Raw genomic sequence first — 144,179 nt, forward strand, 5'->3', positions numbered from 1 at the left:
TTTCCTTTTCTATCATCCCGTCTAGGCATTTCATCCGAAGAAGATCCCCGATCTCTATGAGTTGCTACGGCTTCGGGGGTGCGGAATAGGGCTCGATGAAATGCAACGATAGCCGGTTGTGCTTCCGCTCGACCACCAGACGCTGACGTTGCTTGCTGTTCCGGCCGCTCGGCTGCTGCTTTCTGTTTTTGCTCCACAAGCTTGGCGGCCCTCAATTCGACCAGAGCGTCGAGTTCCTCCGTCGAAAGCGTCACCGTGTGTTGTCGTCCAACCTCGTCCATTGTTTCCGTTCGGATACAGGAGCGTTCCCACAGACGGCGCCAAATTGATCCTGTCCGAATCTGGCGCTCCCGGCTGCTGACGTGGATCTTCGACTGGTTGCAAGAACCTCCGGCGAACCTGCACAGAAGCCGGGCCGGGAAGGGGTTCCCGGCGGCGACCCTCCGACGCTCAAGTCAGGCAAGCAAACGGTGAAGAAAGTGGCTCCAGAGGTCTTGAACGCGTACCTCCGGTGAAGTATGCGGTTCTTTATATAGAGCGGTGAAAGAGCTCCTACACGTCCACCGAGGCGCGTGCGTGTCCGCAGCCCATACCTCGGCATGTGTCTATCAGAAAGCTTACCTGACGTCATACTGCTACAGTCCACTCACGTCTTCGATGGGACAACAGAACACCTCGTTGTCAGACTTGGAGTATGGCCTAGCCATAGGACTTGACGGCTGTCAGAAGATGTTCCTGTCCTTCTTTACCCACCACCGGCCGGGACGTCCGTCCGGCCGGCTGGACGAAGAGCGTCGTCCGGACGGCCCTCATCCCCTGCGCCGGTCGGGCGACACGCTCATCACGTCCCTCCTGTCGTTTGCATTGATATGCTGGGGAGACTTCCGGGCGGATGCTACGTAAGGACTGTTAGCAGTATGTCACCTTCTCTTAGGTCTTCCGCTCGGCTCTTAGCTGACCCCTGTCAGGGCACCTTTTACTGTTGGATGCTCATCGGTCGGCCGATCGGTCTATCCTTTTCTCCCAAGTCCGGTCGGCTCACCCTTCTCCGGTGGACCCCTCGGCCCTTTGATCTCCACGTGGAGTTGACCCCTCTTAATGGGGTCCTCTGCCTTGACCACCGGATCAATATTGTTTTCCAAAACCTAAGTAATTTTGAACTTTAAAGATTTTGATTTTATTCCTCCCCCTAAACCTGACATTTAAAATAAAGCTTTTGAAAATATTTGCTAAGAATTTTTAATATAAGATTTTCAAAGTATTTTTTTTTTTAAATTAAATTGAGGTAGAATTTTCTAAAGAGACTTTAAAGAAAAAAATAATACTTAAGGAGATTAAAAAAAAATAAACCTCCCCCTGAATTTGATACTCCTTTAATTTATTACTCTCCCTTAACATAATGCTAAGGTTTGGGTGTGTTATATTTTAAAGCCCTAACACATTTTTCTACCTAAGTGTTCTAGGGGATTTAGAACACATAATTATCTCTGTATCCTTGGTATAATTGTTTATTTGAGTTTGATTAATAATTAATTTTAGATTCAGGCGTTTAAGCTTTAGTTTAAGGTTAAATAAGATAAGATTTTATTAATTCAATAACAGTTAACCATTATCAATAATTTATTGATTAGTTTTTTTTACTTGATTTAATAATTTAATACTTAGTGAAATAATTTAAATTTTATATTAATTGATTGAGTTGGTCACTGAAAGTGTTAGTTATAATTATTATTTTATTTATTTGCTTCCTTTTAAGTAGGATTAATTTAGTTTGAGGTTAGCATGAGATTAAAGTTATTAAACACAATTAAGTAAGGTTTAATTCAAGTCAATTTTAGTTCTCAACAAAAGTTAGACTTAAACAATTAAGTTATACATAATTAGATTTAAAGTTTAAGTTAATGGAATTTAAGTTTTTAAGATAGGTGTCTAAGTTTTAAATGAATTTAGAAGATTATTATTATTATTATTATTATTATTGTTATTATTATTATTATTATTTGTTATTATTAATTTTTTTAAAGGGATTTCTACCGGGATTTCTAAAATGGTGTTTAAAAGGGATTTAAAATGATTTTTATAATATGTTTCATGACAATTAACATACGTTTGATTCAGTTTTGATTTTAGATTTAAATTAATATTAGTGGTTAATTTAAAGTTTAAGTTAAAATTTTTAATTGTAATTTCAATATTAAGTTTTAATTTTCAGTTAAGTTAAATGAAGTTTAAAATAATTTTAAGATTAAAATAATGTTTAAGATTAAAAATAAGTTTAAAGTCTAAATACTAATTTTTAAAGTGACAATAATTTATAAAAATTAATTAATTAATTATTATTATTATTATTATTATTATTATTTTTAAAAGTTAACAAAATTTTATTAAAGTGAAAAATAATATTTAAAATAATTTTTTAAAATGATTTTTGGTCTTGGCCGGCCCTAGTTTGGGTTCCAAGCTAGCTTGGCCGGCTCCATTGGATGGGTAAGAAGGTGAGTATGTGGTGGGTATAAATCTCTATATACAAGAGGCTACGATAGGGACTGAGAGGAGGAATTGGTTTTGGTCTCCCGATAAAATTAAGCATCCCGTGTTCGCACCGAACACACAACTTAATTTTATCAATAATAATTCATTCCACTAGAGAACTATTATTGAACTACCACACCAATCCCAAATTACATTTTTGGGCTCCTTCTTATTATGAGTGTGTTAGTCTCCCTGTGTTTAAGATGTCGAATGCCCACTAATTAAGTGAGTTACTGACAACTCATTTAATTAATATCTTAGTCCAAGAGTAGTACCATTCAACCTTATCGTCATGTCGGACTAAGTCCACCTGCAGGGTTTAACATGACAATCCTTATGAGCTCCTCTTGAGGACATTTTCAACCTAGATCACTAGGATACAGTTTCCTTCTATAATCAACAATACACACTATAAGTGATATCATTTCCCAACTTATCGGGCTTATTGATTCATCGAACTAAATCTCACCCATTGATAAATTAAAGAAATAAATATCAAATATATGTGCTTGTTATTATATTAGGATTAAGAGCACACACTTCCATAGTAACTGAGGTCTTTGTTCCTTTATAAAGTCAGTATAAAAGAAACGACCTCTAATGGTCCTACTCAATACACTCTAAGTGTACTAGTGTAATTATATAGTTAAGATAAACTAATACCTAATTACACTACGACCTTCCAATGGTTTGTTCCTTTCCATTTTGATCGTGAGCTACTGTTTATAATTTATAAGGTACTGATAACATGATCCTCTGTGTGTGACACCACACACCATGTTATCTACAATATAAATTAATTGAACAACTACATTTATCATAAATGTAGGCATTTGACCAATGTGATTCTTATTTCTAGATAAATATTTATACCAAAAGCTAGGCTTTTAGTATACATCCTAACACTGATGTGGTCCGACCCGGTTCAGTTCTTCTCGTGTTAGACCGCAGTGTAGCGTGTTAATTGCTTTGTTCTCAGTCGATGCCTTTTTCCTCATGTCCGGAGTCCACTGTTCCGGGTCTAGTGGATTTCCGGAGTTGTCGACTGGAGGTCTGTAGGCTTTTATGACGCTGAACCACTGGTCGTAGTTTGTCTTCAGGTAAACCTCTATTCTTTTCTTCCAGTACGAAAAGTCATCCCCGTTGAATAGGGGAGGACGTACTGTGCTGAAGCCTTCTAATTGAGACATGTTAATTTGCACACACGAAATTAAGCAAAAAAAATATCCCAAGACTTCGTCTTGGATTAGCAGTGCGGGAAGAGTTTAATCAAAATGAACTAAGTTGGTGTTGCACCAATTTAGTCTTAATTGCAACGAAAGAAAATATCCAAAACAAGTAATGATACTAGTTTGGACTTATGCGAAAAAACTGAAATTAAAAAAAAGAGGAAATTTTTACCCCTTGTCTGATTGGTAGTTGCACCAAATCAGAGCGGTACCCGCTCTGATACCACTTGTTGGATCGTGAAACGTCGATAGAGGGGGGGGTGAATATCGATTCGAAAAACAACGAGTATAAACACAGCGGAATAAGAAAATTGAACACAGAAGGCCCGTACTTCGTTCGGAGCCTGTGACGACTCCTACTCGAAGGCCCGTACTCCATGAGTACTTTCGTTGGGCAATTCACTAGCAATTCGAAATATAGATTACAAGTTAAGTACAATATTGCTAATAAGGAAAAGTTACCGACAATAAAAAGACTTAGAACAGAAAGGAAAAGTTTGTCGGTGATCGCAGCGCAGCAGGAGCACAAGGAAGCAGATTCTTCGTTTTGAGAGTTGTGTCCTTGAAGTTTGCTCGCCCCCTCCTTTTATAGCCCTTTTGAGGGGTCTCCAGAGCTTATCAGATCCCAAAAATTCGGATCAGATGAGGAGAGTTCGAATCTGGCTGATCCGAGTCGTCTCCAACTACTTGTTTGACACAGTCATCTTCCGAAGGTCATAACTTTTGACTCCGAACTCGAAATCAAGCTCTGTCAGTTGCTACGCGTGCAGAATTTGAAGCTCTACATTTGTATCTACAAAATAGAGTTAGAAAAATATATGTATAGACATTTTATATAGATTTATGAGTTAGGTCCTGTCTTCCCGAGACCAGAACCTAGTCAGGGTCTCAATTTAAGAATCCAAAATGGACCTAAACTGGACCGACGTCTACTGTCCCTTAACTGGGATGCGTCCTCACAGTCACTTTCCTCCAGTGACTTACCTTTACTTACCTGCCAGACGTTCGGTCAGCCCTTCGACCCGTCGACCTAGTTGGACTTCGTGCCTAAGCGTCCGGTCAGCCCGTCGACCCGCTTGGACTTCGTGCCAGCTATCTGGTCAGCTCGTCGACCTAGCTAGACTTCGTGCCAAGCGTCCGGTCAGCCCGTCGACCCGCTTGGACTTCGTCTGCATACTCGATCAAAGCATTAGATAATGACAAACCTAACTTAACCTATTTGTCATTCATCAAAACCTGGGTTAAATCGTTAGTGCTAACCGCACCAACAAAACCATCCACGCAGTTATAATAAAACAGCCTCCGACTGTCAACACAATACAAAAGAAAATGAAAATATCATCTAAACTTACCTCTTCTGCCCATCCGGCAGGCGCGTAGCAAAACATACCAAATACAAATCCACCAAGCAAACAAAACCCCAACCAGTACATTACTTAAAGACAAACCACACAAAATCCAGAGTACAAACCAATCCAAGTCAAGATCCTAGTTTCAAGGCAAATAAATGGAAAACCAAAAGACCAAAACGAAAGTTCTTGCAACAAGGGGACTAGCAACCGGAACCTCCTAACGACATCAACCTGAAATAAAAATATAAAGCAACTATGTGAGTTCAAGAACTCAGCGGATACCAGATAGACATACATAATAAGTTATAACTAACAACAATAATCATGCGGTACAATTTTCTAAACAATAAAAGGAAATACAAACTAAAAAGGGTTATAGAAAATTGTACTCACCAGGACCTCCTATCGGAATGTAAAGGGTCGTCTTACCAGATACAAAATGTCACCTGTATGCATATCAAACATATGCAACCCAAACAAATGCAGCATCCAAAATGCAGCAATCACAAACAATAAATGCAATATATGTATATGATGCAAAAATGACATGTGTCACCCCTGACGCTAGTCAGCCATCTCACACGTGATGGTGAGACCGAGTGGGTAGGGTTATGACAACTGTGCACTCTGTCATCACTGCTACTGAGTGACCGAGTGGACAGGATGCTGTCGGAGTACACCTATCCTTCTACCCCAAACATAGTGGAGGAGCTCAATGCTCTCATCTCCCTGTATCATAGTCAAGGGGAGGGATCCCTGCCCGCTACATGCTGTAGTCATCGCTGTTAGGATCTTCGGATGGCTAGAGAGGGGGGGTGTGAATAGCCTCCACTAAAATACAATCGATTTCCTCACAAAACTTTGTTAGCACAGCGGAAATAAACAAAACAAGAACTGATGCAAGGAAAGAAGACCAACCAACACTAACAAAACGATGTATGAGGTTCGGGGATAACTTGCCCCTACTCCTCGGCGTGTCCGTAAGGTGGACGATCCCTTGATCATTCGGTAGATCACACCCCGGAAAAAATCCGGCTAAGTGTTTTTCCTTCTCGGTGGAGTAACCTCTCCACAAAAGTCACAGAATAGATTTGTAAAATAAAGCACAATGACTTACAGAGTTCAGTGGCTAAAGGATTGAGCAAATGAACTTACAGCACGAAGTGAAAAACATAAAGACAGAAGGAAGCTTCAGCCAAGAACTCAACGACACAGCCTCTTGCTTGAGCGACAGAGAGTTTTTCCAGAACGTTAGCAAACCTCTCTTCTTCCTTCTTCTTATTCTGCTTTCTCACTGTCCCGAATCACTGTCACCTGTGTCGAATCACTACAACCAACCCAGGCGTCGCCAATCACTCTTTCTTCTCATCTGGTCCTCTGAACTCACACCAATACCATCCATGGTCTTCACTGGTGTCTCTGAGCTCGAACCAATGAGCAAGAGTCCAACTGATCGCGGCCAGTGAACGTTGAAGCTCGAATTGCATCACTTGCAGTGAAATACAGCATAAAGCCCACTTGTTCTTATTCTTCTGATGAAACTTCATTTGAAATTAACCAATGGCACGATACCTGCAACCTGTAACTAAAAAATCTCACAGCAGATGATTTGATCAGGTGAATCAGAAAAATCGAGAAGCAGCAGAAACAAACGACATGTTGTGGATCGGTCACCGCATCGATCCATAGCTGGACCGATCGGACTCATCCGATCGGTTCGAATAGTCCGATCGTCGTGGACCGATCGACTATGGATGATCGTCCACGCATCGATCCTCCCTAGCGCTTGAGTCTCGGCGCATCCCAACGCTTCTTCGATCGGTGATCGATCGATAACCCACGTAATGCTTCAGGTTACCGATCGGTCCACGCATCGATTAGATAACCCACGTAAATTTTCACGATCGTCCACGCATCGATCGATAACCCACGTAAACTTTACAGGTTCCCGATCGGTCACGAGACCGATCGGTGACTCATGTATCACTGGATCGATCCGCCGACCGATATCACTGGATCGGTCAATAGACCGATCCAATGTCCTGTGTTAGTTTTAGAGCCTCTCACCTAAACCCTACGTCTCTCCTAGTCCGAGAACGAGCTACCAAGCCCTCTCGACTTCGCGAGCCAGAGCCCTACCTGGTCCTCAGAACGAGCTACCGAGCCCTCTCGACCTAGTCCGGAGAACGAGGTGCCGAGCCCTCTCCGACTTCGCCTGGTCCGGAGAACGAGCCACCGAGCCCTCTCGACCTAGTCAGTCCGGAGAACGAGCCGCCGAGCCCTCTCCGACTTCTGTCCAGAATGAGCTACCGAGCCCTCTCGACTTAGCGAGAACGAGCTGCCGAGCCCTCTCCGACTTCGTCCGGTCCAGAGAACGAGCTACCGAGCCCTCTCTGACCTAGTCCGGAGAACGAGCTGCCGAGCCCTCTCCGACTTCGTCCGGTCCAGAGAACGAGCTACCGAGCCCTCTCTGACCTAGTCCGGAGAGTGAGCTGCCGAGCCCTCTCTGACTTTGCGTGCCAAGTATCCGTACTTGGACTTTTCCTCTCCTCATGATCAACCTTGATCATCAATCAGTCTGAGTTTAATTAATATCTGATACAAACTTAAATCAGTGTCAACATCAAAACAACAGTCAGGTCAGACTGTATCAACAATCTCCCCCTTTTTGTTGTTTGACAACGCGATTTAAGTTTAGATCAGAAATGTTCATATTTCCATATTTTCCTAATTTTAGGGGAATCAAGATCCTCCCCCTAAGACAGATACAACACCATGTAAGGATAGGGGAATCAAACTCCTCCCCCTAAAGCCAAACTTTCATTTATCTCTAAACTTAGTTATTCTCTCCCCCTTTGTCAAACACCGAAAAGGTGCGAATTAGGTAAGAAAACTTTAAAAGACTCTCCCTTAACCCATACTGTCTTTTTCTTAATTCACCTAGAACACCCTCTAAGTGTATTATAAGACAGTGATAAAGAAATAAAAGACATACAAGACATGGCATATGAACAGCATATTAAAAACCAATAAGGAGTGAAACATAAAGAAAGAAAATAAACAGCATAAATAGAATAAATCAGTAAGTATCCAGGACATACATGCATATCCAACAACCAACATCCAAAACATAGACAGTCAAAATGACATCATGGAACAATGTATATCAATCAACCTCCTCATCATGAGGGGCATCAGCATCATCAACGGGAGGAATGGGTCCCTGAGGTGGCATGCCGCTGCTCGAGGATGGATAGCCCGGGAAATCCTGCGGAGGTGGGTATCTGGCCATCCAATCCATAATCGCTTGATGTGTCACCAGCTGCCGACTGCGTAAATCATCGTAGCGCTGGTCAATCCGGACGCGCAGCCCGTGAAGCTCAGCAACCAGCAGCTCATCGTGCCGATCAAAGCGACTCTCCAGCTCAGCGATCTGCCAGCGCAGATCAGGATCGACCTCTCCATCGTCAGCAGCAGGAGGAGCAGCAACAGGAGCAGCTGCAACCTGTCGTGGAGGTCCCCGTGGTAACTCACCTAGAGCTCTCCCATCCTTCCACCAAACATCCTCATTTTGTCCTATGATTCCAGACTTGGAAAATGTCCGCTTCCCGAGTCTGCAATCCTGTCTGACCATCTTGACTATTCTACCTTTAGAGACATCAATCTGAAGGGTCTCGAGTCAATCTGTAATTATATGCCCATAAGGCATATAAACAGTGTAGCCGCTCGGCTCACTATAGGAGATGATCGAAGAGTAGATGCTAAATATGATGTCAAAGTCGAGACGCCGACACAATCCATAAAGCATCAGGCAATGATATGGTCGGATCTCAGACAATGGTTTAGATGTGATAGGCAGAAGGCAGTTTATGACAATTTTAAAAAGAATGTAGTCTTGAGGAGATAATCTCAAGGCTGCAAAAGTAGGAAAGTCAACATCTAGCTCATCAAGGCCACCCGGTCTAGGATGTCTGAAGAAGTACTCATAAATATCATCAGATGAGATATCAAAGGGTGGAGGTAAAGGATCTGGTAAGTCAGGAAATATCGAAAAGACATTACCGGAACACCTCCGACAACCGAGATAGTCAAAGAAGGATGAGAAACTGAAATCAAGAGTCTGCTTAGCAACTCTTGTTTTATAACCTACATCATTAGTCTGATGAAGGTTGTTATAAAACTCAGAGACCAAGTCATAGTTGATATCCCGTTCTAAGTAGACAAGTGAGTCAAGTTGGTAGTAGGCTATGGTTTCTGACATAGTTGGACAAAAATCGTCCATGAATCTCCGATCCACAGACCTACAAGGGAGTAATTTAAAGGTTCTTTGTCTAAAGGCTTCCTCAAAATTGTGGTTCGGGAATCTTCCGGAAACAGATGGTTGAGGTCTGGAAGGAGCCTTAGACTTCGACTTAGCAGGTGACTTAGAGGTACCCTCACCCACTGGTTTCTTCCTAAGGTGTAACAATGTGAACCAATAGGGGAAATAAGTGAGCACCGGAGCCATCAACACCCAAAAAGCACAAAATGGTGAGAAATGAAACCAAAATGCCAAGTTCTAGAGAAGTAAAGAGTTACCTTGGTGCCATTGAAGTTTTGGCTAGAGCTTTGACTAGGGTTCCGGCGTGCACAGAGAAGAGAAGAGGTGAGGTGTAGGGAAGAGTCGGCTAGGGCTTCCGCGTGAAGAGGGAAAAGAAAGGATCGGGAAGTTTTAAGGGTTTTCTGATGGGTGTACAGTTGATGAAATGATCGGACGGCTGTCCGATCAGGAGGTATCAGGAGCCTCCTGATCGGTCCATGGACCGATCTAGGAACATCCTGATCGGTCTGTAGACCGATCAGGAGACGATCAGTACTCTCTGATCGGTCGGTAGACCGATCAGAGAATGATCAGTGGCCTTGCGTACCGAATTGATCTGATCGGTCTTCGGACCGATCAAGGAACTCCCTGATCGGTCTGTAGACCGATCAGAAAGTGATCAGTAGCTGGCTCTGCGTGCCAGGCTGACCTGATCGGTCCGTAGACCGATCAGTGTCTAATACTTAGATCTTCTCCAGTAATTTTAGTAACTGAAATTCACAATTTCAGTAACTGAAATTCATAGAGATGTTCGATAGTTCGTGGAAGATTCTCTAGGAAAACTTCCAAGTTCAGAACCTAGAACCTGGAGGATCTACAAGCATAACTATTACCTAAAAATTATGGCCTGAACTTGTTTATAGCCCTAAAGTTGCAGACATTTAGAAAACAGACAACTTAAGGTTTGAAAACTGAAATTTTTGACCTTTGTTATGTTCAGTTTCAAGTTTGTCAAAATATAACCAACTTGCTATCATTCTTTCAAGGACTTGTCCTAGTATCAATCAAAATCATGAAAAGCATCGTTCAAATGTAGCAAACAGTCCATCAACCAAAGTTACATAATTTCTAGGTAAGGGTCCAACCAAGTTTCCTTGGTTGGGATATATGTGTAAGATTTAGGAACCAAATACACATGAATTATGTAATGGTCTTCCCCATACTCAATTTATGTCTCTTCAACCTAATTATTCAAGGGATGCATGATACATTTTGAATAATTCGGCTGATCCTAGCATCTCACCCCATTTCTAGCAAACAAAAATCATTTGTTAAACCTTATAGTTTGTGTGAGATGTTCCCAAGTTGCCCAAATTAATTTCCCTATTTCTCTTGTGGTTTTAATTGTCCTTAATGATCATGATGAGATCCTAATGGCCTATTGAGCCAAACACATTCCCAATTCTCTCCTCAAATGACTAAATTCATTTTCCGGAAGAGGTTTGGTGAAAATATCGGCTAGGTTTGACTTTGACTCAACATAGGTGAGTGCAATGTCTCCCCTAGCTACGTGATCTCTAATGAAGTGGTGACACACTTCAATATGTTTGGTCCTTGAATGATGGACTGAGTTTTTTGTTAGGTTTATTGTGTTGATGTTGTCACACAACACTTGCACTCCCTTATACGAAAGTCCATAATCTTCTAGAGTGTGGATCATCCACAACAATTGTGATACACTCTCTCCCATGGCAATGTATTCAGCCTCGGTTGTGGAGAGAGCAACACAATGTTGCTTCCGACTTGACCAACTAACTAATGATGAACCTAAAAATTGGCAACCCCCACTAGTGCTTTTCCGATCCAATTTGCACCCAGCGTAATCGGAGTCGGTATAACCTATCAAGTCAAAAGACTCCGTGCAAGGGTACCATAGACCTACTCTAATTATGCCCTTAAGGTATCTCAGAATTCTCTTAACTGCAATTAAATGAGATTCCTTGGCACAGACTTGATATCTAGCGCACATGCCCACAGCAAAAAGTATGTCCGGCCTACTAGCTGTGAGATATAGAAGACTACCAATCATGCTTCTATATTGCGTTAGATCAACTGGTTTTCCACTCTCATCATTGTCTAGGCGAGTGCTCGTCGCCATTGGAGTGGATACTTCCTTAGAGTCACTCATTTTGAATTTCTTGAGCATCTCTTGAGTATATTTTGTTTGATGGACATAAATACCATCTCGAGTTTGTTTGATTTCAAGTCCAAGGAAGAATGTCAATTCTCCCACCAGACTCATCTCAAACTCACTTTCCATGTGAGTGATAAATTCATTCAAATAGCCCTTGTTATTTGAGCCACAAATTATGTCATCGACATACACCTGGGCTACAAATATGTTTTCACCATCTCTACGTAGAAATAGTGTTGGGTCTATTTGACCTCTTACAAAACCCTTTTCTAATAGGTAAGTTGACAACCTTTCGTACCAAGCTCGAGGTGCTTGTTTAAGCCCATAAAGAGCTTTCTTGAGCTTGTACACGTGGTTTGGAGCTTCGGTATTCACAAACCCCGGTGGTTGTTCAACATAGACCTCTTCTTTAATGAAACCATTTAAGAAGGCCGATTTAACGTCCATTTGATAGAGCTTGAAACCTCTATGTGCAGCAAAAGCTAGCATTAAACGAATGGACTCTAATCGAGCCACGGGAGCATAAGTTTCATCATAATCGAGGCCTTCGACTTGACTATAGCCCTTGGCTACAAGTCTTGCCTTGTTTCTCACTACTTCTCCCTTTTGGTTTAACTTATTTTTGAAGACCCATTTGGTTCCAATAATGGTGGTCTTCTTAGGTCTAGGAACTAAGTCCCACACTTGGCTCCTTTCAAATTGACCTAACTCATCTTGCATAGCTATGATCCAATCAGGATCGTGCAATGCCTCATCAACTAATTTTGGTTCGATTTCTGAGATCAAGGCGACCTCATTAGACTCATTTCTAAAGAATGACCTAGTCCTAACCCCTTGTTGAATGTCTCCCACAATCTGGTCTTGGGGATGACTAGAGGCTATCCTAGATTGCCTTGGTGTCGATGGTGCCTCATGAGTGATCTCACTAGACACAGGCAAGGGTTCAGTATCAGGTAAAGGATCAGACTGAGCTCTCTCTTGCTTTTGCTCATCGTCATCGGAGTTAACTTCGACTCTCTCTATGTTTTGATCATTTAAACTTAGATTTCTAAGTTCAAATTGAATTTCTCCTACATCCCTTGATTGATCATTTGATTTAGGGATTTCTTCAAATGATACATCCGAGGACTCTTCAATCAATTTAGTCCTATTGTTGTAGACTCGATAGGCTTTGCTGGTGAGAGAGTACCCGACTAGTATCCCTTCGTCAGCCTTAGCCGTGAACTTTCCAAGATGATCCTTGGTGTTCAAGATAAACACCTTACAACCAAACACCCTAAGATGTTTAATTGTAGGGGGTTTCCCAAACCAAAGTTCATGGGGAGTCTTTCCTAAAAATCTATATATCAAGACTCGGTTTTGCACATATCAAGCGATATTTACCGCTTCAGCCCATAAGTAGCTCGGTAATGAGTACTCATTGAGCAGCCTCTTGTAAGACTCGGTTCTTTCTCTCCACAACCCCATTTTGTTGTGGGGTCCTTGGAGTAGAGAACTCATGCCTATATCCTTTTTCTTGACAAAATTCTAAAAATCTATGGTTTTGAAATTCTCCACCATGATCACTCCTAATTGTTTTAATTGTTGTCGATTTTTCATTTTCGGTTCTTCTACAAAAAGAAACAAAAACATCTATGGTTTGATCCTTATTTTTCAAAAAGAAGGTCCATGTATATCTAGTAAAATCATCAATGATCACTAAACAATATCTACTCACATTCAATGAAATAACATTACTGCAATCAAACAAATCCATATGCAATAAATCTAAAGCAGTAGATGTACTTACAGTGCTTTTACCTTTATGAGCCACTTTCGTTTGCTTACCCTTTTGACATGCATCACATAATTTTGTCTTTTGATACTTGATGCTTGGTAAGTCTCGCACTAAACCTTTATTGGCCAGCTTTCGAATATTCTTCATGTTTACGTGGGCCAATCTTCTATGCCACAGCCATGATTCTTCATCTTTTGACATGAAACACTTAGCAGAGGCATTAGTAGCACTTTTAAACGATACTTGATAAATGTTATCTACCCTTGTGCCTACTAGTACCGTGTCAAGTGTGTCAATGTGTTTGACCAGACATTGACTTGAATGAAACTCAATTGTGTAACCCGTATCACACAATTGGCTGACACTTAGGAGATTAAAAGTCATCCCCTTGACTAGAAGGATATTTTTTATTTGGAGACATTCGGATATTTGAATATCTCCAACTCCTATAACCTTAAGGCTACCATTATTACCAAAGGACACATTACCTCTATTTTTATTTTGAAGGGTGGTAAAGAGTGACTTGTCCCGGGTCATGTGCTTGGAGCATCCACTATCAACAAACCAAGTTGATAGATGCTCCCCCTTGACAAATGCCTACAAGACACGAAAGATAGATATTTTAGGTACCCAAATCTTGGGACCTAATGCATCTACAATGAAAGACCTAGGAACCCATGCCTTGGTCACACCCTTCCTAGTCTCATGAACCCTAGAAGCATGTGATCTATGAAATTGGGTTCTAGACACTAAGGAAATGAAACTAGACTCCTTAGGTTGGTATCCTAATCCAGTCTTGTTGTAGACCGCCCTTTGGGCATTTAGAATCATATCTAAGGTCTTAGAGCTAGTTGAGAATTTTTCAAGCATTTTCTTGAGTTTCTCAACTTCACTCTTTAGGGCATTATTTTCATCCTCAAGAAGCTCTTGATGAAGGTCATCAACCTCATCTTCCCTAAGAGTCTTCAAGTGTTCTACTTCTTCTTTTAATAATTTGATTTCAGTTTTTGATTTCTTAAGCAGTGTAGATAAATGAGAAATAGTCTTATAGCATTTTTCTAAATGTGGAGAGGTTACCTCTTCATCATCCGAAGATGATGAAGCCGCGGTTGATGTATCACTTCCGGAGTCCGATTCCTCCCTTGCCATGAGTGCTAATTGACGAGTGCTTTTCTCCTTCTCTTCCTCCGATGAGCTTGAGGAGGATTCATCCCAAGAAGCTTTGAGAGCTTTCATCTTCTTGGCCCTTTCTTCCTTCTTCTTGAGTTTCGGACACTCGCTCCGATAGTGTCTTTTCTTGCTACACTCATAACAAGTAACGTTAGTCTTATCAATATTTTGATCAATAGGCTTACCTTTCTCTTTGAATCTCCGGCTCCTTCTCATGATTCTTCTCACGAAGTTGGCCATCTCGCTTGATGATGATCCTCCTTCATCATCGGACTCGGAGGAGGATGAGGATGTAGGAATTTCTTTCTCCTTCTTCTTTTCTTTCTTCCTTCTTCCATCCTTGCTCTTTTCTCCTGCAACTAAAGCAATACCTTTCTCTTTTTGACCCTTGTTAGCAAATTCATGAAGTTCCATTTCACAAAAGAATTCATCTAACTTAACAATTGAAAGGTCCTTGGAAACCTTGTAGGCATCTACCATAGATGACCACAAGGCATTCCTCGGAAAGGCTTTGAGAGCGTACCTTACGAGATCGCGATTCTCTACGCGTTCATCTACGGAATGAAGACCATTGATGATCTCTTTGAACCTTCCGTGTAGTTCACTTACCGTTTCGCTCTCCTTCATGGTGAGATTTTGTAGTTGGTTTAGGAACAAGTCTCTCTTGGCGATCCGAGAGTCTCGAGTTCCTTCTTAGAGCTCGATGAGCTTGTTCCATAAATCCTTTGCACTCACGAATAGACCTACCTTGACAAGTTGATCTTTGGCTATCCCACATTGTAGGGTGACCACCGCCTTGGCATCGGCTTGTCCTTTGCGAGTTTGCTCGACGGACCACCTCGACGACTCTAGTTCCTTACCATCTTCATCCTTCGGAGGTGTGAAACCTTCCTTGACCGAGAACCACATGGAGATGTCGGTCTTGAGATAATACTCCATACGACTCTTCCAATATTGGAAATCCGCTCCATCGAAGTAGGGTGGGCGATTGGTACTAAAACCTTCCTTCATAGCCATCTTCTTGCTCTTTAGGGTGTTAATCCGGATGAAGAGCGCCTTGCTCTGATACCACTTGTTAGGATCTTCGGATGGCTAGAGAGGGGGGGTGTGAATAGCCTCCACTAAAATACAATCGATTTCCTCACAAAACTTTGTTAGCACAGCGGAAATAAACAAAACAAGAACTGATGCAAGGAAAGAAGACCAACCAACACTAACAAAACGATGTACGAGGTTCGGGGATAACTTGCCCCTACTCCTCGGCGTGTCCGTAAGGTGGACGATCCCTTGATCTTTCGGTAGATCACACCCCGGACAAAATCCGGCTAAGTGTTTCTCCTTCTCGGTGGAGTAACCTCTTCACAAAAGTCACAGAATAGATTTGTAAAATAAAGCACAATGACTTACAGAGTTCAGTGGCTAAAGGATTGAGCAAATGAACTTACAGCCACGAAGTGGAAAACACAAAGACAGAAGGAAGCTTCAGCCAAGAACTCAACGACACAGCCTCTTGCTTGAGCGACAGAGAGTTTTTCCAGAACGTTAGCAAACCTCTCTTCTTCCTTCTTCTTATTCTGCTTTCTCACTGTCCCGAATCGCTGTCACCTGTGTCAAATCACTACAACCAACTCAGGCGTTGCTAATCACTCTTCCTTCTCATCTGGTCCTCTGAACTCACACCAATACCATCCATGGTCTTCACTGGTGTCTCTGAGCTCGAACCAATGAGCAAGAGTCCAACTGATCGCGGCCAGTGAACGTTGAAGCTCGAATTGTATCACTTGTAGTGAAATACAGCATAAAGCCCACTTGTTCTTATTCTTCTGATGAAACTTCATTTGAAATTAACCAATGGCACGATACCTGCAACCTGTAACTTAAAAATCTCACAGCAGATGATTTGATCAGGTGAATCAGAAGTGAATCAGAAAAATCAGAGAAGCAGCAGAAACAAAACGACATGTTGTGGATCGGTCCACAGACCGATCCTCCCTAGCGCTTTGAGTCTCAGCGCATCCCAGCGCTTCTTTCTGATCGGTCTGTAGACCGATCAGATAACCCACAGAATGCTTCTGTGTGGTTACTGATCGGTCCACAGACCGATCAGATAACCCACAGAAACTTTCTGTGTGGTTCCTGATCGGTCACGAAACCGATCAGGTGACTCATGTATCACTGGATCGGTCTGCTGACCGATCCAGACAACCAGAGTATCGCTGGATCGGTCAACAGACCGATCCAATGTCCTTGTGTTAGTTTTAGAGCCTCTCAACCCTAAACCCTAATGTCTTCCTGGTCCAGAGAATGAGCTACCAAGCCCTCTCTGACCTAGTCCGGAGAACGAGCTGCCGAGCCCTCTCCGACTTCGTCTGGTCCAGAGAACGAGCTACCGAGCCCTCTTTGACCTAGTCCGGAGAACGAGCTGCCGAGCCCTCTCCGACTTCGTCTGGTCCAGAGAACGAGCTACCGAGCCCTCTCTGACCTAGTCCGGAGAACGAGCTGCCGAGCCCTCTCCGACTTCATCTGGTCTAGAGAACGAGCTACCGAGCCCTCTCTGACCTAGTCCGGAGAACGAGCTGCCGAGCCCTCTCCGACTTCGTTCGGTCCAGAGAACGAGCTACCGAGCCCTCTTTGACCTAGTCCGGAGAGCGAGCTGCCGAGCCCTCTCTGACTTTGCGTGCCAAGTATCCGTACTTGGACTTTTCCTCTCCTCATGATCAACCTTGATCATCAATCAGTCTGAGTTTAATTAATATCTGATACAAACTTAAATCAGTGTCACCATCAAAACAACAGCCAGGTCAGACTGTATCAACAATCGCTACCCAGGAGCGGACCAGCAGAGCCCTGACAGAGCAACTGCACACACCCTGTCTGATGTACCACTAATCCATGAGTGGTTGTGTGTGCAGATCATGTAACTAGCGATGCGCTCAACAATAATGGAGCCGACCATCGCCAGCATGCAATTATGCAAGATGGTGCATGACACTAACATGTAGATACTAACAGTATACACCTCAATATAAAATGCACCAGAAAGAAATAAATCATACGATGGCCTAGGTATCAAAACCTAAGTACAAAAATCAGATATGACAACAACAAGACTACTACACAGTAGGCAAAGTAAGTTAGTATTTCTATGAACAGGGATACACATGGCGGCAATCAAAGAAAATATAAGTAGGAATGCATAACAAATAGGAATATAGGCAGACAACAAGAAACAGATAGTGGCATATCAAAGCAAATGCAAACATAATCATTACCACTAGGAATAAACTATTATGCATATCTAACATGACTATATCAAGAGATAAGTCAGAAGTACCCACCTCAAATAGAAGATCCAATCAAGCTAAATCCGACGTCGCGACGCTGGTCTCGAATCAGAGTCCTTAATTCACAACCCTCCCTTTTGTTGGTTAAGGTTGTTAGCTGCTGGACAAAGAACACCACAGAGCACTACTTCACCTCACTCAAAGATCACCGCTAGGGCACAGCTTCGTGCGGCGACGATCAATCGGAGCTGAAGGAAGAGACCTAGGGCACGACGTCAACATGGGCGGCGACGCACAGGAATCAGATCTAGGGTTCAGCTGGTCGATCGTGGACCTCGACGTCATGGTTGGCGGCGCTTGGGCAGAGATGGAAGAGGAGAGGTTCGGCGTCGCGGCTCGGGAGAGAAGAGGAGAAGACGACCAGTGGTGAAAAGATAAAGGGGCGCCTGTTGGGGAAGATGATCGGCGAAGAGGAGAGGGGAAATGCTCGGCGGTGGTGAGATGAGGAGAGGAATTCGGCAAGGGCGGAGAGAGGGGAGGAGGGTTCGGTGTCGAGAGGTTAGGGCGGGCGTAGGTGAGGAAAAAATAAAAGAAAAGGAAAATAAATAGAAATATTTAAAGAAATTAAACATTTTCTCATTTAAATAGGGTAGGTTAAATAGACTTTACCTTGACCAAATAATTGATCACCTTAACATGCGCCATACGAGCTCCGAAAAATTTCTAGAAAATATTTAAAAATTTCTAAAAATTCCAATAAGATTATTTCGTCAAATAACCTTATTATTAAGTTATTATTTGTTCGATATTTTACAATCACCACACCAATATTAAACTTTTACCCTATGTTTCATGTGGTGATGAGAGATTCATTAATGAACTGAAAATGAAAGATAACATTCTTACCTTCTAAATTGGAGTGGAGGGATGATAATTTTCTTTGAACGCAATAAAAAATTTAATACCAAGATGATGATAGAAAGAGAATATGGAGAGACAATTAATATCTAACCTTAATATCGGATATTATATATATATAAATCTTTTTTTAAATTATATTTTTTAATATAATATTAATTTTTATATATTTTTATTAAATAATAATGGTCGAATGGAAAGAATAAAAAAAACTAGGGATAGACAACCCATATCCGATGGATATGGATGAAAGATAAAATCAGATACGAATTCTATCCATTCTCATCTCGATCGAAATAAGAAAATAGATAGAGTAAGGGAGGATAACAATTACCCTCCCCTCGCTCCTCCCCAAACAACGTACTTCCTTTTGCTTACCCATCCTCCACCTCCTCCGCACATACTTTTACCCTCTGTTTGGATGGGGTGAGATAAGGTTCATTAATGGAAGGGGATGGAAGGGGAAGGGAAGGAAAGGAAGGGAAAGTAATATATTTATCTTACCCTTGTTTGGAAGGGAGGGAAAGTTTATGTGAGAGGAAAGAGATGGAATGAAGGTTAAATATATAAATTTACAAAAATATCATCTTATTTTTTTAATAAATCTGCATGTGAAAAAATAAATAAGGATATAATTGTAATAATTTCTCTTTACCCTTCCTTACACCCCAATTTGGGGTGTAAGGAATTTCGCTTATTCCCGAGCATGAAAGGGGAAGCTTTACACTTCTCTCTGTTACTCTAGAGGAGGAGAAGAACGAAGAAACAGAATGGAAAAACAACTTCACTTGATATCAAAAAACCAAACCTATATATAGGCTTTTACAATGAACCTATTCAACTCCACGTTCAACCACGCAGCAAACGATTAAATCAAAAAACTTGGACAACACTAAAAACCCGGACAAACTTTTATCTACAGAAGACTCGGACAAAAAACTTATCAACTCTTAACACCCTCCCTTAAACTGAAGTCGGCAGAAAACAGTTTAAGAAAAAATAATAGCAGTACGCGAACAAACTCCAAGTAGACCACGTAACCTCACAAATGTAGCAATTTTGAGAGGCTTGGTCTGTATATCTGCAACTTGATCTTCACTGCGGCAATAAATCAGTTTGATTGTTCCATCATTGCTGAGATCTCTTAAAAAATAATACTTCACATCGATATGTTTACTTCTGCCATGTAGCACAGGATTCTTAGAGAGTTTGATTGCTGAATTATTATCACAAAAAACTGTAGTAGCTTCAACTTGTTTGAACTGAAGCTCTTCAAGAATTTTTCTCAACCAGATAGCTTGACAAGCACAAGCTGTTGCAGCAATAAATTCAGCTTCTGTAGTTGACAAGGAAACAATTGGTTGCTTCTTAGAAGACCATGATACGGCTCCTGTGCCCAGCATAAATACATAGCCTGAAGTACTTTTTCTATCATCTTGATCTCCTGCATAATCGCTGTCAGTAAATCCGAACAACTCCAATTTTTCACCCTTCTTGTAGGATAGTCCAAAATCTTTAGTTCCTTGTAGGTAACGAAGGATTCTCTTGGTAGCTAACAGATGTATTTCTGTTGGATTCTCCATGTATCTACTTATTAAACTCACAGAATACATTATGTCTGGCCTTGTCGTAGTTAAATACATCAAACTGCCAACAATTTGCTTATAAATTGTACTGTCCACCTTCTTCCCTTCATGATCCTTGTTTAGCTTCAAGCCAAACTCAGTTGGAGTGCTTACAGGATTGCAATCTTTCATTTGAAACCTGTCCAAAATTTCTTGCACATACTTCTTTTGAGAAATAAAGATTCCTTTAGTTGATTGCACTACTTCCATGCCAAGGAAGTAATGCATCATTCCAAGATCAGACATTTCAAATTCAACCATCATGGATTTCTTAAATTCCTGAAACAGGAAATCATCAGTTCCAGTAAATATGAGATCGTCTACATATAGGCAGACAATGAGCAATTTCCCCTTATCTCCAATTTTAATAAAGAGTGTGTGCTCATATGGACATTTGTGAAAGCCTTCTTTGAAGAAATAAGACTCAATGCGACTATACCAAGCTCGTGGAGCTTGTTTTAATCCATAGAGAGCTTTCTTTAATCTATATACTTTATGCTCATTTCCGATCTTAATATAACCAAGGGGTTGTTCTACAAATACCTGTTCCTCCAAGTTTCCATGCAAGAATGCCGATTTGACATCTAACTGGTAAATAGACCACGAGTTTTGTGCCGCTAATGCAATCACCAATCTGATTGTGTCATGTCTTGCAACGGGAGCAAAAACTTCTGTATAATCAATCCCATACTCTTGCTTATATCCCTTAGGTACCAGACGCGCCTTATACTTATCAACTTCACCATTTTCTTTTATCTTTGTTTTGAAGACCCACTTCACACCAATGGTTTTGTGCCCTTTCGGAAGATTAGTCAACTCCCAAGTATCGTTTCTTTCAATGGCTTCAATTTCATCATCCATCGCCTTACGCCATTTTGCATCTTTGACAGCACTTTCAAAGGTTGTCGGATCACAATCTGAAAATAAAGCAAAATGTGTAAGAGGATCATCACCTTGATCAATTCCAGTCACCTCGTAATTAGACATCCATGCTGGTCTTCTTCGAACACGTTGTGGCCTTTGCGATTCTGCTTCCATTGGACTTTGATCTGTTATAGGAATATTTTGAGAGACTTCCTCATGGTGCTCATCCTCCATAGGTTGTTGTACTTTCTCATTATCATCAAGATCTGCTGGGATAATTTTTTTAACGCCATTTTGATTCCATGGCCAAGTGTCTTTTTCATCAAAAACAACATCACGGCTTATAATGATTTTCTTAGTGCAAGGATTATATAATCTATAAGCTTTCGATGTATTACTTATACCAAGAAAAATGCATTTTTCACCTTTGCTGTCTAGCTTCTTTCTCCTTTCATCTGGAATATGGGCATAAGCGATACATCCAAAAACCCGAAAATGATCAACCGTTGGTTTTCTTCCACTCCAAGCTTCCTCTGGTGTCATATTTTGAACAGATAATGTGGGGCTTCTATTCAGTATATGGATGCTCCAATTAACTGCTTCTGGCCAAAAATTTTTAGGAACGCCACTTGTCGTCAGAAGGCTTCGCACCATATTCATAATAGTGCGATTCTTCCTCTCGCATATACCATTCTGTTGGGGTGTGTAAGCAGCTGTAAGTTGCCTTCTGATTCCATGATTCTCACAGAAATTTGCAAATTCATGTGAGTTATATTCTCCACCACGATCTGTACGCAAAACTTTAATCGAGTTCCCAATTTCTTTCTCGACAAGTACTTTATAATTTTTGAAAGCAGTAAAAGCTTCGGATTTTCTTGCAAAAAATAAATCCATATTTTGCGACTGTAATCATCAATAAAGGTAATTATGTATCTTTTACCTCCATTAGAATGTGGTGTTATTGGCCCGCAAATATCTGAATGCACAAGCTCCAATGCCGCCTTTGCTCTCCAAGATTTTCCTTGTGGGAATTGATTACGGTGTTGTTTGCTAACAACACATTCTTCACAAACTTGAGAAGGAGTTGTAATTTGAGGGAGACCGACTACCATATTCTTCTGTTTTAGTGTTTTAACCCACTAAAATTTAAATGTCCATAGCGAAAGTGCCATAACCATGCTTCATCATCAAATTTTGCTGAAAAACATGAATGAGATGTAGTATGAAGATAAAGCGGAAACATACGATTAGCTGTCATATTAACTTGCGCAATTAAGCCCAACTTTGCATCTTGAATGCGACAAACTCCTTCTTTAATAGCAATTTCATATCCTTTTTCTTGTAGCTGACCCACACTAAGCAAATTAGTCTTTAAATCTGGCACAAAAAGAACATTAGAGATAGTATGGGTAGTATCTCCTTTTGCTTGTATGGTTACCTTTCCCTTTCCCATAACAGAAATTGTAGAGTTATCGCCAAATTTGACAGAACTGCGAAAGGTTTCATCCAAGTCAGAAAATGTATCTTTTTCTCCAGACATGTGATTGCTGCAGCCTGTATCCAAATACCATACATGTCGTTGTGTTTTTTCTTTCTCATGACACACCATCAAAAGAGACACTTCTTCTTCTTCTGCAAAGTTAGTCTGATCTCCATTTTGCCTTTTCAAATTAGTATAACATTCTGATCTATAATGGCCATACCTATGACATTGGTAACATTCAACATTGGACTTGTCTGTTGACTTTGTTCTATTCGTCGTTGAATAATGACCTCCACGCCCTCCTTTTTGAAAATAATTCTCTTGATGTTGATTGTGTTGTTGGTTTCCACGATCGTTGTTATTTCTACCTCCTCTTCCTCGACCTCTGCCTCTTCCTCGTCCTCTATCACTTCTATAATTTGTAGAGTGATTTTCTGATAAAGCCTTCAATGCTTGCTCCTCTTTTTCATTTTGATTGATTTTCTGCTCATGAACCAATAATGAACTTTGTAATTCATCAATTGAAAGTAGACTTACATCGTTTGCTTCTTCAATGGCGCAGACAACAAAATTAAATTTTGGTGTCATAGATCGAAGAATTTTTTCAATGATGAGAACATCCTCTGTCTTGTCGCCAAGGATTCGCATTTTGTTGACGATTGCCATCGTTCTTGAAAAATATTCTGCAACTGATTCTCCTGATTTCATTCGAAGCATTTCAAACTCTGAACGAAGTGCTTGAAGCTGCTGCCTCTTAGCTCTTGTTGTACCTTGGTACTTCTTTTTCATAGAATCCCAGATATCTTTTGCGGTATTCTTGCAGAGAATGGTTTCCAAGATTGAGCGATCAATAGCTTGGAAAAGATAATTCTTTGCTTTAAGATCTTTCAATTGCGCATCTGCTTTCAATTGCGCATCTGTTAACGCAACACCTTCTATCGATTCTGCTACTCCAGAAATCACAACCGTCCAATATTCTTTGGACCTTAAAAAATTCTCCATGAGCATGCTCCAATGGTCATAGTGACCATCAAAGCGTGGAATCGCAGGTTGCACAAAATTATTTTCAAATGCCATTGAAGAAGATAATTTATCACACAAAATAAGAGCAATTTAATAAATCACCACCGTCGAAGTGCAAAAAACTGTTTAAAAGTTTTGATACCCAGTGCCGGTGTTATGATTCCTCGTGTCTGCTCGCTGACGATCGCCTCTGGTCTCCAATTTGTGACGTTGGTGCCGGTGTTATGATTCCTCGTGCAAAGCTCTGATACCACTGTTACTCTAGAGGAGGAGAAGAACGAAGAAACAGAATGGAAAAACAACTTCACTTGATATCAAAAAACCAAACCTATATATAGGCTTTTACAATGAACCTATTCAACTCCACGTTCAACCACGCAGCAAACGATTAAATCAAAAAACTCGGACAACACTAAAAACCCGGACAAACTTTTATCTACAGAAGACTCGGACAAAAAACTTATCAACTCTTAACACTCTCCCCTTCCCCTTCATAGCTCACTCTCTCCCAAACAAGGATAAAAATTCATTTTACCCATGTTTATCTTTTCCTCCCTTTTACTCATCTCCTCCCAAACAGAGGGTTATAGAGAAATAAAACCAGACGATGCCATTTATAATTTTGATCAATCCAACTAGAAAAAAAAATGTGATCTTGATCTGCACAGTTTAACTATCCGAACGCCAAGTAGATTTCACGGTCGTAATTTCATCAATGACAGGAAGTGAAAAAAAATCATACTATGAATTCCGATCCGAATGCCAGGATAATTGAACAAATATCAAAAAAAAAAAAAAAGGTAGGAGCACTGCAGTGAATAAAGAACATCCAGTGATCAGATTCAAGCTTGTGGAGATTCTGATTTGAGAGATGACGCTTCCGTAACAGCATTAGCGTCCGAGTGGGAGGAATCGCCGGGAGCCGGAATTGAAGAAGCGCCCTCCCCATCCGCGGAGAGAGAGGATCCGGAAGCAGCCCTCTCCTTGACGAATTTTATCATGCGATCGCCGACCTCTTTTGAGTAGATCTGTAGGACCTCTTCCTCGTCGTCCACGGAGGCGACAAGTCCGCCGCCCGCAGCGGAGGCAGCGCCGAAGGCTTCCTCCTCGATGAGGCGAACAGTGGAGGAGGCTTCCTCCTGGGGGACGACTCCGTAACGTTTAGAGAGGCTGGAAGGGGTGGAGAGGATGTTGATCAGGCGATGGATCACGGCATCTCGCGTCCGCTGCGATGGAGGCCAGAAGTGAAGGTAACGGGAGGAGTATCTAGTGGCCGGAGAAGGAGACGGCGAAACGGAAGTTTCGCTGCCTTTCACAGCGGGAGGATCTCCACCGGCGGGCTTCGTCGCTGCCTGGTCTACCGCCATCTGATCGGTCGGGAATGGGGGGAGGAAGGGCGTCGGACGATGCCATTTAATTGAAAGGCCTGGGCTTGCGCGAGGATTTGCTGTTCTGCTCCACACAGGAGGAAGGTACTTTCCATTTTAGGCGACAGCCACGTAAACTTTGTCCTCTAGCCAGGAAAAGAGCTTTTTAGCCTTAAATCTACGTCTATTATTCTGCAATATTGCATATTTTTTATATTACAAATTGATTTACAAATCATTTTATAAAAAAATATTTCAAGTTTCTACACACTAAAATGGAACTTTTCGATTATAAACATTAAATAAATTGATTTTATAATATATTTTTTTTCATAAAATCTTATAATACAAGTTGTTTGTTAAAATTAATTTATGCTATGCAACACAATATATAAAAAAAATCTAATACTTAACTGTCACAGGACAGCCTAAGTTAAAGATAATTAATTAATTAATTAATTAATAAGGAAGGAAGTATCTAAGTTTCGAAATTTAACTATGGATACTAAAATTGACCATTTAGATAGATCTTTATAAATATTTTTTAATTTATCCTGACCAATAAAAATGTTCAATTGGTCATTCACCTGATCTATTTTATTTTATTTTTAAAATTCAATATACTTATTTCTATTTTGGAAGGAAAACATAAATATTTTCTCGTATAATAACAAAATTTAAGATCATATATTAATAAACATTACTTACTTATAATAACAAAATTTAAGATCATATATTAATAAACACACACACAATTTGATTATTCAAAGCCATCATCAAATACAAATAGTAATTAGAAATATCATAATTTAGTATTTTTTTTCTTATCAAATTGAACACAACTCTTTAAATAATGTTCAATTGGATAAAAAAATATGTTAAATTTTTTTTAAATGGTCCTCAATTTAATGAAAAATATATTAAATTTTTTTAAATAGTACTCAATTTAAAAAGAATTATATTAAACAGGGAAAAAAATATACTATAGAAAACTCAAGTTTAAATATGTTAAATTTAGAAGGAATTATATCTCATTTTAAAATTCTTTGTATCTAAAAAATAGGGGTAATTAAGTAAATATATTTATAGATAGGGAGTTGAAGCAAATAAAATTTTATAGGGAAGGAGTTAAAAGTTCTTTTTAACATGGGACTCATGTAAAATTTAAATTGTGATGGAAAATTTTAAAAGAATTTACCCATTTTGATTTAATTGGAATGAAATTAAACAACAATTGAGAAATAACAAAGCCATCCATACATATAGTATGAGTAGCACTGAATAATATATTTATTTATTTATACGACGGCACTTTATTGGCAAGCTATGCCAGATGACTATGGTTTTAGTCAATTAATTAATCAAGCCAGCTAGGGCTCAATTAATTAGTTTTTTCAAATGAAACGAGCACCAAATCACCCTTCGATGACTCATTCACCAACACTCCGAACCTGGAAACGCTTTTGCTCGGGGTCCTAACGTCCAGGACGAGCTGGTACTTGATTAATCCGGCCACCACGTTTCGCCGTGCGGCGAAGATGTCGACGAGCTCGAAGCTCGCTCCCTGTTGCTTTCCGTACTCCGACACTGCGAACTCTGCGACCTTTCTCGCCTCGGGGTCCTGCGGGTTTATGATCGTCTCCCATCTTCCTTCTTTTGTCTTGTCATTGGTGGAGGCAGAAGGCCGAACGGGTTCGAATGCAACGAGCTTCAAGTCGCCCTTCAGTGACTCATCCACCAGCACTCCGTACTTGGAGACCTTTCCGGTTGAGGCTTTAGCCTCGAGGAGTAACCGGTAATTGAACCCCGCCACCACTTGTCGCTGCGCAGCGACTACATCGACGAGCTCGAAGCTCTGGCCCTGCTGCTTTGCGTACTCTGACACCGCAAACTTGGCCACCTTCTGCACGTTGGGATCTTGAGTGTCCACGATGGTCTTCCATCCGCCTAAACGGTTAACGGAGTTGGCGGAAGCGAAAACTTGAGAGGAGATGAAGAAGAAGAAGAAGACAAGGAAGGAGAGGGTTCTCATGGTGACGAGCTTTCTTTTTTTGGCGGTTCAGATTGTGAAACTGATGATGAGATTTCTGTGTCGGTGAGTTTTGTTTATATAGGATTTTATTTTTCTTGCCCTTAATAAAAGATAAGAAATTTCAATCCAATGGGAGTAAAAGATGAGTATGTTCCACCCAAACTTAACATCACATGACATAATTTTAACCCTATATGTATACAAGGAAAGGGTCGATATGTTTCTAAAATTAAATAGAAAGATACATTTTTAATTGAATTAATAATGGCAGGAAGGAAGGGGGGGATTGAGGCCACCTCACGTCCACACCTGTAAATTTAAACAAATCTATTACTTTATTTTAATTTATTAAATTTCTTAACTAGTCGTAATTAATATGAAATAAAAAAAGGGTATATTCCGAGTATGGATGATCGAAGTCCGATTTTGATTACCTGAAAATGGAAGGCCGCGGTTGGAGCCAGTTATATTCAATAAATGAAAAAATAAATTTAATCAAAAATGTTGAGGGCTTTAATTCCTTCTTTATTCTTCATAACATTTTCATAAATTCAATTCAATTCAATTTGGCAAATTAAAGAACACTCGAATCTCATTATCGTTGTTGCCTCTTTTATTTCATTCTTTGAAAAATATATCTATTGGATTGCTGGTCTATTTCATTTTGTGAACCAATATCCTATCACTAGGGGTTAAGGGAAGGACGTCAAATTATTATCTACATACCATGATTTAATTTTCAATTACAATGCATTTATAAAAAAAAATCCTCTAAATGAGGCAGGTAAATGTTAAATTTATGAGCCGCTCATCATAAATATTTTTTAATTTACTTTGACAGTCGATAAAATACATCTGTAGAATGGAAATGGTAGTCTCAGTATTACTAAATGAGATAGATACATTCTAAAATTCAGGAACTCAATTTATGAAAGGATTTTGTTAACGTGTTGTCTCCTCAAAATAACAGATAAGAACAATATTGAGCTCTTCAGTCTTCAGGGACGGGTTTGAATTCAACCCTCGCGGTCCAAATCCAGCAATGACTGGCCTGAGGTAGAGACGCACTCACTCCATCAGCACGCAGCAATAATTCAGGCAGAAGAGTTCTTGAAAATTCTGACAAAGAAGAGCGGTAGAAGTCAAGCATCAAGGCAGCCAAACAAAGTTGCTCAATATGTGGATACGGAAAATGTTTACTCTGCCATCCAAATTACCAAACTTACTACATTGTTGAATAAGAGGATGGGAACAGCAAACTGGAATATTAAATATATGAAGTTACCATTTCAAGTCTAATTAAGAGAAAATTCTGAACGGGCCGTGCATTAAAAATTGCATGCCATGGCAGTGATAGCATGAAATATGAATCTTCAGCAAGCGCTGACGTTGTTTCAATGGATCGATATGTGAGATTGTGATGCTTGAAGAAAGGGTCAATCGATGTTAGGGTCAATTAGCATGTGCAAGTGACGGTCAAAGTCCATGATAGGTCAGAAAGTCAAACAGCTGGCCTATAAGATCCACAACCTCGGTCATCCCTATCGATCAGACAGTACCACTCCCGGCTTAGGTCGGACTCACTCAGGACCAGTTCCCTCAAGTCCAATTAGTCTAGCCAATCAGATCGATTCCTCATGAGCCACGTTCCTCGAGTTGGCTTGATTTTCTTGCCCCTGTCCCCACTCCCCCGGTCAACCCGATCGATCGGATGTGGTTGGCCTTGCTAATCGGATAGGTTCCTCATGGGACATGTTCCTCAAGTTGGCTTGATTTTCTTGCCCTTGCCCCTACTCTTCCGGTCAATGACGGCTTGCTGGGCCACTATAACCTTTGATATTGTCACGGCCCAATTAGGCCATATACGTAACTAGACTCTATGAAAGCCTACCTAACTAGCAGTCCAAGAGGCAACTTGGCCTAAAAGTCCAATTAGAGTCATTACTACAACACATGGGTTTGCCAGAGGATCATACGTGTGTACGGATACTTAGACCACCTACATGTTGAGATTGATGAAAGCGGTATAAACATGGTGATGCGGCAGATTGACTGATTGCAGGGTAATGTCTCATCAATGCAGAGATTGTGATGGACATTATAAGAGGGATCTCTCTCCGTTGACGTGTTTATTTACACATCTTCTTTTACTGTTCACTTTTGCGCCACCACTGATTTTTGACTTGATCGTCGGAGTAGTTGTGCCAGGGATCCCCTAGCCTGCTTACTGACGACTTCCCTCTTTTCTCAGGGGTCTTGGAGCCGACCAATCTACGCGCAACATTACCAGCGGTCCATCTCTCATCGTTTCTAGACGGGATCAAAATTTTCATCATTTGTGGGAAACTCTCTACCTGAGTCGAAACGTGAAGATAGACGACACTGGAAGAGCGATTGTCTCCTTGTCGCAAGAAGATCTTGACTTGCTTGTGCTGGCTAAAGCATAGGCGTTGACGCAAAAGCAAAAGGCAACAGTTCCCTCCCCTTCGAAAGCACCCATTACACCCGCCACGTCATCAAAACTACCTACTTTTGAGCGAGGGTCTAAGGCTAAACGACCAATGGAATTTCCTCGAGTATTTATCTGAATGCCCGCAAAAGGCTGCCTTGGAGTCGAGCGGCCCTAGGAATATTCAACTAGAGATCCATCGCCTAGGGATCCTAAACGAGGCAAGGCCCCAGTTGGTGTCGGCTCATTCAAGTGGTTGGGAACGTCTTTCTCATAAGAAATCTTGAAATATAGATTGCCCAAGCATTTTAGGCCTTTGTCGATCAGCGAATATGGAGGCTCTACAGATCCTGAGGATCATCTCCTCAAATTTGAGAATACGCTCTGCTACATCAATACACTGATGTTGTCAAGTGCCAAGTGTTCCTAACAACCCTTCCGTCTCGACAAAAAGGTGGTTCGATAGTCTCCCTGCCGAGTCGATCATTAGCTTCAAGGACTTCAAAAGGGCTTTTCTCCAACACTTCGCCAACAACCAAAGGTATCACAAGATCTTTAAATTAAGCTTATTTACTCTCAAGTAGGGAGTGAAGGAGTCCTTGAAGGCCTATATAAAGAGATTTGACTAAGAGACTATGGATGTTCCCTCGGTTACTTTAGAGATCCTAGTAAGCTCTTTCTCACAAGGGCTCCAAGAAAGGGATTTTTTTTCGTTCTTTGGCAAGGAAGCCCCTAAAGACTTTGACAATTTGTTGGGTTGGGCAAGCAAATATATCAACATGGAAGAAGCTCAAGCTTCTTGGAAAAAAGAAATGGTCAATTCAGTGCCTCTTTTTCAAGGAAAACGAAGGACTCCTCCGGCTCCTTGTCGCGTGGCGAGCGCCGACTGGCTCTCACGCCTCTAGCTCAACCACCTCCGACTCAACGAGGAAAAGTTGTGCAGCATGTAGAAGCAGCGCATACATCCTTTGCCGAGCTATGTCGGTGGATCCCCACTTTTTGTACTTACCACCGGACCAAGACGCACAATACCCAAGGGGTTCAACAATACGCTCGAGATAGGCACTAAGCGGCTGAGCAAGGACAGCCGCCTCCCCAAGTTGCTCCACAATTAATCAGGCTGCCAAGACCATGCCCCAATATAAACAGCTGACATACTCCTATCCTCCAATAATCCCTCTACCTCATATGAAGGACGAACGACAGCACCGACCCGACAGGAGAAAAACCAAAGTAATGTGGCAGTAAGGAGAGTGGGTATGATTTCAGGAGGACTTATTGATGGAGATTCTAATAGAGCCCGAAAGGCCAACGGAAGACAACTGGAAATCCATGCAGTAAACTCCAACCGGGAACAGGTTGACGACCCACAAATTAACTTTGGACCTCAAGATCTTAAAGGAGTGGAGCTTCCCCACTATGACACCCTGATCGTCAAAGCAGTTATTGCGAATTCTGAAATGGCGCGTGTCTTCGTGGACACATGAAGCTCCGTCAATATTCTCTTCAAGTCCGCTTCCAAATTGACCAAGGTGAATTGCAACCCATGACTACGACCTTGTATGGATTTACGGGCAACGACGTTCAACCGCTCGGACAAATTAGACTAATCATCTCCTTGGGATTTGAGCCACTTATGAGGACTTGAAAAAGTATTTTTATTGTAGTAGACACCCCTTCAGCTTATAATACTATTCTGGGAAGGCCCACGTTGTATGAATTCTGAGTGGCCGTCTCCGCCTTTTACCAAAATTAAAGTTCCCATTAGAGGGCCAAGTGAGAGAAGTAAAAGGAGACTGGCTCATAGCACGAAAGTGCTTCTTGGATATGATCAGAACAGAGGCATGCAAAATCCAGAGAACCCAACCAGTCGAAGTGCATGTCATATAGCAAGAAACCCCTAACCGACAAGTTGAGGGGTTCGAGAATCGAGGAGGTATAAATTCATCTCGACTGGCAAGAGAGGGTGACACGGATAGCAGCCGACTTGCCATCATAACTAAAAGGGGAGCTGGTGATGTGCTTGTCCTGTAATAAGTGTTGGAAGCCCAAGGTTGTTTTGGTGTGATCAACAGGTTAAATTAGGTCCTGTCATGTTTTTAACCTTGTGTCTAAGTGTGCAGGAGCTTAGGAGCACAGGGAGTCGAGCAAAAGACGCAGCTGAGAAGGATGGCACGGGAGGGAGCCGACGGGCTTGGTGCGTCTGAGGTACGAGGCGCTGCGAAAGAGTACGCAGGTGAACGAGAAGGAGGCGCGCGGTGTTTCGGAGGGACGAGAAGCCGGAGCGTAAGGTTTCTCGAGAAGGCCAAAATTGGGTTCGGGTGAGCCTTATTTCGGTTGGCTGAAATCATCCAAGCAAGAGGAGCCTGAGCGGAAGACCCAGACCGAGGCGAGTAGCATCGGAGCAGAAGGCCTGGACCAAAAGTCAACTTGGTTGACTTTAGTGGTTCGGACGCCCGGAGTTGACTTTTAACCAGGACCGCGTCCAACGCGATCCGTTGCGAAGGGGATAAAATTTTATCCCCTCCTAGGCGCCTGGACCCCTTCCAGGCGCCCTGACCAAGGCTATAAATACAACTTTGGTCCAGAAGCTTCATATAATCTTAAGCATTAGCATTCCAACACTTGTACGCTGTCTTTTAGAGTTGAGCTTCTATTTCTTGTACGTCATTGCTGTAAGAGGCTTCTCAGCCTGAAGGAGATACTAGTACGACACTTTCCTTGGATTAACAACGTCCTCGGTTGTAACCAAGTAAACATCTTGTGCCTCCTCTTTTCTGTTTTAATTTATTGCTTTTATTTTATGCAAGTGTTTTGTTGAAAGTTCGAGAAGGGTTGTGTTTTATTTTTACAGGGCTATTCAACCCTCCTTCTAGCCAGCCACCGCGATCCAATAAGTGGTATCAGAGCGAGGATGCTTCAGGAGGACTAACCGCCGAATGAAGCACTGAACTAATGGCCGGACCAAGCATCTACCCGCCAAAATTCGAAGGGGAATTCGCTACCTGGAAAAAGCGAATGCAGGTATTTTTCAAAACTGACTTTGAATTACTTCTTATAATGGAATTTGGTTTTGTAGCACCGAAGGGCAAAGAAAAATATCAATGGACGAAAAAGGAGTAGGCCGACTAGGTGGCAAACGGTAAAGCAGAGTACCATCTGCTGAGCGTTCTTCTGCCACAAGAAGTCAACCGAATCGGCAACTACGACTCCGTAAAGGAACTTTGGGAGAAGTTCCTTGAGCTGCACGAAGGTGCGTCTGAAGCCAAGCTCACAAGATGAGATCTACTTCGCAACCAGCTCACCAACCTGCGACTTAGAGAAGATGAAACAACTGCGCATCTGCACTCGAGTCAAAGAGTTTATCACCGAACTTTCAAATCTATGAGAAAAGGTAAGTAACCGAGATTCGCTAAAGTACGCACTAAATTCTTTTCCTAGAAATACAAAATGGGCATCACTAGTAGATGTCATTTATATTTCTAAAGATTTAGAAAAAGATTCTTTAGAAGAATTATTCTCGACATTTGAAGTGCATGAATCAAGATGTGCAGGTATGAATGAGCCCAAGCATAATATGTAGGTACTGTTAGGACCTTCAGATAGCGGCTAGAGAGGGGGGTGTGAATAGTCGACCTCAAATTATCGTTTCTTCCTACAATTTAGGTTAGCGCAGCGGAAATAGAATGTAGAAACGAAAGTGGAGAAGATCAAACCTCAAACACGATGATGTAACGAGGTTCGGAGATGATACTCCTACTCCTCGGCGTGTCCGTAAGGTGGACGAAGCCTATCAATCCGTCGGTGGATGAGACCCCGGAAAAACTGGCTAATATGAACTCCTTCTGGGTGGAGAAACCTCGCCACAATCTCTCTTGCAACAGCAAGAATGAAGTACAACCAATAGAGAAAGAAAACAAGAACAATATAAATGTAAAAACACTTTGCTTGCCTTCTCGTCGACTGGAGTTCGATGAAGCAGCAACTTCACGATGTCAACAGCAGCTGATCACCCAGTCGAGGGAAGCTCACACGAAGCTTCAGGAATAGGGAGCTCAGCAAAGCTCAGATCGCAAGAGTGAAGAAGAAGAAGGTTGTTTTCAAGCGTATTATTTCTTCTCCTGTAGCAGCCTTATATCCTGCACCTGCGAAGAAGACAAAGAGCAACACAGAAATCTAGCCGTTGTGTCGCAACGGCTAGGCCTGGACCGATCAGGCTCCAACCTGATCGGTCTGGGAGACTCCTGATCGGTCTGTGGACCGATCAGGCCCTAGGCTGATCGGTCCCCAGACCGATCAACCAACTCTCTGTGAGAGTTGGCTTCGAAGCCTGATCGGTCTGTGGACCGATCAGGCTATAGGTGGATCGGTCCACAGACCGATCCCCTTACCTTTCTCTACCTCCTGATCGTTTCCTGATCGGTCTGGTGACCGATCAGATACCTTACAGTGAGCCACTGTTTGGTTACTGATCGGTCACCAGACCGATCAGATAACCGATAGTATCACTGGATCGGTCTGCAGACCGATCCAATTTCCCAGCCTTAAACCTAAAGTCTTCCCGGTCTAGAGAACGAGCTACCGAGCCCTCTCTGATCTAGTCCGGAGAACGAGCTACCGAGCCCTCTCTGACTTCCTCATCCGGTCCAGAGAACAAGCTACCGAGCCCTCTCTGACCTAGTCCGGAGAACGAGCTATCGAGCCCTCTCCAACTCTGTCTGGTCCAGAGAACGAGCTCCCGAGCCCTCTCTGACCTAGTTCGGAGAACGAGCTACCGAGCCCTCTCCGACTTCATCCGGTCCAGAGAACGAGCTCCCGAGCCCTCTCTGACCTAGTCCGGAGAACGAGCTACCGAGCCCTCTCCGCGACTTCCACGTCCGGTCCAGAGAACGAGCTCCCGAGCCCTCTCTGACTTAGTCCGGAGAACGAGCTACCGAGCCCTCTCCGACTTCCACGTCCGGTCCAGAGAACGAGTTCCCGAGCCCTCTCTGACCTAGTCCGGAGAATGAGCTACCGAGCCCTCTCCGACTTCGTCCGGTCCAGAGAACGAGCTCCCGAGCCCTCTCTGACCTAGTCCGGAGAACGAGCTACCGAGCCCTCTCCGACTTTGTCCGGTCCAGAGAACGAGCTCCCGAGTCCTCTCTGACCTAGTCCGGAGAACGAGCTACCGAGCCCTCTCCGACTCCATCCAGTTCAGAGAACGAGCTACCGAGCCCTCTCTGACTTCCCATGCCAAGCTTCCATACTTGGACTTTTCCCGTGCCAAGCTCCCTGCTTGGACTTCTCCCGTGCCAAGTCTCCATACTTGGATTTTTCCGTGCCAAGTCTCCATACTTGGACTTTACCCGAATCAGGTCAACTCAAGTCGGGTCAACCAGGTCAACCTTGACCAAAGGTTGCACCCACAATCTCCCAAGTTTGTATTCTTGTCAAACATCAAGATACAACTTTTCTATTCTCGTCAAACATCAAAATACACCTCGAGTCAGGTCAACTCGAGTCGGGTCAACCAGGTCAACCTTGACCTAAGGTTGCACCAACAATCTCCCCCTTTTTGATGTTTGACAAAAACCATAATCAAGTTAGGTTAACCCGATAACCCAACTTAGGTTTTCCAATAGTTCTCCAATGTTCTTCCTTGAACATTCTCCCCAAACTCCAATGTTCTTCCTTGAACATTTTCTAAACATTCTCCCCCTTTTTGACACACATCAAAAAGAGTGAATCAAGGTCAAGAGTTTCTTCCTAATGAAAGTCTCATACCTTTCATTGAAACCCTTAATTTCCCCCTTGATACTAAATACAACAATTAACATAGTGACAATCCCCATATCACTAATCTTGACGAGTAAAAACTCCCCCTAAAAGTCAACTCCTGCTTGACCAATAGGTAAAACTCCCCCTAAAGGTCAACTCCCCCTTGACCATTGCACCAACAATGTCTTGGAGAGTTTCAACCCTTTAGAAATCTAAAACACAACTTCCACAGCTGAAATTTCAGATAATCAGTCGAAAATCAGCATTTTGGCACGCTCTGATCGGTCACCAGACCGATCAGAACTCCTCTGGATCGGTCACCAGACCGATCAGACTTCCCTGGATCGGTCCAGTGACCGATCCACACTACTCTGGACCGATCAGGCTCTTCTCTGATCGGTCCACAACTCTCTGGATAAGAGTTCTGAATTTTTTCCTCCCGAAATTCAGAAACCCCTAAAAAATTACAGAAAATTTCAAAAATTGTAAAATTTTGAGGATACATTCCTCATAACATATATTATCATGGAAAAATAGTTTTATATGAAAATAACTTCCATTTTCAAATCTTGATACAAAGTTCGAAAAACTTTGAAATAGCTCAAGGTTAATCCATCTTTGTATCAACTTGCTCAATGATGAATCCTATCACTAGAAAAGCTTCATCAAGGTTTTTCAAATCAATTTTGAAATGATTTTAAACCATTTAATTTAGGACCACAATCTTAGGGCTAAGTGTACATGACTTGTACGCAAGCTTTCCCTATGATCCTCAATTTCGAATTAGGCTCATCTAGGTACAAGAACTATGCACCTTGATCCTAACTCATAATCCTAATATCTCACACACATCTAAGGTGTATCAAACACATCCAAGTCAATTTTGATGTGAGATATGGGTTTAGGTCATCTTAAGCTAAGTTATCATGTATTTTCTAAATAACAATTTGATCTCCATATCAAATTATGTTTTTATCCTTAAATCAATTTAATTGATCATACATGCAAGAGATGATGACATGACATAAAATAATATCATAAGTGGAAACATGTGTCAATGTCATGATGTCATGGCATAAAGTATGAAACTTAAATAAGGCATGACATATAACTAACCTAAGCATTATCATGACATTTCAAATGATAGTAAATTAGATATGATGTCATGACATGGCATATGGCAAACAATATATGGCAAATAACATATAAAGGTATAGAAAATACCTAATTCTAGCCTTAGTTGCCATTTTTGATAATTTTGATCATTTTGCCACAAATTCTATATTCCTAAGTGTAATAGACCTAAAATCATATACTAAAGATTTTTAGATCACTATTTGCCAATTAGATTGATACTAGAAAACTCCTCAAATGTGGTTGGCACATCCTAATCACCTTAGGAATAATTTTTAATTTCATTTTCAAGGCTTGGTTATACCTTGAAACTTCCTAAAATGCCACCTTTTGTCATGATTAGGTTAACTACCTATCCAAATAAGATGGGCACACCCTAAACCATCTAGCGTGATGAAATCACGCTCCTAGGAACCCAAAACCTATTTGAGCTCATTGGGTTCACTAAATATTCACTAGGGATGACTTCCCTAGCAACCCTCCTAATGACCCTCCTAGGCTTTAAAGCCTTGGTCATTTGGGGCTCATCAAGATCAACTCTAGGGGTGACTCCCCTTGTGACCTTGGTGATGGTCTTCCTAGCCCTAGGTCTTGTTCCATAATCGAATGGAACATTATGGTAAGTGGGCTTGACCACTTGAGACTTAGGTTTGTGACTCAAACCTCTCATGTCCTTGGGTTTTTGCTTTTGACCCTTAGACCCTAGAGTTGACTTCTCCAAATTCTTAAGGGCCTTTTCTAAAGTGTCAAGTCTTGACCTTAAGACTTGATTTTCCTTCTCTAATACCTCAAGTTTTAATTTGTCATTTTTCTTTGAGGTATTCCTAGGCATATGTCTAGTTGTTTTGGGATTCCTATCTAGGTTTTCCTTAACCTTAGATGAATTAATTCTAGGGTTGGTACTTCTAGTATCATCCTTACCTAGACTAACATGTTTGGCACCTAAGCACATGTATCGGTTTCTATGGTTATCATGCTTATCATCATTGGCAATTGCAATAAAGCTACTAGCATGTTTCTTATTAGAATTGCAATAATGTGCCTTAAAAGATACCTTAGGGTTTGCCTTAGCTCCCCCCATAGATGTGCTTGGTCTCTTGTCCTTGTGAGGTTGCCTTCCCCTCGGACATTGGCTCCTATAATGTCCCCTTTGCTTGCATTGGAAGCACACCACGTGCTCCTTGCCCTTGCGTATCGGGACTCCGACTTCCTTGACTTTTGGTGCCGGTGGAGTCTTCCTAATCCTCTTTGGACATTTACTCTTGTAATGCCCATATTCCCTACACTCAAAGCACATTATATGTAATTTACTTGAAATTAAGTTGCTTGAGTTACCTAGGGTTGAGGATGAACATAAACTCTCTTCTTCATCCCTTCCGGAGGTAGAGGCTTCTTCTTGCACCAATCTTGATGAAGAACTCTCCTCCTCTTCTTCCTTAGATGTTGAGTAGCCCTCAACTTCTAATTCCATACCTCCATGATGTGAGCTACTTGGCTCACTTGACTCCTCTTCATGACTTGAATTGGAGCTCTCCTCATGGAACTTAGCCATCCACAACTCCCATCTGTATCCACCTATCTTACACAAGATATCATTAGGTAATGAAAATTCAAGGATTTTCGTTATCTCGTCGTTGATTGTGGATTGGTGGATTTGTTCCTTCGTACACTTCTTCTTCTCGAGAGGTTCTCCATTTTTATCCACCGGAGGAGTAAAACCTACTCGTACACAATTCTAATTCACTAGGCTAGTCATAAGAAAATACTTCATTCTTACCTTCCAATACGCGAAGTCGTCGCGATCGTAGAAGGGTGGAATCGTGATGTCTTCTCCAAGTTGATCCATTCTCTAGCTTGTGCTCCCCCGGGTGTTAATCCGTCGAAGAGCAACCTTGCTCTGATACCACTTGTTAGGACCTTCGGATAGCGGCTAGAGAGGGGGGGTGTGAATAGCCGACCTCAAATTATCGTTTCTTCCTACAATTTAGGTTAGCGCAGCGGAAATACAATGTAGAAACTGTTAGAGTGTATACTAAAAGCCTGGCTTTTGGTATAAACATTTATCTAGAAATAAGAATCACATTGGTCAAATGTCTACATTTATGATAAATGAAGTTGTTCAATTAATTTATATTGTAGATAACATGGTGTGTGGTGTCACATACAGAAGATCATGTTATCGGTTCCTTATAAATTATAAACAATAGCTCACGACCAAGATGGAAAGGAACAAACCATTGGAAGGTCGTAGTGTAATTAGGTATTAGTTTATCTTAACTATATGATTACACTAGTACACTTAGAGTGTATTGAGTAGGACCATTTGAGGTCGTTCCTTTTATACTGACTTTATAAAAGAATAAAGACCTCAGTTATTATGGAAGTGTGTGCTCTTAATCCTAATATAATAACAAGCACATATATTTGATATTTATTTCTTTAATTTATCAATGGGTGAGATTTAGTTCGATAAATCAATAAACCCGATAAGTTGGGAAATGATATCACTTATAGTGTGTGTTGTTGATTATAGAAGGAAACTGTGTCCTAGAGATACTAGGTTGATAATGTCCTCAAGAGGAGCTCATAAGGATTGTCATGTTAAACCCTGCACTTATAGTGTGTGTTGTTGATTATAGAAGGAAACTGTGTCCTAGAGATACTAGGTTGATAATGTCCTCAAGAGGAGCTCATAAGGATTGTCATGTTAAACCCTGCAGGTGGACTTAGTCCGACATGATAATAAGGTTGAGTGGTACTACTCTTGGACTTAGATATTAATTAAATGAGTTGTCAGTAACTCACTTAATTAGTGGACATTCGATATCTTAAACACAGGGAGACTAACACGCTCATAATAAGAAGGAGCCCAAAATGTAATTTGGGATTGGTGCGGTAGTTCAATAATAGTTCTTTAGTGGAATGAATTATTATTGATGAAATTTAGTTGTGTGTTCGGGGCGAACACGGGATGCTTAATTTCATCGGGAGACCAAAACCAATTCCTCCTCTCATCCCTATCGTAGCCTCTAGTATATAGAGATTTATACCCACCGTGTACCCACCTTCTTCCATAGGGGCTGGCCAAGCTAGCTTGGAACCCAAGCTAGCCACCAAGACCAAGTGGATGAGTCATGTAGGTGGCCACCAAAGCTTGGGTCCTAAGCTTAGTGGCCTACCACTAGAATATTAAAAGGTTTTTATTAAAATTATTTCTTATGGATTTTAAAGAGAGTTTAAAATTAAAAATTTCTTTTATAACTTTCTACAAAGATTAAGAGAAGAGATTAATCTCTTTCCTTATTTGTAGATTAAAAGGATGGTTTTAATTTTGGTAAAACTTTCCTTATTTGTAAATCATCTACATGTTTAAAAGAGAGTTTAAAATTTGAAATCTTTCCTTATTTGTTGATTAAAGGAGGATTTTAAATTTTAAGAAAACTTTCCTTTTTAACCATGTTCATGATTTAAAAGAGAGTTTAAAAATTAATAATTCTCTTTTATTAGTTTATACAAAAGATTGAGAAAAGATTTGATATCTTTCCTTATTTGTAAATTAAAAGAGATTTTAATTTTTAGAGATAACTTTCTTTTTATCCACATGTTTAAAAGAAAGATTTTAATTTATTAAATTTCCTTTTTATAAACCAACCATGAAGGGATTAAATTATTGGAGAAATTTTATAAATTTCTGGAGACAAATTAGGAAGTTTTAATTAATTAAAACTTTCCTTGTTTATAGCTTGATAGTGGCCGGCCATGTAAATTGAGAAAAGGAAAATTGTTTTTAATTAAATAAATTTTTCCTTTTCATGGCAAAGGAATTAAGGAAGTTTTTAATTAAATTTCCTTATTTGCCAAGACCAAGGATTATAAAAGAGGGGGTAGAGAAGGCTTCATGGTGAACAACCTCTATTATTTCTCTCCCTCTTTTCCTTGGTGTTGTGGCCGGCCAACCTCTCTTCCTCTCTTCCTCTTGGTGGTGGCCGAACCTTCTCTATTGGCTTGGAGCTCTTGTGGTGGCCGGATACTACTTGGAGAAGAAGAAGAAGAAGGAGAGAAAGCTTGTATCCCTTGGAGCTTGGTTGGTGTTTTGTTCTTCGTCCTTGGTGAAGCTTCTTTGTGGTCGAACCTAGCTAGGAGGAGAAGAAGGTGCATGGTGGTTTCTCATCTCGGAAGATCGTTGCCCACACAACGTCCGAGGTTAGAAGAGGAATACGGTAGAAGATCAAGAGGTCTTCCTAAAAGGTATAACTAGTAATTTTTCTTTCCGCATCATGCTAGTTATTTATGGAAATAATACCAAATACAAGAGGCTTACGATTCTAGTATTTCGAATATATTTTTCGAAGTTGTGTTCTTTTGTTTTATTTTTCCTTGTGATTTGATTGTTCTTTTCGGTTAACCTAAAGTTATTTTAGGAAATTAAATATTAGATTTCTATAAAAGGTTTTGTCTAGTCGGTGGTGGTTGCTCCCATATCCAAGAAGGCCATGTGCCTCGCCACGTCAGTACTGGGAACCAATTATGGAAATTAATATTTAATGAAATTAATAACTTAAGGTGATTTGGATCAAACGTGTTAAGTTCCGCAGGAGATCCAAGTCAAAACCTAAAAGAACAAATAGATTAAGTTTTGGATCAAACGTGTTAAGTTCCGCAGGCGATCCAAAATTTAATTTAAAAGAATACATGGTAGCTAGGAAAAGGTTCAGACCTTTGTACAAAATTTTTGTACAGTGGAACCTCTAGGCTTTCCGAGTAGCAACCAACAGAAACGAAAGTGGAGAAGATCAAACCTCAAACACGATGATGTAACGAGGTTCGGAGATGATACTCCTACTCCTCGGCGTGTCCGTAAGGTGGACGAAGCCTATCAATCCGTCGGTGGATGAGACCCCGGAAAAACCGACTAATATGAACTCCTTCTGGGTGGAGAAATCTCGCCACAATCTCTCTTGCAACAGCAAGAATGGAGTACAACCAATAGAGAAAGAAAATAAGAACAATATAAATGTAAAAACACTTTGCTTGCCTTCTCGTCGACTGGAGTTCGATGAAGCAGCAACTTCACGATGTCAACAGCAGCTGATCACCCAGTCGAGGGAAGCTCACACGAAGCTTCAGGAATAGGGAGCTCAGCAAAGCTCAGATCGCAAGAGTGAAGAAGAAGAAGGTTGTTTTCAAGCGTATTATTTCTTCTCCTGTAGCAGCCTTATATCCTACACCTGCGAAGAAGACAAAGAGCAATACAGAAATCTAGCCGTTGTGTCGCAACGGCTAGGTCTGGACCGATCAGGCTCCAACCTGATCGGTCTGGGAGACTCCTGATCGGTCTGTGGACCGATCATGCCCTAGGCTGATCGGTCCCCAGACCGATCAACCAACTCTCTGTGAGAGTTGGCTTCGAAGCCCGATCGGTCTGTGGACCGATCAGGCTATAGGTGGATCGGTCCACAGACCGATCCCCCTACCTTTCTCTGCCTCCTGATCGTTTCCTGATCGGTCTGGTGACCGATCAGATACCTTACAGTGAGCCATTGTTTGGTTACTGATCGGTCACCAGACCGATCAGATAACCCATAGTATCACTGGATCAGTCTGCAGACCGATCCAATTTCCCAGCCTTAAACCTAAAGCCTTCCCGGTCTAGAGAACGAGCTACCGAGCCCTCTTTGATCTAGTCCGGAGAACGAGCTACCGAGCCCTCTCTGACCTAGTTCGGAGAACGAGCTATCGAGCCCTCTCCAACTCTGTCTGGTCCAGAGAACGAGCTCCCGAGCCCTCTCTGACCTAGTCCGGAGAACAAGCTATCGAGCCCTCTCCGACTTCGTCCGGTCCAGAGAACGAGCTCCCGAGCCCTCTCTGACCTAGTCCGGAGAACGAGCTACCGAGCCCTCTCCGACTTCCACATCCGGTCCAGAGAACGAGCTCCCGAGCCCTCTCTGACCTAGTCCGGAGAACGAGCTACCGAGCCCTCTCCGACTTCGTCCGGTCCAGAGAACGAGCTCCCGAGCCCTCTCTGACCTAGTCCGGAGAACGAGCTACCGGGCCCTCTCCGACTTCGTCCGGTCCAGAGAACCAGCTCCCGAGCCCTCTCTTACCTAGTCCGGAGAACGAGCTACCGAGCCCTCTCCGACTCCATCCAGTTCAGAGAACGAGCTACCGAGCCCTCTCTGACTTCCCATGCCAAGCTTCCATACTTGGACTTTTCCCGTGCCAAGCTCCCTGCTTGGACTTCTCCCGTGCCAAGTCTCCATACTTGGACTTTTCCGTGCCAAGTCTCCATACTTGGACTTTTCCGTGCCAAGTCTCCATACTTGGACTTTTCCGTGCCAAGTCTTCATACTTGGACTTTACCCGAATAAGGTCAACTCAAGTCAGGTCAACCAGGTCAACCTTGACCAAAGGTTGCACCCACAATCTCCCAAGTTTGTATTCTTGTCAAACATTAAGATACAACTTTTCTATTCTCGTCAAACATCAAAATACACTTTGAGTCAGGTCAACACGAGTCGGGTCAACCAGGTCAACCTTGACCTAAGGTTGCACCAATAGGTACAGCAGAGGCTGGCAAGAGGGGGGGGGGTGAATTGCTTCTGAAAAATTAAGACGGTACCCTCCTCAGATCTTTCAACTTAAAAATAAAGCAACTATAATAGAATTAAGAGCAGAAATAAAAGGAGACAGAAATTTAACTTGGTTATAACCAAGATGGTTGTTAATCCAGGACAGTAAGAAAAGTGCAGTAGAAGATCTTCTTTGCTGAAGGCGGAGAAGTCTTTTACACACTTAAAACGCTCACTAGTTGCTAGGAAGGACTACAGAATTGATTGCTTGAGTTGTAGTTTCTTTCCTAGCTCCAGGGGCCTTTATATAGCTCTTGGAAAGTCTATCCCGAGGGTCCAAGGTGCCTCCAACAAGGTCCAAGGCGCCTCCAATGAGAGAGGGGATAAAACTTTATCCAAACAGCTCAACGTTCACTTCTGCCGGGTCCGAGGCGCCTTCAACAGGGGTTGAAGGCGCCCTCAAGATGGAGGCGCCTCCAAGCCTGATGGAGGCGTCTCCAAGCTGGCTGGCAGCTTTTCCAGCTTGGTTGCTTCTTTGCTTCGTCTTCCGAAGTCTCATTCTTTTGGGTGATTCCGGCCAACCGAAATAAGGCTCACCCGAACCCAATTTCCGACCTTCTCCTCGAGCAGGCTTCCGTCCGGCTTCTCGTCCCTCGAACGCCACACACGTTCTTCTCGTCCACCGGAGTACTCTTCCGCAGCTGTCTCATCCTTCGGACACACCGAGCCCATCGGCTCCCTTCTCGTGCCGTCCTTCTCGCTAGCTGCGACTTCCTGCGCTCCTAAGCTCCTGCACACTCAGACACAGGGATCAAACACAAAACAGGACCTAACCAACTTGGTTGATCACATCAAAATACCCACGGGGCCAACAATCTCCCCCTTTTTTATGTGCATCAACCCAAGTTCAAGTTAGGATAAAAATAGACAGAAAAGTAATTTTAAAAGAAAATTACTAAACTAACATATTAAGCATCAGTTTGCAATAAATAAAATTGCAACTACTAAATTAAGAGTTAACCAAAAAAATATTTTTAATTTTAAAAAATTCTCTCCCCCTAAACATGTACTTTTCTAAACTTGTACCTTTCTCTCTACCTTTGATCACAGCAAAAACGGGGTAATAGAAAAAATTTTAGCATAAATTTTTAAGTTAGAAAAATTTCTAATTTAAGATGAAAAAATATCTAACTAAGCTGAATTTATAGAATTTTCAAAAAGAAGAATTTCAAAAAGATTTCTAAGTAAGTTGAAATTTTTGGATTTTTTTTTAAAAAAAGTAAAATTTCTAAATGACAAAAGAATTCTAACTAAAGTGATTTTTTTTTTTCAAAATAATTCCTAAGTAAAAAAATTGATTTTTAGAATTAAAAAAAATTCTAAGTGAAGCTTTCAAGAGACATAAAAATGAATTTCTAAGGAAATGTTTAAAAACTTTTCAAAGCATTATTTAATTCTAATTTTAATGTTTTTATTATAAAGTTAATTAAATATTTTTATTTCGGTATTTCGGCTTCCAGGTCGTGGCGAGACACTAGGCCTTCTTGGTTATTGGAGCAACAACCACTTCCTTAGACAAAGCTTCTATAAAGAAATTCAAAGTTTAATTTTCTTACTGTAAGCTTTTAATTAAATAAATTAATTTAGCACAGATTTCGGAACCCAATAGAGGTTCCTTCCTACAGGGTTATTTAAAAATTTTGGGGGTACATAGTTCTTAGGCACTCTTCTAAGTTGACCCTGATGATTTCTAATATACCAATTCAATTTTTCATAAATTCTAACTTTTGATTTTGGAAATCTATTTAAGCATGCATCAGTTTTTAAATTTTTAATTTCTAATTTTAGATTATCATTTTCTGATTTTAGATTATCGTACATCTCAAGTGGACATGCTTTTGCTAATTTCAATTCAGCATTTTCTTTTTCTAATTTGAATAGGTCTTTAGAAAGAGACTTAATAAAGCGAAAAGACTGAGTCAGGGTTAGATTGCGTACCTGACTTACCTGGCTTGGTGACGCTCCCCCTTCATCGTCGCTTTCTGCTGATGATGTTCCTCCCCCTTCATCTATACTCATCTCTGAACTTGACTCTTCTTTTATCTAATGGTTAGCCATTAGCGCTAACCCCGAGAAGGCTTCGATGTCTGATTCGAAAGATGACGAATCTGACCAAGTGACCTTCAGGTTCTTGTGCTTGGAGGATTCTGGCTTCTTGTACTTGACCTTTTCTTTCTGCTTGCTTTTTAATTTCGGGCAATCCTCCTTTATGTGCCCTTCTTCATTGCAGTTGTAGCAACGAACTATTCTCCTTTTTCGCTCATGCTTCTGCGATCTAAATTTGTTAGATTTAAAAAACTTATTAAATCGTCTTACCATTAATGCATCCTCGTTTTCGTCAATCGAGGCTTTGGAGTCAGAACCGTTTGTTCTTGCCTTCAAAGCAATGTTCTGACTTGTCTTTTCTACTCCAATGGGCTCTGCAATTCGAGATTCGTGAAGTTCAAAAGTTGAAAGTAGAATTTCTAGAGTACTTACCTCGAAGTCCTTAGAGATGTAGTACGCATCTACTAAGGACGCCCATTCTTGAGTTCTCGGGAAGGCGTTGAGCGCGTATCGGATCGAGTCCTGGTTAGTTACTTCTTCTTCAAGATTAGTTAGTTGCGTGATAAGCTCTTTGATCCTTGCTTGGAGTTGCGCTACATTCTCGCCTTGGTTCATCCGGAGGTTCGTTAACTGGGTCCGGAGGATGTCGCGCCTCACTAGCTTAGCTTCCAAGGTACCTTCGTGAAGCTCCAGGAATTTTTCCCAGAGGTCTTTCGCGGAGGAGTAGCTTCCGACTCGACTTACCTCTTATGGTGGCAGCACGCTCAGCAGGTGGAATTATGCCTTTCCGTTGGCAACAAACTCAGTCTGCTCCTTCTTGCTCCACTGATGATCTTCTTTGTCTTTCGGAACTTCAAAACCATATTTCATAGTTAGTAAAATATCGAAGTCGGTTTTAAAGAATACCTCTATCCGGCGTTTCCACGTAGCGAAATCTCCGTCGAACTTCGGGGGATGAATATTTGCTCCAGCCATCATCTTGATCGTTGTGCTTCAGTCAGTGGTTAGTCCTTCTGAGGCGGCCTGGCTCTGATACCAATTGTAGGTGCAGCAGAGGCCGGCAAGAGGGGAGTGAATTGCTTCTAAAAAATTAAGACGATACCCTCCTCGGATCTTTCAACTAAAAAAAAGCAACTATAATAGAATTAAGAGCAGAAATAAAAGGAGACAGAAATTTAACCTGGTTACAACCAAGATGGTTGTTAATCCAGGGCAGTAAGAAAAGCGCAGTAAAAGATCTCCTTTGCTGAAGGCGGAGAAGCCTTTTTTACACTTAAAACGCTCACTAGTTGCTAGGACGGACTACAGAATTGATTGCTTGAGTTGTAATTTCTTTCCTAGCTCCAGGGGCCTTTATATAGCTCTTGGAAAGTTTATCCCGAGGGTCCAAGACGCCTCCAACAAGGTCCAAGGAGCCTCCAACCAGAGAGGGGATAAAACTTTATCCAAACAGCTCAACGTTCACTTCTGCCGGGTTTGAGGCGCCTCCAAGCTGGCTGGCAGCTTTTCCAGCTTGGTTGCTTCTTTGCTTCGTCTTCCGAAGTCTCGTTCTTTTGGGTGATTCCGGCCAACCGAAATAGGGCTCACCCGAACCCAATTTCCGGTCTTCTCCTCGAGCAGGCTTCCGTCCGGCTTCTCGTCCCTCGAACGTCGCACACGTTCTTCTCGTCCACCGTAGTACTCTTCCGCAACTGTCTCATCCTTCGGACGCACTGGTAAGCCGAATTTTGAATGTCACAAATAGGCTTATCAAATTAACAAATGTTGGAACCCATTTAAGCTAAAGAAAATGCGTGTAGTAAGGAGTCCCAAGTCGTATTTTTCCAAGGATAACTAATATGTGTGTGCATTCTGGAATTGGTTCCAATCAAATTCTTACGTCAATAAATTCAACTTAGCACTTCCATTTAACTCACAATTCAAATTAAATTTATCTAATTAAATCAAGAACAGAGACAAGAGAGGATAAGCTCATCTAACATGATTCACTTCAATTTCATCTAGTAACAACAATTAAATTCGAACGTGAATGCTTCATTTAATCAAATGTATCCATTACTTCTCTTCAACTCTTCATCTCAATGACCAATAAACTCAAAAGCTCAGACTCTCTCATAAGAACTGAATCAACATCTAATTCAAGATCACAATTCAATTTATCAATTAAATTCAAAATTCATTCACAACATCATTGGACAGAGGTAAACAATCCATTCATCAAGTAAAGTGTTCCATAATTAAATTCAATCTCAGCACAAAGATCAAAGGTTGAGATAAAATGATTTTGATGTAGAAATGGACTTAATTCAACTAAGAATGTAAATGTGTATACTGAAAACAGATTGCAACCAATTCAGTAACTGAAACAAAAGATTGGTTTCGGGAATTCAAAGGAATAAGATGATTAAGCTAAGAAATCAAAACTAAATTGCAGATCTACGAAATCAGATCATCAGATTTGAGCGAGTTCAAGAACGAATCTAAGACAAAGATAATAAAAACTAAACCTAAGCATTCCACAAACCAAACCCCGAACTCAACTTCTCCAATCTGCTGTGAAACAACAGAAATGCTCTCGGAAACCTCCTTAAGCATTCAACAACCAATTTCTGAGCTTCCAGCTATTACCAGGTGATGATCACAGCATCTTGGAAACCTCCCTTCTGCTCACATTTCTCTGATAACCTCACCAGCCGAAGAAAAGAGCTCAGGATCTGTGAAGTTGCAAACCAGATCAACCGGCCAAATTGACCCAGGTTTGCTGCGGCATGGTAATCGGAAAACGTCCAGAAGCATCTGAGAAACCTCTCTTCAAGCTCTGGTGGAAGCGAATAACGCCGATCAGGAGACCTCCTCAACCGGGTATGCGACGATGAAAAAGATCCCAAATCGCAATCGGGAGACCTCCTTCAAGCTCTCTGATCACCGGAAGATGAAGCAGAGCTCAAGATCGCCGGGTGAAGAAACCAAGCTCTCGGATCTGGAACGTGGAATGGGAACTCGGCCGCCGCAAGGAAGAAGACGATGACACTGTAGCGGAAATCACGAAGCTGAGCCCGTCTTCTGCACTGTAGCTTCTCAGATTTAAATCAGATCTGGATCTGATCGGACGGCTGAGATGGTTCCGGGCTAAATCAACAGTGAAAAGTCATCCAAAATATGATCTGAAGGTACTGATATTGATCTAGGGTCTGGATTTACTCTCCTGTAGGTCGGATCGATCAGATCATCACTGGATGGTCCAGATCCGACCAGTCTTCAATGAACGGTCCAGATTAATCCAGCTGGATCAATGGCTGGATGAACTCAGATCTGGATCAAAACTTCTGGATCTTTATAAATAGCTCAGATCTGCTCCCCATTAAGTTGGATCGGCCATATCTTCGACGGATGGCTCAGATCTGCTCAATCTTGGATGAACGGCCTATAATGCTCCGAGGCTTGATCGACTTGATTAGCCCTTGATTTGAGCCCAAATGCAGCCTGATCTGATCGGGTCCATGACCCTTTTGATGCCTACAAAATAAGGATCAAATATTAGCATCAAATTAAGCCATAATAACATAATTTGTAATTTAGTCATAAATTGATACAATGTATAAAAAATGTAATGTAAATATGGGTTCTATATATGAAAACTACATCAAACCATGATTATATGAATGAGAATAGTATAGTAAAATCATGGTTATCAAATTCCCCCACACTTACTCTTGAACGTCCCGTGAAAGTAAAGAAAACTAAAAATCATCTCCATAGAAAATTCCCTAACAATACCTAAAAATGGTAAAAAGAATTTAACTAAGATCATCTTAAGATCACAAACAATCATGAATACAATCCAACAATAATCAGTAGGTATGGTAGTTTCAATCCAATTGAAAAATTAAGCAAGTTACAATCTCACAAGGGATTTACCTAATCTATCTCTCACACTCAAGCATGTGTATAAGTGGAGCTCACTCAATGCAACTCACAACATTTCACTACCATAAGCTTGCTTATATTCTACTTCTCCACCACTATAAAGCATAACATACATGAATCAAAAGGATTTATTAATAAGAATTGAAATGGAAGCGAGAAGAACAATGAAAGTGGATGAAATGGCAAAAGAAAAGTATTCAATGAAGAAAATGAGAGAATGAGAGTATTGGAAGGAATTTACTTGATGAGTTGATCATTTTGATGTAAAAAGAGATGAATACCATTTATTTTAACCAATTCAAAAGACCAAGCTAACCTCCCCTTCAATTTGATGACCAACAAAGAATCTTCCACTTGATACTCTCTTTTCTTGTGCCATTTTTCAAAAATCTTTCACTGTTTTTCCACTTCAAATTCTGCAAATTGACATCACAAACTCACATTAGCTAATGGAAAATAGCTCCCTCCCCCACACTTAAAACAATGCCCGTCTCGGACAATAAAACATATCATGTATCAAAAACCTCAACACATTTTAACCACTGTTTACTCCTTTTTAGCTGCAGAATTTGTCCACCGTTAGAATCTTGGACTTAAGTATCAGAATTCAAGAAACTAAGTAGCTCCAGCTTAAGTTATGAACATTCCAACTTAGCAAAGAATATCATTTGACACTCTGCATTTTAAATTCCAGCAGCTTAAAATTCTGTTATCCAACACACACTCATATTTCTGCATTTTAACATTCTGCATATCTGCACAACAATCATAATTCCCGTCTTGCATTTCTGATCATGAACACTATGCTTCTCCTCCTAGTTGCTGTTAGAAACACCATTCTTAACTTACTCTACTTCTAAACTGTTGTTCTTTAACCAGCTAAGCCTCACAGACCCATAAATTCAGCCATATAAATTCTGCAATTTCAGCACTTCTTCTGGAATTCAGCATCATGCTGGAATCTATGAATTATTGCTTCAATCTGCAGCTTCAAAATAAATTTCATTGATTCCAATCAGCAGCCCTCCAAACATTCAGTTTTCCAGATTTCCATTTCAGCATTCTAAAGTTACAGCATTCTAAAATTTAAGTTCCATTCATTTCAGATTCGCATAACCAGAAAGTTTGACATTAACCAGCAGATTTCTCCTTGGCACAAGACTGTTCTGTTTCCCCAAAGCAGGATGCTCTGATTTCAGTTTGTCTTAGTGCTGAACTTTGTATCAATCTATCATGTTTAGCCACAAGAAATTTTTAATTCTCCTTCATCTTGTCTCTTAAGAACCCTTTACAATACATGAATGAGAAGTTTATAGGTTTCAGCAACTCTACATGCTTCAGTCCATTTCCCAATTTGGCACAAAACTGCCCTATTCCTGCAAAATCTGCACTTCATAAATTCTGCACTTCAATTCTGTCATTACAGCAATTCTCCTTTCCAATGGTTGTGAATTCCACTTGTTCTTCTTCATCTCTGAAATTCTGATACTCACTATTTCTGCATTATTTGTTTACAAATGGAGTTTCTGAATTTTGATATCCAGATTTAACAACAACATTTAGAACTTAAATTCAGCAACTCCTCAATTTCTGCACTTGAGTAGCAGTTTCAAAAATTTGATACTCTTCATTGAGGGAATTTTGCATGAAACATGGAAAATTTAGTTAGAATTCAGCTCTAACTGCTTCATTCAGCTTTGGAAAGATTTGCATCTCCTTGTATCATTTGAACATCTCTCTCATTCTTGATGTTTTTAACAGCACTGCACAAGTCTGAATTCCAATTTCAGAATTGGAAATCCGCTGTAAATTAAGCTTAATTCATCACAATTTCAGTTGCTGATGTGAAACTGTATCACAATTGAAAGGTTGTAAGAGTTAAAAAATGCACATTGCTACTGCATGGAAGTTATAAGCACAGCATTTACATTATGTTTTCTGCATTTCAGTAGTTTTTGTATCTTCCTTCTGACTCTCAGCAACAAGAATTGATGTAGCTTCCTAGATTCAAGTTCAGAAATTAATAGTTAAGGTAGTTAAGTTTGCATCATGGAGATTCCAATTTCACAAAGAGTTTCCTTTAGAACAGAATCCATATAAAGTTGAATTTCAATTCCTTCAAATCTGATATTGACTCTGATAATTGATTTCCTCTTCAGGGCTACTTCTTCATCCAGCATCTTCGTTTCAGAAATCTGTATTTCTAGGAATTTCTGCTCGAATCATGAATATTTGTAGATTTCTGCAGAATTTAGCAAAGCAACTACTCTCTTGCTTCAACTCTCCTATCTCAGTTGAGGATTACTACAAAAAGCTGTAGCAATGCTCTTAATCAGCCACTCCAAATGTAAGTCAATATTTCAGCATTTCCAAACCTTCTTACCATATTTCTGAATTTTATCTCTGTTTCTTCACTGTTTGTACAGAATTGGGTAGCTTTCCTTCAATTACAAGAAATAGTCTTCCTTGATATCAATTCTGAATTACTGCGACTCAGAATTTCAGAAACTTGACACTTCTAAATCCTGTCCAGCAGGTTTGTAAATACATGACAAGCAACCAAACACCATTTGCAAGAGCTTCTTTATCTCTCTTCACTCTTTTGATAGTTATGATATCATCTTGAAGTGTTTCATGAGTAGAATGATACATTTGCATCCATAAAGATCATATAAGAAACTCCATCACAGAAACCTGCACAGATCATGTTTCCAGTGACTGTCTTCCATATTCTTCATCTTCACTATTTTTGTATCAAGTACTAACCCTTTCTTCCTTATTCCCAGATTAAATGATGTCATTTCCAAGTGCTTTACTAGTGAAATGATACCCACCAATTGAATTCCGAATTCTAATCTTCAGTAGCTACAAATGCCCACTGTTCCGACACCTTTGTATCTAGATAGAATTTCAGCATTCATATCACTTATCTCACTTGTGCCATGAAAGGTAGTATACCATTTGTTTCTAGCTTGTTCTTCAATTTCAATTAAGCTTTCCTCATTTGGCTATTGCATTCCAATTATTGATACAAATCTGATACAACTTGCACCTCAATTTTCAGCTTTGCACTTCAATTCTGCACATAAATCATGCATATTTCCATTCTGCCGATTTCCAGAATTCCAAGCTGTTCACAGTTCAAAATTTCACTTCCTCCTCCAAACAAAAGAATTCAATCAAAACTAACACCTCCCCCACATTTAATCTCTTGTCCATTAAATCAATCAAACTCATCAAGAATTCAAACAAAACTCCCAATGAAATAGAGCAACCAAAGGTAATAAAAGGATAAAATGCAAGAGGGAAATGTTTAAAGAAAATAATAAGGAAAGGAATTAGAAAGTATGAATGGGAACAAAATTGACTAAACCCTCAATTTCCATGCACACATATGCTATTGTGACTTTGAAAAGAAGCAAAGCAAGTTCTAGAGTTTTAATTGCTATGAGTGCATGCCACACAAAATAAAATAATGTTTAGGCTTAAAGTGGTCCTCTCTAGGTATTTTTATATGCAAACAAGCTCAATTAATCAATATAGAATCCACCACCAAATTAACCAATATCATGTGAGAAAAGCATCCAATCATGTCACATGACCTAAAATTGTTGATCAAATTTAAGAGACTTTTACCATCTTAAAAGTATTACTTAGAAAATTCCCATGAAGACTTTTATTCAAATTGAAAATGCTATGTACTAACAAAATGCAAAGTATGAAAGTAAAATGCAAAGTATGGAACTAAAGAACGTATAAAGAATTTATTAGAGAAAAAACTAAACACAAAGCATGAATTTAAAAATGCAAAAGAAAGCTAAATTAGAACCAACTCCCCTTCATTCCGGTGGTCGAAGAAGATTGAGAAGAATAATCCATGCCGGTAGTGGAGTACTTTTGGTTCCACTCAAATCCTTTTTATTCTTCATTTTTCCTTTCAAAGCTTTTTCTGGAGGACGAAGGCGGTTCAGTTCAAGCATCCACTCCGGAAGCTTATGTTCTCCTACAACATCAATCAAAGAAAACGTCTCCCACACGCATGTGAGGTAAAAAGAAGATAGGAGAATATTAGTGTGGGTAAAATATGTATCAAGAAATTAATCACATCTAATAAAGTCAACAATTGGTACCTCAATGAAATTTTCTGATAAATCATAAGAAAAACTCACCTTTTCATGTTGAAAGGTACCTGGAGTGGTGATTGTTACCTCCTTTTCATCATGATATGACTCAAACTGTGGTTCTGGTGATGGTTCATCCTCATGTAGTGATTCTTGGGTACTTGGCTCCATAGCACTAGTCCCTACACTTACATCTTCAACTCTTGGTGATTCTTGAGGTAATGCTTCCAGTAAGCACTCCCCTACACTTAAATCATCTTCAAAAACATGTTCAGAACCTGAATCACTAGCAACATCTTCAACAACAACATCAGTAGGATCAGAAATTTGCATAATCACATAATCATCACAAAAAATACTAGAAAAATCATGTGAATTAATGGAAGTAGGGTCAGGCCTGACATAATCGCTACTTTCCATCTCTCCACTGGAGTTTTGTGCTTGATTGATGGATGATGTAATCTGATCTAATTGAATCTGTATGTTCTGTATCCTTGAAAATTGTTGCTCTTGATGTTCGATCATTTGTTGCATCATCTCCCTGAGTTTCCATGTTGATTCATCCATCTGAGGTTCGTTTTGTTGAAAAGGTTGTGGGATAAAATTTGTTGAAACTTCTTGAAATCCATATGAACTCTGGTAGGTAGGATATGGCTCAATAAATGGTCCTTGTGCACTTTCGTACCTGAAACATGAAATATCCACCTAATTACATTAAAACCATTTGAAAATGACTCATACCTATTTTGTTGATCCAAATTTGGGTAAAACTGATACTCAGGTTGAAAACACTGATAACTCTCCATTCCACCTTCAAAATTCTGAAAATATGGATCCATGCTAAAGAAATCTCTTATTCTTTCAAAACAACACTACAAATCTCCCGATAAACTATTTAAGTTTATTAAATTGTTAACTAAGGATTGTTGTAAGTTAGAAAAAGAAATTAAAAATTTAAAAGTAATACTAGCTAAATCTTGCCCTTTAGAAGAGCTAAACAAATTAAAATTAGAAAATGATAATTTAAAAATACAAGTAAATAATTTGAAAAACCATGCATGCTCATCTAATACAAATGTTAGAAAATTTAATAATCTAAATTGGTATTTTAGATACCACAAGGGACAAATTAGGAATATTTCAAAAAGTTGTCTCTAAAAAATTTTAAGTTAATCTGGTAGGCTGGAACCTATATTGGGTTCCAAAGTCCTGTTTCAATTGAACTATTAATTAGATTTAGAGCTTTCAGCGAGAAAATTAGATATTAAATTTCTTTATAAGGCTTTGTCTAAGAAAGTAGTTGTTGCTCCAATAACCAAGAAGGCCTAGTGCCTCGCCACTGCCTGGAAGCCAAAATATTGAAATAAAATGTTTAATTAATTTTCTGATAAAGCATTAAGATTGAAATTTAATAATGCTTAAAAAAAAATTTCAAACATTTTTTTTGGAAATCTTTCAAAAATCGTTTTTATACTTAGAAAAATTTTCTTGCGTAAAATTTTTACTTAACAAAATTCTCAAAAATTATTTTTGCTTAAATTTCTTTTTACTCATAAATTATTGAAAATTCTTGCAAATTTTTAAAAGTAAAATCATTGAAATAATTTTCAAAACTTTCTAAGTCTTAACCCTTAAATTTTGTCTTGAAACCCCATTTTTTTATGTGATCAAAGGGGGAAAAGAAAAAGTATAAGTCTAGGGGGAGGTAGACCAATTTTTTTTCTATAATTTCTCTATCTTTTTTTGCACTTTATTGCAATATTAGTTATTTCTTTTTATGTCTATTTACCCTACCTTAACTTGGGGTGCTCACATCAAAAAGGGGAAGATTGTTGGAACCCCAAGGTTATTTTAGTGTGATCAACAAGTTAAGTTAGGTTTTGTCGTGTTTTTAACCTTGTGCTTAAGTGTGCAGGAGCTTGGGAGCACAAAGTGTCGAGCAAAAGACGCTGCTAGCGAGAAGGACGGCACGGGAGGGAGCCGACATGCTCGGTGTGTCTGAGGTACGAGGTGCTGCGGAAGAGTACGCGGGCGGACGAGAAGGAGACACGCGGCGTTTCCGAGGGACAAGAAGCCGGAGCGGAAGGTTGCTCGAGAAGGCTGAAATTGGGTTCCGGTGAGCCTTATTTCGATTGGCTGAAATCACCCAAGCAAGCGGAGCCGGAGCGGAAGACCCGGACCGAGGTGAGCAGCACCGGAGCAGAAGGCCCGGACCAAAAGTCAACTTAGTTGACTTTAGTGGCCCGAGCGCCCGGAGTTGACTTTTGACCAGGATCGCGTCAAACACGATCCATTACGAAGGGGATAAAATTTTATCCCCTCCCAAGCGCCTGAACCCCTTCCAGGCGCCACAACCAAGACTATAAATACAACGTTGGTCCAGAAGCTTCATATAATCTCAAGCATTAGCATTCCAACACTTGTACGCTTTCCTTTAGAGTTGAGCTTCTATTTCTTGTACGTCATTGCTGTAAGAGGTCTCTCCGCCCGAAGGAGATACTAGTGCGACACTTTCTTTGGATTAACAACCTCTCCGGTTATAACCAAGTAAACATCTTGTGCCTCCTCTTTTCTGTTTTAATTTATTGCTTTTATTTTATGCAAGTGTTCTGTTGAAAGTTTGAGAAGAGTTGTGTTTTGTTTTTACAGGGCTATTCAACCCCCCTTCTAGCCGGCCACCGCAATCCAATAATAAGGACATTTTTGCTTGGTCATCATAAGAGTGTAAAGACATCTCCCTATCTTTGACGAAACACAAGCTCCGCATACCTCTTGACACTCGACTAGTGAAGCAGAGAAAGAGGGATTTCAGTGCGGACCAAAATCAGATCATCCAAGCAGAGGTTAGCAAATCGTTTGAGGCATGGCACGTTCGGGAAGTGCAATTCCTGACTTGGTTGGCCAATGTGGTACTTGTTGCTAAGCCTAATAATAAGTGACGGGTCTGCATCGACTTCCAGGACCTTAACAAAGCATATCCTAAAGACTGCTATCCACTCCATCACATTGATTTGATGGTTGATTCCACTGTTGGGAGTGAGCTAATTTGCATGCTAGATGCCTACCAAAGATATCATCAAATTTCGCTCGCTCGAGAAGACCAAAAAAAGGTTACCTTCATCACTACCGATGACACATTTTGTTATAATGTTATATCGTTCAAACTAAAAAATGCAGGAGTGACTTATCAAAGGTTCATGGACAAAATCTTCAAACAGTAAATCAGAAGGAACATTGAAGTATATGTGGATAACATTCTCATAAAATCTATCCGATCGACTGATTTAATTACGGACATTGAAGAAACTTTCGACACTCTACAGGAGTGTGAGCTTAAGCTAAATCCAAGCAAATGCTTGTTCAGAGCCAGCGAGGGCATTTCCTCGGATACATAGTTACTAAGTGGGGAATTAAGGTCAATCCCGAAAAAGTCCAAGCACTAAAAAATATGGCTGCATCGTAGAATCTCAAGGAAGCCGAAAGGCTAGTTGGTTAGATTATTGCGTTGTCCATATTCATATCCCGGTCAATTGATCAGACGCTGTCTTTCTTCAAAGTACACCGTTGAGTGGCCAAATTCCAATGGAATGAAGACTGTAACAAAGCCTTTGCTGAGCTAAAAGAATACTTTGGAAGGCTCTCCTCCCTCTCTAAATTTGAGCTCGGAGAGTCGTTATGATTCTACTTATCCGCAACACACGAAACCGTGGGATCAATATTGGTTAAGGAGGAGAACAATGTGCAGAAGCTAGTGTACTTTCTAAGTCATTTATTAAAAGGCGCTGAGTGGCAGCTCTCGAAAAACTAATCTATGGGTTAGTCCTTACCACCCACCGATTGAGACTTTATTTCCTCTCTCACCCAGTTATTGTCCTCACCTCAGTACCTTAGGTAGAGTACTGATCAACTCAGAAGTTTCAAGGGGGCTAATCAAGTGGACAATGGAGTTAGGCGAGTATGACATACAATACTAGCCTTGCACAACCATTAAAGCCCAAGCTTTAGCTGACTTTCTAATAGAAGTTCATAATCAAGAGTCAGAAGGTGCTTGGAAGATATATATGGATGGGTCCTCGACTCGGCAAGGAAGTGGGGTGAGAGTCTTATTATTATCCCCAAAGAAGATGTGATGCAATTGTTCGTCTAGCTAAACCTCAAGACATCTGATAATGAAGTTGAATACGAAGCTCTATTGGTCGGACTCCAAGCAACAAAGTATGTGGGAGCAACTTGAATAATCATCCACTCGGACTCATAGTTGGCAGCCCAGCAATTGGCAGGAAATTTTGAAGTCAATAGTGAACGACTCAAAATATACATAGAAGCCTATAAAAATTAAAAGAAGGCTTTTTGGAGGTCACCCTATAAAAAAATCACTCGAGCGTACAATCGGAAAACAAACAAGTTAACCAAAATGGTCAGTTTCCTATCCAATTGGGTTTAGGATAAATTTGTGGCACAGACATTGTTAATTGCTCAAATAGACCTAGAGGTTAATGAAGAAGAACCTATCGATTAGAGAGATTAAATCATTTCTTATCTGCAACACGAAATTCTGCTGAGCGACATGGAACATGCTTGGGATATTAAAATCAGGGTTGGCCGATTCACTCTAATAGGCAATCACCTTTATAAATAGACTCTCTTTGCTACTATTAAAATGCCTCAGTTCTGATGAAGTTAGCTATATCCTGCAAGAAGTTCATCAAGGTTGTTGTGGTAATCATGCTGGTGGTTGTACACTGGCAAGTGAAGTACTCTTAGCTAGGTATTTTTGGTCCACCTTGTAAGTCGATGTCGCTCGATTGGTGGTCACCTGTATTTCTTGTCAAAAATGTCAAAACATACCCCACTAGCCGACCAGATTCTTGAAGACATTGATAGTCTCTTGCTCCTTTAATCAATGGGGAATGGACATCGTGGGTCCTTTCTCAATTGCCTTACTTAGAACAAATTCATACTAGTGGCAATAGATTATTTCTCCAAATAGGTGGAGGCCGAAGCACTGACTAGGATCATGGAGTAGGCCGTCATCAATTTTTTGTGAGTTAACATCTTGTGTCGATTTGGGATTCCTTACTAGCTGGTTTGAGATAATGGGCGACAATTCTAAGGACGCAAGATCAAAGAATGGTGTGAGGGATTTGGTATTCTTCAAGGCTTTAGCTCTGTGGCATACCTTTAAAGCAATGGTAAAGAGGAAGTTATCAATTGGGAAGTTATTCGAGGGCTTAAAACCAAACTTGACCATGTGAGAGGAAATTGGGTAGAAGAACTCCCCGACATACTATGGGTCTACTGAACTACTCCTTGAAAAAGGATGGGAATGATACCGTTCCATTTAGTCTATGGTAGTGAGGCAGTAGTTCCGATTGAGGTTGGCGAAGAATCCACTTGGCGACTGCTCTATGATCAAAATAATGTCGATCAACGCCTCGTCAAATTAGATATCATCAGCAAGACCAGCGATCAGATAGTCGCTCGACTAATTACCTATTAGCAAAAATGCGACAAAACTATGACAGGCGAGTGGTCCCTTATTCCTTTCAAGAGGGTGATCGTGTTTGGAAAATGATCAAGCTAGTCAGAGATGTCGGTAAATTAGAACCCCAATGGGGAGGACCCTTCAAAGTAGTGTAAAAGCTTACCTCAAGAGCATACTCGTTACAGGATACAAATAGTAAAAGATTGAACAGGTTGTGGCATGCAAATTATTTACAGATGTACCAGGCCTAAGAATACTCTTCAAAAATGCTTGAGGGTGGTAGGTTGTAAAATGTATTTTTTTTCCATCTCTTAGTGAAAAGTATGAAAATAAGCTTGCTTGGCCCTGCAATAAAAAATCTTCCAAACTCTTGGTCCTCGACCAAGTTATAACTGTGGTCCCCACGCACCCGAACGACCATCCAATTGAATAAAATCCCCAAACTCTTGAGCCACTAAGACCAAGTTATAAGTGTGGTTTCTCACATGTGCCAGTAAAAATTTTCTAGACTCTTAGTCCTCGATCAAGTTATAAGTGTGGTTCTCTAGACGCCCAGACAACCTTCCGGTTAAGTAAAATCCCCAGACTCTTGAGTCCCTAAGACTGAGTTATAAGTGTGGTTTCACACACGCTCAAGTAAAAATTTTCCAGACTCTTGGTCCTAGACCAAGTTATAAATGTGGTTCCTCACATGCTTGAACAACCTTCTGATCAACTAAAATCCCTAGACTCTTGGGTCGCTAAGATAGAGTTATGCGTGTGGTTTCCCATACGCCCCAGTAAAAATCTTCCAAACTCTTGGTTCTTGATCAAGTTATAAGCGTAGTCCTCATACACCCGAACGCCCATTCAGTCAGATAAAATCCTCAGACTCTCAAGTTGCTAAAACCGAGTTATAAGTGTGGTTTCCCACACGCCCAAGTAAAAATTTCCCAGACACTTGGTCCTCGACCAACTTATAAGTATGGTTCGCCACACACCTGAACGACCTTCTAGTCGGTTAAAATCCCTAGATTATCGAGTCTCTAAGACCGAGTTATAAGTGTGGTTCTCCACACGCTCTAACGACCTTCCGGTCAGTCACAATCCCAGTCTCTTGGTTTGTGACCAAGTTAAAATCCCGGACTCTTACACCTCTTGGCCAAGTTATAAGTGTGATCCCCATGTGCTCATTCGCCTCTCTGCTCGGCACTCGCCTCACCTGTCTCTCTGACGACATCCACCTCGCTCACCGCTCGATCACACTTGCCCACTCTCAACCCGATCGACACTCATTCATTACTCAACAGAATGTTTACTTAGTCCTTCAAAAAAAGACAATCAAACACTTAGTCTGACAAAAAACATTGTACAAGTAGGAAAAAATAAAGTACAAAAAACAACTTATGAGGGATCAGGGAAGGCATCGTCAAGAACATTATCCAGAAGTCGATGAATTGTTTAGGAAGATTCATCGTCAAATATCCCACCTCCCTTAATTGCTTAATGGCCTCATCAACTCCATAAGAAAATATTTTGATAACTTGGCAGCCAAAGTCAGGAGAGCGGAAATAGTCAAGTCTAGTTGCCTCCAACCACCCTGCTTCTTTAGTCTTATAAGATATCAGCTCGGCTTTTGTGACTTCTAGCTTGACACTCCCAGCTTCCAACTCAGCTTTCTGAGTGGCCAAGTCCTTTTGGTATTTTCAAGAAAAACATCCTTGGCCACCAACTTGGTTGCTTTCCCTACCAACTCAGAGATTTAGCTGCTAGCCTCTTTCAACTTCACAGTGAGGGTTTTGGCTTCGTTTGTTTTCTTGTCCAAGTCGGGCATAGTCCTCTGCCTCCTAGTTCTCTCATATTTGAGCCATAACTCGTAAGTTTGTAGGGTGGATTGTACTTTATGCAAAGCCAGAGACTGGTTGGCCACCTTCTTTCTCTCCTCCAAAAGGGCCCTCTCGGTCTACACCAGTCATTCTGCCTAGACCACCATTTTTTCTTTCATCTTGGCTACCTCTTTCTAAGCCTCTTGTGATTGGGGGTACTCGAGCAGATTCTAACTCCTCAACCTTCTTCCTCAAGTCCTGATTCATCTGGTCGAAGACAGAAAGAATCTGACAAGGGGATAGCCCCGACGACCAAAATTGGGAAAACGACAAAACGTTAGTCTCATTAAAAGGTGCAACATGTAACAAAAACACTTACTGTAGTTACATCCTGGGCAAATGTGTTTACGAAGTCGGTCAACATCCGGTTGAGAGGTCGATCCATACCTTGCGCCCAGGCTTCAGCCAATTTTCCCTTCAACTGCACCACATGGTTGAGCCGGGGCACATCGGAAAGAGAGCAGGTCGGACCTCACTGAGAGGGAATGGTAAAAGTAACAATGATTTTGAAGGGGGCTCCCACCATCTGAGAGGAACTAGACCTAGAAGAAGATGACTCTTGTACTAGGTCGATTGGAGGGGGAGGAAGAGAGGAAATCGGCTGAGTGACTATTGGGTTATCGGTTAGGGAGAGTCTGATAGAATTTGGCTGCTTGGGGGATCCACCGGAGTAAGGTTGGCCTCCTCTACCAGTTTCCCTTCAACAATCATTGAAGATTCTCCCCGAGCGAATAGTGGACGCATGGAGGATGTCTGATCGGCTGGGGTTGTCGGTCGGCGCCTTTTTCGATTAATCCTCAACAGCTCATCTGATTTTGTGGACTTGGAGGAGATCCTTACTAGTACCATAGAGGGGCAGAGCGGAAGCATTTCTCCCATACTAGTAGCTGCATCGCTAGCCGCCCCGCTAGCCTCACCCTCAACACCGGCTCCTTGATTGTCAGAGTCGATTGGCTGAATGTCTCGCTTAGCTAAGATGGCTTCACCATGCCTGCTCAACTCAAATTCATCAAGCCTCATTGTGTTGCTTATGATGGCTTTCCACATGGTTCTCCCAGCAAAAGAAAAAGAGAACTTCAGTTAGCAATAATAGCGAAGTGCACGTGTTTTTCTTACGAAAGGAAAAGGGCAGCCCATCCTCAATTGGACTCAACCCAAAGATATACATAATACTCTCTTAAAGAAATTTGATTATGTCAAACTTCAGACCAGATAAGGCCTCTGAAGCAAGCAGATAATTAGGCTCTCAAAGAAAAACATCCAATTTCAAAAAGGGAGGAAGATCTATTTGTCAACCGGTTGGCCATTGAAAGGGAGAGGTCGGTCGGACAAAGAAATAATGAGATTTCTAGCCTTTATTAGATTTTTTTTTTTAAAATACAACCTTCGGTCGGGCTTGGAAAATAAAAACCCCCTCCTATGTTTTTTTAGGATAATAAAAATAATGAAAGATATGAGGCGACAGGGGAACTTAGAACAGTTTGAATATAATAGTGATCTCGCACAGTAGCCGAATCGGGTTTGGGGCCAGCTGTTGAAGTGGGATATGAAAATATTGGGAAATAATAGTAAAAAAGTCAAGGACTCGAAAGCGAAGGTTACCTATAAATTGATCACTAAAAAACATAACATAGCTGGGAGGAGGAGGGGACGGTCAAGGATATTGGGGATAATAATATGAAAGTTTGTCAGAATATTATAGATTAGCTTCATCTAATCCACCTCCCCACCATTAATATCAGAAAGCATGATGGTGTACCACAGAGAGGGAATGTGCATTGAAATTTCAAGAGTCATGGAATCAAAACGAGGAGAGCAAGCAAAACATAAAGAACTTACAAAAGAAGGTGAAAGTAAAACGAAGATCGAGGGTGGAGAAAAATAGCCAATGGAGGACAACGACGGGAGAAGATGAAACGGAGGCCTTTACCCTAAACCGTCACAACTTATAAAGCCCTTAGGGTTTTTCAAACTCACCGTCCGATTGCAAGGACAAAAAAGCAAACCAGAAGATCATGACTGTTCAGTTTGAGAGGCGGTGGAATTCAAAATGTCAAACATCTCTATCAGAGACGTGGGTAAGACGCATGTCGGCACTAGAGGAATGAGCATTTATGATGGATACGACAGATGAATTATTATCATAATACGCCCTCACGCATATCGCCGCACCTTACCGAGCATTTATGGCGCTTGCAAAGCATATCATCTCCCATTATCTAAGCTTTTATGAGGTCTGATAGGCCATTTTTCGAGGAAGATGGTAGCAAAAATGGTTTGAGGATAAGACACCAAATGCTCGATCAACTCTTGTTAACCAAAGTCTGAGTGACACAATTCACTTGATAGTATTACTTGGCCATTTCATGAAAATAGTAAAAGCCAAAGCAAATAAGAAAATGTTGATTGACAGTCACAAAGTTCAGAGCGACTACACTAGGATAAAGCACCACAATGAAGTGTCAGTTGGCTCCAATTAGCTAAAAGCCCTGTCAACCTTATGAACAAATGGCAAGTATACAATCGGGTGTGGTTGAAACTCACTATGAACTTGGTCTAGTTAGTCGGACTCGTTGTTGGTGCAACCTTAGGTCAAAGTTGATCTGGTTGACCAGACTCGAGTTGACTTGACTCGAGTTATGTTTTGATGTTTGACAAGTTATGTTTGACGATGTTTGACGTGAACAAAAAAGTTTTATCTTGATGTTTGACAAGGATACAAGCTTGGGAGATTGTGGGTGCAACTCGTGGTCAAGGTTGACCCGGTTGACCCGAGGTGAGTTGACCTGACTCGGAAAAGTCCAAGCAGGGAGCTTGGCACGGGAGAAAGTCCAAGTATGGAGACTTGGCACGGAGAAGTCCAAGTATGGAAGTCACACATGGAAAGACCTGAGAGGGCTCGGAGCTCGCTCTCCTGACCGTGGTCGAGAGGGCTCAGGCCTCGTTCTGGACCGGATGTGGAAAGTCCCGTGAGTGAAGCCGGTGAAAATCCTAATGAGTGGCTAGGTGAAAGTGAAAGTCCCGTGAGTGAAGCCAGCTTAGAAAGTTCCGTGAGTGAAGCGGCCAGCGGTTGAAAAGTCCCGTGAGCGGCGTGCAAAAGTCCCGTGAGTGAAGCCGCAGATTGAAATCCGGTGAGTGAAGTCGTGAAACCCTAGTGAGCTTAGGTGAAAGTCCTAGTGAGTGAAGCCGGCAGGAAAACAGATGGATCGAGGGTGATCGGACATCCGGTGATGGGGAGTCCAAGTAGGTCATGGGAGTGACCGGATACTTGGCACGGAGAGAAAAGTCTAAGTGGGTCAAAGGATTGACCGGACACTCAACGGAGAGTCCTAGCAGTCAAGGAGGACGGATGCTAGCGAATGTATCAACAGTCAAGATTGATCGGATGTTGGTTTGGACTTGGTTTGGCGAAAACCATGAGTGGATCGATCCGGTGATCGATCCGATATGCTGAATATTCTCGACGGTCCCGTGACCATCGAACACATCATGAGTATATCGGATAACCGATCGGTCCGGTGACCGATCGGGCGTCATAGTCGCAGCAGGAGGCGAAGAAGCTCCGATCGGTCCGGGGACCGATCGGGAGGTTCCTGATCGGTCCCCTGACCGATCAGAGATCGGTCGTGGACCGATCAAGAGGTTCCCCGATCGGTCCACGGATCGATCAGACTAGCCGTTGCGACGCAACGGCCAGATTTCTTCTGTGCTTCTTCTCCGCAGGTATAAAAGGAGGCTGAGAGCTTCTACATTTCTTCTTCTTCTTCCTCGATCCGTCGTCGAAGTAGATTGGATAATGTCATTTTTGAATCTCTTCGTGCAGGCGATCTTCTATCTGCAATGGTGGTGCTGGCGCTGTGTCGACCTTCTATCGGATCGCAGAAGAAGGCAAGCGAGTGTTGCATTCATATTGTTGTTTGTATTTGCTTCTTGCTTTCCTTGTACTCCTTTCTTGTTGTTACAAGTATTGTGGCGAGGTTTCTCCACCCACAAGGAGCATTTATTAGCCGGTTCTCCGGGGACTCATCCACCGACGGATTGATAGGCTTCGTCCACCTTACGGACACGCCGAGGAGTAGGAGTTTATCTTCGAACCTCGTTACATCGGTTTGTTTGAGGTTTGTCTTCTTTCCCTTTCGTTTCTGTGTTTATTTTCCGCTGCGCTAACACGTTTTGTAGAAAGAAACGACGATTTGGGGTCGGCTATTCACACCCCCCTCTCTAGCCTCCGTACGAAGGATCCTAACACTCGTGACTCCTTCGGCTAGACTTGAAGGAGAGACTCATGATATGGTCAATAAGGGTCAGCCCCTAGGAAAAGGGTCAATAAGCATGTATAGGTGGCGGTCAAACCCCACCGTAGGCCAGAAAGATGAACTGATGGCCTATAAGTCCCACATCCTTGGTCGGCCTTGCCGATCGGACAGTACCACCCCCCAACTTAGGTTGAACTCGGGACCCACCTCTCTCAAGTCCAATTGGCCTTGTCGATTGGATATATTCCTCGTGGGCCACGTCGAGTTGGCTTGATTTTATTGCCCCTGTCCCCACTCCCTTGGTCGGCCCGGTCGATCGGAGGCGATCAACCTTGCCGATCGAATAGATTCCTAGTGGGCTACGTTCCTCGAGTTGGCTTGATTTTCTTGCCCTTGTCCTCACTCCTCCGGTTGGCCCGGCTGATCGGAGGGGGTTCTAGAAGAGTCAATGATGGTTTACTAGGCCGTTGTAACCTTTGATATTGTTACGGCCCAATTAGGCCATATATGTAGTTGGGCTTTATAAAAGGTCTACCTAACTAGCAGCCCAAGAGGCCACATGACCCAAAAGCCCAGTTAGACCCATTACAACACATGGACTTGTTAGAGGATCATACCTTTATATAGATACTTCCACCACCTACATGCTGATCTGATTGATGAAGGTAGTATAAGCATAGTGATGTGACAGATTGACTAATTACAAGGTAACATCTCATCAATACAGAGATTGTGAGGGTCATTATAAAAGGGGTGTCTCTCTCCATTGACGAGGTACGCATACCTACTTATTTATGCATCTTCTTCTTCTTCTTCTGTTTACCGTTCGCTTTTGTGCCACCGTCAGTTTTTTACTTGACCGTCAAAGTAGCTACGCCAGGGACAACCCTAACCTGCTTAATGATGGCTTACTTCTTTTCTCAGGGGTCTTAGAGTTGATAAATTTACGCGCTATGTCACTAGCGCTCCATCTCTCATTACTTCTGGACAGGATCAGATGTACATCTTCATAAGGGCATCTCCAATGTAAAGTTTGTGAGAGCTTAGTAGAATCAAAAAAGATGAATAAAAAAGTTTATACCATTGTAGAGGTGAAGTTTGAGGTTTATAGTTTAAGAACAGTAGTGAAAACTCAAACCTGTTCTTTTGTCTTGAACTTGGTATAACATGTATGAATTTATGCAACTATATGTTATAAATTAGACCACAAAAAAGCTCACTTAGAGTTCTAACCATTAGAGATATTTTAATAAAATTTTATAATATTGATGTGACATATTAGAAGTATAAAAAAAAGTTCATTTAAAACTCTAACTATTGGAATGCACTAATAGATGTTTAACGAAATCCAACCTCAAATTCAGAAATAAATTTAGCCACCATACTACATCTTTCTTATCATTTATATTATTTGCTTGATTTCCCGTGCCACATAAAAATCTGCTTAGTCAGCATGCAAAATCAACACCCTAATTTAACTTAATGAACTTTATCTGGGGATTTATCAAATGCTCCCATGTGTACGAGACAAGTCAAATGAGAGTCAACAAAGGGCCATGTCAATCCTGGATTCCACCAACTAAAGATACATCTATTATACCACAGTGCTCTGTTGCCCTCTAACCTAAAGTTCAAAACTCTAGTAGGTCAGCCCTACCTCCCCTAAAAGATAATTAACGAGCCATAAATGCATGGGAATGAGAAAAGTCAGAATAAAAGAGGATATTTCTATTAGGACCCTTGACGATCGACTAGAGGTGAGAGAGAGGGGGGATGAATAACCCTTGCACAAAAACAAAACAAAATTTTTTTTTCTCAGATTTACAGTTTTATAAATCTAACACTTGCATAAGTATAATAAAGAAACTAAAAGACAGAAATACCGAGAATTTACTTGGTTATAACCGGAGAGCTTGTTAATCCAAGGAAGTAAAACACATTAATTTCTCCTTCAAGTGGAGAAGTCTCTTTACAGCAATGACAACACAGAAAACTAAAACAAAAAGTGTCTACAAGTGTTGTTTCATTATTTTTTGTTGTACTTAGTTTATGGGAGCAGGGCTGTTTATATAGCCCTACTCAGGTCACCTGGAAGCATTCTAGGCGCCTGGAATGAGATAGAAATTTATCCCCAATGCAACGGTCAAAAGTCACGTTGATCTAGATAAAAATCAGGTTCCGGGTGCCCGAAATAGTTCCAGGCGCCTCGGACTGGTTCTGGTGCCCCGGATTGGTTCGGGCGCCCCAAGCATCAGAAATCAACCTTTTGCTGACTTGTGGTCCGTGCCTCCTTCGTCAGTTCTGTCCGTCTCGGTCCGGGTCTTTCGCTCTGACTTCGCTCGCTTGAGTGATTTCGACTATCCAGAATAAGGCTCACCCGAACCCAACTTCTTGGCCTTCTCGAACAAACTTCTGCTCCAGCTTCTCATCCCTCGGAATCACTGGTTGCTTTCTTCTCATTCGCCAGCGTACTCTTCCATAGTTTTTCGTCCCTCGGATAGCTGCGTCTTTTACTCCTTGAGCAATCTTCCGCTCCGGCTTCTCGTCCATCGGAAACATCGCACACTCCCTTCTCGTCCACCGTTGTACTCTTCCATAGCACCTCGTCCCACAGACGCACAGAGTCCGTCGGCTCTCTCTTGTGTCGTCCTTCTCGCTAGCTGCATCTTTCACTCGACTTCTTGTGCTCCTAAGTTCCGACACACTTAGACATAGGGTTAAACACAACAGGACCTAACTTAACTTGTTTGATCACATCAAAACTACCTTGGGATATCAACAATATCTCCCTTTTTATGTGAGCAACCCAAGTTAAGTTAGGGTAAACCAACATAAAGTAAAAGTAATAAATTTTGCAATAAAGTGTAAAAATTAAAAAAGCTTAAACTACCTCCCCCTAGGCTTAATCTTTCCTTCTCCCCCTTTGATCATATAAAAAAGTGGGGTACTTCAAAAGTCTAAGGGCAACTTGTCAAGAATTTTAAGTCGTTTAACAAACAAAATTCTGAATTTATAAGGTTAAAATGACTTAAAAAATTTGGTGAATCTTAAACACAAATCTAAGAGAAAAAAAATCGAAATTGAAAGTCTTAAAATCATTTTGGAAATCTTGAAATATTTTCTTAAAAATGTATAGAGTATTTGCATTTTGACAAAAGAAACTATATTTTCAAGATTTGTAATTTAAAAATTCTTAAAAAAATTGTATTTTGATAAATAACTCAAAACCTTTTCAGAAAATTTTCTTAGTAGGGATAACTCTTGAAAATTTTGAATAACAAAATTCAAATATTGAGATTTTTCTATAGATAAATATTGAATTCCTCTTTATTAAAAAAAATGAGATTAAATTAATTTCGAATAATAATTAAACTAAAAAGGAATTTTGTAGTTTTTTTAAAAAAAATCAATTGCAAAAAATACAAGCATGATCTTGGAATCCGAAATAGATTCCTTTCTACCTGATTAACAAGAAAATTTTTAGGTTTTTAAAAATTTTATAATTTGTCCATTATGATATTTAAATTTCCATTTTAGTATATAATAATTTCTAAAATTCGAAGCAGAGAATTTTGAACATACAAAATTTTTTAAAGTTTGTGTATCTTCCTTTATCATTTTATTTTTTATTTTTAGTTTGTTGAAACCCTCTAATCGACAAGTTGTTGCTAGAGTTCCTTTTAACTCATTATTATCTATTGATAATTTTTTATTTTCTATTTCTGATTTACAAGAATCTTTCGACAACATTTTTATCAAATTAAACAATTGGTCAGGAGGTAGAGATCGTACCGACGTACCGACTTACCTTGTCGACTTTTGATGCTCTTCTTATAAAGTTGTTTTCCTCCAACGTTGCTCCCCCTTCATTGATGCTCTCAATGCTCATTTCGGAAGAACTTTCATTATCTTCAGGTAGGTACTCGACTATGAGAGCAGTTTCGGCAATTTCCTCATTTTCAGCTTCTGATAACGAATCGGAGTTTATCGAGGAGTTGGATTCGACTACGTTTGGTTCTTCATAGAGCTTTAAGAACTTTTCCCAAAGTTCTTTTGCATTCTCGTAATTGCCGATTCTATCTACATCTTGGGTAGGAAGAACGCTCAGAAAGTGGAACTCAGCCTTACCGTTGGTCATAAAGTCGTTGCGTTGCTTTTTAGTCCATCGATGCTTCTCAATTTCTTTTCCTTCTTTACTTTTGGGCATATCAAAACCATACTTAATTGTTAGTGAAATATTAAAATCTGTTTTAAAATATACCTCTATCCAACGTTTCCAAAAAGCGAACTCCCCCTCAAATACTGGTGGGTGGATGCTCGGTCTGATCATCTCGTGTGCTTCGTTCGGCCGTTAGTCCTCGTAAGTGTTCTGACTCTGATACCACTTGTTAGGACCCTTGGCGGCTAGCTAGAGGGGGGGGTGAATAGCCCTTGCACAAAACAAAATAAAAAGGCCTTTCTCGGATTTACAGCTTTATAAATCTAACACTTGCATAAGTATAATAAAGAAACTAAAAGACAGAGACATAGAGAATTTACTTGGTTACAACCGGGGAGGTTGTTAATCCAAGGAAGTAAAGCGCACTAATTTATCCTTCAGGCGGAGAAACCTCTTTACAGCAATGACATCACAGAAATAGAAAGCTAAAACAGAAAGTGTCTACAAGTGTTTTTCTACTATTTTTCGTTGTACTTAGCTTCTAGGAGCAGGGCTGCTTATATAGCCCTTCTCGGGGCTCTTGGAAGCGTTCCAAGCGCCTGGAATGAGATAGAAATCTATCCTCGACGCAACGGTCAAAAGTCACGTCGATCTGGATAAAAGTCGAGTTTTAGGCGCCCGGAATGGTTTTGAGCCCCCTGAATTGGTCTGGGCGCCCCGACCTGCTCCGAGCGCCCCGGACTGGTCCGAGCGCCCGAGCAGGGCTGTTTATATAGCCCTGCTTGGGGCACCTGGAAGCGTTCCAGGCGCCTGGAATGGGATAGAAATCTATCCCCGATGCAACAGTCAAAAGTTACATCGATCTGGATAAAGGTTGGGTTCCAGATGTCTGGAATGGTTCCGGGCGCCCCGGACTCGTCCGGGCGCCTCGACCTGGTCCGGGCGCCTCGGGCATCAAAAGTCAGCCTTTTGCTGACTTTTGGTCCGGGCCTCCTTCTTCGGTTCCGCTCGTCTCAGTTCGGGTCTTCCGCTCCGGTTCCGCTCGCTTAGGTGATTTCAGCCAGCCGAAATAGGGCTCTCTCGAACCCAATTTTCGGCCTTCTCGAGCAAACTTCCGCTTCGGTTTCTCGTCCCTCGGAATCGCTGTTTGCTTCCTTCTCGTCCGTCAGCGTACTCTTCCACAACTTTTCGTCCCTCGGACAACTACGTCTTTTGCTCCTTGAGCAATCTTCCGCTCCAGCTTCTCGTCCCTCGGAAATACCACATGCTCCCTTCTCGTCCGCCAATGTACTCTTCTGCAGCACCTCGTCCCTCAGACGCATCGAGCCCGTCAGCTCTCTCCCGTGTCGTCCTTCTTGCTGGCTGCATCTTTCGCTCGAATTCCTGTGCTCCTAAGTTCCTGCACATTTAGACACAGGGTTAAACATAATAGTACTTAACTTAACTTGTTTGATCACATCAAAACTACCTTGGGGTACCAACAATTTCATCTTTAATTAATAAAATTAATACAAACATCATTAATATGAAGTAATCAAATAAAATACCTCATATTTTGTTTATAATTAATATCTCATCTTCAAACATGGGAAGAGGAAGAGCCATCTACAGTAGTATAAAAAGGTATCTCCAGCACAAAAGCAATGGGAGGTTCATCTTCATCTCTAAACTCTCTATTATTCTTAATTCTTCTTCTTACTACTACTTCTGACTTAAGTGTTGGAGTGTAAACGCCAGGAATATCCTAGTGCCTTTGTTTGTAGATATTCCTGACGGCGGCAATTTCTTATCTTCTTGGCAACAATGGTCAAAGCATGCGCCAGCTCACCGGCGAGTCATCTAGGAGAATCTTGGTGCAGGATCAAATTAGCATTTTATGTGGAAATCTATTTACCTGAACTGAGAACTTATGGAAGACACCGGACGCACTATTACTCTAACGCAAGCAGAATTGGCCAAGATGGTAGCAGATACTATAAAAGAAGTCTTAGTACATCACCAAGCAAACCTGGCGCATCAATCACAGGCAACAGTGCCAAGGGAGCAAGTGAACCCTTCTCCACTCATACCTCCCGTCCTATATCGAGGCTGATGGGGGGTTCGAGACTACATCCGACCTGGCAGCAAAGGGGTGCTTGATTAGTAGAATCATCTACTAAGAATACTCCTTTACATGATGTTGCTCAGCCACCGACACCGATGAGAGGCTGATCGAGGAACTCAATCATTTCTCCTTTTAGTTTTCACATCTTAGAAGACCCCCTACCGCATCATTATCAATCGCCTACCACCGTGGAATACAATGGTTCCACTGATCCTGAGGACCACATTTTCAAGTTTGAGAATATATCACTACTACATCAATACTTGGATTAAAGTGTAGAGTATTCTTAACCACACTATCGACCCGCACAAAGATGGTTCTCCCGTCTGTCATCAAACTCTATTCATTCGTTTGAGGAATTCAAGACTATATTCCTACATCATTTTGCTAGCAATAGGAGGTATCACAAAACCTCAATAAATCTATTTGCCTTGAAACAAAAACCGAAGACATGCTGAAGGGATTATATTTAAAGATTTAATACAACAACACAAGATGTTCCTTCAGCCACCTCTGAAATACTGAATCTAGGTCATGGTGGGAGACTTTTTCAGATCTCTCGTAAGAAAGCCTCCAGCCAATTTTGATGATTTACTTGGTCATTTGGTCAAGTATGTGAATGTGGAGGAAGTTCAGTTGGCTCGAAGGAAAGATCTTGGAATGTTAGATCAACTGTTGGTTCTGGTGGACCGGCAAAAGGGGGGTGAATTGTCTGTTTAAAAACAGAAAATAATCTTTCCTGACTTTCAACTCAGATTAGTAGCAATAGTATCATTATAATAAGTAAATTAAACAACTATAAAAATGAAAGAAGAGGTAAGGAATTTTACTTGGTTACAACCTATGTGGTTGTTAATCTAAGACAAATGAAAAGTATTAAAAAGTCTCCTTCGATGAAGGCGGAGAAGCCTCTTACACTTGTTGAACGTTCAGATAGTTGTTAGGAAATGAATACAAGAGTTTATTTCTATTTCTTAGCTCCATGGGTTTTTTTATAGCCCCTGAAAAATTCTATTCGGGGTTAGAAAGCGTCTCCAACAAGCTGGAAGGCGCCTCCAGCGAGGCAGGCGAGGATAAAACTTTATCCTCACTAACGACCAATTTTTGCCCAATCTAAGGCGTCTTCAAGTGATTGAAGGCGCCTTCAATATTTTGAAGGTGTCTTCCACTAGAAAGGCGCGAGGGCACCTCCAGTAGCGTCGGAGGAGCCTCCAGCAACTCCATTTTGCTCTTCCGTTGTTTCGTTCACTTGGGTGATTTCGGCCAACCAGAATATGGCTCACCCGAACTCATTTTCTGATCTTCTCCTCGAGCAGCCTTCCTCCTCGACTTCTCATCCCTCGGGCCACCGTGCCCGTCCTCATCTGCCGATGTACTCTTTCGCAGTATTTCGTCCCTCGGATGCACCAAGTCCGTCGGCTCCCTTCCCGTGCCATCCTTCTTGCTAGCCGCATCTTCCGCTCGACTTCTTGTGTTCTTAAATTTCTGCACACTTAGGCACAAGGATCAAATATATATGACCTAACTTAAGTTGGTTGACCACATCAAAACTATCACGGGTATTAACATCAACAAGAGAGGGAAAACACCTTCTCTCCCATTGAAGCTGGCATAGTTGTCCTCCAAGTGAGGGCTCTTAGCCTCCCGAACAAAAGCTAACAAAGACATCCTCTTCAACCTTCCCGAGCGGAAGCTAACAAAGACATCCTCCAAGAGAGAATTCAACCTTCCCGAGCGGAAGCTAACAAAGACATCCTCCAAGAGAGGGTTTAACTTTCCCGAGCATAAGCTAACAAAAATATCCTCCAAAATGAGGGTTAAACCTTTCCGAGCAGAAACTAACATAGTTATCCTTTGAGTGAGGGCTCTCAACCTCCCAAGCGGGAGCTTCCGAAGGATTGCCCTCCGAATTTTCTCGTCTTTTCCATGATCGATACTTAATGGCTCCCAAATCAGGAAGATGACTGCTCAGTCCAGAGTCCCTTACGACAACTCGATCGGACTCTCAATCAAAAATCTCCAGTGAAAATCTCCAATACTCAATCAGATTCTCCATCGAAAATTACATTTTGCATTTCAAATGGCAAATTCCGCTTAGGCCAGTGCATGCATTATCAAGACTCAAATTAATTCCGCTCGGCCAAATAGATGCATGCAAGTCATGCAAAATCAAGACTAATTGAATCCGATTGGCACCTTGCTCACTCGGCAACGATTACAATGACCATCAAAAATCATGATCTCACACGTTCTATTTCATAGGACGAAATTTTATCGAATTCAATTTGACAAAGACATACAGATGCATGCAAACAATAAAAATAGATCGGCAGATGCAAATGAATGCCACAAATTAAATCCGATCAGCCTTTCATTTCCAAAAATTCTTATTTACATGCAATCAGTTCACAGGCATGCAAAACTCCAATTAAAGCCGCGCAGCTTTGAGCAACTATGATCAATTCAGATCAGCTTCGGATGCAAAATTCCTTTTTACATGCAGCATCTCTATTTGACTGTAGGCTTCGTATGTCACATCTCTATTTAACCGATCGGGTTCACAAACTTATTTGCATACGAAAACTTTGCATGCAACCCGCTCGACTTCAACCAACTTGTTTGCATGCAAAAAACCTAACTCGGCTTCAAACACTTCTAATTGCATGCAACTGCTCAGGTTCAAAAAACTCATTTGCATGCAAGCCGCTCGGCATCAAAAAAAATTGCAAGCATGCCGATTAGCTCCAAAAACTTAAATCAAGATGATCTGCTTCACTTGCCATATTCCTATTTGGGTGGGTAAAATTCGATCCAATACACATGGATAAATCTCAATTAAATAGCTGATCGATAATCTCCATTTGACCATTCGATCGGTAATACACACCTCTGAATCATCCAAATTTAATTAGTACATTCAAATCTCCGGTCAACGGCTCCCTCCTACACTCGAATCGGCAGCGTCACAACAGCTCTAACAGATAGTTAAAATTCTCTTCATTTCTATGCACACTCCCACCTCTTCCGACTAAACTTAAAAGGAAAAACTTGTGATATGAAAATTTATCAAAGGCTCCCATGTGTACAAGATAAGTCAAGTGAGAGTCAACAAAGGGTCATGTCAATCCTGACTTCCGCCAACCCAAGATACATTTATTATACCCCGTGTCCTAACGCCCTCTAGCCCAAAGCCCAAAACTATAGGTCAGCCCTACCTCCCCTAAAAGATAATTAATATGCCATAAATGCATGGGAATGAGAAAAGCCAGAATAAAAGAGGATATTTCATCCTTAATTAATAAAATTAATACATACATCATTAATGTGAAGAAGTAATCAAATGAAATACTTCATATTTTGTCTGTAATTAATATGTCATCATCAAAAGAGGAAGAGCCATCTACAACAGTATGAAAAGGTATCTCCATCACGAAAGCAGAGGGAGGTTCATCTCCATTCCTAAACTCTCTATTTTTCTTAATTCCTCTTCTTACTCCTGCTTTTGATTTGAGTGTTTACACTAGTGTCAGAGTGTAAACGCCGGGCACATCCCGGCGCGTTTGTTTGCAGATATTCTCGGCGGCGGGTGATCCCTTATCTTCTTGGTACCAGTGGTCAAAGCATAAGCCAGCTCGGCGAGTCATCCAGGAGAATCTCGGTGCAGGATCAGAACTCAATTGGAACATTTTGTGCCTTAATGAAAAGGGTTTAAATTGGCTCATTAAATAAATTCAATCGGGAAGCTGATAGAAAAATATTGGCATACCAAACCAGTGAAGCAACCTAATGATTGAAGCAATATAGACTTTACAGTTGGGACTACATAGTTGAAAGCTCAGGTTATTTTGTTATCATTAATTTAGAAAATCTGTCTTAGAAAATCTACAGTTTGGGGTAGATTTAGCAATTAATCCTTAAGGGTGTATTTGATTCAAGTTATCATGTATATATTTGATTACCAGGTAATCACATAACCAAGATTATGGGAAATAAACATAACCAAATTTTGTTTGGTTCAACGTAGGTAATGTAACAAAAACTTATTTGTTTGAAGATTTTAATGAATAACCTAATTTAATATTTTACTGTATTACTCTCAGTTACAAAATCAACCATACATAATAATAATAATAATAATAATAATAATAATAATAATATTATTATTATTATTATTATTATACGTTTTTTAACTTTTCTTTTTGCACATTTTTCGTTATTTTTGTGTTTTTAAATTTTTTTTTTTACGTTTTTTTTTCCATTTTTTTAGTTTTAAAAAAAAAAATTTAAGTTTTTTTATTATTATTTTATTATTTTATTTTTTTGCGTTTTTATTTTTTACGTTTTTTATTTTTTAAAGTTTTTTTACATTTTTTTTTATTTTCTTTAATTTTTACGTTTTTTTGTTATTTTTTAAAAACATTTTTTCTATTTTTTAATTTTTTTTACATTTTTTCTATTTTTCTATTTTTATTTTTACATTTTTTATTATCTTTTATTATTTTTTTACGTTTTTTCTATTTTTATGTTTTTTTTTGCATTTTTAATTATTTTTTTATATTTTTCCTTTTTTTATTTTTTTTTTACGTTTTTTAAATTTTTATATATATATATATATATTTTTTAAGGTTCTTTTATTTTATTTTTTATATTTTTTGTTTTTTTCCTTTACGTTTTTTCTTTTTTATCATATTTTTCTTTTATCCGAAGATATTTTGGATAAAAAAAATTTGTTAACCCCAGCATAAAAAACAACCTTAATTTTTCGAGATTTTCTGATTCAGGATTGTATGCCCCTTTTGCTGACGTGTCGGGAATGGAACATTACTCGAGAATCATCGATTATCTAAATCAAACAAGGTTTTCGTTGATAACCTTGGATGAATAACCGATATTATCAAAGATAATTCTCAACCAAACGCACTATAAGGGTAAATAAAGAAAACATAGATGAAGTAACTATGTTAGCGATAAACTAGAGTATATCGTTCAGAAATTGCTAATTGAAACGGACATTATTTTCTTATATGGTGAAGATTTTATGCTTCATTAAGCAAATTGTGTTCTCTTATTACAAAATGCTATTAAAGGGTAAATGTACCTTGGTATCTTGCCGACTCTTTATTGGAAAAATCCCTCTAATAGGCAGCTCTAGAGTAACCTGTCAAATCGCCAAAAGAAATACTCAGATTGATTTGAGAACTAGGAAATATCAATTATAATAATAATAATATTATTATTATTATTATTATTTTTTAAAAAAGAAATCAATTATATTTCAGGTCCACCAATATCGCAAGCAAGTGTAGGCCGCACAGGAAGTTACAATTGTCAAAGCTATAGTCCTATCTGGAGTAAGATCCAAGTCTGCATTTGTTAAGGGAAACAATAGGCTTATCAGATTGAAGAAACTACAAAGATTTTACCTCCTTAAATACTTCACTGTATGATATATCCACAAAACCCTGCATCCATTCATTGCTAGTATCAAGTCCGAGCATAACTTCCAACCATTTTAAAGCTGGAAACAAATTGTGAAATACAAACATAGCAATAAGAAACAGGTTGTCAGGATACCAATTTTCTGAACAAATTCAGCGATGCTGTATTTGATTCACCAATTTTTGCACAGAAAGTATGAATTCCATATTCCTCCCCGGAAAAAGCCATCATCATCAGGATAGATTCTTTAGCAAGTCCCTTTTGACGGCTTCAATGAAGAAAAAGAAAAGAATTTGTGACAGAGAAAAATTGCATGCAGCTAAAACAGTTGAATTCGAATAGACATTAAACACTCATGTCAGTGAATATTGAATATATTAGAATTACATTCAATTTGGCACTTAAACTATTGGTTGGTTGACTCATCCAAATTTGTTCAAATAGGTTGATCTCTATGAAAAAGAATTAGATAACTTGATTAAAAAGGCAAGAAACTAACTAGAAAAGGCATTATATAAAAGATTAACATAGAATTAATTTGTTCACCAGTTAACAAACCAAATAACCAACTAGTAAAGTCATATGAAACGGTAATCCAGAGGCAAAAAATATAAATGAAGAATTAGAAATCAATGTGAAAGTGCGATTACGTAAGAGTGAATCACATTTAGGCTCAAACTTATTTAATCTAGACTAATAGGAATTGTGCGTTCCTTCCACTAAAAATAAAAAGGTTCATTCACAGTGGAAACTATCTATTGGTTGTGATTTGTTATTTGACCATAATAAGAAAGAAATGAAATAACTGAATTAATATGTGCGAGATTTGTCATATTTAGAAACACACATAAAATATAAATTAACTACCTTTTGGGTTCAGCAATCATGATTTCTATTTCTGCCTTTTGCAAGTCATCCGGATTGTTCATGTATATATTTACATCGCCAACCATAGCTGAAGAAATGAATTAGTTAATTAGCCAAATTAAAAAGGAACTAAAGAAAACTTATACACAAGGAAATATGCAATCTACAGGGTAGTCGGAAGAACAACTTAACAAGATAGAATTGTAGTCGCTTTTTATTTATATATAAAAACATTATGAGTCTATAATCACTTTCTTATAACCAGAGGAGCTACTTAGATAAGGAAAATGTATAAGTTGTTTTTCCAGTTCAAGAGATGGAGTCATGAAGTAAAACAAGTGCATTTACAAGCTTCATAATGTTCCAAACCACGTTTGCTGGAGTATAGGAAAAATCTAGGAATTCAAAGGTTGATGGCCTTTGAAATGCATGCATTGCAATGAAGAAAGATATCCATATGAAGCATGGACTTAGAATCATAATTGCCAAAGTTGTACGATTCATAATCCATATCATATTATACAATATAATTTGCAATATTCTAAATGGCGGTCGAGACGGCCGCCTAGGCGGAAGGCGGGCATCGACCGCACGCCTTAGGCTGAGGCGGTGCTTTAGGCGGTAACTCACCTTCTTCCGCCACAGCCGCACCTGGAGTCGTCATTGCTGCCGTTTCGCCACCACGACACGTTCAGATGCATGACTTAAGCACGACGATGAGTTCGGATGTGTCGTGCAAGCCCGGACGCGGCGTCTAGGTCTTGTGATGCGTCTGGTCGCGTCCTGCAAGCCCGGACGCGTTGCCCGAGCTCGACGACGGGCCCAGAGGAATCACTTCGGCCCTGCGATAGGCCTCGACACGTTGCTCAGGCCAGTGATGCATCCAAACTCGTCGCACGGTCCCGGAGATGTGTCAAACTTATCGCCCGACTGAAACAGAGTACCCGGGTAACTTGTAGGTTAGGGTTTAATTAAATTACTTTATGTTAATAATTATATAGTATATATATATAGATTAAATAGTTAATTTTTAATTAATATATTTGATTAAAAGTAAATATTATAAAGAATAATGATTATTTATAATATTATGTATAAAATACTAAAAAATATTCAACCGCCTAGATGGCTGAGACAGTAGACGATCACTGACTGCCCCGCCACCACCTGCCGTCATTTACAACACTGATAATTCGCATATAAAACGATACAATTTTTACATACAAATAAAAAAAAAAAAAGATTTGTAAGACAACTCGGTTTGATTCAATACAATTTTATATAAATCTTATTTTATTCTATATGATTCTAAAACTAAAAAGAACAACCAATAAAAATTACACTTAAGAAGATAAAAACAAATAAAACTCATTAAAAAGATAAACTAAATGCAATATACTATAAATAAATGTCAAGTCACTCATAACATCATGTTCTTTTTTAACACATTTATTCTATTATGGTATCCAATGAAATGTTATATTGTTTTACATACTATTAGACACTAAAATTATTACGAATAAAGTATACATATATAAACCTTACAATTCATGGTTTGATATAATTTACAATTCGATAATGATTCACCATACAAACCTCGATTTATAATTCTATTACTCTGAAGGTGGTTAGTTGCAGCTCAGGACATTGCATATGTGTTGTGGGTTAAGAACATGTCATACAATATCATGATGCAAACGAGTTGTCCGACTAAAGATTACACGTGCTTTATAGTGAACACATGGTTTCATATTAATTTTTAACCTTCAACTAAATCACCTTTAATTTGGGTTCATGCTTGGAAGGTCGATAATAGAAATATACATCTTCTTAGATAATTAATTGAAAAATATCGGGAGTAAAAAACCAAATCTACACATGGTGTTCATTAACTTAGAAAAAAATATAATAGAGTCCCCAAAAAAATTATATAGAGAATTTTAAAAACGAGAGGTGTTAGCATGACATATATTGAACTAATTAAGGATATATACGAGGATGTAATGACTAGAGTAACGACTTCAGGCAGAATAACTAAAGCATTTCCAATAAAGATAGGGTTAAGTCTTTATCTGTTTATACTAATAATGGGCGAACTTAGGGGTGTCAAAAATGAACTCGACCCGACGACCCAACCTAAGTCAACCCGAAAAAAATCAGGTTCAAGTTGGCCATTTTTGGGTTCGGGTCGGGTTCGGGTTGGAGGGTTAAAAATTTTCGGGTTGGGTCCGGTCGGGTTCGGGTTGACCCAGGTTGACCTAAATATAGGGTTCAGTGGGTTTTTTTTTTTTGGATTAAATCGAATTTTATTTTAAAAATTAAAATATTTTTATGTATATTAATATCATGTTTGTATGATAATGATGGAGTATTAAGATAACAATGAAGAATTATAGGGAAAATAGCCAAAAAAAAAAAAAAAAAAAAAGTTGTTTTGAATCGGATTTTCGGGTTATTCGGGTCGGGTTTGGGTTGGTCGGGTTCGGATTTAGGGATTTTGGGTTAAACTCAGGTTCGGGTCAGGTTCGAGTTGGGTTAAAAAAAAAACAACCCGACCCAACTCGATCTGACCCACCTGAATTAACACTCTTAGGCAAACTCACTGTATACATTCAAGATGCAATACCGCGGTGCATGTTGTTTGCAGATGATATTGTATTGGTAGATGAAACACATGAAGGAGTAAATGCTAAAATAAAATTTTGACGGGAAACACTAGAATGGAAATGTTTTAGGCTTGGTAAAAAAAGACAGAATATATGGAATTTAAGTTTAGCAATATTAGACATAATGAGACAATTATTAATATAGGAAATGACAAGTTGCCAGGAACCGAGAGCTTTAGAAATTTAGGATCATTTTTGTAAAATGATAAAGAGATTGAGAGAGACGTCTTACATAGAATACAAGCGGGATGGTTAAAATGGAGAACATCGGGTGTTTTATGTGATCGTAAATTACCTCTAAAACTAAAATTCTACAAAATCACAGTTAGACCTACTATGTTATATGCAACAAAATGTTGGGTTATAACTCGGGCACATGAGCAGAAGATGAGAGTTGCAGAGATAAAGATATTAAGGTGGATGTGTGGGCATATGAGAATTGATAGAATAACAAATGAGAGCATTAGAAAGAAAGTCGGAGTTGCATCTATTGAGAAAAAACTCCGAGAGACACGTTTAAGATAGTACAGGCATGTACTTAGACGACCAATAAATGCTCCAGTTAGGCGATGTGAAACTATGACAAACACGCATATCAAACGAGGAAAAGGAAGACCAAAAAAAAGACTTGGTTAGCAATAATAAAATAAGATAAAATTTATTTAAATATAGATGATGATATAGTAAGAAATAGAGTTCAATGGCGTAAAAGGATCCATATAGTCAACCCCACCTAGTGGGATAAGGCTTGGTTGTTGTGTTCAATTGAATCACCTAGACATAGATACTTTGTTGGCTTCGAGCCAATTTATATATGAAGGAATAGGGTTACATGGAAAGAATAAATACAAACGTGAAGAAGTTGAATGGTGATAAACTAACTCTAAAGAAGATGGATGGTCTACTTTGTGTAAAATTTATTGTAGATTTAAAATTTTGATAAATATAAGAAATGGTCAAGTAGCAGCCATAGATGAGACAATTGATAGCATATTACATCAAACTAGTATAGACAAGTGAAAATACGCTTAAATGAGCAACAAACTCAAATACATAATGCAACCATAAGATACAAAGAGAACAAAGATAAAACAGGTACAGGAAGTACCTTCGACATGGGGATTTCCAGGGACATAACCACCTTGAATCAACTGCTTATCTAGCACTATAAAAGTATGCTCTACAACAACAAAAACAAGATACCCTGATCATAAAGTCATAGCACAATGATTCTACGTGGAGGAAAGAAAGAAAGAGAAAGCTGGAAACTTGGAGGTGGAGGATTAGGGTGGATTACTCTGGGGATCATGGGTCCAGGAGGAGTGGACCTGGTACTCCTGGTCAAGAGTAAGTGGCTCAGAGGCAGTGGCGGTGAGGATGGCAGGATCCTGCATCCAGCCATGGTAGGTGGGTACATGCTCCCTCATGTAAGGCACCAGTATTACTTTCTCCCCTTCCAAGCTTCCCCCTGTTGATTCTCCTTTGCCTTGCACCTCCTCCTCCCTCTCAGTAGGAGGCATATCAGGCTGGTGATTGGGATTCGGAGAAGTGAAGGAAGGAATTGAGGTGGAAGTACAGAGCTCAATCACCATTTTGCCCATTGAAGACGCTAAATTGGATACTTCTGCGGCCAATTTAGGTTATCTCAAAATCAAGTCCAACTGTTTGAAAATATAAAAATGGTACATTTTAATCGGACCATGTGAACTTTGTCAGATAGGCAATGTGAATTTTAGAAAAAGGTTAATACCCTATAATTATTGTTATCTTCTCTAAAACATATCTCTTCCTAACTTTTTTTTAAAAAAAATCTATTTAGTAGATGGAGCATTAGTGTAGTTTCTGAATATATATAGATAGATATTGGTTTCTAATCACAAAATATCCCCATACCGCATTGGACATTAGATAACTCCCATTCAGGACAGGAAGATATATATCTTGATGGTCATAAAACTTACTAAATCTCAATTCTTATCCAAGTTCTTTTTATAGACTATATCAGCACAACAATGCTACAGATTTTATTTTCATGTTAATGCACTAATCAAATTTCAAGCATTCATGACTTTATTTTCATGTTATTACACAAGAACATCCAGTGAGCAGATTCAAGCTTGTAGATATTCTGATTTGAGTGATGATGCTTCCTTACCAGCATTAACGTCCGAGTGGGAGGAATCGTCGGGAGCCAGATTCGAAGAAGCGCCTTCCCCATCGATGGAGTGAGAGGATGCGGAAACGGCTCTCTCCTTCATGGACTTTATCATGCAGTCGCCGACCTCTTTTGAGTAGATCTGTAGGACCTCCACTTCGTCGTCCTTGGAAGCGACAAGTCCGCTGGCCGCGGCGGAGGCAGCGGCGAAGGCTTCCTCCTCGATGAGGAGAGCGGTGGAGGAGGCTTCCTCCAGGGGGAGGACTCCGTACCGCTTAGAGAGGATGGAAAGGGTGACGAGGGTATCAATCAGGTGCCGGATCACAGCATCTCGCTTCCGCTGCGATGGAGGCCAGACGTGAAGGGAAAGGGAGGAGACTCTACTGGCCGGAGAAGGAAACGGCGAAGCGGAGGCTACGCAGCCTTCCACAGCGGGAAGCTCGCCGCCGCCGGGCTTCGTTCCTGTATGGTCTTCCCCCATCTAATCGGACGAGAATGGGTCGGGGCTCGATTTGGATTAGGCCAGAACGGAAAGACAATTCGATCCAATTAAATGTAATAATAATAATTTAATTGCTAATTAAATTAAATCAAAAACGGTAAGAACCAATGTTTTGTAATTCACTAATCAGGGATGGAAAGATTTAGTGAGTAATGATATGACCGATGAGCTGTCTTGGGATATCTAATGGGGTCAAAGGGCTAAGTTGTTACAATAAAAAGACGCCTTTTTATTATAACGACTTGATCCCTCGGCCCCATTAGACGCCCCAAGGCGGTCCCATTGGATGTCCCAAGACGACCCCTCGGTCGTGTCGTTACTCACTAGATCTTCCCACTCTTGACCAGTGAATTTTTACCTTTTCTAGGATTTGAATTCTAAACTTCCAGAATAAGTACTAGAATTTATGAATTCTAGTAACCAAGTAAACGGTATATATGGTCAAACATGGGCTTGAACCTTAACCAACCTGGCAGGGTGCCGGCCTACAGTTCAAGCCCGGTTACAGGTCCAAGCCGGACTCGGCGAGGGTCAGCTCTAACTCTAAAGTCGACACTCCAAATTTAAGACCACTCAAACTATTTTTCTCAAAAAAAAAAATCAACTCAGGCAAAACCATGTTTCTCTTTTCCGAAACAAAGTCAAAGACAATTTATCAAGCAGAAGAATGTCAACTCAGCTTTCAGTTAACACTTTCTTGGCTGCATTCTAAGAGTCTTTGCCTTCTAGTTTATTTATCATAATAATTTCAGTAATTTATATATAAGTCCTAATCTTATAATTCATATAGAATCAACAGTTCGTAGTTCATATAAATATAAGAGTTTTCTTTTCTTTTTCTTTACATTAGCAAAGAGAGATCCTATAATTTTATACTCCAAGAATTTATTTCGAGTTAAGTATATCGAATGATTAGAAAGTTCACCAAATTCATGGAGTTTATGAACTAAAATATCTCCAACAGTTATAATTGCATTATTTATCATCCTCTCATCACGTTCATTTGTATCTGAAGTTTAGGACCACAATCTTGTTATATATATTTTTTTGTGACAATTAAGAATGTCTAGAACATCTTCCCACGTTCATTCTAACCTCTCTTTTTTCCCTTTAATTTTCTATCGAAAAAACTTTTCCCGCGTAAGGCATGGTTCATTGAGTGTATAAATTTAAAACACTGAATAGTACCACTTGGCCCCCTGTTCTCATTTCCACTGTTCTTTCTTAAAATAATTTTTAGAATATAAGTTACCGTATTGTAGTCAGAATCCTTGAATCTTCCAATCAATAGTTGACTATGATTCATTAGCTTCGACGGTTTTGCCCATGATCGACTACGATTAATGCCATCATAAAAAAAAATAATTGTTTTGTTAATCTTAATTAAAGTCAAATCTCGCTGGAAGGCACTAGATGATCAAACCATATAAATGCTCCATCTTTGCATGTTCCAAACCCAACCATTTCAGCTCTCTTCTCATTTCCAAAACTAATTTTTTTCATTATTCAGTTCTTCAAGCTCATGGAGCTTCAAACCTTGGCTCGTGAAGGAAACTGGAGCTCTTTCGATCCACCGATGTCTGATGGCAACTCCGAAGTGATGAAGATGCAAATGCATTGCCCTCATGACTTCGTTAATGAGCAAGATGAAGATCCGATCTTATCGATGTTCTGGTCGTTCGAAAACTACAACCCATTCTGTTGGCCTCAAGGCAACTCCACCCCCTGTAGCACTACAAATGCGAGTAGTTATCATTGTGCCCTTGGCAATAGCTATGGAGGAGGATACAGTGTGAGCGACCACAGCATGGTTTATGCAACCAGCATCGGCTCTGTTCCAATGGATTTCGGCGACCAAATTAACTCGGCATCATTTCCAGCTTTTGATTTCTCTGAAAAGCCACCATCACGCCTCTCTTCAGATCATGACTCCAGAGCCATTAAGAAAAGAGCAAGCACAAAGGAGGTTGAAATGATCGAGATGACCAAGAACAAGGCTCGAACTTTCGCATCTGTATAGTGCTTATTCAAACTTGCATATGTAAATATATCTGCCGGATATGGACATGTATAAATTAGGCTGACGACGAGCATTTATGAAATAGGTGCGTAAGAAGGCAAAGAAAGCACAAGGTAAGAAGGCTGAGAAGAGAGTCAGTATTCCCAACCATGAAGAGGGCAATGTCGACTTAAATGGACAGAGCTCCAGCTCCCACAGCTCCGAGGATGACTCCGGTAGTTCTAACTCGAAAAAATTGATCACTTTGAATCGTAAAGAGAAGCCAAGAGTAGGTCACGGTTCCTCTACTGATCCCCCAAGTCTTTATGCAAGAGTAAGTATGAATGATTTGGTTCAGAAACACTGCTATTTGTGTGTAGTTCCAATTCATGAATACTCCTTTCTACTGAATTGCAGAAGAGGAGAGAAAGAATCAACGAGAGACTCAGAATTTTGCAGAATTTGGTTCCAAATGGAACAAAAGTAAGAATTTTATCTAATGAAAGTTTTGGAATGTTAGTCTCCTTTAAGATGGAGATATCTAATGTCTGCAATTGACAATGTGACAGGTAGACATTAGCACAATGCTCGAAGAAGCTGCTCAATATGTAAAGTTCTTGCAACTGCAAATTAAGGTGAGAATACATGTTTTCTACTGGATAATTTTGAATTATTGAAAGAACCATTAGGACGAGTATTTGTAGTTATCAATTTTGTTCTTGAAACATTGTTCTGCAGCTTTTGAGCTCTGATGATATGTGGATGTATGCACCAATTGCTTACAATGGCATGAACCTTGGGTTTGATCTAAAGATCTGTCCGAGCGTGCAAGGTTGACATCGAATAAAATGAATGCCATGCCGGCATCTGATGCTCAGAGCTAAAGTATGGATGGTTTTGTATCACTGCATCATAAGAATCCATTAGTCTTTTAAAAATGATAAGCTTCTGGTCTATTGAAGTATGTAAACGAGATAAATGGAAAAGAATCTACTGACATATTCTCGGAATTTCATTATTCATATACATTTTTATGTCACTTTTCTTCATTGACCCTTCATGCCGGAGATTATATGTTCTTTCAAAACATCATCTCATAAAGTCACCTTACAATGTCAAATGAGATCTCTCTCACTGATGTTCCTGCCTGAGATCACCAGATGTCAGTGAGTTGTCCCTAATATTGATGAAGTCACCGATCATCAAGGAGAGAAAAGGGTCATCGAAGATGCTTGCCGATCTTGAGAAGGAGAAAATGAGAGAAAGAAAGAAGGAGAGTTAGAATGGAGGCAAGGGGTATCTTGACTCAGACACTCTGATGCTAAAGTCAGTCTCCGACAAAGGAGAGTTGAGAGGATGAACAACAGATAATGAAAATAGGAGTGTATGTGCGCATATGCATACCTTGGCCTGCGAGGGCGGACTCCTTTTATAGTGTTGTTGCAGAGATAATATATCTTTCCTCATTAATTGGAAAGTGTATGTGCGCATATGCATACCTTGGCCTATAAGGGTGGGCTCCTTTTATAGCATTGTTGCAAAGATAACACTTCTTTCCTCATTGATCTTGTCTGAAAGCGGAGAAGACGACAAGCTGGGGATGTGGCTCGAAAGTTGACGAATCAAAGACTCAACGTGGTCCTACAACACAAAAGCATCAGTGCCGGACCGGGAAGGGGTGCAGCTCGACCGAGACACGCCCGCTCAGCTGTGCTGTACCGAGCATTCTCCCTTCACTTAGCTTTCTCGTTGTGGGAGGGTTGCCTCTCATCCGGATGGACACACTGTTAGGACCCTTGGCGGCCGGCTTGAGGGAATGAATTGTCCGAAAAAGAAAATAATACATTTCTCGTTCTTTCAACTCTAATTAAAAGCAACAATAATGATAAATTAAAATAACAACTAGAAATAAGAGACACAAGATTTACTTGGTTACAACCTAAAAGGTTGTTAATCTAAGGCAAGTGAAAGCGCAATAAAAATCTCTTTCGTTGAAGGTGGAGAAACCTCTTACACTTGTTGAAAGGCTCAGACAGTTGCTAGGAAATGATTACAAGAGTTGATGTCTATTTCCTAAGTCTAGGGGGTTTTTATAGCCCTTGGGAAACTTTATCCTATGCTGGAAGGCGCCTCCAAAAAGCTAGAAGGCACATCCAGCAAGGTAAGTACAGATAAAATTTTATCCTCTTGCAACGGCAGAATTTGCCTGGTCAAAGGCGCCTTCCATAGGGCTAGAAGGCGCCTTCATATTGTTCATCGAAGACTCCTTCTACAGTGAAGGTGCGGAGGCGCCTTCAACTCCCTTTGAAGGCGCCTCCAGCAGTATTTCCAGCCTTATTTTTGCTCTTTTACTACTCCAATCACCTGGGTGATTGCGACCATCCAGGATAGGGCTCACTCGAACTCATTTCCTGGTCTTCTCCTCGAGCAGGCTTCCGCTTTAGCTTCTCATCCCTCAAAACGTCGCGCACGTCCTTCTCGTCCAACGGTGTACTCTTCCGCAGCACCTCGTCCCTTGAATACACCGAGCCCGTCGGCTCCCTTCCCGTGTCATCCTTCTCACTAGCCGTGTCTTCTACTCGACTTCTTGTGTTCCTAAGCTCCTGCACACTTAGACACAAGGATCAAACATAACAGGACCTAACTTAATCTGGTTAATGACATCAAAGCTACCACGGCGTTCCAACACATGCCTCCCGCTAAGCAGGGATGACGACCAGGGGATATACTGTCTGTTTGTCTCTTAACCTCGAGTTATCTGTTTGGCATTGCTCGTCCGCTCGGACATGCCGTCCTCTCGGCCGTAACTCACCCGCTAGGCCAACTTTGACTCCTTCCTTGACTTTTACTTCCACGTTAGCTAGTCTTCCATGCTTTGGCCTATCTTTGGTGGAGCCCCTCTTCATCACAGCATCATAAGCCTTTCCCTCAAGCCTAGTCGAAGGAAGCTGTAAGTCCGACTGACTAGACAGTTAGTGTGGCCTATCATTCTTTCTTCCCAATCGAGTGTGCTAGGGTTTAGAGTCGTTGTTCAACTATGATGTCTACCGCTCCAGAGTTTATAGTCGTCGCTCAGCTGTGATCCTCAATGCTCAAGGATTTATAGTCGTCATTCGACTGTGATCTTAAATGCTCAAGGGTTTATAGTCGTTGTTCGACTGTGATCCTTAATGATCAAGAGTTTATAGTCATCACTCGACTGTGATCTTTGTTCAAGGGTTTATAGTCATTGCTCGACTATGATCTTCTTAGTTTAAGGGTTTATAGTCGTCCCTCGACTGTGATCCTCAATGTTCAAGGGTTTATAGTCGTCGCTCGACTGTGATCTTCTTTGTTCAAGGATTTATAGTCGTTGCTCGACTATGATTTTCTTAGTTCAAGGGTTTATAGTCGTCGCTCGACTGTAATGCTCAACTACCGCTCGACGATGTCATGACCAACACTTATCCATTTTTTGCCTTCGTTCTGATCTCTGCTCCAACCACTCAACCCATGTAGTGTCTTTAATTGTTGTTGACATCCCTATAATTTCTCAAAAGTTGTTCAAATCTCCAACTGTTAATGCAAAGCACGCCTGGACACGTCCTATAATCATGCTCTCTTCCTCCTTATTAATGTTGGAACCCCAAGGTTGTTTTGGTGTGATCAACATGTTAAGTTAGGTCCTGTGTGTTTCTAACCTTGTGTCTAAGTGTGCAGGAGCTTAGGAACACAGGTAGTCGAGCGGAAGACGCAGCTAGCGAGAAGGACGGCAGTCCGAGGGACGAGGTGCTGTGGAAGAGTACACCGGCGGACGAGAAGGAAGCGCGCGGTGGTTCCGAGGGACGAAAGCCGGAGCGGAAGATTGCTCGGAGAGCAAGAGACGCAGCTAGCGAGAAGGTCGACGACCGAGGGACGAAGACTGCGGATGAGTACGTTGGCGGACGAGAAGGAAACACGCGACAATTCCGAGGGACGAGAAGCCGAAGGGAAGCCCGCTCGAGAAGACCGGAAGTTGGGTTCGGGTGAGCCCTTTTCCGGATGGTAGAGATCACCCAAGTGAGCGGATCCGGAGGAGAAGAACCGGACCGAGGCGGGACTGAACCAGAGAAGAGGTCCCGGACGAAAAAGTCAACGGATGTTGACTTTGGGCTTCGGGGCGCCCGGAACAGTCCGGGGCGCCCGGACCCAGTATTTTCGCCAGATCGAGTCAAAACTCGATCTGAACGTTGGGGGATAAGATTTATCCCCCCCAGGGCGCCCGGAACCCTTCCAGGTGCCCCGACCAAGGCTATAAATATAGCCTTGGTCTAGAAGATTTTCATTAATTCAGAACTCACGCTTTTCTTTCAAACACTTGTACGCTTTCTGTAGTTAGCTTCTATTGTGCGCTTCAACTTTGTAAGAGGCTTCTCCGCCTGAAGGAGAAATTCTAGTGCGATCATCTTTCTTGGATTAACAACCTTCCCGGTTGTAACCAAGTCAAAACCTGGTGCCTCGTTTTCTGTTCTGATCTTAGTTTATTGCTTTGATTATTTTTACAAGTGTCAGTTTAAGAGTTCGAGAAAGGTTGGTTTGTGTTTTGATTTCTGCAGGGCTATTCAACCCCCCCTTCTAGCCGGCCCAACGGTCCTAAAAGTGGTATCAGAGCCAAGACGCTTCAGGAGGACTAACCGCCGAACGAAGCAACGCGATGGCCGGACCAAGCATCCACCCGCCGAAATATGAAGGGGACTTCGCTACCTGGAAAAAACTGATGCAGGTATTTCTTACTACAGATATTGAATTATTTTTAACAATGAAATTTGGCTTTGAAGCTCCAGAGGACAAGGAAATAGATAAATGGACAAAAAAGGAGCAGGCCGATTTCGTGGCGAACGGCAAAGCAGAGTACCATATGCTAAGTGTCCTTCCGCCTCAAGAAGTCAACAGGATCGGTAAATATAACTCCGCAAAGGAACTTTGGGAGAAGTTCCTCGAGCTGCATGAAGGTACGTCCGAAGCCAAACTCGCTAGACGAGATCTGCTTCGCAATCAGCTCACCAGCCTGCGACTTGGGGAAGACGAGACAGTCATACATCTGCACTCCAGAATAAAAGAAATCATCACCGGACTCACGAATCTCGGAGAAGAGGTAAGTAACCGAGATTCGCTCAGGTACGCTTTAAATTCCTTCCCTAGAAATTCAAAATGGGCATCACTAGTAGATGCATTTTACATTTCTAAAGATTTAGAAAAGACTTCATTAGAAGAATTCTTTTCAACATTTGAAGTGCATGAGTCAAGATGTGCAGGAATGAAGGAGCCTAAAAACAACGTCGCCCTCAAAGCCTCGAGAGACGAACCAGAATCTGAATCCTCTCTCGACGACGAGAAAATGGTAATGATGGTAAGAAGATTCAAGAAACTTTGTAAATCCAGATCTACTAACCATCCGCAGGGAAAGAAGAGAAGAACGATCCGCTGCTACCACTGCAACGAAGAAGGGCACGTCAAGGACAACTGCCCCAAGCTGAAGAACAAGGACAAGGAGAAGGGTAAGAAGCCTATCCAAAAGCGAAAGGCCTTAAAGGCGACGTGGGACGATACATCGTCCGAATCGGAAGTCGAAGCTTTCTCCGGACTCGCACTGATGGCGAGTCATCAAGACGACGACTGCAATTCAAGCTCTTCCGAAATGAGCATCGAGAGCATCGATGAAGGGGGAGACATGTCAGAAGAAAGCAGCAGCTCAGGGGGAGAAACGGACAACGAGATCGACAAGGTAAGTCAGGTACGATCTCTTCCTCCCGATAAAATGTTTAAATTCGTTAAACTTTTAACAAAAGATTGCTGCAAGTTAGAAAGTGAAAATAAAAATTTAAAAATAATTCTAGCTAAATCTTATCCCTTAGAAGAATTAGATAAATTAAAACTAGAAAATGAACAATTGAAACTTGAAAATGATGATTTAAAAATTCAAGTAGATAACTTGAAAAACTATGCATGTTCATCTAAAACTAATTTTAGAAGATTTAATAATTTAAATTGGTACTTTAAATATCACCCGGGACAAATTAAGAATATTTCAAGAAAATATGTCTCTAAAATTTTTTTGGTTAATCCAGTAGCTTGGAACCTATATTGGGTTCCGAAGTCATGCTTAAATTAATTTTAAAATTAAAATTAGCGCTTTAAGTGAGAAAATTAAACAAAGAATTTCTTTATGAGGCTTTGTCAAGGAAGTGGTTGTTGCTCCAATAACCAAGAAGGTCTAGTGCCTCGCCACGACCTGGAAGCCAAAATATTGAAATAAATGTTTAATTAACTTACTAATAAAGCATTAATACAAGAATTTATTAGTGCTTTAAAAAGGGTTTTTCAAAACATTTTATTTCAATTTAGAAATTTTTTAATTGACTTAGTCATTTGTTTTTAAAAAAAAATGTGCTTAAATATTCTCAAAAATCATTCTTTCTTAAGTTAAAAGATTTTTTGAAATTAGAAATTTATGCTCAAATTACTTAGAAATTTTTTCCTAAATCAGAAACTTAGAAATTTTTTTAAGTTAGAAATATTTCTCAAAATAATTCTTGCAAAAAGCTTAAAATTATTTTTATGAATTTATTTTAAATATTTTTTCAAATTTACTAAATCTTTAATCCTTAGATTATTTTTCTTGGAACCCCATTTTTTGTGATCAAAGGGGGAGAAGGGAAAGTATAAGTCTAGGGGGAGGTAGATAGATTTAATTTTTTCTATCTTTTTGTACTTAAATTGCATATTAAGTTAAGTTACTTAATTTTATTTAAAGTCTATTTTACCCTATCTTAACTTGGGTTGATCACACCAAAAAGGGGGAGATTGTTGGAACCCCATGGTTGTTTTGGTGTGATCAACATGTTAAGTTAGGTCCTGTGTGTTTCTAACCTTGTGTCTAAGTGTGCAGGAGCTTAGGAACACAGGTAGTCGAGCGGAAGACGCAGCTAGCGAGAAGGACGACAGTCCGAGGGACGAGGTGTTGTGGAAGAGTACACCAGCGGACGAGAAGGAAGCGCGCGGTGGTTCCGAGGGACGAAAGCCGGAGCGGAAGATTGCTCGGAGAGCAAGAGACGCAGCTAGCGAGAAGGTCGACGACCGAGGGACGAAGACTGCGGATGAGTACGCTGGCGGACGAGAAGGAAACACGCGGCAATTCCGAGGGACGAGAAGCCGGAGGGAAGCCCGCTCGAGAAGACCGGAAGTTGGGTTCGGGTGAGCCCTTTTCCGGATGGCAGAGATCACCCAAGTGAGCGGATCCGGAGGAGAAGAACCGGACCGAGGCGGGACTGAACCAGAGAAGAGGTCCCGGACGAAAAAGTCAACGGCTGTTGACTTTGGGCTCCGGGGCGCCCGGAGCAGCCCGGGGCGCCCGGAACCAGTATTTTCGCCAGATCGAGTCAAAACTCGATCTGAACGTTGGGGGATAAGATTTATCCCCCCCCAGGGGGCCCGGAACCCTTCCAGGCGCCCCGACCAAGGCTATAAATATAGCCTTGGTCTAGAAGCTTTTCATTAATTCAGAACTCACGCTTTTCTTTCAAACACTTGTACGCTTTCTGTAGTTAGCTTCTATTGTGCGCTTCAACTTTGTAAGAGGCTTCTCCGCCTGAAGGAGAAATTCTAGTGCGATCATCTTTCTTGGATTAACAACCTTCCCGGTTGTAACCAAGTCAAAACCTGGTGCCTCATTTTCTGTTCTGATCTTAGTTTATTGCTTTGATTATTTTTACAAGTGTCAGTTTAAGAGTTCGAGAAAGGTTGGTTTGTGTTTTGATTTCTGCAGGGCTATTCAACCCCCCTTCTAGCCGGCCCAACGGTCCTACAATTAATGTCACCTATAACTGAATGCCATGTGTCACCCTTGCATACTACCACATGTGTGATGGACAAGCGGTTGTTTGGGTTTGATGTGATGACTGCCTTTTCGAATTCAACGACCTCGATTAAGTCTCGTTTTCGAAAACCCTTGATTGGAACCCGGGTCGACTATCTGCATGGTTATTAAACCCTTAACTTTTTCTTCTACTCCATCACATTCCTTGTCTTCATCTTCCTCGTTTGTTTGTTCTTTCTTCTCTGTTCATCGCCGACGATCTCTCCTTTTCCAATAAGTACCTTCTCTATTTTTTCTTCTGATCTTCAATTCTTCTCCTTTGGTCAATGGCAGTCTCTCCTTCCCCACCCTCGGTTGTCCTCGGGCTGTGGTACACCTTCATCGAGTCTAAATTCAACGGTGATAAGGTCGACCAAATGCAACTGACCTATCATTTTTTTTTATGGTTATCAAATCGTCATCCCCTCTACTTATGACCGCCCTCACCTACCTTTAGACGGTTTTCTTCCATTCTTAAAAGACCAATTTTATGTTAGCCTTCGCGACCTACCTTGAAGTAGTCGCGTGTCTAGCTGGTCAGAAATATTGTATACATAGGCTGCTCTTAAAGGGAGTTTTGTATGTGTTCGAGCAAGGTCCTATCCTAATATGGTTGTCCATCCCTCTAGGTATGCCCTTTTCTCCTTGTCATCTTTGAATCTAGCCGATTTCTCTTCTTTTTTTTTTACAGATTGCATCATGAACCACACACTGTTGAGTAGCAAGTGTAGGATCTCTGACACAGACATCAATACCAAAGGAGTGGTTGAGCTACAGAGTTGCGTCCTTTCACCGATCAAGCATTCGGATGAGCCGACCGGCGAAACTGGAGGAAGATGGGCTACGACTGGCGAGGCGGAAGGTAGTCCGACTATTATTAGCGAGGCAGCCGCTCATACTAGTGAGCTACCACCCGAGCTCCCATCCATGGTGCTAGTCGCTGTCCTATCCGAGTCGGCTACTTCTGGTGAGCCACTGATCCAATGTCGCAAGCGGCACTGAGCCGAGTCTTCATCATGCTCGGCTACATGGATCGACTTTCCAGACCCCCGCTCTGGTAACGACCCTTAGACCTCCGTCCGAGCACGGCTAGACCTCTTCCTCTGCAATTCCTGAGAGGGAGGCTATGCTGCCGACTCCTCCTTCTTCCAACCAGACCTCCTCGCTGTCTACATTGTTGTTCAGGACAATATGCACCATCGTCTACCTATCTTCCACCTCCACCGACTGCATAGAAGAGCCCCTGTCCATTATTCGCTCCTCCCCGTAGTTCATATCCAAGGGCCCGACCACCTCAGGCCTTCAACTCCGAGCGACGGTAGACACATCAGGACTATCCTCCGTCTGTCGACCGACGAGTGGCGCTAACCAGACGATGTCGTGCCACACTCTCCACAGTATCAAATCACCATTCAAGGTCCTCTAGCACAGGTTTGAGCCGACACTAGGGTCCGATCGGCGACTATCCCCCCTAGGGAGCTTGCTGACGATTTTACCCAGAAGGCCATTAAGGTAAGTATAGCGGCGTCTTTTCTTTACTTTTCTTGATCAACGTTAACTTGCTTCATTTTGCTTGCAGTACTCGGTGGAAAGTCTGGCCATGTGCCAGTGACTGGCCTTCCTCAAACATGAGAACCAGTAACTTTGAGCATCAGTCTGTCAGTCGGAGATATCACAGGCTCGAGTCGAGCAGTTAACCACAGAGCTGACCCAACTTAAAAAAGACTTAGACACGAGCTCCGAGCAGCTTCTGGAGTCCAGTGAGCACTCACAGTTGAAAAGAACAAAAATCATGATTAGATGCTCTAGCTCAATTGGCTGACCAAGCAAGCCCAGCACTTTGAGTCGAAGATAAATTCTGTCAACGCTAGAAAACTCCGAGCCATTGAAGATCTGGACATCAAGAACAAGGAGACTCAGGTCTTGGCATAGAAACTAAAAGAGGTAGAAGAATCCCTTGTAGCCAAGCAGGTCAGCCGAACAGTGGAGCAGGCGGCGAGTGAGCTCCAGCTCAGGGAGCAAAAACGAATAATCGATGAGCAAGTTGCCAAGATGGCTATGTTGAAGGTCAGGTTAGAGGCGCCCCAGGCTGCATTTAACATGTTTAAGGATAAGGAACCCGATCGGCAGGAATCTTTCTGGGTGAAGTACCTTCGCTCTTTAAAATTCAACAAAATGTTTACAGATCGAACTCTCTGCATTTTTGACTACAGTATCGATGGTACCCTCTAACAATTGAAGGATGGCAAAATTATAAAGAAAGAGAAGATCTCAGATTCGCTCCTCGGCGATGTGCTCAACTACCTAGCATAATTTCTTCTTTAAGATTGTCATCCTTTTCTTGTACCGCCAAGCACAACTTGTAAAAGTCTTCTAAGTATGAATCAATGCATTTCCATTGGGCTCTCTAGAGCTCTCTATTTTTTGAAATTATCCTTCATGTAAGGGACTTGGCTTTGTATACTTGTCCGTGCAACATGTAGAACATAAGATAAGCTCGCTCATACTAAGGTCGAACGACCTACGAGTCTTTGACACTTAGCGTGAGGGCTCCACTCTCTTATAACACGGCTAAACGACACATGAGTTTTTGACATTTTAGCGTGAGAGCTTTGCTCGCTTATAACATAGTCGAATGACACATGAGTCTTTGACACTTAGCGTGAGTTCTTAGCTCACTCATAAGTCGCCCAAACAAGTCGAGAGTTTTTGACACTTTGGCACGAGAGCTTTGGTCGCTTATAATACGGCCGAACGACATGTGAGCCTTTGACACTTTAGCGCGAGGGTTTCTCTCGCTTATAACTCGCCCGACTGGGTCAAGTGTCTTTGACACTTTAGAGCGAGGGCTTCACTCGCTTCTAACATGGCCGAACATCTCATGAGTCTTTGACACTTTAGCATGAGGACTTTGCTCGCTTATAATACGGTCGAACGACACGTGAGTCTTTGACACTTTAGCATGAGGGCTTCGCTCACTTATAACACGGCCGAACGACACATGAGTCTTTGACACTTTAGCGTGAGGGCTTTGCTCGCTATAATACGGTCAAATGTCACATGAGTTTTTGACACTTTTAGCACAAGGGTTTCGCTCGCTTATAACTTACCTGAATGGGTTAAGAGTCTTTAACACTTAATAAATTTTTTTATCAAAAACTTCTTGCATTCATTGAACGAATATTCTTATAGATTACATAAATTTATTCATGAACTTACTACCCAACCCGATAGGGCTGTAGATGGTTCACGTTCTAAGGTCATTCTAGATTTCTCCCCATTTCGTCTTGTAAATAATAAGATCCCGAGCTTAGTTTCTGAATTACTTTGTATGATCCACCCCATGGGGCTTCTAGCTTGGTTATGCCACCGATCAACTTGACCCTTTTCCAAACTAAGTCACCGATATGAGAATCACCTTCTGATTGTAGTTCTGTTTCATCCTCTGTCGGTACGCCATTAGTCGAACGATATCTTTATCTCTAATTTCGTCTATTAATTCTAACTCCATGAGGCGTCACTCAGGATTTTCTTCATCGTAGAGACGCACCCGATCGGATTCAATTCCCATCTCAACTTGCACTAATGCCCCTCCCCCTATACTAGGTGGAATGGGGTTATGCTGGTAGCTTCCCTGGGTGTGGTGCAGTAGGCTCATAGCACGCTTGGCAGTTCATCTACCCAGCTTCTCCTAACATGGTCGAGCCAAGTCTGAAGTCCTCTGAGGATCTCTCTATTGGTGACTTTCACCTGACCATTGCTTTATAGATAAGCTACTAAAGTGAAAGTCTGCATAATACTATAGCTGACACACCATTCTTTAAGCCTCCGTTATTGAAATTGCCTTCTATTGTCGGAGATGAATTTGTGTGGGATGCCAAATCGACATATAATGTTTTGCCACAAGAACCTAATAACTATCTGTTCGGTTATCTTAGCTAGTGACTTGAACCTCCACCCATTTAGTGGAGTAGTCTACCACAACAAGAAAGAATTTTCTCTATCCGGTCGCTATGGAGAAGGGTCTGACGATGTTCATGCCCCACTGGTTAAACGGGCAAGAGACCACGAATGCCTTCAGCTCCTCAACAGGCTTGTGCGATATGTTTTGATATCTCTGGCAAAATAAATAGGTTGCTACTGTTCGAGCGGCATTGGCTTGTAGAGTAGGCTAGAAATAGCCCGCCAATAAGATTTTCCTTGCCAATGAATGGTCACTCGGATGACTGCCACAAGAGCCTTGGTGAACTTCTTGCAGGATGTACTGAATGCCCTCTTCCCCAATGTACTTCAACAGGGGTCTCGAGAAAGCCCTTTTATATAAGTGATCTCCAACTAATGTAAACCATCCGACTCTCTTTTTTATTAACCGAGCCTGCTCTCGATCGGTCATCATGCTGCCTGATCGGAAGAACTCAATCACAGGAGTCTGCCAATCACTTGAAGTCTCCCTTTCGGTTAGCCTCTCAATGTGATCTACCAACATTATTTACTTGATCAGCTTATCCAAGACTACATGGTTTAAGGAACTTGCCAATTTTACGACCTCGTCTGCATATTGATTCTTTACGCGGGGGACTTTTTGGATAATTACTTCTTGAAATCCTGCTTTCAATTTTTCAAAAGCCTCCACATACATCCTTAGCCAGGCATTGTTTATTTCAAAAGTTTCCGATAGTTGTTGTGCTGCTAGTTGAAAGTCTAAGTGGATAAGGACTCGGGTGACTCCCACTTACCGAGCTACTTGTAGCCCGACGATCAACGCTTCATACTCTACCTCATTGTTCTTGACTCGATAGTCTAGCTGAATAGATAGTTGCATTCTGTCTTCACGTGAGGAGATCAAAAGTATCCACACTCTGTTGCCCTGCCAGGTGGACGACCTATCCACATATACCTTCCAAGTTGCCTTCGGCTTAATGTTTTGTACCTCAGTCACAAAATTGGCTAAGGCTTGCACCTTGATCGCCGACCCGGGTTAATACTGTATGTCGAACTCGCTCAGCTCTGTAGTCCACTTGATTAGCTGATAGGATGCTTGGGGTCAAGGAGAACTCTTCCTAGAGTGTTGTTAGTTAGCACAATTATCTGATGCGATGAAAAGTATGGGCATAACCTCTGAGCGGCGAGGACTAGTCCATACGCCAACTTTTTGGGACAGGTGTAGCGACATTCAACATCTTTCAGTATGTAGCTCAAAAAGTACACTAGCTATTGTTAAGTGCTATTCTGTCACACCAACGATGAGCCGAGTGCTCGCTCTGTGGACGATAAGTACATTCAAAGCGGCTCGCCAACAATGGGCTTTGCCAATACAGGTAGGACTGTAAACAAGCCGAGCCGAGCTGACCTTTGGGGTGTTCGAGCTTGTTTGATAAGGGAACCAAGTCGAGCTGAGCCGAGCTTAAAATGAACCAAGCTTTTGAAATGAGTGTTCAAACTTGGCTTGATTTATTTTTTATGAGCTTGAGCTTGTTTGAAACTTGACTTGAGTTTGATTCAGTTAGATATTATCAAGCTCTCAATTCAAGCTTGGCTTGAGCTTGGTTCAAGCTTGGCTTGAGCTTGGTTCAAGCTTGACTTGAGCTTGGTTCAAGTTTGGTTCATTTAGATGTTATCAAGCTCTCAATTCAAGCTTGTTTGATTGTTTGAAACTTTTAATTATTTGATTGGTTATTGAGCTTGATAATTTAAATTTATTTATTTTATTTTATTATTTATTTAGCATATTGAAAAGAATTTTATTAATGAATATGGTTCGTGAACATTGTTCATGAACGTTAACGAGCTGAACACATATGTGTTCAATCTTATTTGTTTATCTTAATGAACTGTTCAAGCTTGTTTATTTAATTAATCTTATGTATATTGAACAAACATAAACAAGCTCTTACCAAACCGAAAATCAAGCTTATTCACAAACGCTTAGTTCATTTACAGCCCTAAATACAGGTAAGGAAGTTAAATAACTGTTGAGCTCCTCAGTGCCTTGTTGCACTCCGCGTCCCATTTAAACTTCGTATCTTGGCGTAAAACCTTTAAGAAAGGATGGCTCCGATCGGACGACTTGGATATGAATATTGACAGGGCAATGATTTGTCCGGTTAGCCGCTGAGCTTCCTTTAGGTTGTGTGTGTTGGTGTAATTTACACAAATGGTTAAACCTGAGTTTTGATGAATGACAAATAGATTAAAGTTAGATGTGTCACGATCTAACCTTGTTATCGAGTATGCAGGGTTGACTTGTTGGATGCAATCTTGAGGGTCTATGTGATTATGTGTTTTGATATTTGGGAAAAGGGTTTAAGTTAGGTTTACCTTTGTATTTGATATATGTATTTGAATTGTGCATGTTTCAGGATACATACATGACTTAGCTTAATGGCTTCGGGTCTAGTGAAGGATGGAGCATCTGAGGGACCGTGGATAGGGCAGTAAGGACAAGAGCTGAGGGAAATGTATTTCGAGGCATACGCAAAGGATGACATTGAGACAAGCTGCGGGCTTGAATGCATCCGAGGGACGAGAGCCAAAGGGAGAAAACTTGAAAGCAAGAGGTCAAGGGTGTGAAGAAGAGTCGAGTGAGTCATGAGGGTTCAAGTGCTGAGAGTGTTGGTTGCTACTCGGAAAACCTAGAGGTTCCACTGTACAAAAATTTTGTACAAAGGTCTGAACCTTTTCCTAGCTACCATGTGTTCTTTTAAATTAAATTTTGGATCGCCTGCGGAACTTAACACGTTTGATCCAAAACTTAATCTATTCATTCTTTTAGGTTTTGACTTGGGTCTCCTGCGGAACTTAACACGTTCGACCCAAATCACCTTAAGTTATTAATTCCATTAAATATTAATTTCCATAATTGGTTCCCAGTACTGACGTGGCGAGGCACACGGCCTTCTTGGATATGGGAGCAACCACCACCGACTAGACAAAACCTTTTATGGAAAGCTAATATTTAATTTCCTAAAATAACTTTAGGTTAACCAAAAGGAACAATCAAATCACAAGGAAAAATAAAACAAAAGAACACAACATCGAAAAACATATTCGAAATACTAGAATCGTAAGCCTCTTGTATTTGGTATTATTTCCTAAAATAACTAGTATGATGCGGAAAGAAAAATTACTAGTTATACCTTTTAGAAAGACCTCTTGATCTTCTACCGTATTCCTCTTCTAACCTCAGACGTTGTGTGGGCAACGATCTTCTGAGATGAGAAAACACCAACCACCTTCTTCTCCTCCTAGCTAGGTTCGGCCACAATAAAGAAGCTTTACCAAGGATGAAGAACAAAACACCAACCAAGCTCCAAGAGATGCAAGCTTTCTCTCCTTCTTCTTCTTCTTCTCCAAGTAGTATCCGGCCACCACAAGAGCTCCAAGGGAGATGAAGGATTCGGCCACCACAAGAGGAAGAGAGGGAGAGGATGATGGCCGGCCACAACACCAAGGTAAAGAGGGAGAGAAATAATAGAGGTTGTCACCAATGAAGGCACCCCCACCCCTGCTTTTATATTCCTTAGCCTTGGTAAATTAGGAAATTTAATTACAATAAAATTTCCTTAATTTCCTTGACATGATTTAATTGAGAAAATTAAAATAAAATTTCCCAATTAAACTATAATGGCCGGCCACATCATGGAGGAATAAATTAGACAAGTTTTAATCAACAAATTTAAAACTTCCTAATTTGTTTCCGGAAATTTTAAAAATAAAATTTCTCTTCAAAAATCTCTTCATGGTTGATAAAAAGAAATTTCTATAATTTTAATTTTTCAACATGTGAATAATTGTTAAAAAGAAAATAAAATATCTCACCAATCTACAAATAAGGAAAGAGATTTAATCTCTTTCTTTAATCTTTTGTAGATCCTTTACAAGAGAGATATTTTAATTTTAATTCTCTTTAATAAATTATATCTTCCACATAATAAAAATAAAAATTAAAATTCTTTTTTAATTTAATTTGGCCGGCCCCTCTAGCTTGGGTTCAAGCTAGGGCCGGCCACCCCAATCTATGCCTAGGCCGGCCCTAGCTTGGTTCCCAAGCTAGCTTGGCCGGCCCCCTTTAGGTGGGTATAGAAAGTGGGTATAGGTGGGTATAGTACTCTATAAATAAGAGGCTACGATAGGGACCGAGAGGAGGAATTGGTTTTAGTCTCCCGATAAAATTAAGCATCCCGTGTTCGCCCCAAACACACAACTTAATTTTATCAATAATAATTCATTCCACTAGAGAACTATTATTGAACTACCACACCAATCCCAAATTACATTTTGGGCTCCTTCTTATTATGAGTGTGTTAGTCTCCCTGTGTTTAAGATATCGAATGTCCACTAATTAAGTGAGTTACTGACAATTCATTTAATTAATATCTTAGTCCAAGAGTAGTACCACTCAACCTTATCGTCATGTCGGACTAAGTCCACCTGCAGGGTTTAACATGACAATCCTTATAAGCTCCTCTTGGGGACATTATCAACCTAGTATCTCTAGGACACAGTTTCCTTCTATAATCAACAACACACACTATAAGTGATATCATTTCCCAACTTATCGGGCTTATTGATTCATCGAACTAAATCTCACCCATTGATAAATTAAAGAAATAAATATCAAATATATGTGCTTGTTATTATATTAGGATTAAGAGCACACACTTCCATAATAACTGAGGTCTTTATTTCTTTATAAAGTCAGTATAAAAGAAACGACCTCTAATGGTCCTACTCAATACACTCTAAGTGTACTAGTGTAATTATATAGTTAAGATAAACTAATTCCTAATTACACTACGACCTTCCAATGGTTTGTTCCTTTCCATTTTGGTCGTGAGCTACTGTTTATAATTTATAAGGTACTGATAACATGATCTTCTGTGTGTGACACCACACACCATGTTATCTACAATATAAATTAATTGAACAACTACATTTATCATAAATGTAGACATTTGACCAATGTGATTCTTATTTCTAGATAAATGTTTATACCAAAAGTTAGGATTTTAGTATACATCCTAACAATCTTCCACTTATACTAAAAGACTAAGCTGCTATATCTGCTGCCATACATCTGATTCCCAACCCTTCAACATGCCCATCAAAAGCTCTTGCCTTAAGGGCCTTAGTGAAAAGATCTATAGGTCATCATCTGATGCAATCTAGGCAGCAACAACTTCTCCTCGTTTATACGATTTATCGTATTGGGTGGTACTTGCGCTCTATTGTGTTTACTTGCATTATAGACTCATGGTTTCTTCGAGTTTGCTACTGCACCACTATTATTACAATAAATTGTAATAATCTTTGGACAAACCAGAAATCATATCTAAGTCTATCTTGAGGTTATTAAGTCATTCAGCTTTTATGACTACCTCAGAGGCTTGCCATATACTCAGCTTCTATGGTGGAGTCCAGAAAAACACCTATGTTTATCACTCTTCCATAGTTATGACTTTACCTCCTAAAGTAAACACAAAACCCCGAGGTTGACTTACTATTATCCCTATCCGATTGGAAGTCAAAATCCGTGCAACCCACAGGGACCAAATTATCTGCCTTATAAGCTAGCATATAATCTCTAGTGCCTCTAAGGTACTTCAATATATGCTTTACCGCAGATCAATGTCCTTGTCCAGAGTTGCTTTGATATCTACTAACTATGCCCACGGCAAAATAGATATCCAGTCTCGTACACAGCATTGCATACATTAGGCTTTCCACAGCCGAAGCATAAGGAACTGCCTTTATGTCCTTTATCTCCTTTGATGTCTACGGAGACATTTCTTTAGATAAAGTTACTCCATGCTAAAAAGATAAGAAACCTTTCTTGGAGTTTTGCATGCTTAAAATGAGCAAGGATTTTTTTTCGATATATGAAGCTTGGGATAATTAAAACTTTTCTTTTCTTGTGATCTCTTATTACTTTGATCCCAAGAATATATTCATTCTCCCAAGTCCTTCATATCGAATTGTTTGGACAACCATACCCTTACTTCTGACAATATTTTGATATTGTTTCCAACTACAAAAAATGTTATCTACGTATAGTACAAGAAATACCACCACGTTTTCATCACACTTTTTGTATACACAAGACTTATCCGGTTAATAAATAAATCCACAGGTCTAGATTACTTTGATAAACCGGATGTTCTAAGACCTTGAAGCTTTGCCTCAGTCCATAAACTGATTGAGCTTACACACAAGATGCTCTTTGCCCTTTGTAATGAACCCTTCTGGTTGCTTTATATGGATACTTTCTTCAAGACTTCCATTAAGGAAAGCTGTCTTGACATCCACTTGCTAAAAAGAAACTAGATAGGCTTTAGCATGACTACCGATGAAAAAGTTTCCTTTTTCATCAAGCCTTGCTTTGAAAGTTTCCACCTTCATGTCTATCCATCTTTTCCTGTTGTAGACATATTTTCACCCAATGGCTTTTACACCATCTGGTGGTTCTACAAGCTTCCAGATTTGATTAGAATACATATATTCTAATTCTGTATTCATTGCTCTTTGCCAAGATGCTGCATCTTTATTTTGGAGTGTTTCATCATATTTCCGGGATCAGACTCATGTTCATTTGGGATCAAGTCCAAAAACTCTCCCAAATCATGAATCCTTTTGATTGTTTGACAACCCTCCCACTACGATGATGTACTGTCTATAATTGTGTATCAATTGTGATACGTGTTGCAGTTTCTTGTGATATTTCATCTTGTACAGTTGGTACTAGATTAGACATGTCCTTTATAATTTCTTTAAGAACAAATTTACTTATGGGCTTGTGGTTTATTATATAGTCCTTTTCTAAAAATCGATCATTGATGCTAACAATGACCTTCTGATATTTAAGACTATAAACCTACTTTCATTTCTCTAGGATAACTTACAAACAAGTGAATTCCTGTCCAACTTATCATTGTCTCTCTTCAGCATATGTGTTGGACTACCCGAATCCGAATATGCTTCAAAATAGGCTTATGCCTATTTAGCAATTCTTCGGCTTACTGTTGCTGCCCTGCTGTGACTCTATTACACCCGACTACCATCGAGAAGCCATCCAAATACCGAGCTCAAGTAGACCGTCTATAAAAGTGTTTGGTAATCTAATTTAATTTACTGTACTTACTTTCTACAAACGGGAAGTGTAGCGTGTTACACTTCTCCGACTTTCTTTGTATTTGATTACTCTTTCGACAGTTCCGGAAGAGGATTTAGTGGATTATCCATCGATAAGTCTGTGAGACCTGGGTCTTGGAGTAGGAGTCGCCGAAGGCTCTGAACCAAGTAAAACTAACCATATTTGTTTCTATTTTTTGTGTTTGATTTTCCGCTACGCACTTTGTTTTTCAAAATTGAAAAAATTAGTTTTCTAAAATCACGTGATTCACCCCTCTTCTCACGTGTGCCTCTATCAACAAGTGGTATCAGAGCCAGGTTATGCTCTGAATTGGTGCAACCATCAATCAAGCCGGGGGAATGACTTTATTTTTTTCAAATTTCTATTTTTCATAGCTTATTTGAATTGATAAAATTTACCTATTTAAATAACTCTTTCTCGTTCAATTTTTACTCGAAACTGGTGCAGCACCACTCAAGTCATTGACATATTTTGTTTTCTCAAACACCACTAATCCAAGACCAAGTCTTGGTACCTCCTTCTAGTTTTCTTTTTCAGCAAAACAAATGGCTCAACTTGAGGGATTTAGCACCGCTTGTCCTTCTCTCTTTAACGGAAATGACTTTCTGTACTGGAAGAAAAGGATGGAAGTTTATTTGAAGATAGACATTGAGTAATGATTCACCATCCGACAAGGGTACCAGGCTCCTATAGATGAAGCAACAAAAGTATCACTCGATCCAGAAAGATGGAGTCCTGAAGATAAAAAGAAAGCCCAGATCAACTCCAAAGTGTTGAACACGATCCAGAGTAGACTCACAAAAGAAGAACTCAACCTAGTCGGTCCGCACGTGAACACAAAAGAACCAAGGGATAAGCTCATCGAGCTACATGAAGGAACTCCTGATACAAAGGTAACGAAGTGTGACCTACTTCTTAATTCATTATGCAACATTAAAATATAGGAATACGAGACCATGAATCTGTAATCCTTGTCAACAAGGAAGACAGACTAAATCAACCCACAAACTAACTAATTAAACTCATACTAATTCAACCCTTGAATTACTACATTTAGATTTATTTGATTCACATGGGATTAAGTCCATTAATGAAAATTTATACTATCTAGTAATAATTGATGATTACTCAAGATTCACTTGGATAAAATTTTTAAAAAATAAAGATGAAATATTTAAAATATTTAGCAACTTTTGTAAACAAATTGAAAATGAAAAAAAATTAAAAATCAAGAGAATTAGGAGTCATGATGGTGGTGAGTTTAAAAATCATAGGTTCACTAAATTATACTTAGAAAATGAGTACCACCAAGAATTCTCATGCCCCAACACACCTCAACAAAACATAATAGTGGAAAGGAAAAAATAGAACTCTCCAAGAAGCCACTAGAACAATGCTTAATGAATATCAGCTACTAAAATACTTCTGGACAGAAGCTGCTAATACAGCCTGCTATGTACAAAATAGAATAAAAATAAATAAGAAATATAATAAAACTCCATTTGAAATTTACTATAATAAATTACCAAATATTAAATACTTTAAGGTATTTGGATGTCCTGTTTACATATTAAACACAAGAGAATACTTATAAAAATTTACCTTAAAAGTAGAAAATAGAATCTTGGTAGGGTACTCCCTAACTAATAGAGGATATAAAGTTTATAATAAAACTACACTAAGAATTGAGGAAACAACCAATGTAAAATTCAACGAAATTACAAATTTTAAAGAATCTAACTCAACTCAACCTCAATACCAACCAATTGATTTTGTTAGAGCTAGCAGTATCCTAGGGGGAGTAAATGAAAATCCAATAGATGAATACAAAGATGAATAAAATCAATCACAAGAAAATGAACAAACGTAAGCTGAGCCTAGAATAATAAGAGTCAGCTCAGACTACTCAGTTGAACAAATTATAGGTGACTTATACCTAAGAGTTCAGACGAAATCATCCTTCAAAACCTAAGTCAAATATTCTTGATCTCCAAAATTAATCCCAAAATAATAAAAGAATCCCTACTTGACCTAGATTGGATTATAGCCATACAGGAAGAACTGACCCAATTTGAAAGAAATGAAATCTGGGACTCAGTACCACTACCTGATAATAAAAAGGTAGTAGATACAAAGTGAGTATTTAGAAATAAACTAAGTAACAATGGAAAAATTATTAGAAACAAAGTTAGACTAGTTGCCAAAGGATTTAGTCAAGTAGAGGAACTAAACTACGATGAAACATATGCTCCAGTGGCTAGACTTGAGTCTATTAGAATTCTACTGAGCTATGCAGCCTGTAAAAAATTTAAACTTTATCAAATGGATGTTAAATCTACCTTTTTAAATAGACTAATTAAAGAAGAGGTGTATATAGGTCAACCACCTAGATTTGAGAGTCTAGATCATCCCGACCATGTGTTCAAATTAAAGAAAGTCTTGTATGGTCTCAAACAAGCACATAGGGCCTGGTATAAAAGATTAACCTCCTATCTAATTTCCAAAGAATTCAACCAATGTCAAATTGATCCAACTTTATTTATAAAATCACTCAAACAAGACATTTTCATAGCTCAAGTATATATAGATGACATAATTTTTAGTTTAACGAACTCAGAATTTTTGTGATAATTTATAACCTTAATGGAACTAGAATTATGAGCTTAGTAGGTAAACTAACCTATTTCTTAGAATTACAAATTAAACAAACTAATGAAGAAAATTATGTTTACCAATAAAAATACATAAAAGAATTGCTTTCAAAATTTGAAATGGAAAATATCAAAGAAATAAAACACCAATCACGGTAAACACAAACTTAGATAGTGATCCAAATGGAAAACCCGTGGATCTAAAATATTATAGAAGTGTCATAGACAACCTTTTATACTTAACTACATGTTGACCTAATATATTTTTTATAGTTAGTGTGTGTGCTAGATTCCAAACATGTGCTAAAGAATCTCACTTAACTAATGTAAAAAGAATTTTTAGATATTTGAAAGATACACCAAATGTAGGAATTTGGTACCCAAGAACACCTAGTTTTGAACTAATAGGTTACTCTGGATCAGATTATGCTAGCTGTAAACTAGATCAGGTTATGCCACCAAATGTTTTGAACTAATAGGTAACATTGTAGGCAGACGGGGCGTCCACCACAATGAAGTTCATCATCCTTGTCCGTCAGAGTGGCTCTTCCTCAAGGGATATGGAAAGCCGAGCCTAGCCGATCGACAACACTTCATTACCTGTAAACCTGTATAAGGGTGTTGTTGTTGGGGTTGCAAGGTTGCAAATATAATCCCACATTGAAAACACATGGGAAAGATCATGGGTTTATAAAAGAAAAGATATCTCCATTGGCATGCAGCCTTTTGGGTAGAGCCCAAAAGAAAAACTATGAGGGCTTAGGCCCAAAGTGGACAATACCATACCATTATTGAGATATCTAAATTCTTTTCAATCCTACAATTAGTATCAGAGCCCAGACTGCCAGAAGATTTAACCGCCAACTGTGCACAAGAGCTATGGTCTGATTGAGCCATGTGAGTACAATATTAACCTTGAACAAAGAAAGTGGGGGCTCCTATGTTCAGATCAAGAGGACCAAACACCAAGCAGGAAGTCCTAGTTGCGGCTAGGCAAGGAAGTCCTAGTAGGTCGGGTGGACTGAGGGATAGAAAGACCTGGTGGATCGAGGATTGGACGTGGGAAGCATGTGGTCCTTTGTTTGAGGGGGGGATTGTTGGGGTTGCAAGGTTGAAAACATAGTCCCACATTGAAAACACATGGGAAAGATCATGGGTTTATAAGAGAAAATATATCTCCATTGGCATGAGGCATTTTAGGTAGAGCCCAAAAGTAAAACCATGAGGGCTTAGGCCCAAAGTAGACAATATCATACCATTGTAGAGATATTTAAATTCTTTTCGATCCTATAATTGTCATGGGCTGGAGCTCACTCCGCCTCACGCTGCTCGATCTAAAGCTACATGAACGCCTTCTTAAATATGATGTTCACTGAACTTCTTATATCCATGAAAGTATGATGAATATTATAATTAGCAATTGTTGTCTTGATGATTAAGACATTATCATGAGGGACCTCTACTCCCTCCAAGCCCTGAGGGTCAAAACTGATCTCCGACCCCTTTGTTTTCTCCTTGCTACACCCAACAACGTGTATTTCCAATCGTCGAGTGTGTGACTTTCGAGCCTTGTTAGAATCACCATCGGTCGGGTCTCCAGGGATCATACCGATGTCACCCCGATCAATGTTGCTTCAATTCTCTTCTTCCCAGGCTGACGGGCGTGACCACTCAATAGATGGTCGTGCAAACCTCTCATATTCTCTCCATGGGGGCTATTATCGGCGCTGCTCATCTCCCGGCTTGCCTTCCTCTTACTGTCCTCCCGATCGGCTATGATGACAGAGATTAAGCATCAGGGACCGGTGGTAAAATCTTGAAGTTGTCAGTCAACGTGGCTTCCATTTAAGCTGATAGCAGCCTTTGGTGTTGTCCGTTGGTGACTGGTGATAAGAACAGAAGAGCGACGTCCATGGTCTAGGCTCGGTGATCTTCGTCAGCTTGGCCTCCACATGCTGAACCACATGGGTTCAGGGCTTTGGGTGTTGCTACGTGGTGCTCACTCGGGATCCCTTGGGTAGCTGGTGTGTGTGGGTCGCTTGGCGCTCCGGGACAGAGGTTGGCTCGGGGATCACTTCCTTTTTCCGAGCTACCTAGGCCTCTTTGACGTTGATGTACTTGGTAGTCCACCCGAGCAGATAATCGAAGTGTCTCCGGGGTTTCCTGACGAGTGACCGAAAGAATTTGCCATCCACCAGTCCTTGTGAAAAAGAACATACTAAGATTTCCAGAGTGGCTGATAGAACCTCCATGGCTACTTGGTTAAACCTCTTAATATAGGCCCGCAATGCTTCCTTGGGCCCTTGTTTGACCGCGAACAAGTTGATATTTGTCTTCTGATAGCGATGACTGCTTATAAAGTGCTAGAGGAACGTCGTTCAAAAATCTTTAAAGTTATATATTAATCCGATCGACAACTACCTGAGTCACCTCTACGCTGATCCGAAGAGTGTGGTGAGGAATACTTGGCACTTGACACCATTGGTAAACTGGTGGAGCATGGTCATGTTGTCTTATTTGATCAGGTTCATCTGGGTCAATTGTATTGGAGCAATTTGGGTACCCTAAGTTTTGATGTTTGGGCAAAAGTTTAAGTTAGATTTATTGTTGTATTTGATATGCATTGTGAGTGTGCAGGATACAGGTACAACAAGGAAAGTCCAAGTGTGATCTTGACAAAGGAGAAAAGTCCAAGGATGAATCTTGGCGGTGTAAGTCCAAGCATGTAGTCTTGGAAACGTAAGTCCAAGTGTGACTTGGCAATGGATGAAGTCCCAGAGGCGCGACCTCTTGGAAAAGGAAGACTCGACAACAATGACAAGGCCGATGGAAGCTCTAGAAGGCAAGACATGAAGGATGGGAAGACATCTGAGGGACGCAAGGCTGATGGAGGAAGCTAGAAGGCTAGGTCTAGGTTGGTCGAGCGAGGACGAGTGCTGAGTGAATATACTCGGGGGTTAAATCATAGGATTAGGGTTTATTGTAGCGTTACTGTAGCGCACTGTAGCAATATTGTAGCGTTACTATAGCAGCACTGTAGCAGTCGACTGGTGGTTTCATCAGTCGACTAGTACAGTCGATTGGGAGCGAATAGAGGGCTGGTATCGAGCCGTTGGGCTGTAATGACTGAATTTCCACAGAGGACAGTCGACTGATGGTTTTGGCAGTCGACTGGTAGGCGGAATTTTCCAACCCGTGACCTATATAACCAAGACTTGGGAGCTTGGTTGAGATTGACGAAATAGAGGTGGTTAACCCCTATTAGTAGTCTACCTGTGCCCTAGCGTCTCAAGTGTTCTTGTGAGAGTTGTGGTGAGATTTCTCCACCCACAAGGAGCTACGTGAGCTAGCCGGAGTTTGTCGGGGAGCCATCCACCGACGGATCGGGATCGTCCACCTTACAGGCAGCCATGGAGTAGGAGTAAGTGATCTCCAAACCACGTTACATAAACGTGTTAGAGGTTTGATTGTCTTGGTTGTTACCTCTAGGTTTAGTTTTATATTTATTAGATTTGTTTTGTATTTCCGCTATGCACTAACAAGCGTAGGAAGCGATGATTTGGGTGAGACTCTATTCACCCCCCCCTCTAGCGAACATCAAGGTCCCAACAGATTGCTCTCGTGTATTCCTTGATTGCCAATGGTCTATAGTGACGCGACAATTGGTCATCCAGGATCTCCTGGTAGAACTGTTGGTTGATCTACTCGGGGAAGTCATCGAGCCGGGGTGTTTTCCCTTTTCGTACATCCCGGACAGGCGCACCCTCTAATAAGGAACTTTATGGTTTTTTTGCTCGGCCTTGCTCTTCGGATGGCGTGCGGAATAACGCACAGTGATAAGGTATGGTCACGTCTGGCGCTTCTCCGAAGGCACAGGTCGACCTGTTGTTTAGCTTGCAAACAACTAGTTTTTCCACTTGGCCTTTTGGATTAGCTTGCTACCCGTCCTTGAGACTGCAGGATTGTTTACTCGATAATCAGTTGTTGCCTACTACAGCTCCACCATCTTTGCCGCTCAGGCTTGTATCAATAGCTCCAGGTCATCTTGTGTTACATCACGGTGGTGAGTCGTCCGAGGTCTTCCATCTTTTCATTTCGGATGCATGTGCAGTTCTCACAAATGAAGTCAAATGCTTTAGTGCCGGGTTGGGAAGGGGTTCCCAGTGTTGGCCCTCTATCGCTCAAGTCAGTCACCGACGATGTAGAAAATAGTAAGAATGCTATAGCAATGGAGCATGTAGAATGATGAAGTTGTGCATACCTCTTCCTGAAGATGGGAACCACCTTTTATAGTATCATTGTAGTGTCTGCGTACACATCTCAAAGCATGCACACGTTTTCCCAAGTGTCCTATGAAAAGACAAGTTAAAAAGTGTTCCTAACACCATTTCTTAAGCGAGCATGCATATCTCTGATGTAACAGTTTAGAAACTTCTACCGTATGATTTGCCTGCAGAACATGCTCTATTGTCACTGGCACAAATCTCCAAAAGAGTACGAAGAGATATACGGGTGGGTCCCGCTGTAGGTCGACTGGTGGCCACTCGGCTGGGATACGCCCGCTCGACTGTGATGTACCAAACACTCTCCCTTCACTTAGCTTTCTCATTGCTGGAGGGTTGCCTCTCATCCGGACGGACATGCCTCCGCTTGGTAGGGACGACGATCGGGGGATATACTGCCTATTTATCTCTTAACCTAAAGTTATCTGTTTAGCCTTGCTCGTCCGCTCGGACATGCCGTCCACTCAGTTGTAACTCACCCGCTTGGCAGACTTTGACTCCTTCCTTGACTTTGACTTCCATGTCAGCCAATCTTCCTTGCTTTGGCCTATCTTTGGTGGGGCTCATCTTCATCACCGCATCACTCATTAATTGGACGTCGTGTCATAGTAAATCTAAGAAAATGTCTCATCACTATATCTTCGCTATATGAGATCACCCATGCTCTGTATATTGTATAATCATACCATTATATGTGCTCTAACAATCCACATGCTATACCATTTATGGTGTCAGCCCACTAGATAGGGGTCCATTAGGCCTAAGAGTCTGGCTCATTAAGTAAAAGAGGATTGAGTTGAGCAAGGTGATAAGTCGGTAGAGCCGAATGGAGCTTAGCAGAGCGTTGACTTTTAGAGGTCATTACTAATGTCTGCTCATCTGAGAGAATTTGGGCAGTTAAGCCTCAGGAATCAGGCGGACCGACTGGAGAAATCAGAGAGTTAAATTGATTGAGCGAAGCAATGAATTAGAGGAGTTGAGCCCCTAGGGTCAAGTGGATCGATTGGAGGAATTGGGGAACTAAGCTGACTAAGCAGAGCATGGAATCAAGGGAGTTGAGCCCCTAGGGTAGGTAGACTGATTGGAGGAATGGGGGAGCTGAACTGACTTTGTAGAGCACTGAATCAGGGGAGTTGAACCCCTAGGGTCGGGCAAACCAACTAGAGGAATCAGGAAGCTGAGATGACTGAGCAGAGTACTAAGTCGAGGAAGCTGAGCCCCTATATTTGGGTGAACTCACTGGAGGAATTAGAGTGCTGAGCTGACTGAGTGGAGCACTGAATTAGAGGAGCTAAGCCCCTAGGATTAGATGAATCGACTTGAGGAATCAGGAAGTTGAGTTGACTGAGCAGAGCATTGAGTTGGGAGAATTGAGTCCTTCTTTGTGTTGGTTGCTAATCGGAAAACCTAATGGTTCCACTGTACAAAAATTTTGTACAAATGTCTGAACCTTTTCCTAGCTACCATGTGTTCTTTTAAATTAAACTTGGATCGCCTGCGGAACTTAACACGTTTGATTCAAAGTTTAATCTATTTGTTCTTTTAGGTTTTGACTTGGATCTCTTGCGGAACTTAACACGTTCGATCCAAATCACCTGAGTTATTAATTCCATTAAATATTAATTTCCATAATTGGTTCCCAGTACTGACGTGGCGAGGCATATGGCCTTCTTGGATATGGGAGCAACCACCACCGACTAGACAAAACCTTTTAAGGAAAGTTAATATTTAATTTCCTAAAATAACTTTAGGTTAACCGAAAGGAACAATCAAATCACAAGGAAAAGAAAAACAAAGAACACAACATCGAAAATAAATTCGAAATACTAGAATCACATGCCTCTTGTATTTGGTATTGATCCGGCGGTAAGAATGGGGGATCCACTTCCTGAGGGGTCTCAGCTTGAGGACAGATGGAGGGCTGACTAAGCGGTTAATGGCCGCGCCAAGCAGCTGAGTAGGTCCGAGCGGAACCAAAGATAACCCAGTCAGGGGCTGGGGTTTCCGACGCCAAAGCGGGAGAACCGAATGGCCGAGCGGGGCGTCTGCCCGGCTGGGACCGAAGGGCCGAGCGGGTGGTCCGTTCGGCTAGGATAAGGGCGAGGGTACAAAGGTTAGCCGAGCGGCCTATTCGTTTGGCTCAGGATATGGGATGTCAATAACGGCATGTCTGATGATTATGCCGTACACAAGAGTGCACGATGGAGGATCTTGCCGTCACATCATGGAAAGGTTGATACAGTAGCAGTATGGCCTCATGGACGTCTTTCTGACAGACCCATATCTGAGCATGGTCCTTCTGACAGACCCATACCTGGGCATGGTCAAAAGCAGGTGGTTGCTTTGATTGGCGCGCCCAGGCTTCTTCGAGAGGTCTATATAAGGTCTCCATTTCTTCACCGGAGGTATGCAAGTCTTCATCTTGAGGCCACCTATTCGTTATTCCTCGCCTGACTTGAGCATCGGAGGGCCGTCGCCGGGACACCCCTCCCGGCTCGATTTTACTGCAGGTTCGCCGGAGCGCTCGAGGATCCAGCAGGGAGCGCCACGTGCCCAGTGTCCGTTGACTCCTGGTTCGGACATGATCAAATTGGCGCCGTCTGTGGGAACGCTCCTGCATCCGAACGGGAACGATGGACGAGGCTGGACGACTACACACGGTGGCGCTTTCAACAGAAGAACTCGACGCTCTGGTCGAGATGAGGGCCGCCAAACTTGTTGAGCGCGAACCACCTCCAGCCTTACCGGGCAGGGTGAAAGGTGTGCCTATGTAAATCATCTTGTGTATTTTTTCGACTGAATACTTGAAATGCAGAAACGAAAAATCAAGAGAACAAATAAGGCATCGCCAACAAAAGAACGAAGGCCCCGAGCCGCTCGGCCGGAGGTAAATGGGTCGGGCCAAGCGCTCTAAAATTGAAGGCCCCGTACCATTCGGACGGAGGTATATTATCCTAGCCAAAATGCTCAACGAAGCAGACCCTGAGCCATTCGGCCAAGAGTACGTTATCCAAGCTGGGTGAAAGGAACCAAAAGTGATAAAAAGGAGGGCAAAAAGCTTCGCCGAACGCGAGCCGCCTAGCCCAGACGTTAAACCATAGAACCGACCGGCTATAAATATCCGCTACCGACGAGCTCCGTCGTTAAAATCGAGAGCCGATCGGCTATAAACATCCGCGACCGACGAGCTCCGTCGTTAAAATCGAGAGCCGCGCCGATCGGCTATAAACGAAGACCGTCGAGCTCCGTTAAAAATCGAGAGCCGCGCCGATCGGCTATAAACATCCGCGCCGACGAGCACCGCCGTTAAAATCGAGCCGCGCCGACCGGCTATAAATATCCGCCCGACGAGCACCCTCGTTAAAATCGAGAGCCGCGCCGATCGGCTATAAACATCCGCTGCCGACGAGCACCGTCGTTAAAATCGAGAGCGCGCCGATCGGCTATAAACATCCGCCCGACGAGCACCGTCGTTAAAATTGAGAGCCGCGCCGATCGGCTATAAACATCCGCGCCGGCGAGCTCCGTCATTAAAAATCGAGCCGCGCCGATCGGCTATAAACATCCGCTACCGACGAGCTCCGTCGTTAAAATCGAGAGCCGCGCCGATCGACTATAAACATCCGCCCGACGAGCACCGTCGTTAAAAATCGAGTCGCGTCGATCGGCTATAAACATCCGCGACGACCCGGCGTTAAAAATCGAGAGCCGCTACCCCGATCGGCAACATCGACGAGCACCGTCGTTAAAATCGAGAGCCGCGCCGGCGTATAAACCGACGAGCACCGGCGTTAAAATCGAGAGCCGCGATCGGCTATAAACATTCGCGCCGACGAGCACCGTCGTTAAAAATCGAGAGTCGCGCCGATCGGCGATAAACATCCGCGTCGACGAGCACCGTCGTTAAAAATCGAGAGCCGCGCCGATCGGCTATAAACATCCGCGCTGACGAGCACCGTCGTTAAAAATCGAGAGCCGTGCCGATCGGCTATAAACATCCGCGCCGACGAGCACCGTCGTTAAAAATCGAGAGCCGCACCGGTCGGCTATAAACATCCGCGCCGACGAGCACCGTCGTTAAAAATCGAGAGCCGCGCCGATCGGCTATAAATATCCGCGCCGACGAGCTCCATCGTTAAAGATCGAGAGACGAGCCGGCGTCTATAAACGTCCGAGCGAAAGGCCGACGAGCACCGTCGTTAAAAATCGAGAGAGGAGTCGGCGTCTATAAATGTCCGAGCGAAAGGTCGACGAGCACCGTCGTTAAAAATCGAGAGTCGCGCCGATCGGCTATAAATATCCGCGCCGTCGAACTCCATCAAAGATCGAGTGTCGAACTCTCGACTGTGAACTTGGACGGAACTAAGGACGCCAAATAACGAGTGTTCGCAAGTACTAAATTAATTATGTCCGATCGGCCATCGGTTTGCCAATACTTCGCATTCACTGGATGCAAACAGTATAGCCAAGCGTTAAACAATTTCGAGGAAAACGAGTCTACCGATTAACCTGATCAGTCGTTTAGTAGGAAACATGGGGAGCCCAACTGATTCTACGAATAAGCAGCAACACACTAAAAGGAGACAATGAAGGGCAAACAAATACAAGCAAAGGAACATAAGGAGGCCGAACGGCACGTACAAAATATGTTGCATCCGCCGAGCGGATGAAATACAGAAAGCACTTGAAAGGACTCGCCTCACTCCGGGTCTTCAAAATTAAAGAAGGCGTCCGGGATATCATCAATCATGGCCGCCAGGTCGGAGGCGAGAATATGCATGCCCTCAGGAAGGTGGCCACCCTTCTTCAAGTACGTCATGGTGACCTTGACCGCTTCGGCGAAAGTAGAAGAGACGTTGCCACCGAATTTTACGTCGAACCTCTCCGAGCGGAGGTATTCTTGGCGCGCTACTGCCAAGCGACTCGGCTCTCCCTCTTTATATTTTTTAAGCACCGCCCGGGAGGCGGTTAAGGAATCTTGGAGGGCTTTCAAGTCCACCTCAGCCTTTGTGCGTTCAGCCGAACGGACATCCCGCTTGGCGTTCAGCTGGGCCTCCAGATCCTTGGATCGCTGATCTAGCGCACGGACATCTACTTTCATCTTGTCCATATCAGCTACCGCTCGCTTCTTCCGGGCAGTAGCGTGTTTAGCTGTTCGGCTTCGCAGGCTTGTTTCTCTCGCTCACCGACGGCCCCCGACACTTGAAGTTTTTCCAGAGCTCCTCCAGCTCGGCTAGCCGATGGCTAGTGGCGATTTGCTCGGCCCAATGCTGTAAAGGAAACAATAGAATCAGAAATAAATGAATTTACCTGAGTGGCCTCTACATGTTGTTGTCGCCGAGCTGCTTGGGCGTCAGGCCACTTGGATCTGTGCGTCCTCAAAAAGCTTGGCGGCGGACCCGTCAAGGTATTTCGTGAACGGGCTCGATGGCCGATCGTGACGATAAATATTCCTCCGATGGGAATCGGAGGGTAGTCTTGATGGTCGGGTGGCCGGCCTGTCACCTGGCCCGAGGACTCCCCTATGGTGAAAGTTCGCCCATCCGTCGCAGCGACGACGAGTCCGGTAGAGGCCGAGGGTGCGGTGGGCGAAGCCACGGGGTCCCGATCTGATGGCGTGCGGCGGGTTACGCCGATCGGCGCTGTGGTTCCCCTCTTGGGTCGGCGGAAGGCTGGAGTCTCTTCGACGTTTCCGCCGAACCTCCAGTGGCGGAGGAAACAGGATCCGCCTCAACCTCCGTTGAAGCGACTGGGGTAACTTCTGTTTCAGGGGCGGATGAGACCCCGCTCGGCGAGCTCTTTTTTGGTGGCCGCTTCAATTTCCACGGACTTTAATTTCAAATGAGCGATAGCCTTGGAGCGCCACATGACTTCAGCTGTAGTAAAAGAAATTAAAATCAATTAGACAAAAAAAGACTAAGAGAGTAAAGAATCCTTACTCATGCGGAAGGGGAGATTTGCCCGAACGGGAGACAATCCGAAAATATACAACACCCCCTTGAGAAGCAACTGATCGATCTTGTACCGCTGACCAGACAACCAGTTCGCCGCATGAAGATAGGCTGGATTGCCATTTGGTTCAGAATGCTGGCCGCTCGGGAAGTCGGATATAGAAGAAAAACTCCTTCCAGTGTTTGTTGGAGGTCGGCATATTATCAAAAAATTTAAAGCCTATTCTACTTTGGAAGATAAAAGTGCCCGGCTCGGATTGTTTGGGGTAGAAGAAGAAGTGGAATATTTTGGGGTCAAGAGGGATACTGTGCAGCTTAAAGAGGATGACCACCTCGCTCAGCAGCCAAAAAGAATTCGGCACAAGTTGGCCGAGCGGGATGCGGAAATAATTGCAAACCTCCAAAATAAATGGATGGGTAGGAAATCTAAGACCGCCCTGGAATTGATCTAAAAAGAAACAAATGGTGCCGATCGGCGGGTCATGTGGCCGGTCAGTCGGGTCGGCTATAACTATTTCATGGTTATCAGGAATCTCATACGTCCGAACAAGGCGCCGAGCACCCTCCTCATCAAATCGGCTCTCCATGGTCAGGTACCAAGGGCCATGAACACCAACAGCGGGTTCGGAGGAGCTTGCCATCTCGAAGAAGTAAAAAGATAGCGAGAAATCGAAGGAATGGGAACAAAAGAGGCAGAACAAGTTGGGAAGGCCTTGTAAAGGAAGGGAGAAGCTTACTGAGGGAAGGTAGACAGAAAGGATCACCAGAGAGCCGAAGACCACCAAGAGGCGAGAGCTGGGACGGCCGGAATGATGCAGCAGCAGCGGGCACCTTCGACGGAGAATACGCGATGAAACAGAGAATGCGGCGTAAAAGGCGAAGACGAGGACTTTATACGAACGAGGCTGGTCGGCCTCGTCCGTCGGATGCAGGTCACGGAAGACGAAGTCATCATCTAACCGTCCGTTTCGAAATAACCGGCGTCCCATCGTACGGATCATCACCGCCACGCGAGAAGAGCCACGTGGCGTTCTGTCACCAGGCACAATTAATGCGCCCATACCGCGCATGCTTCGACTTAATGAAGAGGATTTGCGTGATTTTCGAGAAGATTTAGACAAGCAAATATCCACATTGAGCGACAAGACAACCAAAATGAAGAGCCAAGATGGCCGAACGGCCCCGAGAATATTATAAGCTACGGAAAGGCGGCGACCGCCGGACCAATAGTCCAGTCGGTCGGACTTCGCCTCCTTGACTAGACTTGAAGGAAAGACAAGTGATCCGGCGGTAGAATGGGGATCCACTTCCTAAGGGTCTCACGAGGATGATGGAGGGCGACTAAGCGGTTAATGGCATGTAGTAGGTCCGGAACCAAAGATAACCCGAGCGGGAGAACGAATGGCCGGCGCCTGCCGACCGCGGGTGGTCCGTTCGGCCATGATAAGGGCGAGGGTACAAAGGTTAGCCGAGCGGCCTATTCGTTTGGCTCAGGATATGGGATGTCAATAACGGCATGTCTGATGATTACGTCATACACAAGAGTGCACGATGGAGGATCTTGCCGTCACATCATGGAAAGGTTGATACAGTAGCAGTATGGCCTCATGGATGTCTTTCTGACAGACTCATATCTGAGCATGGTCCTTCTAACAGACCCATACCTGGGCATGGTCAAAAGCAGGTGGTTGCTTTGATTGGCGCGCCCAGGCTTCTTCGAGAGGTCTATATAAGGTCTCCATTTCTTCACCGGAGGTATGCAAGTCTTCATCTTGAGGCCACCTATTCGTTATTCCTCGCCTGACTTGAGCATCGGAGGGTCGTCGCCGGGACACCCCTCCCGGTTCAGTTTTGCTGCAGGTTCGCCGGAGCGCTCGAGGATCCAGCAGGGAGCGCCACGTGCCCAGTGTCCGTTGACTCCTGGTTCGGACAGGATCAGGTATTATTTCCAAAAATAACTAGTATGATGCGGAAAGAAAAAATACTAGTTATACCTTTTAGAAAGACCTCTTGATCTTCTACCGTATTCCTCTTCTAACCTCGGACGTTGTGTGGGCAACGATCTTCCAAGATGAGAAACCACCAAAGCACCTTCTTCTCCTCCTTGCTAGGTTCGGCCAAATCAAAAGCTTCACCAAGGATGAAGGAAAAACACCAACCAAGCTCCAAGGGATGCAAGCTTTCTCTCCTTCTTCTTCTTCTTCTCCAAGTAGTATCCGGCCACCACAAGAGCTCCAAACAAAGAAGGGTTTCGGCCACCACAAAGAGGAAGAGAGGGAGAGAGGATGGCCGGCCACAACACCAAGGAAAAGAGGGAGAGAATAATAGAAGTTGTGTCTCATGAAGGCACCCCAACCCCCTCTTTTATATTCCTTAGATTTGGTAAATAAGGAAATTTAATTTCAATAAAATTTCCTTAACTTTCCTTGACAACAATTAATTAAGAAAAAATAAATAAAATTTCCTAATTAATTGTATGTGGTCGGCCACCTCATGGAGAGCAAACAAGTCAATTTTAATCAACAATTAAAAATTCCTTATTTGCCTTCAGAAATTTTAAAAAATAAAATTTCCTTTTAAAATCCCTTCATGGTTGATAAAAAAAAATTTCTATAATTTTAATTTTTCAACATGTGAATAATTTTCAAAGAGAAAAAATAAAATATCTTTCCTATCTACAAATAAGGAAAGAGATCTAATCTCTTTTCTTAATCTTTTGAAAATTTTAAAATTAAAATTCTTTTAAATTTAATGGGGGCCGACCACCTAAGCTTGGGTTCAAGCTAGGGCCGGCCACCCATGAACCAAGGCTTGGCCGGCCCTAGCTTGAACCACAAGCTAGCTTGGCCAGCCCCCTTATCATGGGTATGAAGGTGGGTATAGGTGGGTATAGTACTCTATAAATAAGAGGCTACGATAGGGACCGAGAGGAGGAATTGGTTTTGGTCTCCCGATAAAATTAAGCATCCCGCATTCGCCCCGAACACACAACTTAATTTTATCAATAATAATTCATTCCACTAGAGAACTATTATTGAACTACCGCACCAATCCCAAATTATATTTTTGGGCTCCTTCTTATTATGAGTGTGTTAGTCTCCCTGTGTTTAAGATATCGAATGTCCACTAATTAAGTGAGTTACTGACAACTCATTTAATTAATATCTTAATCCAAGAATAGTACCACTCAACCTTATCGTCATGTCGAACTAAGTCCACCTGCAGGGTTTAACATGACAATCTTTATGAGCTCATCTTGGAGACATTATCAACCTAGATTACTAGGACACAATTTCCTTCTATAATCAACAACACACACTATAAGTGATATCATTTCCCAACTTATCGGGCTTATTGATTCATCGAACTAAATCTCACCCATTGATAAATTAAAGAAATAAATATCAAATATATGTGCTTGTTATTATATTAGGATTAAGAGCACACACTTCCATAATAACTGAGGTATTTGTTCCTTTATAAAGTCAGTATAAAAGAAATAACATCAAATGGTCCTACTCAATACACTCTAAGTGTACTAGTGTAATTATATAGTTAAGATAAACTAATTCCTAATTACACTACGACCTTCCAATGGTTTGTTCCTTTCCATTTTAGTCGTGAGCTACTGTTTATAATTTATAAGGTACTGATAACATCCTCTTCTGTATGTGGCACCACACACTATGTTATCTACAATATAAATTAATTGAACAACTACAACTAAATGTAGACAATTTGACCAAATATGATTCTTTATTCAAAATAAATGTTTACAAAAGCTTAGACTTTCAGTATACACTCTAACACTTTGATTTTGGCTTCTATCTTGGCAAGATCTTTGGCCCTTCTAAGTATACGTGGAAATCTATGCTTAATTCCTATATCAACCTAAGGATATCTTCATCCAGAATGCAAGCATAAGTTGATCGAGTGCCCAACAAAAAATCATGATATTTTTGCTTGGTCAGCTAAAGAGGTTAGGGGAGTCTCTCCGACCATAATGACACACTGCCTAACTTGTTCTCAGATGCCCTCTTAGTTAGACAAAAGAAATGATACTTTGGAGCCAAACAGAATAGAGTGATACAAACAGATGTGGCTAAGTTGTTAGAAGTCAGACACATTTGAGAAGTGTAATTCCCGATTTGGTTGGCTAATGTCGTTCTTGTATCTAAACCTGGGGGCAAATGGAAGGCATGTGCTAATTTTTGAGATCTTAACAAAGTCTGTCCAAAGGAATACCACCCACTTTCCCACATTGACTAGATGGTGGATTCAACTGCTAGATGCGAGTTTATTTGTATGTTGGACACCTATCAAGGTTATCATCAAATCCCGTTAGTTCTTAAAGATAAAGAAAATGTTAGCTTTATCACACTGAAAGAACCTTTTGTTATAATTTTATGTCTTTTGGGCTAAAGAATGCAAGGGCTATCTATCAATGATTGATGGACCAGATGTTCAAGCACTAGATCGAGAGGAACATTAAAGTATATGTCAATGATATCCTGATCAAGACCCATTGAGTGAAGACTTATTCTCCAATATAGAAGAAACTGCGCCACTTTGAGGCAATATGAGCTCAAATTGAACCGAGCAAATGCCAATTTGGCATAAAAAAATGGTTGATTCCTCATATATATGATATCCAAGTGGGGGAATAGAATCCAACACAAAAAAGGTACAAGCATTTCAAAAAGTATGCCTCCCCTCTTGTAATCTTAAGGAAGCATAAAGGCTAGTAGGTCAGATTACGACTCTCTCAAGATTTATCACCCGATTAGCTAACTAAAGTCTATTATTCTTGAAAGTGCTTCAAAGGGTTTCTAAGTTTGAATGGAATAAAAGCTATGACAAAGCCTTCGTTGAGTTGAAAGAGTATTTGTCATGCCTACCTCTATTCTCCAAGTCGGTTCAAGGAGAGAGGCTATTAGTATACCTGTTAGCGCCCGAAGAAGCCCTCAGCTTAGTCCTACTATGTGAAGAAGGTAACCTTCAACACCTTATCAATTTCCATAGTCATTCGTTGAAAGAGGCAGAAACTAGGTATGGTACCTTAGAGAAGCTGGCTTTAGGGATGACTTTAACCGCTCGGCGGTTAAGATCCTATTTCTTGTCACACCCTATCACTGTTCTCATGAATACTACTTTGGGACGAGTGTTGACTAATCCTGAGGTATTTTGAAGGCTATTAAGTGAATCACGGAGCTAAGTGAATATGATATTCAACATTTATCCCGAATGACTATAATAGCACAAGCATTAGCCGATTTTATTGCAGAGACAACAAGTCCCGACTTAAAAGAGACTTGAAAGATTTTTATGGATAGATTATCTTCCTAACAAGGAAGTGGAGTTGGTGTGTTATTAATTTCACCCCGAGAGGATGTACTTCAACTAGATGTTCGACTAAATTTCTGAGTTACCAATAATAAAGTAGAATATGAAGGTTTGTTGGCTAGTCTTCAAGTAGCCAAGCAAGTCAGCGCTTCTCGGGTAATTATTCATTTTGATTCCTAGTTGACAGCTCAATAAATAGATGAGAATTTCAAGATCATAAATGACTGACTAAGACAGTATGTTGAAGGCTTCTCCCAACTAAAATTAGGTTTCCAGGAGGTAGTTCTCTAGAAGATACCCCGAATGGATAATCATAAGGCAGATGAGTGAGCCAAAATGGTGGAAGCTTTGGCCACATGGACGTTGAAAGATTTGATCTTCAAAACCTTGCTTATATCTCAGGTTGAGCAAGAACCAACTTAGGATAGGTCGACCAACTAGAGGATCCCTTTTATCTCATTTTTACAACAAGGGATCCTACTTGCCGACCCCGCGCAAGCCTGACTATTGAAGCGAAGGGCCACTTGGTTCACTCTGATCGGTGACCATCTATTTAAGTGAGCTTTCTTGCGCCCCTTGCTCAAGTGTCTTGGTTCAAATGATATTGATTATGTCATGCGAAAAATTCATGAAAACATTTGTGGTAATCATGTGAGGGGTCAGACGTTCGCTCGGAAGATTTTATTGGCTGGTTAATTTTGACCCACTTTACAGGTTGATACTGCACGACACGTCGCTACCTACCTATATTGTCAAAAATATCAAAATATCTCTCATCTCCCAACTGAGATACTAAAGACTTCGACCATCTCATATTCGTTTGATCAATCGAGAATGGACATAGTATGATCATTCTCGATCGATCTACAACAAAAGAAATTCCTTCTAATTGTTGTAGATTATTTTTCCAAATGGGTAAAAGTAGAGACCTTGGCACGGGTCATGGAAGATGCCGTCAAGAAGTTCTTATGAAAAAAATATTGTCTGCCAATTCGTTATTCAGCACAAGCTCATGTTCGACAATGGTTGGCAATTCCTAGGTCATAAGCTTAAAGAATAGTGTGAAGACTTTGTCATGTAGCAAGCCTTTACTTCCATCTCTTACCCACAAAGCAATAGGCAAGCTGAAGTGATCAATTGGGAAATCGTTCAGGGCATCAAAATCAAACTTGATCATGTGGGGGAAAGTTGGATGGATGAACTGCTAAGCATCCTTGGGGCATATTAGACTACTCCCTAAGAGAGCACGGGTCGTATATGATGAGGAAGTCATGGTTCCAATAGAAGTAGATAAAGAGTTTGCTCAACTGAAAGCGTATGATCAAGACAACCCCAATCAATGTTTGCTCGAGCTAGACCTAGTCATCGAGATACGAGAAAGAACAGTTGCCGGACTAATGGCCTACCGACAATGGATAAGGCAAACATACAATAAGAGAGTTATTCCCTAAGCATTTCAGGTCAGCAACATGGTCTAAAGGAAGGTAAAACCAGTTGGAGATGTCAACAAGTTGGAGTCTTGCTGGAGAGGCCTTACAAAGTCATCCACAAATGCAACTCGAGCGCTTATTATTTGTAAGATTCGGAGAGAAAGGAACTTGATTGGCCATGGAGCGCCAATTACTTACTACCTTATTGGGTCTTGGAAAGGTAAAGTATAATTTATAAGTATTTTTTCTTTAAATTACTCTCAATACATTGTCATACTCCAAACGATATATATAATCAATGAATAGCCCATGTCAATGAGCTTTACGACTCCAGATCCTTAAAATCCCTGAACGGGGTCACCGACACCCCCGAGTAGGGTTGTATTCGACAAATGCCCTTCAAGAAGAGTTGCCAACACCTTGAAAGGGGTCACCAACATCCCCGAGTGGGGCCACCTTTGACAAATGCTATCTAAGAAGGGTCGTCAATGCCCTGAGTGGGGTTGCCTTTGACAAATTCCCTTCGAAAAGGATCATTGATGCCCATGAGCGGGGTCGCCAACACCCCCGAGTGAGGTCACCTTCGATAGATGTCCTCGGAGAAGGGTCGCTTGTTTGTGCAATTTACACTAATCATCTAAGTTAGATTTTGATGAATGATATATGGATAAATTTAGAGTGTTTGTGATCTAATTACTTTATCAATTGTGTAGGAGTTGATGGATCTGGAGGACTTAATACCAGGTTGAAATCCAGTTAGGTCAGTGGAACTCGATAGATGGTGCGAAGTTCAAATAGGTCAAGGAGTGACCTAATATCTAGCGGAAAGTCTGGTTGGGTCTGCGGGACCTAGCAATCGACTGAAATCTAATTGGGTCTGCAGACCTGACAACTAGTAGAAAGACCTGGTGGGTCAAAAATAAGTCAAGCGACTGTAGTTGGTAAGTAAAAGGTAAGCAACTGGAGGAGAGATCCAGTGAGGATGTGTTTCCAGTTGAGGGAATAATAAGTGTCGGTCCAACTTAGGTTTATTTGAGAAACCTAAGCTGAGACCATGAATAGATTCTGGTCTAGAGAAGACAAGATCTAATTAATACTACTACCTTATTGTGCTAACTTTGTTTTGTAGGATAAAGGTATTATGGATTGCCTAGACTAATTCATTTTTGCATGAAAGTGAATGGCGAAAGAGAGTTGTCAGGGTGCCCGAAAGGGATCCGAGCGCCCGAGCCAGTTTTGATCGGGGGTGCTTGGCCAAGCACCAGGGTAGTTCGGGCGCTCGGAGTTGGTCCAAGCACCCAGACTAGTAAAACTCATCCAAAAGCTGAGTTGGAGTACGACGACTAGCCACCATGTCAACGGTCCAAGCACCAGGAGGTGGATAAACTTTAAGGATGAAGTTTCGACGAGAACTCACCATGTCAGCATAGTCCAGACGCCCAAGAGGGGATCCAGGTGCTCGAACGAGGCTATAAAAGGAGGCTTTGACCAGCAGTTTGAGAACATCATTTGTTACGACTTTCATTCTTGTGCACTGCTCCGAAAAAGCTTCTACGACGTTGTAACACTCCTCTGACAGTCGACGATCAAGTTTTATTTATTTTCTTTATTATTAGTAACATTTTCTTATAGTTCTTATACTTTAATTTTGTAATATTTTGAACTATTAGTGAATTGTCCAACGAAATCACTCAACGAGTGTAAGTCTTAGAATAGAAGTCGTTGAATGCTCCAAACTGAGTAATATCACCTATGTTAGCATTCACTTTTCTTTTACTTTGATTATTTCCGTTGCATCTTCTCATAATTTCTAAAAAAAGTGAAGAATACTATTCACCCCCTTTAGCGTCTTAACGATCTAACATCATCAACCCCTTGATTAGGATTGCCCATGCCTTGAGTAGGGTCGCCAATGCCCCCGAGTGGAGTCGCTAACGTCCTAGAGTAGGGTTGCCTTTGACAAATGCCATCTAAGAAGGGTCGATAACGCCCAAAGCAGGGTCGCCCACACCTCGAGCAGGGTCGCCAACTGCTCCAAGTATGGTTGCCAATGCCCCCCCCCAAGTGGAGTCACCTTCGATAGATGCCCTCCGAGAAGGGTCATCAATGCCCCGAGTGGGGTCACCTTCAACAAATGCCCTCTGAAAAGGGTCGCCAACGCCCTCGAGTGGGGTCACCTTTGACAAAGACCATCCGAGAGGGTCGCCAGCGTCCTGAGCGAGGTCCCAAATAACTCATTTTGTTAAAATCCCTTCTTGAATAATTTATATTTAAAACATAAGCGAAGGCCATGATAATCCTTTTGTTCAAAGTTTAAAAGGGTTCTTGGCCAATTACACATACAAGGAAACGAAGGAGGCAATCACTATATAAGTTATCCCCCTTCTCCAACTTGAGCAACTCGTCCCAAACCTTCTCCAAATCAAGGAATTTCAGGGGGTTGTTGGGTGACAAGAGCCTAGCTTGGTGGAATTGTTTGATTGCTTGCTCAAAACCTTGTTGCATGTGTTTCCACTTGGATGCCCAGCAAATCAAAATACTCTTGTGACTAGAGGAAATCCTTCTTGAAGGTCACTCAGTATTCTTCTTCTTTTGCTTTATAATCCGCTAGTTCGACCTTACGAAGTTCCAGCTAAACATCCACTGCCATTCGACTCGCTATGGCTTTGACAGCCTACACCTTGAGTAGTGTTTAGGCCTCTGCCAATTCAATGAGCACAACACGTAGCTCGATTATACTTTCTCTTAATCGGTGAGCTTACTTGCTTGAGAGCCAAGTTGATTTTCCTAGAGAGCCTCTCACGAAATTAAGTGATCACACTCAAACTCCAATGGGGCTACATGAGTTTGGAGGATCTCTTCCTCTAGGTTAGTGGCCACCTCCAACTCTTGATCCAGAGCAACATTGCCATCCCAAGTGGACTGGAGCTCCTCCCTAAGTCGGAGTCGATAATTGTTGGAGTGTATACTAAAAGTCTAGCTTTTGTAAATATTTATTTTTGAAATAAAAGAATCACATTGGTCAATATCTGCATTTATTTGTTAAATGTAATTGTTCAATTAATTTATATAGTATACAACATGAAGTGTGGTGTCACACTCAGAAGATCATGTTGTCGGTTCTCTATAAATTATAAACAAGTTGCTCATGACTAAGATGGAAAGGAACAAACCATCAGAATAGTCGTAGTGTAATTAAGTATTAGTTTATCTTGACTAATAAATTACACTGATACACTTTAAGTGTATTGAGTAGGACCATTTAGGTAAGTTCTTTTTGTACTGACTTAATAAAAGAACTAGACCTTAGTTATTATGGAAGTGTGTGCTCTTAATCCTAATATAATAACAAACACATATATTTAATATTTATTTCTTTGACTTATCAAAGGGTGAGGTTTAGCTCGATAAATCAATATGACCGATAAGTTGAGAAATAATATTACTTATAGTGTGTGTTATTGATTATAGAAGGAATCTGTGTCCTAGTTATCTATGTTGAGAATGCCCCCAAGAGGAGCTCATAAGGATTGTCATGTTAAACCCTACAGGTGGACTTAGTCCGACATGACAATGAAGTTGAGTGGTACTACTCTTGGAGCTAGATATTAATTAAGTGAGTTGTCAGTAACTTACTTAATTAGTGGACATTCGTAATCTTAAACACAGGGAGACTAACACACTCATAATAAGAAGGAGCCCATAATATAATTTGGGATTGGTGCGGTACTGTGGTAAGAACTCTCTAGTGGAATGAGTTATTATCGATGAACTTGAGTTGTGTGTTCGGGGCGAGCACGGGATACTCAAGCTCATCAGAAGGCCAAAATCAATTTTTCCTCCAGGTCCCTGTCGTAGCCTCATTATAGCCTCAAGTTCATCCAAATGTAAGGCTCTTCTTGGTGTCCAAGAAGTGGACCGGTCCTGTAACACCCACAAGATTATGAGATAAGTATATGAGTGTTATTTGCTTTAGAGCCTAAAAATATGAAGAATCAAAAATAAAAAAAAAAGGAGATAAGAGAAATAAAAGAAGAGGTGAAGGTTTGAACCTTGAACCTCTCACAAAGGATAGAAATAAAATTATGTATGATAACCACTAGGATAATGAATAATATGTGAATGAGGAATGATGGGAATTGTAGTTAAATGTAAAGCTAAAATTTAGTGAAGGAACAAAGGGAAAATCAAGTGGCTTCTTTCTCTTGTTTACCTCTTGGTTAAGGAAAAAGAGTAGCAAAAGACAAGTTGTCCTTCTTGTAAGACCGTTGGATTCGATAGAGGGGGGGTGAATATCGATTCGATAAAGATGAGTATAAACGCAGCGGAAAACTAAAATAGACGCAGGTGTTTTTTACTTCGTTCGGAGCCTGTGACGACTCCTACTCGAAGGCCCGTACTCCATGAGTACTTTCATTGGGCAATCACTATCAATTCGAATGAAGATTACAAATAAGTACAAGAATTGACAGAAATAAAATACCGACAAGAGAAGAAGAGTTAGACTTTAAGAAAGCGCTTTGTCGGAATAGCCTCGTGGGGTCGCAGGAGCGTAGAGCAGCAGAGCAAGCAGTAAGTTCTCAGTGAAGACTTGATATCTTTGAAGCTCCTACCTGGGGCTTCTTTTATATGCTGTCCCGGGCGCCTGGAACGTGACGTAGCTGCACGAACCATGATGCTCCACGTGGCGACGACTCGGCTGGATGAAATTTGCCTTCCGGGCGCCCGGATCCCCTCCGGGCGCCCGGACCACCTTGTTTCAGAAAGCTCCTTTTTCCTGCAAAACAGGGTTAGTCCGAGGCAAATATGTATCCTGTAAAACAGATTGTTAGCACAGTTAAAGTTCAATAGATGGATAAGAAAGAGTATGACTTAGATTCCGTCTTTCCGAGACCGGAATCTAGTCACGATCTCGACTTAGACATCCGAAATGGATCTAAGCCGGATCGACGCCTAATGTCCCCTTCCCGGGAACGCGTCCTCACAGTCACTCCCTTCCAGTGACTTACCTCACTTACCTGCCAGACGTCCGGTCAGCCCGTCGACCCGTCTGGACTTCTCGCCAAGCGTCCGGTCAGCCCGTCGACCCGCTTGGACTTCTCGCCAGCTATCCGGTCAGCCCGTCGACCTAGCTGGACTTCTCGCCAAGCGTCCGGTCAGCCCGTCGACCCGCTTGGACTTCTCGCCAGCTATCCGGTCAGCCCGTCGACCTAGCTGGACTTCTCCTGCACACTTGATAAAAGTGTCAGACAACAACAAACCTAACTTAACCTGATTTGTCATTCATCAAAACCTGAGTTAGACCGTTAGTGCTAACCGCACCAACAATCTCCCCCTTTTTGATGGAATGACAACCTGGTTAAGTTAGTGAAAAAAATATGCAAGAATCAAGCATGATTATTGAGGTTTTTAAGGTTTAAGTTAGTTTTTCAAGTTTGCATTAAGTTGCTCTAACTTAACCAACCTAATCCTCCCCCTTTGGCATACATCAAAAAACGAGGGTAAACAAACATAGTGAGAATTACTGAAAACAATAAGACCTTGAAAAATAACTGAGTTTTTAAATCCAAGAAAAGATCAAATTGACTTGGGGGAGTATAAAGTTTGAAAACTTGTTTAAAGCATTAGCTTTTAGTTTTTAGAAAAAATGCTAAGTGTAGATAGGTTAATTTTCAAACATAAGTGTATAAGGACTAAATTTCAAAAAAATTTCAAAACAAGTTTCAACATAAGTTTGAAATGCTATATAAACATAAGTTTTCAACACCAAAATTCCAAAACTAAGTTTGAAAAAATCTATTTTTTTTTTTTTAAAACTAATTGTACAAGATTCAACTTTCAAAATCAAGAAAAATAATTTTGAGAAGCTTAGTTTGTAAACTAAATTTTGTAAGATTTATCCTTCAAATCAAATTGTCAAAATTGAGTAAAATCAAATTTTTAAGAACTAGACTCAGGACAATTTTCAAAGTGAAATTAAGTTTAAATCTTTACTTTTAGTTTTCAAAGGAGTTTGGTAAAAGTAAGAACATATTTTTAGAATGTGTTTATAAAATTTGTTCTCCAAAATCAAATTTTCAAAAAGGTATTAGATTCAAAAGCGGTTTAAAATACTTGAAAAAGTCAGTTTTTAAACAAGTTGTTTTTAAACTTTGATTTTCAAAATTAAGTTTAAAATTCAATTTGGCAAACTAAATAGTTATATTTCTCCCCCTGAATTTGATACCTATCTCTAACCAGCTGTCTAACCAATTAGGTACTAACTAACTATCAGAAGATAGTAGCGTTCACTAGGTTAGTCAGATTAAGTTAATTATAATCAGTCAGTGTTTGACTTGACTGATGAACTTTAATCTGATTAATATCTGATTTGTATTTAACGTCCGGACTTATGCTGATGCACTGAAATAAGACAGTTGGCCTATGCATCTCACCCCTTTCTATGTTTGTCAAACACAAGCAAGGTAACCCTAGGGTGTTGGTGAGATGCTCAAAAACTAGTCCTATGGGTACATGCTTTCTAAGGAGGTAAACTTAGTCTAAGGCAAAAACTGTTTTTGAAAGTCTAAGAATGGAAATTTTGAAAACAAACAAGTTTAGCCTATAAGTTGATAAAATCATTTTTGAAAGGATTTTTGAAATTTCCTAGGCTATTGAGATAGAACATATTCAATGTAAGTTTGAAATGTCACTAGATAAATCCAAAATATTTTACAAATAGTGTAGCTACAGAAGTAGGTCATCACTAAAGCTACTGAGATGATGAAGGGGGTGGTCCAGATCCCAAGGATCAAAGAAGTGCCATCAGCTCAGTGTGGCGGGTATCCCCGGCAGCTCGTGACTCGGTAACCTCTCGCCGTATGTCCCGATGAAAATCGGAGTTCTCCTGCTGGAGACTCGCCGTGGCTCTCTCTAGTCCGGTCATACAGTCGGCTAGAGTGCGGGGAGCGTGTCGTGGTGCTCGAGCTGGGGGTGGTGGTGGAGCCGGTGCGGCTTCCTCCGGAAATAGTGCGAGCATGAACTCGTCCATCTGTGCGTCTGGATCGGGCTGGTGCTGTGCCCCCCTCCGCCAAGTCATAGTCCCGTCATCTCTATCTACCTGGATGCCGGCTAGGGAAAAGTTCCGAGAGGATATAACATCGAACTCGGTCATATGGGCAACGTCTCCTCTAGTGACATCAATGTGCAGTGAGGACATATAGGCTGTCAGAATGTGACCAAATGGCATATGGACTCGACTGTCAGTCACGTATCCGGCTGCGTAAATGATGGTGGAGAAGATATGTAGGCTAATGTCAATCTCCAACCTATGAATCAGGGCATAAAGTAGGAATGAATGGAATGGGCGCATCACAGCGATGTCCCGAGTGGTCAGTGGTAAAATGCAAAGAACTACAACCCTATAAAGAGCGTAGTCCTGGACTCTAAGTTCTACTGACCTAAACTGTGTCACAGTGGGATCTCTCTCTCCCCCAAAAAAATACGAATACATCGTATCGAGAGTAATATGTGAGTAGGGATCGTCGAACGGTAGATCCCTCGGAGGATAGCACAAAAAGGAGCAAGGACGCAACTCTAAAAACTCTCGGATAGTCGTAGGGGAAAATACGATATCAGTGCCTGCTGCCCTAGTGGTATAGGTGAAGTCATCTACTTTTACTAAGTTATTGCAAAATTTGGCACATAGACTTATGTTTATTGGACTGGTACATTCTACAAGGTTCCTTAAATTGTAGTGGCCTATAACCTCTAAGGCAGAGGGACATGACCTTAGGAAGAACGCTCTGTCTATGCAGGTAGTCCTAATGGCCTTATAGATGGTGGACTCAAATTTAATCCTAAGTTCATCTGTGGGAAACCTAGGGTCTGTACTAGCATTGGAGGGTCCAGCACTAGTATTTGTTCGTTTCTTACTGTATATAAATAATAATAAAAAGAATTTAGAAGACAACAAAAAAAATTATTTTAGAGAGGGGAAGAATATTTTACCGAGGAGCCATCGAAAAATATAGATTTGACGACCTCGGTTGAATCGCAACAGCGTCTTCACCGCACGAAAATTTTAATTTAGAGTACTTTCGCACTGAGGTTCAAAGTGAACCTTGGCAAAAGTGCGCCCCCGACGAGAATACCAGGGGCGCCCGCCCCTGGTTTTTTTTTTTTTTTTTTTTTAAATTGAGATTAAAGTTTTGAAAATAGTTTTTAAGTTTACAATTAAAATTTTGAAAAAAAAATTTAAGTTTAAAATTAAAATTTTGAAATTAATTTTTAAGTTTAAAATTAAAATTTTGAAATTAATTTTTAAGTTTAATGTTAAAATTTTGAAATTAATTTTTAAGTTTAAAATTTTGAAAGTAATTTTTAAGTTTAAAATTAAAGTTTTGAAATTAATTTTTAAGTTTAAAGTTTTGAAATTAATTTTTAAGTTTAAAATTAAACTTTTGAAAAGTTTAAAATTAAAATTTTTGAAATTAGTTTTTAAGTTTAAAATTTTGAAAATAATTTTTAAGTTTAAAATTAAAGTTTTGAAATTAATTTTTAAGTTTAAAATTAAAATTTTGAAATTAATTTTTAAGTTTAAAATTTTGAAAGTAATTTTTAAGTTTAAAATTAAAGTTTTGAAATTAATTTTTAAGTTTAAAATTAAAGTTTTGAAATTAATTTTTAAGTTTAAAATTAAACTTTTGAAAAGTTTAAAATTAAAATTTTTGAAATTAGTTTTTAAGTTTAAAATTTTGAAAATAATTTTTAAGTTTAAAATTAAAGTTTTGAAATTAATTTTTAAGTTTAAAATTAAAATTTTGAAATTAATTTTTAAGTTTAAAATTTTGAAAGGTTTAAAATTAAAATTTTTGAAATTAGTTTTTAAGTTTGAAATTAATTTTTTAAGTTAAAAAAAAATTAAGCCTTATTCATCTCATCCGATCTATATTATCAATCAGGGAATCTTATGATTTTGTGAGATGAAATTAGATTTTTAATTATAGAGTTTGATTTAACTTGTGTTAGATTCAGATTTAGTTTTGGTTTCCACAAATAGGCATTCTTCGGATAAATTTCTAAGCTTGGTGAGTCACATGGACATCATTAGAAGTAACCAACCTTTCAAAATTTTCCGAATAGTCCTATCCATGGAACTTAGTACTAAATCTTGGTCTAACTGGTTAGGATTCGTTTAAGGGTAGCTTCGGTCAGTTCCACTTGGCCAAATGCACCAGATCGAAGTCATATCTTTCTAGACATGCGATGCCCAAGCTTCCCAAACGTACTATCATCAAAAAACTTCACCAGTACCATGATTCAAGTTAAACTTGGTCTCTCTTCAACTAATCCTAATTTCCCTGCCGGGTTAGTTTGTTTTTGGATTACCCTGTCGGGTAGGTTAGTTTTGGAGGTGCCAGCTATTCTGGAGCCTCCCCCTGATTTATTGGCCATTAATTTAGATTTTGGGTTTGTGTCGATTCTTTTTATAATTATAATCAACTTGGTGATAGTCTAAGTTTTGTTGAGTTTTGAATTTTGATTTTAAGTTAAATTTATATTTTAGTTTTTGATCTGATTTATTCAAGTTTATATAATGTATTTTATCTTTAGGTATATAGAATTGATTGAGTCCTACTTGTGTGGTTAAGCACGCTTTCGGGACCCAAGCTTGTTTAGTTGCTTTGTGTTGGGTTAATAATGATTTAAAGGTTTTGTTTGAGTTTGACTTATATCCAAGTCCGGTTTTATTATAGCATGCCTTTTGGTTATTTAGAATTAAATCTAAATTTTTAGATCTTGTTGTGAATTTCTCCAACAATTCTTTTAACTTATTAATTTCATTTTTTAATGATAAATTCTCCTCCTCAAGTGTTCGATCTTAAGTTGGATTCGAATTTTTTAATTGTTCCTTGAGGTTTTGATTTTCCTCAAGAAGTGATTTATTTTCATTTTCCAATTTAACTAATTTTTTATTTAAACACGAGATAATTCTAAAGAATTTACGATTTAAGTTTAGGTATACCTCTTCGGAACCTTCGGAAACGAGTGCGGACTCGTGGCTCGATTCGGGTTCGGACCCGTCTTCCGATTCCTCTGATTCGTCTCGTTTCAGCTTCGCGAGCCATCAGCGTGAGGTGACTTTGGTGCTTTGCCTTTCTCCCTCCGATTCGTCTGAGGAGAAATCGTCCCATGTTGCTTTGAGGGCTTTCTTCTTTGTTGACTTTGGTTTGTCAAGTTTCAATCTTGGGCATTCGTTCTTGTAGTGCCCCTTTTTGTTACATCCGAAACATGTGACATTTCTTGAGTCGGCTGGCGAACTGATCTTTTGAAGATCCTGTTTGCTGACTTCTTTTTCCTGGTGAACATTTTCCTTACCAGGTTCACCAGGTGTTCTTCGTCTTCAGAGTCTTGATCGGAATCTTCTTCAGATTCGGGTTTGTTCTTCTTTTCTTTAGAGGAACCTGCGAATAAAGCTACACCTTTCTCGACCCCGGCGTTAGTTTGCTCATGAAGTTCTAATTCACAGAAGAGTTCATCCAATTTTAATTTAGATAAATTTTTTGAAATTTTGTAGGCATCTACAATTGATGCCCACAAATTATTTCGCGGAAAAGCATTTAACGCGTACCTTATTAAGTCTCGGTTCTCCATTTGGTGGCCTATCGCGTGGAGACCGTTGAGGATATCTTTGACCCTCGCGTGGAGCTGACTTGCCGTTTCTCCTTCCTACATTTTTATATTAAAAATTTTGTTTAACAGCAAATCTCTTTTTGTTACCTTCGCGTCGCTTGTTCCTTCGTGCAGCTCAATCAGTTTATCCCAAAGCTCCTTAGCATTTTCATGCGGTCCGACCCGGTTCAGTTCTTCTCGTGTTAGTCCGCAGTGTAGAGTATTGATGGCTTTGTTTTCAATTGATGCCTTTTTCTTTAAATCATTTGTCCATTCTTCAGGGTCTACTATTTTCCCGGAGTTGTCTACTGGAATTTTGTAAGCCTTTGTGACGCTCATCCATTGGTCGTAGTCTGTCTTCATGTAGACCTCCATTCTCCTCTTCCAGTACGAAAAATCATCCCCGTTGAATAGGGGAGGACGTACTGTGCTGAAGCCTTCTTGTTGAGACATCTTATCCTGCACACACTAAATTAACTGGAAAAAGAAAATCCCAAGACTTCGTCTTGGATTAGCAGTGCGGGAAAAAATAGAAACTCTAAGTTGGTGTTGTACCAATTTAGATTTTAAGTGCAACGGGAAAAAAAATCTTCCAAAAAGATAATAATATCAGTTTGGAATTAAAAAAAAATTTCACCCCTTGTCTGATTGGTGGTTGCACCAAATCAGAGCGGTACCTGATCTGATACCACTTGTAAGACCGTTGGATTCGATAGAGGGGGGGGTGAATATCGATTCGATAAAGATGAGTATAAATGCAGCGGAAAACTAAAATAGACACAGGTATTTTTTACTTCGTTCGGAGCCTGTGACGACTCCTACTCGAAGGCCCGTACTCCGTGAGTACTTTCGTTGGGCAATCATTATCAATTCGAATGAAGATTACAAATAAGTACAAGAATTGACAGAAATAAAATACCGACAAGAGAAGAAGAGTTAGACTTTAAGAAAGCGCTTTGTCGGAATAGCCTCGTGGGGTCGCAGGAGCGTAGAGCAGCAGAGCAAGCAGTAAGTTCTCAGTGAAGACTTGATATCTTTGAAGCTCCTACCTGGGGCTTCTTTTATATGCTGTCCCGGCGCTGGATCCTTCCGGCGCTCAACAACGTAGCTGCATCGAACCATGATGCTCACGTGGCGACGACTGGCTGGATGAAATTTGCCTTCAGGCGCGGATCCTCGGCGCCGGACCATTCGACTCCTTTTCTGCAAAGCAGGTTAGTCCGAGGCAAATATGTATCATGTAAAACAGACAGTTAAAGTTCAATAGATGGATAAGAAAGAGTATGACTTAGATTCCGTCTTTCCGAGACCGGAATCTAGTCACGATCTCGACTTAGACATCCGAAATGGATCTAAGCCGGATCGACGCCTAATGTCCCCTTCCCAGGAACGCGTCCTCACAGTCACTCCCTTCCAGTGACTTACCTCACTTACCTGCCAGACGTCCGGTCAGCCCGTCGACCCGTCTGGACTTCTCGCCAAGCGTCCGGTCAGCCCGTCGACCCGCTTGGACTTCTCGCCAGCTATCCGGTCAGCCCGTCGACCTAACTGGACTTCTTGCCAAGCGTCCGGTCAGCCCGTCGACCCGCTTGGACTTCTCGCCAGCTATCCGGTCAGCCCGTCGACCTAGCTGGACTTTTCCTGCACACTTGATAAAAGTGTCAGACAACAACAAACCTAACTTAACCTGATTTGTCATTCATCAAAACCTGAGTTAGACCGTTAGTGCTAACCGCACCAACACTTCTCCCTTTCTTTCTCTATTTTCGTAGGGTTTAAGAGGATAATAAAGAGAAGAATTAGGGAAGGGAATGAGGACATATTCTCATTAAGAAAATACATGCATGAGATAAGGAGGAAGGGAAGCAAAGTTCATTTTGGTAACTTCCACCTACTTAGCATATGATCCGGAGGTAAATTAGGGCATGAGAAGTAAATAGAGAAGTGGTCAGGGGCATTTTGGGGATTGAGGATTGCTAGGGCTGAGGGGTTTTTTTTGGGGAATCGCAGTTCACAGCAAGGAGGGGGGAGAGGCTTGCTCGCGTTTTTGGGGGGTTTCGTGATCCTTTCCGCCGCCAGCCACCAGGGAGAGGCTCTCTCCTTCTCAAGTTCTCCGCTAGCGCCGACGAAGCCGCCGGCGCTCCCTTCTTCCTCTCCTCTACCCTCCATTACTCCGGCCTTCTCATTCCAGCGTCGCCGCCATGAGGAGGGAATAGGGGGCTCGCTAGGTTCGTTGTTGCTGCTGCCGCCGTCGGCCTTCTCCTCTCCCTCTCCTCTTGTCGGCAGTCACGACCTTGGCACGAGAGGCCACCGCGAGGAAGGCACCTCATGTCCTCCTCCTTTGTCAGTAGTCACCTACCGGAACAGGAGCATTGCTCCTCTTCTTGCCGGAAATCTCCTCCGGCGCGGGCTTCGTCCGACAGCCCCCGACATCACCCTACAGTGGGATCCGCCTCCGGCCACAGCCACCTCTGGCAGCCGATGCCTCCGGCGTCTAGCGCCGTCACCTCCGGCAGCTCCTGCCGCAGCCACCGACACCTCCGGGAAGCCATCATCACCCACGGGACCGTCGCGCCGAGATTGGGTTCGGCCATCGAGCCGAGGTTGTTCCGGCCATCGAGTTGTTGGGTTTTACTCTGTGCATCTCTCTTATGATTACGAGCTATCTGTGTTATCCGGCCTGCGTGTCGCGTATCGGCCTACGAGCCATTATGTCTTGGCCTACATGCCGCTTTCCGGATCCAGGGCCATGACGACTTGATCAGTAGCTCGACCAGCTCGTCCATCCATCCGAGGGCGCCCCCTGGGCCAGGGTACGTTCTCGTACCTTTCCTGCATTTAGTTAATTATTCTGCTATACTATTATGTGGTTACTCATACATTTGTGGGATTCGCCTCGAGCACCGGGGACGACCCGGTCGCTGGATACAGGTACTGATTGACGAGAGGACCTTGGACGACTTGGTCAACGCATGACGATCACCAACCGGTCGTGGGGATGCGGTCAACCTTCCAGACACGCCACCCGGAGTTCGTTTTCGGCTTCAGACGGATCAAATTGGCGCGTGCAGGGAGCGCTCGATGCGGAACGTGAAGATGGACGACGCAGGAGAGTTCTGCTATCCTCATGACCTAGGTCAGTTTTTCATTATCTGTTCTCGGTTAGTTATATGATCCGTATTAGTTGTTGAAGGCCCCGAGCCGATCGGGGGAGGTTTATATCCGAGCGGGGGCTCGAGCGAAGGCCCCCGAGCCGATCGGTCGAGAGGTTTATAGGCTAAGGCCCCCGAGCCGATCGGCCGTGAGGTTTATATCCGAGCCGGGGCTCGAAGGCCCCGAGCCGATCGGCCGGGAGGTTTACCGGGAGCTCGGGGCGAAGGCCCCCGAGCCGATCGGCCGGGAGGTTTATATCAGAGCCAGGGCTCGAAGCCGAAGGCCCCCGAGCCGATCGGCCGGGAGGTTTATATCCGAGCCAGGGGCTCGAAGTCGAAGGCCCCCGAACCGATCGGCCGGGAGGTTTATATCCGAGCCAGGGGCTCGAAGCCGAAGGCCCCCGAGCTGATCGGTCGGGAGGTTTATATCCGAGCCCGTGGCTGCCACGGGCTCGATGGCGAAGACCCCGAGCCGATCGGCCGGGTTTGAATTAGCCCTCAGGGCCGTCTAGCCCAGGCGAAGACCCCGAGCCGATCGGCCGGGTTTGAATTAGCCCTCAGGGCCGTCTAGCCCAGACGTTAAACCGTAGAGTCGAACCGGCGACTATAAAAACCCCGGCTTGAAGACCGTCTAGCCCAGACGTTAAACCGTAGAGTCGAACCGGCGACTATAAAAACCCCGGCTTGAAGACCGTCGAGCTCCGACGTTAAATATCGAGAGTCGAACCGGCGACTATAAAACCCCGGCTTGAAGACCGCTACATGGACGAGTTTATCATATATTTTATCTCCCCCGTTCGGGGTTGAGCGCATCAGTTATTTCATCTCCCCCGTTCGGGGTCGAGGACCAGCTTCAGATATTCTCTCCCCCATTCGGGGTCGAGCGGTCCGCACTGGTCGAGGACCAGCTTCAGATATTCTATCCACTCGGCATCGTCCTATTCAGTACCACGAGATTGCCAGGTCGACATTTCACGATCGTTCGTTCGATATCCTATGGGCTGCGCAGTCAGCACTTTCATAGCCGTCCGACCGGTATCGCGCGGCATCGCCCGCCCAGCATTTATCCGACCGATCGACATCATTCCGGTCGCACGCGTGGTATCGTCCGCTTGGCATTTATCCGACTGATCGACATCATTCCGGTCGCACGCACGACAGCGTCCGTCTAGCATCTATCCATCCGATCGGCATCATTTCGATCGCTCGCACGACAGCGTTCGTCTAGCATCTATCCATCCGATCGACTGCACTTCGATCATCCGGTCGGTATCTTCATGGTCGCGTACTAGGCATCGCTCGTCCGCTCGGTCTACTTGTTGTCCAGCGTGTTGTTCGGTCTGCTATGCTTGCACTCGCCATGCGCTTGTTGTTTTGCCGCTCAGTTGATGTTTTGTCGTTCGCTCGGCCTCGGGCCGATTATCGACTTGATCCGCTCGGCTTGATTACTATCTCATTCGACACCACTATTATAGCGACCGCTCGAGCAACATTATATTATTGGTTCGGCGATTTGGCTTTGACATCGAGAGTGATCCAACTCTTTGCGATAGACTTGTCTAGTCAGTCGGACTTGCACCTCCTTCGACTACACTCGAGGGGGAGGCTTGTGATCCGGAGGTAAATTAGGGCATGAGAAGTAAATAGAGAAGTGGTCAGGGGCATTTTGGGGATTGAGGATTGCTAGGGCTGAGGGGTTTTTTTTGGGGAATCGCCGTTCACAGCAAGGAGGGGGGAGAGGCTTGCTCGCGTTTTTGGGGGGTTTCGTGATCCTTTCCGCCGCCAGCCACCAGGGAGAGGCTCTCTCCTTCTCAAGTTCTCCGCTAGCGCCGACGAAGCCGCCGGCGCTCCCTTCTTCCTCTCCTCTACCCTCCATTACTCCGGCCTTCTCATTCCAGCGCCGCCGCCATGAGGAGGGAATAGGGGGGCTCGCTAGGTTCGTTGTTGCTGCTGCCGCCGTCGGCCTTCTCCTCTCCCTCTCCTCTTGTCGGCAGTCACGACCTTGGCACGAGAGGCCACCGCGAGGAAGACACCTCGTGTCCTCCTCCTTTGTCAGTAGTCACCTACCGGAACAGGAGCATTGCTCCTCTTCTTGCCGGAAATCTCCTCCGGCGCGGGCTTCGTCCGGCAGCCCCCGACATCACCCTCGTCACCTCCGGCAGCTCCTGCCGCAGCCACCGACACCTCCGGGCAACCATCATCACCCACGGGACCGTCGCGCCGAGATTGGGTTCGGCCATCGAGCCGAGGTTTTTCTGGCCATCGAGTTGTTGGGTTTTACTCTGTGCATCTCTCTTATGATTACGAGCTATCTGTGTTATCCGGCCTGCGTGTCGCGTATCGGCCTACGAGCCATTATGTCTTTGCCTACATGTCGTTTTCCGGATCCAGGGCCACGACGACTTGATCAGTAGCTCGACCAGCTCGTCCATCCATCCGAGGGCGCCCCCCTGGGCCAGGGTACGTTCTCGTACCTTTCCTGCATTTAGTTAATTATTCTGCTATACTATTATGTGGTTACTCATACATTTGTGGGATTCGCCTCGAGCACCGAGGTACTAGAGACCGGGGGAACCCGGTCGCTGGATACAGGTACAGTTGACCGGAGGAGGACTTCAGACGACTTGGTCAACGCAGCGGATAGATCACCAACCGGGTCATGGGGATGCGGTCAACCTTCCAGACACGTCACACCGGCAGGTTCGTTTTCTCAGCTTCCAGACAGGATCAGTATAAAAAGGAAAGGAACTAAAGGTTTTCATTTTTTTTCCTTCTCCCTCACCCTTGCCGAGACTCTAAGCCTCCTCCCTCATCTCCACAAGCCAAGTTTAGGTTTCTCCCTAAGAGAAAACTAAACTACAAGAAGGAGCCTTCAAGGTGTACCTTTCCAAGCAAGAGAAATCGAAAGGAGTGCTAGAAGAAGAAGCTCCCTACTTCCTCTTCACCAAGGGTACCATTTCTTAAGGATTAACAAGTGAACATTAGGTAAGCTTCCTCTCACCTGTGGTACAATAGTTTGTATGGTTTTTCATGGAGTTAGATCGCTTAAAAACCTAGGACTTGCCTTAAGAAAATTCGGCCAAAAGAAGAAGAAGAGTTTAAGAAAGTTGTAATTAGATACGCTTACTATCTTTCTTGTGATATGTATTTTATGTAAAAAGTTAATCTAAGGTTTCCATGCTAGAATAATTAATGAAAAATTAGTTTCATGATTTACATGTTTCGGCCAAGCATGAACAAGAAGACTAGGTAAGTTCAAGACTCAAACTAAGCATGTTTTCTTATTCTTTTTGTTATGTACCCTATGATAATGAGGTTGTTAACTTTCCTCTTACTTGTATGTTGTTTGAAACTCCATTTACATGATCATGAATATTCGTCCAAGTAAGGAGTAAAGGCCTAGGAGAGTTTTAAACCTAAGACCAAGCATGCTAAGATTTTTCCTAAGACAAGACATGAAGCTAAAATGTTATGCCATGATTGTATGTTAGTTATGAATTTTATTTCATGCATATGAGGGTTCGGTTATGATGAGAGTTGAAGTCTAGGAAAGTTGAAACCAAGGCTAAGAGGCTCATGACCTTCTTGATAATATAATATGAAACTAGTTGATGTTTTATGGTTGCTTTTTATATAAAATTTTGAATACATGTAACTTTCGGCCACATTAGGTTTTAAAGCTAGTATGTGTAGGTTATTTTTTTTTTAACTAAGTTTATTCATGTTGTTCCTTGTTATGAAGCCATGAAAATTGTGTAGGGTTTCCATGCTCTTGTGCCACTAGAAACTTAGTTTCATGCTTGTTAAGTTTCGGCCACTACAAGTTTAAAGGGTCTAGAGAAATTTGAATCCAACTTATACATGCTTATGATGTCCTTGAGATATATACTATGAAATGTAGTTGTGGTTCCCATGCTCTCATGTCACTAAAAATCTAGTTCCATGATTTACATGTTTCGGCCCCTACAAGTTTAAAGGCTTAGAGAAATTAGAACCCAACTTATATATGCTTATGATGTTCTTGTGATGTATGCTATGGTATGTAGTTGTGGTTTCATACTCTTATGCCACTAAAAACCTAATTCCATGATTGTTAGGTTCGGCCACCTTGAATTAAGGGGTCTAGGAAGTTTGAAATTTTAGACAAACATGCTTATGTTGTTCCTCATGAAAATGTATAACATGTTGGCTTAAGGTTCAACACCTCTATGCTACTTGTAACCAAGGATGAGATAAGCTAGGGTTCGGCCATGATATGATTAGGAGCTTAGGGAACTTAGAACCCAAACTAGATGTACTTAAGTAGTTCCCTATGAAATATAATATGATATGAGTATAGGGTTTACATGTTTACATGTTGCTTAAAACTTGATTCCTCTTCATGAAAGGTTTTGGCCATGAAATAATTGGAAACCTAGGAGGGCTTAAAAATTTAGGTTAACATGCTTATGATCTTTCTTATGTTGTTATGTGAAGATATCATGAAAATTTTTATGTTGTCTAGAGATCATGTGGTCCTTTCATGACTTTCGGCCATATGGGTTTAGTGACTAGATATACCTCACATGCTATGAAGGGATGATATTTAATGATTCCATGAATGATTATGTCTTTATAGGATATGTGTTATGCTCTTCATGTATGCTTATGACCCATGTATGTATGTACTATGTGCTCAAACATGCTTACTTTATGACATGATAATATGATACGTTCGTTATGCAAGCCTATGATTCATGCATGTGCTGTGTGCCCAAATATGCATGCTTTAAGATAAGTGATATGTTCATGATGTATGTTATGATTCATGCATGTGCTGTGTGCCCAAAGATGCATGTTTTATGATATGTTAAGAAATATGATATGCATGAAATGATAAGAACTATGATATGTAAGTTAAGTCATGCTACTTTACTTTATGTATGGCTTGTACCAAGGGTGGGCTCCATAAGCGCCCCGGGGTCGATGGACTAAGAAACGAGCCTCGTTAGGGATGGGCTCCTAAGTGCCCCTAGGTCGATGGACTAAGAAACGAGCCTAGTATGTATGCCTTGTAGGGTTCAAGACTTGCTACCTTGGACATACATAGGACGCGCGCATTTATGTATGTGGTACAAGCCGGGGCCCCAAATCATGTTGAGATTATGTTTAAGTATGTATTGTATAAGTTTTCAAAAGACATGTTGCATATGTTGCTTGATATATGTTTAGGGATGTACCATGATTATACTTTATGATTACGCCATGCTAGTTATGATGATGTTATGCTATGACAGGATACGTTTGATGATCATGATATGTTATGTCATGATACTTTATGTTATGTTATAATATGCCATGATATGCTCTTAACATGATACACTTGTCTTTATGTCTTATGACTTGTGATTTTAATATGCTTGACGGTTTTTGTGAGTAGGAAAGGAACTTACTGAGCCATGAGTGCTCATAGCTTACTTTCTTGTACCATAGATAAAGGCAAGGAATGGATGTACTAAGGAAGTAGCAGGAGGGCTTGAAGGATGTGTGTAGTAGTGGACTGGCTAAAAGAAATGACCTGCTTTCATTTAATAAGAAATTTGCTATGTTGATGTTTTACTTTATGACTGCATGACTTTAAGTATGTGTTTGGTATTAAGACTCAAAATATATGATAAGTATGCTATGTGGACCTTTTATGTCTATTGTGTTTCTTTTTTTTTTAGTAAGAAAAAGGTTTTTAAATTCTCTAAGTAAGACTTCCGCTGTGTTAAGTATGCAAGTGTCGTCAAGTAACCCCCGTCGCCTTAGCAGGAGGGGCGGGGCGTTACAGGTCCAATGCTTGGTAACCAAGCAAGGGCCGACCACATCCTCTTTATAGGGGCCAGCCCTTTGCTTGGTGACCAAGCATGAAGGGGTCGGCCACAATATTCTAACAAGGAGGGTTGTTTTTGAATTTTTAAAATATTCTCTTTGTAGAAAACTATAAGTTTAAAAAGAGTGATTTTAATTTTAAAAACTTTCCTTATTTGAATTTGGCCACATGTTTTAATAGAGAGTTTTAAAAGTTTTTAAAACTTTCCTTTTTTTAACCATCCTCATGGTTTAAGAAAAAAGGAAGAAAAGTTTTAAAATTAAAAATTTCTATCATCATGTTAAAAAGGAAATTTTGTAAGAGAAGTCTTAAATTTTAAAACATGGTTTTAATTTTAGAACTTTCCTTTTTTAACTCCTACTTTAGGAAAGAGGGCTTGTAAAATTTTATAAGAGTTTTCTTGTAAAATTTTATAAAAAATATATTTCCTTTTTCCCCTTGATGAGGTGGCCGGCCACCTTGTTTGGTGCCCAACCAAGTGGCCGGCCATATTAAAATTAATTAAAATCATCACAAAATTAAAATTGGTGATTGATTTAATCAAGAGGAAAGAAAAGGAAAAATAAAAAGGAAAAACTCTTGGATGATTTTATTTTTTGTAAAAAGTTTTTCCTTATTTGCCTTAGGCAAGTAATATAAAAGAAGGGGTGAGGGGGCTTCATGAGACACAACTCTTATTCTTTGGTTTGGAGACTCTCTTGGTGGTCGGCCCCTCTCTCCCTCTCTTCTCCCTTTGCTCTCTTTTCTATTGTGGTGGTGGTGGCCGAATATTACAAGGAGGAGAAGCTCTTTTGGGTGGTGTTCATCTTGGAGGATCGTCGCTCACACAACGTCCAAGGCGAGGCGAGGAATACGACAGAAGACCCCGAGGTCATTAGCTTACAAAGAGAAGGTATAACTAGTAATTTTCTTCCGCATCATACTAATTATTTTCTTTGTAAGAATTCTAAATACAAGAGGAAATTAGATCTAATTTTATGAATTTATTTTCCGAGTTTGTGTTTTCTTCCTTTTCGAATTTGTTATTCGATTGCTATTTTTGGTTAACCTAGAGTTATTTAAGGAAATTAAATATTAGCTTTCCTTAAAAGGCTTTGTCTAGGCGGTGGTAGTTGCTCCCATATCCAAGA

The 144,179-nt window shown here is 41.3% G+C and overlaps 4 protein-coding genes across 10 annotated transcripts; 1 reads left to right on the forward strand and 3 right to left on the reverse strand.

Annotated features, from left to right (window-relative positions):
• Positions 1-24,405: 24,405 nt before the first annotated feature.
• On the reverse strand, positions 24,406-25,158 carry LOC121990827 (MFP1 attachment factor 1-like). The gene has a single exon (XM_042544915.1). It carries the CDS (start codon positions 25,116-25,118, stop codon positions 24,594-24,596), a length of 525 nt encoding a protein of 174 aa, XP_042400849.1. The 5' UTR covers positions 25,119-25,158; the 3' UTR covers positions 24,406-24,593.
• Positions 25,159-26,499: 1,341 nt separating this feature from the next.
• LOC122041254 (putative cysteine proteinase inhibitor 7) lies at positions 26,500-27,150 on the reverse strand. Its single transcript, XM_042600889.1, has one exon. The coding sequence runs from the start codon at positions 27,148-27,150 to the stop codon at positions 26,500-26,502; it is 651 nt and encodes a 216-aa protein (XP_042456823.1).
• Positions 27,151-27,961: 811 nt separating this feature from the next.
• Positions 27,962-82,727, reverse strand: LOC121975142. Of its 7 annotated transcripts, none has more exons than XM_042526580.1 (8): positions 82,210-82,727; positions 81,352-81,678; positions 81,163-81,234; positions 77,389-77,476; positions 76,698-76,789; positions 76,506-76,600; positions 76,181-76,240; positions 27,962-28,269 (listed from the first exon to the last, which is right to left on the reverse strand). In XM_042526580.1, the coding sequence occupies exons 1-8, from the start codon at positions 82,688-82,690 to the stop codon at positions 28,219-28,221; spliced, it is 1,266 nt and encodes a 421-aa protein (XP_042382514.1). In that variant the 5' UTR covers positions 82,691-82,727; the 3' UTR covers positions 27,962-28,218. The 7 variants fall into 7 exon arrangements, 6 of the variants coding, with proteins under 6 accessions (XP_042382514.1, XP_042382524.1, XP_042382533.1 ...); XM_042526590.1 differs by having other exon boundaries at positions 76,506-76,544; positions 76,657-76,789; XM_042526599.1 differs by lacking the exon at positions 27,962-28,269 and adding an exon at positions 53,838-53,898.
• Positions 82,728-84,233: 1,506 nt separating this feature from the next.
• Positions 84,234-85,547, forward strand: LOC122041263 (transcription factor RSL3-like). Its single transcript, XM_042600901.1, has 5 exons — positions 84,234-84,725; positions 84,817-85,044; positions 85,128-85,193; positions 85,280-85,345; positions 85,449-85,547. Exons 1-5 carry the CDS (start codon positions 84,234-84,236, stop codon positions 85,545-85,547), a joined length of 951 nt encoding a protein of 316 aa, XP_042456835.1.
• Positions 85,548-144,179: the final 58,632 nt, after the last annotated feature.

The sequence above is a fragment of the Zingiber officinale genome, chromosome 1B, assembly GCF_018446385.1.
Source record: "Zingiber officinale cultivar Zhangliang chromosome 1B, Zo_v1.1, whole genome shotgun sequence".
In the NCBI taxonomy this organism is placed as follows: Eukaryota; Viridiplantae; Streptophyta; class Magnoliopsida; order Zingiberales; family Zingiberaceae; genus Zingiber; species Zingiber officinale.

What these genes read in the sequence shown, in the direction of transcription:
- LOC122041254 (XM_042600889.1), bottom strand. Translation starts at nt 27,150, where the DNA reads ATGAGAACCCTCTCCTTCCTTGTCTTCTTCTTCTTCTTCATCTCCTCT.
- LOC121990827 (XM_042544915.1), bottom strand. Translation starts at nt 25,118, where the DNA reads ATGGCGGTAGACCAGGCAGCGACGAAGCCCGCCGGTGGAGATCCTCCC.
- LOC121975142 (XM_042526580.1), bottom strand. Translation starts at nt 82,690, where the DNA reads ATGGGGGAAGACCATACAGGAACGAAGCCCGGCGGCGGCGAGCTTCCC. An exon ending in TGGAAATCCCCATGTCGAAG is followed by an intron (nt 77,477 to 81,162) that starts GTACTTCCTGTA and finishes TCATTTCTTCAG; the next exon opens with CTATGGTTGGCGATGTAAAT. An exon ending in ATGATTGCTGAACCCAAAAG is followed by an intron (nt 76,790 to 77,388) that starts GTAGTTAATTTA and finishes TCTTCATTGAAG; the next exon opens with CCGTCAAAAGGGACTTGCTA.
- LOC122041263 (XM_042600901.1), top strand. Translation starts at nt 84,234, where the DNA reads ATGGAGCTTCAAACCTTGGCTCGTGAAGGAAACTGGAGCTCTTTCGAT. An exon ending in AGGCTCGAACTTTCGCATCT is followed by an intron (nt 84,726 to 84,816) that starts GTATAGTGCTTA and finishes TTTATGAAATAG; the next exon opens with GTGCGTAAGAAGGCAAAGAA. An exon ending in TCTTGCAACTGCAAATTAAG is followed by an intron (nt 85,346 to 85,448) that starts GTGAGAATACAT and finishes ATTGTTCTGCAG; the next exon opens with CTTTTGAGCTCTGATGATAT.